The 144179-nt window shown below is 38.6% G+C and overlaps 1 protein-coding gene across 2 annotated transcripts; it reads left to right on the top strand.

The window, feature by feature from the left end:
- The first annotated feature begins 125515 nt into the window (after window positions 1–125515).
- Window positions 125516–129210, top strand: LOC145117174 (uncharacterized). Of its 2 annotated transcripts, none has more exons than XM_079053475.1 (8): window positions 125516–125849; window positions 125918–126093; window positions 126452–127241; window positions 127337–127428; window positions 127528–127602; window positions 127683–127744; window positions 128072–128141; window positions 128252–129210. In XM_079053475.1, exons 1-8 carry the CDS (start codon window positions 125720–125722, stop codon window positions 128966–128968), a joined length of 2112 nt encoding a protein of 703 aa, XP_078909601.1. In that variant the 5' UTR covers window positions 125516–125719; the 3' UTR covers window positions 128969–129210. The 2 variants fall into 2 exon arrangements, with proteins under 2 accessions (XP_078909601.1, XP_078909602.1); XM_079053476.1 differs by having other exon boundaries at window positions 125739–125849; window positions 125923–126093.
- The last annotated feature ends 14969 nt before the right edge of the window (window positions 129211–144179 follow it).

Below are 144179 nucleotides of genomic sequence, written 5' to 3'. Positions count from 1 at the left end.
TCCCAATCTACACGCCCCCTCATGTGGCCTGCCGCATTTCCTGCAGCGGCCCGGTCCTGACTGGCCTTTCGGCCTACCATCTGATCCCTTGGGCTTCTTCCCCGAAGCCCCAATCGTCTGCCCCTCCTCTACCTTCCTCTTCCGGACATGCTCTAGATCGATATCCCTCTGCCTTGCCCTGGCAATCATGGACTCCAGGGTAGGGCAAGCTGAAAAACTAACATGCTCCCGAATATCGGCTCGCAGCATGTTATGATAGCGGGTCCTCCTCATGTCCTCATCTCCCGTATACTGGGGCACTAACAATGCTCTCTCCCGGAACTTGGCGGTGATCTCCGCGACAGTCTCCGTAGTCTGTCTCATATCTAAGAACTCTCTCGCCAACTGCTGGAGCTCCACTACAGGTGCGAACTCCCCTCTGAACCGGGTCACAAAATCCGGCCACGTCATAGCCTCAACCGCCGAGGCTCCCAGAGAGTCACCAACCGACTCCCACCAATCTCTGGCCCTGTCTCTCAAGCATCCTGTTAAATACCTCACCTTCAACCCCTCGGGGCAGAAGCTGGTCAGCTGCGCAGACTCAATGTCTGCGATCCATCGTCTGGCCACAATGGGGTCCTTCGTCCCATGGAAATCCGTCGCACCACTGCTCCTGAAGTCCTTAAAGGACAGTGTGCGACATCCTGACTGGCCAGATGCCATGTCACTCCTGAACGCCCTGAGGCGGTCCTCCATCAGCTCAACTAACCCTTCCTTGATCGACCCAAAAATGATGGGGGTCGACTCAAGGATGCCTCTGGTGATCTCTGACGCGATGAACTCGCATAGTCTCTCATCTCATTGCTCGGAACCTGATCCCGAACCCGATCCCTCTCCTGAACTGCCAACCGCTAGCCTCGGACGTAGTACCACCATTCTGCAATACATACAGGCAACCATTAGTGATACCGATACATCTAGAGGGATCACATCCATCACGAGCTCCTTGGTCTTGCCTTAGCTTCTCTCGATTCGAGTACGGATCCTCTGCTTTCAGTAGTACGGGCCCATACTACCTTCCACATCTATCCGTACTTTCCTCAAGAACCGCCTTGACTCTACCAAGTCACTACTACTACTACTACTGCTGATCTCATGCTAATCTCATCCTAGGCTTGCCCTAGGTAACCACCAACCCACCTTCCGCCATCAGTTGCATAAGAAGTCCCTGCTTTCGTCCCCTAAGTAGCTTGCGAATACTATTACATATTACTCAGACTAGATAATTCTTCGAATGAGAGATCCTACCCCACAACGGTTGGACTCAAACAAGAGCTGCGAAATAGAGCTAGACCCAACCTTCTGAAATTATTTAGTCCTTGCAATATGTAACTTAACATATTCGTTTACTAGTTAGTGAAAGATAACTAGAACTCCTAAAAGCACAAAGCAAGCAGCATTCAGACAAAGGAAACTACTCAAGCAAATCTATTCTCATAACAAGAAACTGTGCTAGCATACAATGCTAAGCTCATACTATCAGGCATAACCTAAACAGGCTATCCTACTATTGTCTACTCAATACTAGCATGCAATTCTCATAAGGCTGGAACACATAAAGCAGGCATATAAGGCATCATTCCTAGATCCTTAGTCCTATTCTAGCATGCTGTTCTACTGAAACTGGTAAAACATAACATAAACTTGTATGGGTACTCTGGAGAAAACTTACTTGAGCTCGGCCGGTCGCGCACATCACACACCTTGTTCTTTCTCAAAACTCTTTTACTTAGCCTTTAGAAAATCATTTCTTTATAAAAATATTTTAATCCCTCGATTTGAGTCCAGACACCCCCGAAGGTGTGTCCGAATCCCTCAAACCAGGGCTCTGATACCAACTTGTAACGACCCAATTTTCACGTCCGAAAATTTCCTTTTTGATTAATTGATTTGTAAAACATTTGTATTAAAACATCATCCGATCATATCATTTCATAAAAATATATCTCGTGTCTGAAAACCAAATCATAAAATAATAATAATGTCAGAGTACAATCCCAGAACATCTCATAATGCGGAAAAACCAATGCGTGTGTGTATGATGTGCCGCTACCGCGCCAGCTCCTTCCCCTTCGCTGAAGAGGTACCTGAAACAAAACTGTAAACTGTAAGCACGAAGCTTAGTGAGTTCCCCCATCGTCCACATACCATACAATCATATAGCATACATACTGCCAGGCATTTCTGGGGTGCCCGACCTACCCAGTACGACCATTCCGGGGTGCCGACCTACCTGTACGGCCATTCTGGGGTGCCGACCTACCCCTGCGGCCATTCTGGGGTGCCGTCCTACCCGCGTCAAGCCATTTTGGGGTGCTGACCTACCCATGTCGAGCCATTCTGGGGTGCTGACTACCCTTCGGTCCTAACAACCGAACCTCGGGGACTATTTTACCCCTACTACTACTACTATCGCATATATCATAGCATAATCTACTGTCAGACATATCTGGGGCGTCCGAACTACCATTCGGTCCTAACAACCGAATCTCGGGGACTATTCCCCCTCCTACTATCTCTAGCTCATGTAACATATCATGCTAGCAGCTAAACATATTATAACATATTGTTAGGCATATCTGGGGTGCCTAACCTACCCTTCGGTCCTAACAACCGAACTCTATCACTATCACATATCATATCACGCTAGCATATAACATATCAGGTAGTAGCAACACAGATGGATATCACAAAGACAAACATCTATCATACGATCCCTACTGGTGGGCCGGCATTGTGGCCGTAGACCCACCGCTACTGGAAGGTAACTCACCTCGTAGTAGCTGCTGAACTGTGCGGGAATCCTCTGACTGCTGCCGCTGCTGCTCCGGAAATCCTTCGGCTATAATTCCCACAAAACACTTAGTCATACACTGCTAACTGTTCTTAGGGTAAAATGACCATTTTACCCCTGACCAAGTGAAAGTCAAAGTCAACTTCCAGTTGACCTGACTCGCCGAGTTGGCTTGCCAACTCGCCGAGTCCCTATCCTTCCTTTTGTCCTTATACCCGTCTCTACTCGTCGAGTTAGGCGATGACTCGACGAGTTTTCCTTCTAATTGAACATCGACATGAAAACTCATCCGACTCGCCGAGTTGATGAACAACTCGTCGAGTTCACCTTCATCTGATGAACAAGTTCTGTCCTCGACTCGCCGAGTTGATGAATAACTCGTCGAGTTCATCTTCATCCTTAAGAACATTGCCTTGGACTCGCCGAGTCTGTTCTAGCACTCGCCGAGTCCCATGAATTCCAGAACCATAGCTTATTCCAGAACGTTGGGTCACTCCCCGGGACTCCCTAAAACCTTTCCACACTCAACTGTGTCCTTTTGACCCTCAACTGATATGGGACAGAACCCCAGGACTCGCCGAGTCCAACAATGGACTCATCGAGTTGGTCACATCCTTTCACTAAATCTTCGATTTCTGATGTACAGCCCTTGATCAAAAGATAGATCTATGCTTCTACAATCGATCTAGCACGTAAAGTTACAACTTTTACGTGCTTGCATGGGACTTTGAGCTTAAAAGGTCCTAAAAGAAGCTCTTACAATGCATGGGGCCTTCTTTGAGTGCAAAAGCCACTCCTTTCTGCCTTGTAACCCCTCTAAGGACCTAGATCCGAAACATCAACCCCAAACCATGCTTGCAATCATGGTTGGTGACCAAAATGGCTTAGAAAAGCCCTAGAACTCCACAAAATCGGATCTATCAAAAGAACAAACAAGGTATAGACTTTATACCTTCTGTAGACTGCAAATGATGCTCAAAATCGGATCCTTCTAGCCTCCTCTTGATCCTTCAAGCTTTTCCTTCCTTCTTTGGGTCACAAAAGCACCAAAATCACTCCAAATGCCTTAGATTGCTTCAATAACGGCTACAGTTTCAATGAGAGGTGTTTGGGAGCATAAAGGGGCGATGGAGGCTGCATAAGGTCGTTTAAATAGGGTGAAAACCCTCGGGTTAGGGTTTTTGTCCAGACATTGCCTACTCGCCGAGTCTGGGACCCGACTCGCCGAGTACATCACTTAAATCTCGCGTCCCGTCCCGCTTCTACTCGGCGAGTTGGTCCCTCAACTCGCCGAGTCCAAGGCCAAAAATGCAGAATACTTAGAAAGAAATACGTACCAAGAACCAGGTGCTACACGACATCAGACCGAATTTCGGAACTACTAACATCTAAACGGGACGACATTGTGGCCTTAGACCCGTTCCTACTAGAGAGAAACTCACCTCTCAATCTGGCTGCTGAAAACTCGTGCAAGGTAACTCTGTCTGCTGCTCCAACTACTCTTCGGCTATTATGACCAAATAAACACTTAGTCAAAAACCGAGAATCCCACTAAGGGTAAAATGACCATTTTACCCCTGCTCTAACTTTGGGCCATATCCAAGACCCAATTCCAACTAATCCTTATAAGTCCACTCATGGCCCACTAAGGCCCACTAAGGGCCCAATTTTCTAAATTGGGCCCAACTTCTCAAATGGGTTTTTTCTAACAAGCCCAACAAGTCCTTGGGCCCTTGACTGAGTTTTGAAGGCCCATCTCGGCCCACTTACTGCTATATCATAAGCCTGGCCCAAACCGAGGCCCAATAACATAAAGCCCACAGTCTGAACGTACGTTGAGCATACCCTTCTGTACGTTGGGCGTACTGCTTGAATGGCTTGTACGTTGTGCGTGCTGGCGTATATCCCCAGCCTACTCTCCTGTTAAGCCATTTTCTCCAAAACTGCTTAATCCCTTAAGACACTACGTCCAAACTACAGATCTGAGTCCAATACTTCATCCTAACCCATAAAGTCGAGCACTTGATGGCTTGCAACCTACCAAATGAACCCAACTCTAAAAATAGCAATAAACTTCCATGGAAATGGCTAGATCTCATGCATGGCTACATAAAAGCTCGAAAGCTTGCAACTTTACTGCTTAAGGGACACTTTGTGCTTCAAGGGTGGCAACCCTAAGCTCCAAAACAATGTTCATGAACAAGATCCATTCTTTGGACCTAAAAAGGTCCAAAGCTTCAAAACCCTAGATCTATACTTCTAAGAGGAAAGGTAGGAGCTTTATACCTCCTTTGGGTGCCAAAAGATGAACTTGTTCCAGATCCTTGAGCTCAAGATACTTAAGTGCTTCTCCTCCAACTTCTCTTAAATTCTTCCAAGCCTTTCTTCACAAAAATAAACTCAAAAAGTTCAAGCACACACAACAATGGAGTATGAGGCGAACTAGGGTTTTCTGAGGGTGAGGGACTGGTCAGGAGGCTAGAGGGGACGCTATAATGGGGTATTTATATGTCTTAAACCCTAAAAATTAGGGTTTGGAATTTCCCGTGTACGTTGGCGTACCTCTTGGTACGTTGCGCGTATGCCGCCGAGTCCCTCGAATCCAATGTGCCACTACGCCCCGCGTACGCCAGGTAACACCCAGCGTACGGCTTATGGGCAGCCCAACTTCTTGGCCCATTTTTGCTAAGGTCCACCCTAAAGGTCCATTTTCCAAGTGTTAGCCCAAAGCTAATATTAATTTACATAATCTAAGTGATACCTCAGGAGACGGATGTTACATGATGATAACCTTCGATCCTCTCAACGAAATCGGCACCAAATCAATAGACTATCTCTCACTAAACAGATTCAGGACACACCAGCGATGAACCTGATGGGTTTTGAGCACTCTAACAACCTTATGGTGCACATGCAACCCTACATGCTTTGGATCTATGTTTTCTCTAAATATACATGCAATTTGATTTTCCAAAGCATTCATCCTAACTAGCATACATTTGAACAAAATAACTAGTTAGATAATTTACCTCTTAATAGGACTTGTAGTTTTTGGCCTTCAAAAGCTTTAGCACCTCAAGTGTGATGCCTCTAATATGTCACAAACACCAAGTGCAAAAGGAGGCTTGAGAGAATAAGTTTCTTAGCTCAAAATCAATATCAAACTCTAAGAATGATAGGTGTAACCAATTTTGGCTCTGGGGGTATCTATTTATAGTGTGGCAAGTGCTAGGGTTACATCCATGCAAACCCTAATGCACCATGACTCTTCATGTTACTTAGGCTCCATGGGTTAACCTCCATGGACTATCCATGTTGGTTTATCCCACCCAAATAACCATGGATCATTGACCCACACTATAAGAATCATTAATTTGCCAAATCAATCCCCGTATATTTAATTAGTCTCTTTTGATCACTAAATTAATTCCAAATTAATTCTTGATCAATACTAATTAAATAATATGATTTCATATTAATATATTATACTTGTAATATATTAACAAATCACAAACAACCTTATTCTCAAAAGTCCATCCTATCAAGTTGCATTGGTGAAGGCAACCCAAAAGGACCATGCTACTCTCGGTTCAAGTACATACCAATTATAGTTATGGGCTTAGACACCTAATCCAACAGTGTCCCACTTGGATAAGTCTAATAACCATAACTTTAAGTACGACTTAAAATACCGACTAGCAATCGTAGCTCTAAAAAGCCGTTGTTGAACTCTGACCCAGTCAGTGACGTGTCCTTTAGAGAAGGGACCATATAATCCTCTGTTCTTCAAGATATCAGCCGGAAAAATACATGGAAAAATGTCATACTTGTTGTCCAGCAGTTTGTTTCTCGATCTCTGATTTGTTTGATACAGAACTTAATTGAACACATCAATTTAGTCCCGACCGGGCCCGACACATTAGTCAAAACAAAATCATCGAGGGACCCAAGATATCGCTTTTAATCCTCCAAGAATTAAAAGGAACAGATAAACTTCGACATTATATGTTTTTACTAACTATTCATCAAACCATACACAACAGTGCGTTTTATAACATCAAGTTACTGATGCGTTTTCGCACTATCAATACACAACTAACTCATAGTCAACAACTCATATATCTAGGTTTGAAGGCCTATATGATATTATCGTCTCACGATCACTCGTGATAAATTCCATGAAGTGATTCAAGTGAGCGTGGGTTTAATCCAATACTCAGACCTTATGAGCACGCATGAATGTTGTAGCAAACTTTGCTATGTCTAATACACTTCAGACAATCTACAAGCCAAATTCATGACAGTCTTGCCTCAAAACCTACTTCCAAAGTATGATCGACTATGGATGGTTTGAATAATATAATTATTCTGGAAGTCAAAACATGCAAATGAAACAATAGTAAACAATTGACATAAGACAGTAACCTTACTTATAAATTAAAAAACACCTTTTTTTAATCATCAAATGTCAATTACATTTTATCTATTACAAGTTTCAAAATAGTTATCTAATCATTAAAACTAATATCATCCTTCAGCCCAATGCGCCTCGCATGCTACAATGCTTAACCCTACTCAGTCCCTTCGTGAGGGGATATGTTGGGTTCTCATATGATGATACCCTATTTACCAAGAGGACTCCTTCTTCCACCTGATGTCTTATGAAGTGATATTTCATGTCGATGTACCTGGATCCGCCATGATCCCTTGGTTCCTTAGTTAAGGCAACCACACCCTCATTGTCACAGAAAATCTCCATAGGCTCCTTTATATCTGGTACAACTCCAAGGTCTCCAATGAAGTTCTTCAGCCATATCACCTCCTTCCACGCTTCGCTTGCTGCTATGTACTCTGATTTGCACATTGAATCAGCTACAGTCTCCTGTTTATGACTTTTCCAAGTTATTGCTCCTCCATTTCAAGTAAAAACCCAGCCCGACTGAGAGCGGAAATTATCACTGTCGGTCTGAAAGCTGGAGTCACTATACCCTATGATCCTTAAGTCATCACTCCCACCAAGATGAAGGACCCAGTCCTTAGTCCTGCGTAGGTACTTAAGAATATTTTTTACCGCAATCCTGTGAGCTTTACTAGGATTCCCTTGATATCTGTTGGCCATGCTCAAAGCGAAGGCCACATCAGGGCGATTACAAGTCATAGCATACATGATCGATCCAACTACAGAAGCATAAGGTACTCGACTCATCTCAGCTATTTCAGCCTCTATACTCGGCCTCTGAGTCTTACTCAGTTTGGTATTGACTTAGATGAGTAAGTCGCCTTTCTTGGAATTCTCCATGCTGAATCGTTTCAACACCTTATCCAAGTAGGTACTCTGACTAAGTCCAATTAGTCTTTTACTCCTGTCTGTTAATATACTTATCCCTAGGATGTAAGCAGCTTCTCCAAGGTCCTTCATAGCGAAAGACTTCCCAAGCCAAGACTTAACCTCCTGTAAGGTTGGAATGTCATTTCCTATGAGTAGTATGTCGTCCACATACAACACCGGAAAGCTAACTATACTCCCACTAGCCTTGAAATACACACAGGACTCATCCTCGCTTCTCGAAAATCCAAACTCTTTGACTTTCTCATCGAAACAAAGATTCCATCTGCGAGATGCTTGTTTCAATCCATACATGGATTTCTCAAGCTTACACACTCTATTAGGGTACTTTGCATTGACAAAACCCTCTGGCTGACTCATGTAAATATCTTCAGCCAACATCCCATTAAGGAAAGCGGTTTTGACATCCATTTGCCATATTTCATAGTCATGAAATGCAGCTATGGCCAACATAACCCTTGAGTTTGAGTAAAGCCCTTCACAACCAGACGCGCCTTATATGTGTGTACTTTCCCATCCATGTTGGTCTTCTTCTTGAAGATCCATTTGCACCCGACTGTCTTGTGACCCGGTACATTGTCAACCAAGTTCCAAACTTGATTGTCATACATGGACTGAATCTCTCTGCCCATAGCCTCTTTCCACTTTGCAGACTCGGGGCCTGCCATGGCTTCCTTGTAATCGTTAGGTTCATCCAAATTTACCAGTGTGCTATCACTGATAAATGTATCACCCTCAGATGTTATATGGAAACCATCTAACACAGGTGGAACACTAACTCTACTGGAGCGCCTCAGAGGTACAGACTCATCAACTGGATCAACAAGAGTTTCCTCCTCAGGTTGACTGCTACTGTTTGAGGTTCCTTCACGTCTTGACTCTTGAAGCTCTTCAAGGTCAATTTGCCTCCCACTGTTTCCTTGTCCTATGAGTTCTCTCTCGCGAAAGACTCCTCTCCTTGTTACGAAAACAACCTTGTCACTCGGTCTATAGAAGAGATATCCAAATGTGGATAGCCAATCAAAATACATCGCTCACTTCGAGGTTCGAGCTTGTTGTGAGTCTCACGTATCAGGAAAGCCTCGCAACCCCAAACCTTGATGTATGCTAACGAGGGAACCTTCCCTGTCCACATCCCGTGAGGTGTTTTGGCAACCTTCTTAGTTGGGACTAGTTTAACGATACGGACGGCAGTCTCTAAGGCATACCCTCAGAATGAGATAGGTAATGAAGCTCGACTCATCATAGAACGAACCATGTCCAACAAGGTTCGATTGCACCTCTCAGCCACACCATTAAGCTGTGGTGTCCTAGTTGACGTCATATGTGAAACAATCCCACATTCCTTAAGATAGTCTAGGAACTCGATACTAAGATACTCACCACCCCGATTGGATCGGAGCATCTTTATTTTCCTGCCCAGCTGATTCTCCACTTCTTGTTTAAACTCTTCGAATCTTTCAAAGGTTTCCGACTTATGTTTGATTAAGTAGATATAGCCATATTTGTTGTAATCATCAGTAAAAGTCACATAGAAGCGGTTAGCATCCCTTGTGGCGGTTCTGAAAGGTCCACACACATCGGTGTGTATGAGATCCAACAAACCTTCACCCCTTTCACAAGTACTAGTGAAGGGTGATTTGGTCATCTTTCCAAGCAAACAAGATTCGCAAGTGTCATCCGACCTTTAGTCGAATGACTCCAAGACTCCAGCCTTCTGGAGTTGGCCTATGCGCTTCTTGTCGACATGTCCAAGACGACAATGCTACAAGCATGCCTTATCCAGATCATTGGAAGAATCAATATGCAACACATTATTCCTAAGTTGTCTACAACCATCACAGTTTCATATATACCATTACAAGGCAAAGCTTTAAAATAGAAAACACCATTATGAAAAGCATTAATAACACCAATTTCATTACAAACCATGAAAGGAATAACATTTCTTGCCATTTCAGACGAGTAGCAACAATTATTCAAATCTAATTCTAACCCACTACTAAGCAATAAAGAATAAACTCCAATCTTGGTAACAGGTGAAACCTTCCTATTCCCCATGATCAAGTTTATCTTCCCGTGCTCCACATCATTACTTCTTTTTAGTCCCTACAAATCAGAACAAATGTGAATTCCACAACCTATATCAAGGACCCTAGAATAAGAATGTGATGAGTTATTAGATAGAATAGTATAAATACATGCATGGGTGGGTTTAACCTTCCCATCCTTTACATCCTCCAAGTATTTGGGACAGCTTCGCTTCCAGTGCCCCTTTTCATGACAATAGAAACACTCTGCTTTCTTAGGAATGGTAGAGGGAGCAGCAGAACTAGCTTTGGTCCCACTGGAAGAGGATCCATCAAGAGACTTTCCCTTGCGGCTCTTAAAGGGAGCCTTCCTCTTCTTCCCTTTCCTATGTCTGATTGCCAAGACAGGGGTAGTAGCAGTAGGAGTAGAAACAACGGATTTACCTTTGAGACTACTTTCAGCAGTCCTCAAAAGGCCTTGAAGCTTGCTAAGAGTGACCTCCTCCTTTTTCATATGATAGGTCATACGGAACTGATCATAACATGGAGGTAAAGAGTGTAGAAAAATATCAATGGGTAAATCTTCATCGAAGTTCAAATTCAACTTCAGCAAGTGGTCCACAAACCTTTGCATTTTCTGCAAGTGGGCCGTGATGGGTTCTCCATCCTTCATATTAGTTGTTATCATGGAGGGGATGATTTCATACCTTTCTTGATGAGCACTGTAATGGTATCTTTCCATCAGATCTTGGTGCATCTCAAAAGGGTAAAAGTCCTCATCGGACTTTTGGAGTTTAGCTGTCATAATGGCCAACATGATACAAGACACCTTGGTGGCATCCTTCTCATGAGTCCTATGATGGGTTTTGGTATACTACAATATCCTATGGTGTACATACAACCCTAAATACCTTGGATCTATGTTTTCACTAATTATACATGCAAATGGTTTCCAAGGCATTAAACTTATAACTAGCATGCAATTTGTCATAAACAATACAAGATACTAGTTAGAGTAACATACCTTTTATGTGGCTTGAAGTCTTGATGTATTTGGTGTTGCTTGAAAGACTTTGGCCTTTAAGAGCTTAGTGCCCCAAGTGTTGCACCTCAAATGGAATCACAACTCACCAAGAACAAACGTGACTCTTGAGAGAGAAACTCCATGCACCAAAACACCTCCATATTTCTCAAAGAAAATGAAGCACTTCAAGTGGCGATTTTGGGCAATGGAGTATGTATTTATATGTGGTATTTCAAGGGTCATGAATATCACCCAAATCCATATCCATGGGTTTTATGATCCATGGTTCATGTGGCCCAACTCTTTATGTATCAATCCATAAACTTAGTCGAACATGGATCATAAGCCCAACACATATAAATATAACTAATTACCACAATTAGTCCCCATAGATTTAACTAGTCTCTTTTGATCACTAAATTAATCCAAATTAATTCTTGATCAATACAAATTAAAACATATGATTTCATATTAATATATTATAACTTATAATATATTAACAAATCATATATAACCTTCTCTCAAGAGTCCATCCTAACAAATTGTCCTGGTGTTATGCAACCCAAATGGACCATGCTACTCTCGGTTCGAGTACATACCAATAATAGTTATGGGCTTAGACATCTAGTCCAACAGTCTCCCACTTGGATAACTCTAAAACTATTATTGCAAGTATGACTCCAAAACCCGACTAGCAATCGTAGCTCTTAAAAGTCGTTGTCGAACCCTAACCTAGTCAATGACGTGTTGTCACACCCCAAAACCGGAACGGCGGAATCGTTCGGGGGTGGAGGACGTCATGTTTAGTATCACGAGATATGTATATGGTAAGCAAGTACTGAAAAACCATTTCATTTCGAACGAAAGTGTTTACAATGTGTGTGTTCACAAAACATAGAATTCATAAACAAATAACAAAACAAGACTTGAAGCTATAATGCTCCATCTTCTGAATTCCCAGCACGAGCACCTGTCTAATAGTCTCCTGAGAATACAAGTTATTTGAAAGAGTTGATTAGCAATTAAGCTGGTGAGTTCATAAGATTTTAGTGATGTAAGTAAGTTGTAAAGTGTTGTTAAAAATGTAGATGTAACATGTAGTTGTAAAATGTTGTAAGTTGTAAGTTCTGTTTTGAAAAGCTCGCCTGTTCCTCTAGAAAATCCTATATTTCCTACTTTGATGGAAGTTTAATTAAAATGACACTACAACCCTTTCTATGGGTAATAAGTGGATACAAGTTATATAAGACTTAGAGTAAACAAACAATCGATTGTGTGCATCTGCCCTAAGCTCACAACCAAACAAGGAACAGAAATTTAGGCGGATAGCACACATCCCATTGGTTGTTAGATCATTGTCATATATAACCCAGGTGTATTCACTTGTTACTCATGGAGTTAATTGTAATGGTTCCTTTATATCTAATGAAAAGTTCTTTAAGAAAACCCTTATTTCTTATAATAAAATGGTGACCACAATGACTACTTTTATAATAGCTTAGTTTATACTGATATATATAATCTAATATCGGATAGAAAGTTAATTGAGTGAATCGGCCCTAAGCCCACAACCAAACAAGGAACAGGAAGTAAGGCGGAAAGCACACATCCAACTACCTATTGGGTATTAGTTTTATATATAAACATGATGTATAAACTAAGGTATTATAGAGTTACTCACCTAAGGTCCTTTAAATTGTACTGGTTTAATAAAATGGATTAAACCCTTTACTGGGAAGTTTCTAGTTTTGTATACCAAAAGTACTGACTTTGGAAAGTATGTTTTGTACTAGAAAAACTATGCTTTGACTCTGTGTCCTAACCTGACCCATAACTGGTATCCTTATGATGACTTAATGTATACTAAGCATACATATATATAGAATCGGGTAGAAAATAGATTGTGTGAATTCGTTCCAAGCCCACAACCAAACAAGGAACAGGAAATGAAACGGAGAGCACACATCCTATTACCTGTCGGACTCTATTGGTATATATATATATATATATATATATATATATATATATATATATATATATATATATATATATCCTGTGATGTATACATTAAGGAATCATAAGACTAGCATTATGGTCCTTTCTTTTAAACGTAGCCTTCTACCAAGTCATCTTCTGTGACGTATTAGACTCAACTATTCCGTTTGTCGATTGTACAAATGTATATTTTCCTAGTTTATAACTATCTTGACGTGAAAATAGTTTGAGTTTGACTTTCAAGTGGTACTGTCACTTTATGAAAGAAATGGGAAAATGAAATAGTACTGTAGTGTTGTATTAAGTAACTACCGCTGTACTAATTACTTTAAACCTATTGTTATTTAAAGTACCATGTCATCGGCATGTATCCTGCTACCGACTCTATAGAAAAACGACGATGTAAGACGTCGTAAGAAATGACGTTTGGCACCCGTAGACTTGCAAGTCCCACTGTAGCGAGCAGCGAGGTGTAGGATAGTCAATCCAGTATAGATCTATACACAAACTCATACGCTCCCCAATTAAGGAGATTCTGGATACAAAACGGGTCATGACAGGTAGTGTCATGCCCCCGTTAAGTGGCTCACATAACTGTAAGTAATGTATATGTATATGTATATGTATGTGCTAGCTGTATTGTGTGTTCTTTCTTTGTCTAGCCTGTATTGTTTGTTTCTCATCATAGTATCTATTGTTTGTTTCTCATCATAGTATCTATTGTTTGTTTCTGTACTTCATTGTACTAGAAGTAATGAATAGCATTCTCCTAAACTATACCTATTATAGTTTACTAATGTTCTACTTGAACTGTTACTGAAAAGACTCGTTTATCTAACAAGTTATGTTTGTACTTTAAAAACGGAGTTTTGTATAACTATAAAGTAACATAACTTTAAAAGAGTTTTTGAAATGTTTTGACAACTTATAATGACATAAGTAACATTTTGAAAGATGTTTGTAACAAACATTTACACAATTATCATTGTGTTCAACTTGTATTCCCCCCCTTAAAACAGTTAAAACATTTAAAAGATTCATTACGGGGTATGAACTCACCTGATGTGGGTGATTCAAACGAATACGCGCGTAAGGATGAGAAGTTCCACGAATGAAGACCTAAATGACATATATTGGCATATATTGACATCAATATAGTGTCTATAAGCAACCAAATGCAAGGAAACACCTTACGGGACTAGGAAACACTTTGTCTAAGTGTTGGAATCACATGTGATTCAAACTAAGGGAGTGTACGGCCATTTTGATGGGTGTGCAGCCATGGGTGTGCGGCCAGGGGAGTGTGCGGCCGCACACTCATGGTAAAGTGTGCTCAAAACGTTTTCCAAAAGGTGGGGAGGCTTGTAGGGTTGATGCTCATCAAGTGTTGAAGCTAGAAAGGCACTTTGGAAGCCCTAAAGCACCAAACAAAGGGGTGTGCGGTCACATGAGTGTGTGCGGCCGCACACTCCTTGATGAACATGTTTTGGACGTTTTCTAAGGCTCATAACTAGTAGTAACAAGCTTTGGGAATGATCTTTACAATATGGAAGCCTTTAGGTGTGTTTAAAGGGTGATTTGAGGGGTTTTTGAGGGGTTTACGGCCACCACTGTGTGTGCGGCCGCACACACCACATGCTCTTGAGTTCTGGGCATTTTAAAGGCTTTAAACAAGTGTTCTCATCAGGTTCTAAGCTTAACGAAAGAATACTTATGATCCGGAAGCTCGAGAAGGTCCAAAATCGCCAAGAACAAGTGTGTGTTCTTGGTGTTCTTGGTGAAATGGATGAAGATTTGAAGATCTAGCCAAATCATGATTTCAAATGGATGAAATCAAAGAGTGTTACTAGTTTGGAAGGATTAACAACAATTTAAGTGAAGAACACTTACATTCTTGAAGATCTAAGCTGAAAATCGGATGATAGTTGAGAGAGAAATCGAGTTCTAAGCCTTGGAGGGTGAAAAGTGATTAAAGGAGGCTGAGTTCTACACTTATACTCGTGAGTGTGCTGCCAGGAGAGGGGTATGCGGCCGCACACCCATGTGTGCGGCCGTACACTCCTTGTGTTGGAGTGTAAGGCCTGGTTTTGATGTTAGAAGCGTACACGATCCATTCCTATGTTCAATGCTTGAATGTACTAACCTTTGGACCTTTAAATAGACTCTAATCGAGGCTAATTGATAGCAGAAATGAGTCTGACACTCAGTCGAGTTGAATGGTGGAGCTTTATCAGGCAAAAATTTAAAATTTTTCGGGTTGTCACATCAGCCCCCCGTTAGAGGGAATTTCGTCCCGAAATTAGCTTTCTTAGCCGTACTACTGGGGTTGCGCTCCTCTAATTTGTAGAATACCCACTCGTAGACCTGGCAACTTTTGCCCTTCTGTTCATGATAGGATTCGTACGTGGTCCACCTATCATTACTTCGTGTATACAAGTCGTATATAATTAGGGTTAGTAAGACGGTCGGATGTGCGACTCTGCCCCAGGTCCACAACCAAACAAGGAACAGTAGATAGGGCGGAAACACACATACTAAATCTGCGTAATCATAATCATATACCACCCTCGCGTATACACTGAATAGTGATAGGTGGGCTGTATTCGTCCATAGCCTCTGTGCTCGAACTTGGTCTGCTGGACGAGTGGTATTTCGTGATGGTCTGCGGACATCTGACGATAAGGCTTCGGAGGACAAAGTACTCGTCGCACGAGTACTTCGGGGTTTAGAATACGAAAGATAAAACTGAAGTTTAGGTCGTACTTCCGATACGAATGACGAAAGTTTCGAGAACTTGCCGATCGAGGCGATAGAAAGATATGAACTCAGTATGGTGAGGACCATGCCAACTTATGACGAGTGAAAGTAACGGACTCTTTACCGAACAAATTTTTGGTCAAATAAAAGAAACGTCTGTTATACGATGATGTATCCCTAGTATGCTCGATACTGTACTCCTAGTATGTTCGACAATGTACTCTTTGTAAATGTTCCCGTGTTTCCTGTTTTCTCTTTGATGTTAACACTCCTACGTATCGTACCGCTATGTGCGCATACATACAAACGAAAGTGCTCTAATAACTGGTGGGGATACTTTATACCATGATCCTCCTTGGTACCACTACAATCGCCTGCCATATACAAGTTATGAATATTTAAGATGAATCAGGATGTCGACTGAGTAACTCTGCCTCAAATCCTCAACCAAATAAGGAATGGGGACCTAAGTGGAGTCACTCACTCTTAGTCTGCAACATCTTAGTTATGCACAACCCTGATGTATATGGTAAGCCATAATAGCTTCTCTAAACGGATCTTTTAATTCTCTTGAATATTATGACCTATTTTAACATGTGAGTTGTTATAATTACTTTTAAGTGTTGTCCCCAAATTTTAATCTTATACCAATATAAATTATTTTTAAAAGTAATTACTATTTCAAAAACGTACCGCTACTCGTCGACGACTCCGGCGTAGATTCTCCTGCGGTGATCATCAGAATGCGTCCATCTGCACCTGAGTTCCTTATTATCGGGCAGTCCCTCTGATAGTGTCCAGTCTCACCACAGCCATAGCAGGCTTGGTTTTCTTCAGCTCCGGGGACTTGGGAGATCGGTTGAGCCGGTGACCTGCAGAAACGGACTGTGTGTCCCTTCCTTTGGCAGTTCAGACACTGCATTTCCCGGCATACTCCTGTGTGGTGAAAGTTACACTTTCCACACTTCGGAAGGTTTCCAGCATATCGACTGGCAGGTGCTGAAGCAATAGGCGTCGAAGCGGCGTACATAGTACTCGCTCGTTGCTCTTGCGGGGTGTCTTGTGTTGTTCGCTTCTTCTTCCTCTTGTTCCCCGACTTCTGATTATAGTCCTCGTCCCTTGATGGCTCGGGAATAGGGACTTTTACACCATTGCGGACTCCATGGTCGATGAGTCGTTGTGCCATGCGTTTAGCACTATCGAACGTGGTTGGGTTAGAAGACAACACATTTCCTTGGGTCGGAGCAGTCAGACCCCAAATGTATCTTTCTATCTTCTTGCTCTCCGAGGTAATCATCCCGGGGCATAGAGCTGCTAGTTCGCTGAACCGGTCAGTGTAGGTCACTATGTCTGAGTTGACCATAGTGAGATCCCACAGCTCTTGTTCCAGTTTTTGAATTTCGCCTAACGGGCAGTATTCCACCCGCATTAACTCTTTTAGGTTTTCCCAGCCTATTGAATTAGCCACTGATAGGGTCAGTGACTTAACATGGCTATTCCACCATGTTAGGGCCTTGCCAGAGAAGGTGCAGGCAGCAAACTTCACCTGACTTCCTTCTGGGCATAAACAGATTTCGAATATCGACTCTGTTTTCTCGAACCATTGCATGAGGGCAATGACTCCTTCAGTCCCATTAAAGGACAATGGATGGCATTTGGTGAAGTCCTTGTAGGAGAACTCTCTCGAGCGCACGAGGACCTCACCTCGAGTAGAATCAGTAGGCGTTCCACCTCCATTCGTACTGATGGAGTGATATTGAGCCATGGCTGTTGCCACAGCCGCAGCCACTGCAGCGTTTATAGCTGTCATATCGATTTGCGAAGGAGGCGGCGTTGGAGTTATCGGAGTAGTGCGTCTGTTAGATCTGCGAGGAGGCATCTTTGCTAAAAGAATATAAACATGAGACGGAATAAGTCTAAAGCAATGGACACAAGCCGAAAGCTGAAAAGACAAGGTTATCCTAGTTCTGGATGTATCGGGTCCTGAATTCCACAGGGTTCTAGAAACAATTCATAAAAGAGTCTATACCTAATAAACTCTATGAATTTGAAATAACTATCCTCGAATGAATATCTGTTTCCTGAATAACTGTTACCAGCTGCATGTAAGAAAATAATCTCAACATATAATGTGAGCAGTGTTTCCACTCGCTCATTAAATTAACCAGATTTTTTTATTTATTAGTGTGACGTGTAAGACGTTTTGGTTGCTTCGGTTGATCCCTCTTTGAAAACTTCTCGTGAACTTGTTCTTGTTCCTCCTGGACTCTTCTGTTGTATACTATGAGGAAGTGGTTACATCTATCTGGGCTTGTCGTGCGAGAATGAAAGTGACTAAAGAATCTATGAGCTTTAAGGTAACTTTATGGGGTGATCCTTACGGAGTCCTCCTATAATTGTACAAGGTACACAAGTTTGTATATATTTGAAGATTAAATAGACCTTCGAATAAGTGATCCTACTCCAAAACTACACCCTTAAGAGGAATGGATAGCGAAGCATAGACCACATATTCTAAGTCTATAGGATCTTGATTATATATAAAACTTTAGGAATATACCTTGCAAGATTATAGACCTATCCGTAAGGGTCTTTAAGTTGTCACATAAGTTATTTATATGAACTAAAATACTCCTATAGTATTCTAACGTAATGTACTTGTTCTGGTGCTCATGTAAGTTTTAACACTGTTGCAACACCACATCATTCCCAAACACATGTCAGTCACATCTCGAATGAATATAGTTGATCGGGCTATATTGATCCTAGCTATGATACATAACTGTTCAGGTTGAGGACAGTGTCCAACCTTTAAATACTTTTTAGTTTTGTTCTCCTCGTGACACTAGTTCTATTATGTACATGTATAAGCAAGTAGATATATTTTTATAACCTATAGTCATATTCTAAAAATATATCATTATCCAGAGCACTTAAGCCCCATTGTATTTATAGTTGTATATCTTTTATCGGTTGATATACTTAGTTCACTATAAACAATGCTATTATACCAATCTGTCACACCCCAAAACCGGAACGGCGGAATCGTTCGGGGGTGGAGGATGTCATGTTTAGTATCACGAGATATGTATATGCTAAGCAAGTAATGAACAACCATTTCATTTCGAAAGAAAGTGTTTACAATGTGTGTGTTCACAAAACATAGAATTCATAAACAAATAACAAAACAAGACTTGAAGCTATAATGCTCCATCTTCTGAATTCCCAGCATGAGCACCTGTCTAATAGTCTCCTGAGAATACAAGTTATTTGAAAGAGTTGATCAGCAATTAAGCTGGTGAGTTCATAAGATTTTAGTGATGTAAGTAAGTTGTAAAGTGTTGTTAAAAATGTAGATGTAACATGTAGTTGTAAAATGTTGTAAGTTGTAAGTTCTGTTTTGAAAAGCTCGCCTATTCCTCTAGAAAATCCTATATTTCCTACTTTGATGGAAGTTTAAGTAAAATGACACTACAACCCTTTCTATGGGTACTAAGCGGGTACAAGTTATATAAGACTCAGAGTAAACAAACAATCGATTGTGTGCATCTGACCTAAGCTCACAACCAAACAAGGAACGGAAATTTAGGAGGATAGCACACATCCCATTGGTTGTTAGATCATTGTCATATATAACCCAGGTGTATTCACTTGTTACTCATGGAGTTAATTGTAATGGTTCCTTTATATCTAATGAAAATTTCTTTAAGAAAACCCTTATTTCTTATAATAAAATGGTGACCACAATGACTACTTTTATAATAGCTTAGTTTATACTGATATATATAATCTAATATCGGATAGAAAGTTAATTGAGTGAATCTTCCCTAAGCCCACAACTAAACAAGGAACAGGAAGTAAGGCGAAAAGCACACATCCAACTACCTATTGGGTATTAGTTTTATATATAAACATGATGTATAAACTAAGGTATTATAGAGTTACTCACCTAAGGTCCTTTAAATTGTACTGGTTTAATAAAATGGATTAAACCCTTTACTGGGAAGTTCTAGTTTTGTATACCAAAAGTACTCATTTTGGAAAGTATGTTTTGTACTAGAAAAACTGTGCTTTGACTCTGTGTCCTAACCTGACCCATACCTGGTATCCTTATGATGACTTAATGTATACTAAGCATACATATATATAGAATCGGGTAGAAAATAGATTGGGTGAATTCGTTCCAAGCCCACAATCAAACAAGGAACAGGAAATGAAACGGAGAGCACACATCCTATTACCTGTCGGACTCTATTGGTATATATATATATATATATCTTGTGATGTATACATTAAGGAATCATAAGACTAACATTATGGTCCTTTCTTTTATATGTAGCCTTCTACCAAGGCATCTTCTGTTACGTATTAGACTCGACTGTTCTGTTTGTCGATTGTAAAAATGTATATTTTCCCTAGTTTATAACTATCTTGACGCGAAAATAGTTTGAGTTTGACTTTCAAGTGGTACTGTCACTTTATGAAAGAAATGGGAAAATGAAATAGTACTGTAGTGTTATATTAAGTAACTACCGCTGTACTAATTACTTTAAACCTATTGTTATTTAAAGTACCATGTGATGGGCCTGTATCCTGCTACCGACTCTATAGAAAAACGACGATGTAAGACGTCGTAAGAAATGACGTTTGGCACCCGTAGACTTGCAAGTCCCACTGTAGCGAGCAGCGAGGTGTAGGATAGTCAATCCAGTATAGATCTATACACAAACTCATACGCTCCCCAATTAAGGAGATTCTGGATACAAAACGGGTCATGACAGGTAGTGTCATGCCCCCGTTATATATATCCTGTGATGTATCCATTAAGGAATCATAAGACTAGCATTATGGTCCTTTCTTTTAAACGTAGCCTTCTACCAAGTCATCTTCTGTGACGTATTAGACTCAACTGTTCCGTTTGTCGATTGTACAAATGTATATTTTCCTAGTTTATAACTATCTTGACGTGAAAATAGTTTGAGTTTGACTTTCAAGTGGTACTGTCACTTTATGAAAGAAATGGGAAAATGAAATAGTACTGTAGTGTTGTATTAAGTAACTACCGATGTACTAATTACTTTAAACCTATTGTTATTTAAAGTACCATGTCATCGGCATGTATCCTGCTACCGACTCTATAGAAAAACGACGATGTAAGACGTCGTAAGAAATGACGTTTGGCACCCGTAGACTTGCAAGTCCCACTGTAGCGAGCAGCGAGGTGTAGGATAATCAATCCAGTATAGATCTATACACAAACTCATACGCTCCCCAATTAAGGAGATTCTGGATACAAAACGGGTCATGACAGGTAGTGTCATGCCCCCGTTAAGTGGCTCACATAACTGTAAGTAATGTATATGTATATGTATATGTATGTGCTAGCTGTATTGTGTGTTCTTTCTTTGTCTAGCATGTATTGTTTGTTTCTCATCATAGTATCTATTGTTTGTTTCTCATCATAGTATCTATTGTTTGTTTCTGTACTTCATTGTACTAGAAGTAATGAATAGCATTCTCCTAAACTATACCTATTATAGTTTACTAATGTTCTACTTGAACTGTTACTGAAAAGACTCGTTTATCTAACAAGTTATGTTTGTACTTTAAAAACGGAGTTTTGTATAACTATAAAGTAACATAACTTTAAAAGAGTTTTTGAAATGTTTTGACAACTTATAAATGACATAAGTAACATTTTGAAAGATGTTTGTAACAAACATTTACACAATTATCATTGTGTTCAACTTGTATTCCCCCCCTTAAAACAGTTAAAACAATTAAAAGATTCATTGCGGGGTATGAACTCACCTGATGTGGGTGATTCAAACGAATACGCGCGTAAGGATGAGAAGTTCCACGAATGAAGTCCTAAATGACATATATTGGCATATATTGACATCAATATAGTGTCTATAAGCAACCAAATGCAAGGAAACACCTTACGGGACTAGGAAACACTTTGTCTAAGTGTTGGAATCACATGTGATTCAAACTAAGGGAGTGTACGGCCATTTTGATGGGTGTGCAGCCATGGGTGTGCGGACAGGGGAGTGTGCGGCCGCACACTAATTGTAAAGTGTGCTCAAAACGTTTTCCAAAAGGTGGGGAGGCTTGTAGGGTTGATGCTCATCAAGTGTTGAAGCTAGAAAGGCACTTTGGAAGCCCTAAAGCACCAAACAAAGGGGTGTGCGGTCACATGAGTGTGTGCGGCCGCACACTCCTTGATGAACATGTTTTGGACGTTTTCTAAGGCTCATAACTAGTAGTAACAAGCTTTGGGAATGATCTTTACAATATGGAAGCCTTTAGGTGTGTTTAAAGGGTGATTTGAGGGGTTTTTGAGGGGTTTACGGCCACCACTGTGTGTGCGGCCGCACACACCACATGCTCTTGAGTTCTGGGCATTTTAAAGGCTTTAAACAAGTGTTCTCATCAGGTTCTAAGCTTAACGAAAGAATACTTATGATCCGGAAGCTCGAGAAGGTCCAAAATCGCCAAGAACAAGTGTGTGTTCTTGGTGTTCTTGGTGAAATGGATGAAGATTTGAAGATCTAGCCAAATCATGATTTCAAATGGATGAAATCAAAGAGTGTTACTAGTTTGGAAGGATTAACAACAATTTAAGTGAAGAACACTTACATTCTTGAAGATCTAAGCTGAAAATCGGATGATAGTTGAGAGAGAAATCGAGTTCTAAGCCTTGGAGGGTGAAAAGTGATTAAAGGAGGCTGAGTTCTACACTTATACTCGTGAGTGTGCTGCCAGGAGAGGGGTATGCGGCCGTACACTCCTTGTGTTGGAGTGTAAGGCCTGGTTTTGATGTTAGAAGCGTACGCGATCCATTCCTATGTTCAATGCTTGAATGTACTAACCTTTGGACCTTTAAATAGACTCTAATCGAGGCTAATTGATAGCAGAAATGAGTCTGACACTCAGTCGAGTTGAATGGTGGAGCTTTATCAGGCAAAAATTTAAAATTTTTCGGGTTGTCACATCAGCCCCCCGTTAGAGGGAATTTCGTCCCAAAATTAGCTTTCTTAGCCGTACTACTGGGGTTGCGCTCCTCTAATTTGCAGAATACCCACTCGTAGACCTGGCAACTTTTGCCCTTCTGTTCATGATAGGATTCGTACGTGGTCCACCTATCATTACTTCGTGTATACAAGTCGTATATAATTAGGGTTAGTAAGACGGTCGGATGTGCGACTCTGCCCCAGGTCCACAACCAAACAAGGAACAGTAGATAGGGCGGAAACACACATACTAAATCTGCGTAATCATAATCATATACCACCCTCGCGTATACACTGAATAGTGATAGGTGGGCTGTATTCGTCCATAGCCTCTGTGCTCGAACTTGGTCTGCTGGACGAGTGGTATTTCGTGATGGTCTGCGGACATCTGACGATAAGGCTTCGGAGGACAAAGTACTCGTCGCACGAGTACTTCGGGGTTTAGAATACGAAAGATAAAACTGAAGTTTAGGTCGTACTTCCGATACGAATGACGAAAGTTTCGAGAACTTGCCGATCGAGGCGATAGAAAGATATGAACTCAGTATGGTGAGGACCACGCCAACTTATGACGAGTGAAAGTAACGGACTCTTTACCGAACAAATTTTTGGTCAAATAAAAGAAACGTCTGTTATACGATGATGTATCCCTAGTATGCTCGATACTGTACTCCTAGTATGTTCGACAATGTACTCTTTGTAAATGTTCCCGTGTTTCCTGTTTTCTCTTTGATGTTAACACTCCTACGTATCGTACCGCTATGTGCGCATACATACAAACGAAAGTGCTCTAATAACTGGTGGGGATACTTTATACCATGATCCTCCTTGGTACCACTACAATCGCCTGCCATATACAAGTTATGAATATTTAAGATGAATCAGGATGTCGACTGAGTAACTCTGCCTCAAATCCTCAACCAAATAAGGAATGGGGACCTAAGTGGAGTCACTCACTCTTAGTCTGCAACATCTTAGTTATGCACAACCCTGATGTATATGGTAAGCCATAATAGCTTCTCTAAACGGATCTTTTAATTCTCTTGAATATTATGACCTATTTTAACATGTGAGTTGTTATAATTACTTTTAAGTGTTGTCCCCAAATTTTAATCTTATACCAATATAAATTATTTTTAAAAGTAATTACTATTTCAAAAACGTACCGCTACTCGTCGACGACTCCGGCGTAGATTCTCCTGCGGTGATCATCAGAATGCGTCCATCTGCACCTGAGTTCCTTATTATCGGGCAGTCCCTCTGATAGTGTCCAGTCTCACCACAGCCATAGCAGGCTTGGTTTTCTTCAGCTCCGGGGACTTGGGAGATCGGTTGAGCCAGTGACCTGCAGAAACGGACTATGTGTCCCTTCCTTTGGCAGTTCAGACACTGCATTTCCCGGCATACTCCTGTGTGGTGAAAGTTACACTTTCCACACTTCGGAAGGTTTCCAGCATATCGACTGGCAGGTGCTGAAGCAATAGGCGTCGAAGCGGCGTACATAGTACTCGCTCGTTGCTCTTGCGGGGTGTCTTGTGTTGTTCGCTTCTTCTTCCTCTTGTTCCCCGACTTCTGATTATAGTCCTCGTCCCTTGATGGCTCGGGAATAGGGACTTTTACACCATGGCGGACTCCATGGTCGATGAGTCGTTGTGCCATGCGTTTAGCACTATCGAACGTGGTTGGGTTAGAAGACAACACATTTCCTTGGGTCGGAGCAGTCAGACCCCAAATGTATCTTTCTATCTTCTTGCTCTCCGAGGTAATCATCCCGGGGCATAGAGCTGCTAGTTCGCTGAACCGGTCAGTGTAGGTCACTATGTCTGAGTTGACCATAGTGAGATCCCACAGCTCTTGTTCCAGTTTTTGAATTTCGCCTAACGGGCAGTATTCCACCCGCATTAACTCTTTTAGGTTTTCCCAGCCTATTGAATTAGCCACTGATAGGGTCAGTGACTTAACATGGCTGTTCCACCATGTTAGGGCCTTGCCAGAGAAGGTGCAGGCAGCAAACTTCACCTGACTTCCTTCTGGGCATAAACAGATTTCGAATATCGACTCTGTTTTCTCGAACCATTGCATGAGGGCAATGACTCCTTCAGTCCCATTAAAGGACAATGGATGGCATTTGGTGAAGTCCTTGTAGGAGAACTCTCTCGATCGCACGAGGACCTCACCTCGAGTAGAATCAGTAGGCGTTCCACCTCCATTCGTACTGATGGAGTGATATTGAGCCATGGCTGTTGCCACAGCCGCAGCCACTGCAGCGTTTATAGCTGTCATATCGATTTGCGAAGGAGGCGGCGTTGGAGTTATCGGAGTAGTGCGTCTGTTAGATCTGCGAGGAGGCATCTTTGCTAAAAGAATATAAACATGATACGGAATAAGTCTAAAGCAATGGACACAAGCCGAAAGCTGAAAAGACAAGGTTATCCTAGTTCTGGATGTATCGGGTCCTGACTTCCACAGGGTTCTAGAAACAATTCATAAAAGAGTCTATACCTAATAAACTCTATGAATTTGAAATAACTATCCTCGAATGAATATCTGTTTCCTGAATAACTGTTACCAGCTGCATGTAAGAAAATAATCTCAACATATAATGTGAGCAGTGTTTCCACTCGCTCATTAAATTAACCAGATTTTTTTATTTATTAGTGTGACGTGTAAGACGTTTTGGTTGCTTCGGTTGATCCCTCTTTGAAAACTTCTCGTGAACTTGTTCTTGTTCCTCCTGGACTCTTCTGTTGTATACTATGAGGAAGTGGTTACATCTATCTGGGCTTGTCGTGCGAGAATGAAAGTGACTAAAGAATCTATGAGCTTTAAGGTAACTTTATGGGGTGATCCTTACGGAGTCCTCCTATAATTGTACAAGCTACACAAGTTTGTATATATTTGAAGATTAAATAGACCTTCGAATAAGTGATCCTACTCCAAAACTACACCCTTAAGAGGAATGGATAGCGAAGCATAGACCACATATTCTAAGTCTATAGGATCTTGATTATATATAAAACTTTAGGAATATACCTTGCAAGATTATAGACCTATCTGTAAGGGTCTTTAAGTTGTCACATAAGTTATTTATATGAACTAAAATACTCCTATAGTATTCTAACGTAATGTACTTGTTCTGGTGCTCATGTAAGTTTTAACACTGTTGCAACACCACATCATTCCCAAACACATGTCAGTCACATCTCGAATGAATATAGTTGATCAGGCTATATTGATCCTAGCTATGATACATAACTGTTCAGGTTGAGGACAGTGTCCAACCTTTAAATACTTTTTAGTTTTGTTCTCCTCGTGACACTAGTTCTATTATGTACATGTATAAGCAAGTAGATATATTTTTATAATCTATAGTCATATTCTAAAAATATATCATTATCCAGAGCACTTAAGCCCCATTGTATTTATAGTTGTATATCTTTTATCGGTTGATATACTTAGTTCACTATAAACAATGCTATTATACCAATCTGTCACACCCCAAAACCGGAACGGCGGAATCGTTCGGGGGTGGAGGACGTCATGTTTAGTATCACGAGATATGTATATGGTAAGCAAGTAATGAACAACCATTTCATTTCGAAAGAAAGTGTTTACAATGTGTGTGTTCACAAAACATAGAATTCATAAACAAATAACAAAACAAGACTTGAAGCTATAATGCTCCATCTTCTGAATTCCCAGCACGAGCACCTGTCTAATAGTCTCCTGAGAATACAAGTTATTTGAAAGAGTTGATCAGCAATTAAGCTGGTGAGTTCATAAGATTTTAGTGATGTAAGTAAGTTGTAAAGTGTTGTTAAAAATGTAGATGTAACATGTAGTTGTAAAATGTTGTAAGTTGTAAGTTCTGTTTTGAAAAGCTCGCCTATTCCTCTAGAAAATCCTATATTTCCTACTTTGATGGAAGTTTAAGTAAAATGACACTACAACCCTTTCTATGGGTACTAAGCGGGTACAAGTTATATAAGACTCAGAGTAAACAAACAATCGATTGTGTGCATCTGACCTAAGCTCACAACCAAACAAGGAACAGAAATTTAGGAGGATAGCACACATCCCATTGGTTGTTAGATCATTGTCATATATAACCCAGGTGTATTCACTTGTTACTCATGGAGTTAATTGTAATGGTTCCTTTATATCTAATGAAAAGTTCTTTAAGAAAACCCTTATTTCTTATAATAAAATGGTGACCACAATGACTACTTTTATAATAGCTTAGTTTATACTGATATATATAATCTAATATCGGATAGAAAGTTAATTGAGTGAATCTTCCCTAAGCCCACAACCAAACAAGGAACAGGAAGTAAGGCGAAAAGCACACATCCAACTACCTATTGGGTATTAGTTTTATATATAAACATGATGTATAAACTAAGGTATTATAGAGTTACTCACCTAAGGTCCTTTAAATTGTACTGGTTTAATAAAATGGATTAAACCCTTTACTGGGAAGTTCTAGTTTTGTATACCAAAAGTACTCATTTTGGAAAGTATGTTTTGTACTAGAAAAACTGTGCTTTGACTCTGTGTCCTAACCTGACCCATACCTGGTATCCTTATGATGACTTAATGTATACTAAGCATACATATATATAGAATCGGGTAGAAAATAGATTGGGTGAATTCGTTCCAAGCCCACAATCAAACAAGGAACAGGAAATGAAACGGAGAGCACACATCCTATTACCTGTCGGACTCTATTGGTATATATATATATATATCTTGTGATGTATACATTAAGGAATCATAAGACTAACATTATGGTCCTTTCTTTTATATGTAGCCTTCTACCAAGGCATATTCTGTTACGTATTAGACTCGACTGTTCTGTTTGTCGATTGTAAAAATGTATATTTTCCCTAGTTTATAACTATCTTGACGCGAAAATAGTTTGAGTTTGACTTTCAAGTGGTACTGTCACTTTATGAAAGAAATGGGAAAATGAAATAGTACTGTAGTGTTATATTAAGTAACTACCGCTGTACTAATTACTTTAAACCTATTGTTATTTAAAGTACCATGTGATGGGCCTGTATCCTGCTACCGACTCTATAGAAAAACGACGATGTAAGACGTCGTAAGAAATGACGTTTGGCACCCGTAGACTTGCAAGTCCTACTGTAGCGAGCAGCGAGGTGTAGGATAGTCAATCCAGTATAGATCTATACACAAACTCATACGCTCCCCAATTAAGGAGATTCTGGATATAAAACGGGTCATAACAGGTAGTGACATGCCCCCGTAAAGTGGCTCACATAACTGTAAGTAATGTATATGTATATGTATATGTATGTGCTAGCTGTATTGTGTGTTCTTTCTCTGTCTAGCCTGTATTGTTTGTTTCTCATCATAGTATCTGTTGTTTGTTTCTCATCATAGTATCTATTGTTTGTTTCTCATCATAGTATCTATTGTTTGTTTCTGTACTTCATTGTACTAGAAGTAATGAATTGCATTCTCCTAAACTATACCTATTATAGTTTACTAATGTTCTACTTGAACTGTTACTAAAAAGACCCGTTTATCTACCAAGTTATGTTTGTACTTTAAAAACGGAGTTTTGTATAACTATAAAGTAACATAACTTTAAAAGAGTTTTTGAAATGTTTTGACAACTTATAAATGACATAAGTAACATTTTGAAAGATGTTTATAACAAACATTTACACAATTATCATTGTGTTCAACTTGTATTCCCCCCCTTAAAACAGTTAAAATAGTTAAAAGATTCATTACGGGGTATGAACTCACCTGATGTGGGTGATTCAAATGAATACGCGCGTAAGCATGAGAATTTCCACGAATGAAGTCCTAAATGACATATATTGGCATATATTGACATCAATATAGTGTTTATAAGCAACCAAATGCAAGGACACACCTTACGGGACCAAGACACAATTTGTCTAAGTGTTGGAATCACATGTGATTCAAAGTAAGGGAGTGTACGACCATTTTGATGGGTGTGCGGCCATGGGTGTGCGGCCAGGGGAGTGTGCGGCCGCACACTCATGGTAAAGTGTGCTCAAAACGTTTTCCAAAAGGTGGGGAGGCTTGTAGGGCTGATGCTCATCAAGTGTTGAAGCTAGAAAGGCACTTTGGAAGCCCTAAAGCACCAAACAAAGGGGTGTGCAGTCACATGAGTGTGTGTGGCCGCACACTCCTTGATGAACATGTTTTGGACGTTTTCTAAGGCTCATAACTAGTAGTAACAAGCTTTGGGAATGATCCTTACAATATTGAAGCCTTTAGGTGTGTTTAAAGGGTGATTTGAGGGGTTTTTGAGGGGTGTACGGCCACCACTGTGTGTGCGGCCGCACACACCACATGCTCCTGAGTTGTGGGCATTTTCAAGGCTTTAAACAAGTGTTCTCATCAAGTTCTAAGCTTAACGAAAGAATACTTATGATCCGGAAGCTCGAGAAGGTCCAAAATCGCCAAGAACAAGTGTGTGTTCTTGGTGTTCTTGGTGAAATGGATGAAGATTTGAAGATCTAGCCAAATCATGATTTCCAATGGATGAAATCAAAGAGTGTTACTAGTTTGGAAGGATTAACAACAATTTAAGTGAAGAACATTTACATTCTTGAAGATCTAAGCTGAAAATCGGATGATAGTTGAGAGAGAAATCGAGTTCTAAGCCTTGGAGGGTGAAAAGTGATTAAAGGAGGCTGAGTTCTACACTTATACTCGTGAGTGTGCTGCCAGGAGAGGGGTATGCGGCCGCACACCCATGTGTGCGGCCGTACACTCCTTGTGTTGGAGTGTAAGGCCTGGTTTTGATGCTAGAAGCGTACGCGATCCATTCCTATGTTCAATGCTTGAATGTACTAACCTTTGGACCTTTAAATAGACTCTAATCGAGGCTAAATGATAGCAGAAATGAGTCTGACACTCAGTCGAGTTGAATGGCGGAGCTTTATCAGGCAAAAATTTAAAAATTTTCGGGTTGTCACATCATCCCCCCGTTAGAGGGAATTTCGTCCCGAAATTAGCTTTCTTAGCCGTACTACTGGGGTTGCGCTCCTCTGATTTGCAGAATACCCACTCGTAGACCTGTCAACTCTTTCCCTTCTGTTCATGATAGGATTCGTACGTGGTCCATCTATCATTACTTCGTGTATACAAGTCGTATATAATTAGGGTTAGTAAGACGGTCGGATGTGCGACTCTGCCCCAGGTCCACAACCAAACAAGGAACAGTAGATAGGGCGGAAACACACATACTAAATCTATGTAATCATAATCATATACCACCCTCGCGTATACACTGAATAGTGATAGGTGGGCTGTATTCGTCCATAGCCTCTGTGCTCGAACTTGGTCTGCTGGACGAGTGGTATTTCGTGATGGTTTGCGGACATCTGACGATAAGGCTTCGGAGGACAAAGTACTCGTCGCACGAGTACTTCGGGGTTTAGAATACGAAAGATAAAACTGAGGTTTAGGTCGTACTTCCGATACGAATGACGAAAGTTTCGAGAACTTGCAGATCGAGGCGATAGAAAGATATGAACTCAGTATGGTGAGGACCACGCCAACTCATGACGATTGAAAGTAACGGACTCTTTACCGAACAAATTTTTGGTCAAATAAAAGAAACGTCTGTTATACGATGATATATCCCTAGTATGCTCGATACTGTACTCCTAGTATGTTCGACAATGTACTCTTTGTAAATGTTCCCGTGTTTCCTGTTTTCTCTTTGATGTTAACACTCCTACGTATCGTACCGCTATGTGCGCATACATACAAACGAAAGTGCTCTAATAACTGGTGGGGATACTTTATATCATGATCCTCCTTGGTACCACTACAATCGCCTGCCATATACAAGTTATGAATATTTAAGATGAATCAGGCTGTCGACTGAGTAACTCTGCCTCAAATCCTCAACCAACTAAGGAATGGGGACCTAAGTGGAGTCACTCACTCTTAGTCTGCAACATCTTAGTTATGCACAACCCTGATGTATATGGTAAGCCATAATAGCTTCTCTAAACGGATCTTTTAATTCTCTTGAATATTATGACCTATTTTAACATGTGAGTTGTTATAATTACTTTTAAGTGTTGTCCCCAAATTTTAATCTTATACCAATATAAATTATTTTTAAAAGTAATTATTATTTCAAAAACGTACCGCTACTCGTCGACGACTCCGGCGTAGATTCTCCTGCGGTGATCATCAGAATGCGTCCATCTGCACCTGAGTTCCTTATTATCGGGCAGTCCCTCTGATAGTGTCCAGTCTCACCACAGCCATAGCAGGCTTGGTTTTCTTCAGCTCCGGGGACTTGGGAGATCGGTTGAGCCGGTGACCTGCAGAAACGGACTGTGTGTCCCTTCCTGTGGCAGTTCAGACACTGCATTTCCCGGCATACTCCTGTGTGGTGAAAGTTGCACTTTCCACACTTCGGAAGGTTTCCAGCATATCGACTGGCAGGTGCTGAAGCAATAGGCGTCGAAGCGGCGTACATAGTACTCGCTCGTTGCTCTTGCGGGGTGTCTTGTGTTGTTCGCTTCTTCTTCCTCTTGTTCCCCGACTTCTGATTATAGTCCTCGTCCCTTGATGGCTCGGGAATAGGGACTTTTACACCATGGCGGACTCCATGGTCGATGAGTCGTTGTGCCATGCGTTTAGCACTATCGAACGTGGTTGGGTTAGAAGACAACACATTTCCTTGGGTCGGAGCAGTCAGACCCCAAATGTATCTTTCTATCTTCTTGCTCTCCGAGGTAATCATCCCGGGGCATAGAGCTGCTAGTTCGCTGAACCGGTCAGTGTAGGTCACTATGTCTGAGTTGACCATAGTGAGATCCCACAGCTCTTGTTCCAGTTTTTGAATTTCGCCTAACGGGCAGTATTCCACCCGCATTAACTCTTTTAGGTTTTCCCAGCCTATTGAATTAGCCACTGATAGGGTCAGTGACTTAACATGGCTGTTCCACCATGTTAGGGCCTTGCCAGAGAAGGTGCAGGCAGCAAACTTCACCTGACTTCCTTCTGGGCATAAACAGATTTCGAATATCGACTCTGTTTTCTCGAACCATTGCATGAGGGCAATGACTCCTTCAGTCCCATTAAAGGACAATGGATGGCATTTGGTGAAGTCCTTGTAGGAGAACTCTCTCGAGCGCACGAGGACCTCACCTCGAGTAGAATCAGTAGGCGTTCCACCTCCATTGGTACTGATGGAGTGATATTGAGCCATGGCTATTGCCACAGCCGCAGCCACTGCAGCGTTTATAGCTGCCATATCGATTTGCGAAGGAGGCGGCGTTGGAGTTATCGGAGTAGTGCGTCTGTTAGATCTGCGAGGAGGCATCTTTGCTAAAAGAATATAAACATGAGACGGAATAAGTCTAAAGCAATGGACACAAGCCGAAAACTGAAAAGACAAGGTTATCCTAGTTCTGGATGTATCGGGTCCTGACTTCCACAGGGTTCTAGAAACAATTCATAAAAGAGTCTATACCTAATAAACTCTATGAATTTGAAATAACTATCCTCGAATGAATATCTGTTTCCTGAATAACTGTTACCAGCTGCATGTAAGAAAATAATCTCAACATATAATGTGAGCAGTGTTTCCACTCGCTCATTAAATTAACCAGATTTTTTTATTTATTAGTGTGACGTGTAAGACGTTTTGGTTACTTCGGTTGATCCCTCTTTGAAAACTTCTCGTGAACTTGTTCTTGTTCCTCCTGGACTCTTCTGTTGTATACTATGAGGAAGTGGTTACATCTATTTGGGCTTGTCGTGCGAGAATGAAAGTGACTAAAGAATCTATGAGCTTTAAGGTAACTTTATGGGGTGATCCTTACGGAGTCCTCCTATAATTGTACAAGGTACACAAGTTTGTATATATTTGAAGATTAAATAGACCTTCGAATAAGTGATCCAACTCCAAAACTACACCCTTAAGAGGAATGGATAGCGAAGCGTAGACCACATATTCTAAGTCTATAAGATCTTGATTATATATAAAACTTTAGGAATATACCTTGCAAGATTATAGACCTATCCGTAAGGGTCTTTAAGTTGTCACATAAGTTATTTATATGAACTAAAATACTCCTATAGTATTCTAACGTAATGTACTTGTTCTGGTGCTCATGTACGTTTTAACACTGTTGCAACACCACATCATTCCCAAACACATGTCGGTCACATCTCGAATGAATATAGTTGATCAGGCTATATTGATCCTAGCTATGATACATAACTGTTCAGGTTGACAACAGTGTCCAACCTTTAAATACTTTTTAGTTCTGTTCTCCTCGTGACACTAGTTCTATTATGTACATGTATAAGCAAGTAGATATATTTTTATAACCTATAGTCATATTCTAAAAATATATCATTATCCAGAGCACTTAAGCCCCATTGTATTTATAGTTGTATATCTTTTATCGGTTGATATACTTAGTTCACTATAAACAATGCTATTATACCAATCTGTCACACCCCAAAACCGGAACGGCGGAATCGTTCGGGGGTGGAGGACGTCATGTTTAGTATCACGAGATATGTATATGGTAAGCAAGTAATGAACAACCATTTCATTTCGAAAGAAAGTGTTTACAATGTGTGTCTTCACAAAACATAGAATTCATAAACAAATAACAAAACAAGACTTGAAGCTATAATGCTCCATCTTCTGAATTCCCAGCACGAGCACCTGTCTAATAGTCTCCTGAGAATACAAGTTATTTGAAAGAGTTGATTAGCAATTAAGCTGGTGAGTTCATAAGATTTTAGTGATGTAAGTAAGTTGTAAAGTGTTGTTAAAAATGTAGATGTAACATGTAGTTGTAAAATGTTGTAAGTTGTAAGTTCTGTTTTGAAAAGCTCGCCTGTTCCTCTAGAAAATCCTATATTTCCTACTTTGATGGAAGTTTAAGTAAAATGACACTACAACCCTTTCTATGGGTACTAAGTGGGTACAAGTTATATAAGACTCAGAGTAAACAAACAATCGATTGTGTGCATCTGACCTAAGCTCACAACCAAACAAGGAACAGAAATTTAGGAGGATAGCACACATCCCATTGGTTGTTAGATCATTGTCATATATAACCCAGGTGTATTCACTTGTTACTCATGGAGTTAATTGTAATGGTTCCTTTATATCTAATGAAAAGTTCTTTAAGAAAACCCTTATTTCTTATAATAAAATGGTGACCACAATGACTACTTTTATAATAGCTTAGTTTATACTGATATATATAATCTAATATCGGATAGAAAGTTAATTGAGTGAATCTTCCCTAAGCCCACAACCAAACAAGGAACAGGAAGTAAGGCGGAAAGCACACATCCAACTACCTATTGGGTATTAATTTTATATATAAACATGATGTATAAACTAAGGTATTATAGAGTTACTCACCTAAGGTCCTTTAAATTGTACTGGTTTAATAAAATGGATTAAACCCTTTACTGGGAAGTTTCTAGTTTTGTATACCAAAAGTACTGATTTTGGAAAGTATGTTTTGTACTAGAAAAACTGTGCTTTGACTCTGTGTCCTAACTTGACCCATACCTGGTATCCTTATGATGACTTAATGTATACTAAGCATACATATATATAGAATCGGGTAGAAAATAGATTGGGTGAATTCGTTCCAAGCCCACAACCAAACAAGGAACAGGAAATGAAACGGAGAGCACACATCCTATTACCTGTCGGACTCTATTGGTATATATATATCCTGTGATGTATACATTAAGGAATCATAAGACTAGCATTATGGTCCTTTCTTTTATACGTAGCCTTCTATCAAGGCATCTTCTGTTACGTACTAGACTCGACTGTTCCGTTTGTCGATTGTAAAAATGTATATTTTCCCTAGTTTATAACTATCTTGACGCGAAAATAGTTTGAGTTTGACTTTCAAGTGGTACTGTCACTTTATGAAAGAAATGGGAAAATGAAATAGTACTGTAGTGTTATATTAAGTAACTACCGCTGTACTAATTACTTTAAACCTATTGTTATTTAAAGTATCATGTGATGGGCCTGTATCCTGCTACCGACTCTATAGAAAAACGACGATGTAAGACGTCGTAAGAAATGACGTTTGGCACCCGTAGACTTGCAAGTCCCACTGTAGCGAGCAGCGAGGTGTAGGATAGTCAATCCAGTATAGATCTATACACAAACTCATACGCTCCCCAATTAAGGAGATTCTGGATACAAAACGGGTCATGATAGGTAGTGACATGCCCCCGTTAAGTGGCTCACATAACTGTAAGTAATGTATATGTATATGTATATGTATGTGCTAGCTGTATTGTGTGTTCTTTCTCTGTCTAGCCTGTATTGTTTGTTTCTCATCATAGTATCTATTGTTTGTTTCTCATCATAGTATCTATTGTTTGTTTCTCATCATAATATCTATTGTTTGTTTCTGTACTTCATTGTACTAGAAGTAATGAATAGCATTCTCCTAAACTATACCTATTATAGTTTACTAATGTTCTACTTGAACTGTTACTGAAAAGACTCGTTTATCTACCAAGTTATGTTTGTACTTTAAAAACGGAGTTTTGTATAACTATAAAGTAACATAACTTTAAAAGAGTTTTTGAAATGTTTTGACAACTTATAAATGACATAAGTAACATTTTGAAAGATGTTTATAACAAACATTTACACAATTATCATTGTGTTCAACTTGTATTCCCCCCCTTAAAACAGTTAAAACAGTTAAAAGATTCATTACGGGGTATGAACTCACCTGATGTGGGTGATTCAAACGAATACGCGCGTAAGGATGAGAATTTCCACGAATGAAGTCCTAAATGACATATATTGGCATATATTGACATCAATATAGTGTTTATAATCAACCAAATGCAAGGAAACACCTTACGGGACTAGGAAGCATTTTGTCTAAGTGTTGGAATCACATGTGATTCAAACTAAGGGAGTGTACGGCCATTTTGATGGGTGTGCGGCCATGGGTGTGCGGCCAGGGGAGTGTGTGGCCAGGGGAGTGTGTGGCCAGGGGAGTGTGCGGCCGCACACTCATGGTAAAGTGTGCTCAAAACGTTTTCCAAAAGGTGGGGAGGCTTGTAGGGCTGATGCTCATCAAGTGTTGAAGCTAGAAAGGCACTTTGGAAGCCCTAAAGCACCAACCAAAGGGGTGTGCGGTCACATGAGTGTGTGCGGCCGCACACTCCTTGATGAACATGTTTTGGACGTTTTCTAAGGCTCATAACTAGTAGTAACATGCTTTGGGAATGGTCCTTACAATATGGAAGCCTTTAGGTGTGTTTAAAGGGTGATTTGAGGGGTTTTTGAGGGGTGTACGGCCACCACTATGTGTGCGGCCGCACACACCACATGCTCTTGAGTTCTGGGCATTTTCAAGGCTTTAAACAAGTGTTCTCATCAAGTTCTAAGCTTAACGAAAGAATACTTACGATCCGGAAGCTCGAGAAGGTCCAAAAGCGCCAAGAACAAGTGTGTGTTCTTGGTGTTCTTGGTGAAATGGATGAAGATTTGAAGATCTAGCCAAATCATGATTTCAAATGGATGAAATCAAAGAGTGTTACTAGTTTGGAAGGATTAAGAACAATTTAAGTGAAGAACACTTACATTCTTGAAGATCTAAGCTGAAAACCGGATGATAGTTGAGAGAGAAATCGAGTTCTAAGCCTTGGTGGGTGAAAAGTGATTAAAGGAGGCTGAGTTCTACACTTATACTCGTGAGTGTGCTGCCAGGAGAGGGGTGTGCGGCCGCACACCTATGTGTGCGGCCGTACACTCCTTTTGTTGGAGTGTAAGGCCCGGTTTTGATGCTAGAAGCGTACACGATCCATTCCTATGTTCAATGCTTGAATGTACTGACCTTTGCACCTTTAAATAGACTCCAATCGAGGCTAAATGATAGCAGAAATGAGTCTGACACTCAGTCGAGTTGAATGGCGGAGCTTTATCATGCAAAAATTTAAAATTTTTCGGGTTGTCACACGTGTCCATTAGATAAGTAATCATATATTCCTCCATTCCAGATATCATATGGACTGAAACATGGATTATAATCATTCTCTCTGTCCATCTGTTGTTTCCCGATTTCTGATTTATGACGACCGACTAATTGAACAAATCAAATTAGTCCAGGCCCGGCCGAGCACTTACGTTTGTCATCACTAAATCATCAAGGGGCCCACAGATATCGCTTTTATCCCTCCAAGGGTAAAAGGAATGGATAAAATTCGACCCAAATGTTCACTTGTACTTACTCATCAAATTACACACAACAATATGTTTTATAACAACCAAGTTACTAGTTGCGTTTACATATATCAATGTGCAACCGACGCGCAACTACAACTCACACGTCTCCGTTTGAAGAATATAAGATATTATCGTCTCATGATCACTCGTCATAAAATCCATGAAGTGAGTCAAATGAGCGTGGGTTTAATCCAATACTCGAATCTTATTCTAGGAGCACTCATGAATACTGTAACTATGTCTAGGCCACCTAGACAAACTACAGACCCATTCATGACAGTCTTGATTCATACCTACTTCCAAAGTATGATTGACTATGGAGAGTTTGAATAACCTAGTTATTCGGGAAGTCAAAACATGCAAAGTGAAACACAAGAATAATACTAATCCGATATGGCCCCAAGCACCTTTTGAGAGTAAATAAAACACCTTTTATTTAAACACCATATTGATTACTCATTATTCATTGTATAATGTTTCGAATAATCAACTTTATACTTGAATCAAAATAATAGTCATGCCATGCTCCAAGCATGCACAATATGTTTGTCCAAACAATAGTTATGCCATACTCCAAGTATGCACACTATGTTTGACTATGATCCTTACTTTGTGGAATAGATCAATTGAACATAATTCAAATGATCCTCATTTCAGAATCCCAAATCCTTATCGCAAATGTAAGAATTCCAAATTCTTGCCATTTACTGAAATCTGTTAGATTCTAAACTTATATGCATTGATACTCTTGTAATGACTATGCACAAAAGTCACAAAGACTTGGCAACAGACATTACAAAGTATTCCAATGGAGAGCAATTCCATGGAAACGAAGTCTCAAATTCAAACTACATTCCTTTGAACATCCTTATTGCATTAAGTTTTCTAATCTTACACAGATTTAATGGATAACTTTCACCTATGGAAACATTTCCAGATTCCCATTCTGACTATCACTTCTAAATAAGAGTTGCCTCCTTTCAGAATATGTCAATATAGTTCTTTCCAAAAATTTACACCATACTTTCAACTGTCCATGAGCAACCAATCTTTGGTAAAACTCAGATTGTCCTCGACAACTGCTTAATCATTTAAGTCATATCCAATTCTAGACCTTTTCCCTTCTTCATGCCCTAGGCATTTGGAAAATTTAGAAAGGATAAATATTACAGCACATGTAATCGATCCTATATTCGAAACATATGGGACACGATTCATGATGTCTCACATAAAGACATGATCCTAGACCAGTCTTTTGCTACAATATTTTTATTTGCCATGTTTTCATAATTCGACTATGAAGAGGGATGTCGTAATCATAATCGAATTTCTGAGAACGCAATATATATAGAATTTCCTTATGTTGAACCATTCCAACATAAAATTCATATATATATATATATATATATATATATATATATATATATATATATATATATATATATATATATATATATATATATATATATATATATATATATATATATATATATATATATATATATATATATATATATCATTGACTAAATTTGATTAAAATCTCACAATCTAAGCTTTTAGATTTGAAATAAAGTATAATTTCCTCTGCCTTAATTATAGCAAAACAACTTTTCAACCCATGCAGTTTTGCAAATTGAAACTTTTGTTTTCTATAATCACTACAAGAAAAATGACTTACAGTCACACCAAAAAAGTATGACCATATGCATATAGTGACATTTTATTTTTTCATTGAAAGTGTGCGGAAGGTGACGCCATCGTATGGGTCTTATGGTCACTTTAAAATGTAGTGTCCGTATGATATGAAAACATGTGGCCGTATTATAAAAGTGTGGCAAATGTGTACGGAAATTTTTTCCTTAAATATCCAATATTGTAGCGTTAAACCGTCAATAGACACATTTATTTAGTAACTGTGGTGACTGTATATCACCAACTTGCGACATTCATGATGTTTTAGTATGGTTTTTTTCTAATATATTGTCACACAGTTTAAAGTTTATTAAGACTATTGGGTATCTTTTACAAACATGTAATTACGGTGAGCATGACCATGTTCGCTAAATAGCCACATGTAATTAATTCCATAAGTGGCGATTTGGTAATAATTAGTCACAAAAACAATCAATTTTGGTGACTATTACCTATCGTATAGTGACACACAATTAAGTGAAACACGTTCATAAGTATTATAAAGACACACATTCTATTAAAATTAAGGACTATTGGGTATCTTTTAAAAACATGTAATTACGGTGAACATGACCATGTTCGTTAAATGGCCACATGTAATTAATTTCATAAGTGACGATTTGCTAATAATTAGTCACAAAAGCAATCAGTTATGGTATTTATTTGTCACATCAATTTTTTTTATGTTGTTATTGTTCAATTTATCGTCACAAAAACTTTAGAAAAACATGATTTTAAAACAATTGTAGACTCATAATTACTTTACATAATGGCTATTGTTAACCGTTTAGCCACATATCAAAAAATGATGTAAAGTCACCATTGTATAATTTTAGAGACATTGAAAAACTATAAAACATGGCGAAATTTATATTAAAACCACAATAGTTCAATTTCTATTGTTACTTTTTCTATATTGTAGACACATCAAAAGAATATAAATTAAAGTAACAAAAACCCGACAATATGAAACAATATCAACATTCAAAATTCGATATTATTAATAATTCAAATCCAAATTCATACATTAAATTCGTAATTAAAATACGAAAAAAGAAATTATACTAATTGCAAGTATTAAAATATGGTAAATAAAGCAAAAACATCAGAAACCAAAAACAAGACATAACTAGGCATTCATTTTGTTGGTATTGCTCTTTGCCTTCTTGAGAAGGATATTAGATGAGATATAGGTTGGTTTCTATTTCTTTGAGTTTTGAAGTTCATGGTCTTGAGTTGATATCATATTTGGTATCTATACCAACATTGAAACAAAAAATGAGTACATTAAAAACTTAGTAGAGTAGTTTATGAAGGAAAAAAAGTGTAATGCACAAAGAAGTTAACATAAACAAACCTTTGAATCGGCTTTCACAAGTTAAAGTCCCAAATGAAAAAGCAGAAATTAGTACAAAAAAATATAACAATGATGATCTTGTGAGGTGATGACATACTGGTGTTAAGGGTTATGATGGTTCCTTGGTTGTGAAAGTATCAAGACTTACAACTTACTGTAATTAGTGTTGTCGCCCCAATTTTTCTATGTGCTGCAATAATCGAATTAAAAATAAAAAAAACAATGGCGGCACAAAACTTTAGGAAGTATGATATTTGAATTTTGTTAGACCTGGACATGGAAGGGTTTTTCGTCATTTTCCGAATCACATATTTGCATGTCATTTTCTACAACCTAAAATAAAACCAATAGGTTTAGGTGGTGGTTCTGAGTGATAGTAGTGACTATGATGGCAGTAAATAGTGGTCACGACTCACGATGTTGGTGGTAAATGGGGCGCGGTGCTGCGTTTGTGCAGTTGTGGTGGTGGAGAAGGCAACGAAGGTGAGGGAACCTGGTGGCGTTAAAGGGAGCCTTGTCTTTCCCATGGTGACGAGTTTTTCTTTCATGAAGCAACTGAAATCATTTGAACCACAACAAAAGTCCACTATCTAATCATAACACAAATGCAATTGTTACAATTTAGTAAACTAGTTGTGAAAGAAAAGTTAAAAAGAAGCAATGGAGAAGTCGCTTACTGTATCACCATCTTTTACATACGGATTGTCTGTGAAACATCAAGAAACAACCAACAAAGTAAGAAAAACTACAAAACTTAAAACATAAATCTAAAAACCAGTGACGGATCTAGAAATATTCTTTGTTGGGGGCACCATCAATAGACTATATAAATGAATCAGGTCAAATGGTCAATACAAGTGGGCTGGATGAAACTAGTGGAAAATTTAGAATAAAAAACCATGTGGTTCCCTAACTAGGTTCAGCCGATCCAAATCAAAAGAAATCGGGTTCAACCAAACCGGTTCAAGAGAAAATCAGGTTCAACCGAACCGGTTCAACCAAAAATATAACTGGTTTATAGAATGAAACACATGATATTTGCAATCACATTATAGAATGAAACACCTAATTATTGCTACGGCTCTTATTGAGCCAACTACACGTATTGATCACTAAATATAATTAACATTAGGACCTTAATTGGTGTATAAATAGTAAATTAAGTAGAACCATTGTCAAACAATCGTTCCAAATAATAGGTTTGATCAAAACTATTACTTTTACAGATTGATAATTATTAGACCTCCTAATTTACTTATGTGTGTGTGTGTGTGTATATATATATATATATATATATATATATATATATATATATATATATATAATAACTAATTGTTATACAATAGTAAAAGTAAACATAATTGTTAAAATATTATCATCTAAGGATCAATTATCTACCACTTGCCTCTTTTTTTTCGTTTAGTTGTTGGTCAAGCCCAACCATTGAGGGCCTCACTTTGACTTTGACCGACTGATATAACAAATGGATCCTCCTTCTCCTTCTCATTCTCATTATTAAGGTTATTTTCATCGTTACAGTCTTCTTCTACTTTGGGTTCCTTTGTTATTATGTTGTTTTCGTTTATGAAAGTGGTAGTCGAAACATCACAAGAATTAGACAGCCCCATTGAGGTCCTTCACAGGAGTTTCCCTGCTAAATGTAGCCTTGAAAGTTGCATGAAGTTCTCTAACTGAAAGATTGTCCAGACAAATCTCCCCTTTCAGCTTAGAGAAATCAGGTTTCCCATTAACACACATGGTTGAAGTTGATGGTTCGCTCTCCGCTAATCCCTTCCTATCTCCAGATTTCTCAATCTTCCCATCAACAGGACTTGACACTAATCGACCTATTTCCTGCAGTTCAATACATATGCACAATCACTTTCACTTCCACTCTACAAATGCTCAAAGTAAAACATTACCTCAAACTGGGAATTCAATTTCCCCAGATCAACTGTCGTGCCAAATACTGTATCTGACCCTCCTCCCAAAGTACAAGGGTCCTTCACTTTGAAGATACCTGTCATATTTTTTATAATTAAGCATGAGGCCATAATGAAAGGCACAGACTATCATTCCAAATAACTAATAAGGGTGGGTTAACTAGTGACATACCAGCAAAAACATTTACAAACAAAAGATAACTAAAATCCATCACCACCATCTTATGAGTTATGACAACAAAGGGAGTGTAAATTAGGAGTTCGGATAATTTTCAAAAATCCGTTGGGGGTATATGACCCCATTCTTATAAGGGTGGGTCCACCCCTGCTAAAAACTAAGTTTTACCTGTACAATAATCTCAAGAGAGTATTTCAAATGGTCATTAGGATCTGTAAGACCAAGAAACAGAGTTGGCACAAAGGAATACGTATAAGGGACTTTAATTTGTGGGGGAATAAGAACTCATTGAGAATATTTATCAAACACTTGGTGGTCATCGTTTCAAGCAGAGTAAAATAAAGACACTAACAAGTTGGTTTTCATTGAAACTACATGAACTCTTAAGTTCACACAAGCAAACAGAAAGGAACATATTGAAAACTGACATGAAATAAATAAGCTATTGTTACAAATCGCCCTAACAGTCCATAGAAAACTTGAAGTGCAGCATCAAAACTTTCTCTCTCTGGTACTCAACTCTACCCAACAAAACAGTAATGGATATATGATAGACTGTACAAACTAAAAGACCTATAGCAAATTGATACTTAGAAACAACGGACAACACCATAAAATGCTTAGAAACATGTGAAGACTAGACAAACCATGAGGAATTGGAGGAAAAAAGAGAGATGATGAAGGAAAAGTGACAAAGTAGTTAGAAAATGATTCTGATCGGAGAAAGAAGGAACCTGATGGCCTCGACTGGAAATTAGCAATTTCCATAGCATCTCGATTATGATTCTCGGTCTAACTTAGGGTTGGGGCAATTTGTTTTCCGTGTGCAAGAGGGAACTTAAAATTCCAAATTTTGGGAGGAGAGGGAAACATACAAAATTGAATTTTTTGCATAAATTTTAGGGATATCGGAAAAAAATGTAATTTTGTTTTTGTTAATTTTATTACGAAGTTTTTACAATTTGGTTTTTCATAAAAGTAATTCTTTTTTTTTTTACAATTTAGTTTTCCATAAAAGTAATTTTTTTTAAATGTTCTCAGATACCATACTTTCATTTTTTAAAATAATTCCATTTTAGAAAATGTTTATGGATTTTCATTTCGTAGCAAAGGTTTATATGTCATAACTTGTGATTGCTAACCCTTAAGCGATACATCATAAGCTCTAACGTGTGTGTATATCTAGGAGTAGGTAGAACGTGGGTGTAGGTGTGTGGGCATGGAGTTAGTGTGTGAAGTTATAAATATCTTTGAAACACGTATAACATTTAAAATATAGAAATAACTAAACAACTCAAAATTAGAATAAACCGAAACTTGAATGGTCAAATATTACAATGAAAGTTAAAGCCTATTTAGAGAATAATGCATGTGGGTGTGTGTAACATCTCAATGATGAGGTACTTCTAAGTTTTACCCTATAAATGAATGCATTGCATTTTGGTCCCTAAGTGAAAGAAAAGAGTGCAAACGGGCCATAGTGGTATTTTGGTAATTTTGGAATTTGGGGAGTATGTTGAGCGTACGTGTGTACGCTTAGCGTACTAGGGCATGCGTGCCTTAGTATGTTGGGCGTACACCTCATACGCAGGGTGTACAGGAAGATCATGCAAACCTTAATGATGGGTGGGTGGTGTACGTGAGCATGTGGGTGTAGGGTGTGATGGTATGGGTCATGATGGGTATGAGTAGGTATGTGTTGGTGGTGTAAGTTATATAAGGTGAGGATGGGTGGGCAGGGGTGGGGGTGTAGATTTGGGGCAAGGTAGGTGTCGGGATATGATGGGTGGGTGGTGTATGTATAGGTAGGGTGGGTGGGTAAGGATGTAAAGGTGGATGTGGAGGTGGAGGTAACGTGGAGGTTGAGTAGTGTAGGCATCATTGTTGGCTTGTGGGAATGGGTATATATGTATAAGTGTGTGGGGGTGGGTATGGGTGTAGGTATGCGAATGAGGGTGTATGTAGTTATGGCTTATAGTTTAGGGCTTATGGCTTATGGTTTATGGCTTATGGCTTAAGGCTTAAGGCTTATGAACTAATCCATTTGGCATATACCTTAAGCCTTAAGCCATAAGCCTTTAAGACTTAAGTTATTTGTCATATGCCCTAATCCTTAAATCATAAGCTATAATACATAAACCCTAAGCCTTAAGCTCTAATTCATAAGAAATAAGCCATAATCCCTAAGCCTTAAGTCATAATCCCTAAGCCATAAACCCAAACCCTTAAGAAAAATTCAATAAGTCCAAAACTATAATCCCTAATTAACAAGGCATATGTTGGAAGCCATTAGCCATAATCCCCAAGCCTTGAGTCCCAAGCTATAAGCCAAATTCGTAAGCCATAAGCAATAACCACTAAATCATGATCCATAATATGTAAGACTTAAGCCTTTAGTCCTAACATGTAGCCTATAGGCCTTAAGCCGCATGCCTTAAAATATAAGATATAATTCATAAGCCGTAATGTATAATTAAGAGAAAAGCCATAAGCAATAAGTAATAAGGGATAAGCCATAAGACTTAATATGTAAGCCCTAAGGCTCAATTTATACGCCATATCCAAAAGATTTAATTCATAAGTCATAAAGACATAAACAATAAGGCTTAAGGATTATGGTTTCGGGACTAGGGATTGGATATTACAAATTAGAGCTTAGAGCTTATGGCTTAAATCTTACGACTTAAGGCTTATTTCTTAGGGCTTATGGTATATGGCTTATTCCTTATGCCTTGTGGATTAGGTCTTAAGGCTTAAGGTGTAGAGCTTACTACATAGTGCATGTGTTGACGCTTAGTGCTTATGACTTAGGGCTTATTCTGTAGGTCATAAGGCTTTGCTCTTAAGACACACATACATATATGCATATACGTATACACACACATACACATGTGTATGTGTGTATATATATATATATATATATATATATATATATATATATATATATATATATATACACGCATATATGTATAGATACATGTATACATACACATACACATCAATTACACATATAAATACATTTTCACATACACATATACATAAATATACATAAATACATACATACACACATACACACACACACACACACATATATATATATATATATATATATATACAATATAATATTTGAATATCATGATTGGAATAAAAGCATATATATTATTCGTTAATTCGTAAGCCCTAAACCATAAGCCATAAGTGGTATCCCTAAACAACAAGCCACATGTCATAAGCCAAAAGCCCCAAGCCATACACATTAAACCATGATTTATATGCCTTAAGCCTTTAGCCATAAGTTAGAAGCCACAAGCATAAGCCTTAAGCCCTAAGCTCCAAATCCTACATCATAATCCCTAATCCACAAGGCATGAGCCCAATGATATAACCCATAAGCCTTAATTATAAGGATAACCTATAATCATGTGTGTTTGTGTCGACACGTATTTCAAATTCATGTTGTGTGCCTTACACGAGTAAGACATAAATTTACCCATCTAAACGCATATAACACAAGTATAATTTTCATGACACACCACTCGTATATGACACATATGAACACAAAAATATTTTCAAAAATGTAAATTTTCATCCTAAATTCAAAATTAGTAAATCAAAAATTAAAGATTATATATATATATATATATATATATATATATATATATATATATATATATATATATATATTCCCCCCCTCCCTTTGATTTTCGTTTTCCCCAAAATATTTTTTCCCAACCCAAAAAATTTCAAAGAACCGTTATCCACAATTGTGGTTCATTTCTTCAACCTCCAAATTAACCCGCCATCAGGAGTTCCCTCTCTATCTCTCCCAAATAATTCATGACCCCTCTTTCTCCTTCATCTCTTTCTTCATCGATCTACTCCACCACATTGTCTTTGGTCTGCCAATCAACACGATCGCCATTACTCAGTCTCTCTATCTCTCTACTTCGTCGCTCTTGTCTCTCGCCACAATCACTTTATCTATTTCACTACTATTATCTCTTGCAAGTGCACAACCCACCACCAGTGATTGGTTTTGTCACCACCATCAGCTATCCACTCCGACGAAGGCATCCACATGTCGACGCTCCCGTCCATCTATAACACTATCCACCATCGACGCCTCCGTCGTCGTTTGGTCGCTCCGTCTTGTCTGTGTGTTCTTCTATAGCAAGTAAGTGAAATTGTTGTTTAAGTTATTCTGAAGATGATGCTTGGTACACAAATCAACGCCTCTACCTTCATGTATGTGACAACCCGAAACTTTTTCCGTTTCCATTATGCAATTTTCGTTAATAAAATTTGAATTTTATTAATCTTCCGTCGAACCTTTGACTTAGAAAATCATTTGGTGTTATGTAATTAAACTTATATATGCAAGTCGGAACCAAAACCGTGCGAAACTCGAATTATCCTCGAAAAAACATCATGTTCACGGCCTGACTGGAGTTCACGGTCGTAAACCCGTTTACGGCCATAAACTCGTTTGCGGCCAGCGTCGGGTATACCCCACCCACCGACCACAAAACCCCTATAAATATGACACCCCCACCCTCATTTGAAAACCTTTGACCAGAAACTCTCTCTTTCTCTCTCTAAAACTCTTGACCGTAAACACCTAGAACGCCTTCAATCTTCGAGAAAACACCGAGAAACACCGTTTAGAGTTATTTCGGGGGCATCTGGAACACATTTCTCTTCGAAATCAGCACCCTTGTTCTTGATTTTACGGCCCATCTTCAAAGGCCGTAAACCCGTTTACGGCCCATCTTCAAAGACCGTAAACCCAGTTCATGGCCGTAAACTCTTCACGGCCGCAAACTCTTCCTAAGTGGTGAAAGCTCGTTTTCTCGATTCAAGCAGGTTCCGATAACATTCCTTAACCGAAAGCAAGTGTTTTTCTAACACTTTATCTAACGAAATCGCTAATTTAGATACATATATGTATTTATTGATATTAGGATCCCGTTAAGTGCCACGTACAACAACCCGAGGATCTTCGTTTCCAGTGGACGTTCCCACACAACAACAGTGAGTTCATACCCCTACGCTTTCTCTGAGTTTTTCATGTTTTCAGGGGGGAATACAAGCAAAAGTACAAGGAAACTTGTGCTCAAAATATATTATTTTGTTTAAGATAATTACATTTTCAGTATACTTTTAACACGGAAAACAGTTTTACCAAATGATTAAGAAATCAACTCGTAGAAACGGTTTTCAAAACTAGAGCAATGAACTTAGGAATCATGTAGTAAAACGTATTACTTTATAAAGGATTCATGCAAATCATAAAAAGGATTTTCCATATTATTACTTGTAAATTTGTTAGTCTAGTTGGAGACACGTCCTTGGTAACACTCACCACCGAAACAGAGTGTAGGACTAGCACTTATGACCAGAATCTCTTGTAGGGAGAGCGTGACTGTTGTGTTGTAACACCCATAAAATTCAAGCCAAATTTAAACTTTTTAACACATTTTAAAACCATTAAGTTATTACAGGTTGTTTTCAAAATAGTTTAGACATCAGAGTATTCCCAGAATCAATCATGAAAATATGAGGAGGTGCACGATCACGCCTTCGCCTTCCCGCAATCATCAGAAGTGCCTGAAACATAATCAACAACTGTAAGCCCGAAGCTTAGTGAGTTTCCCCAAAATACCAACGTCGTACAAACATAACCATAGCATATAACCAATACAGAAGAACATGCATAATGAGTCATCGGCCTGACTGGACCGCCTCACAGGCCTTCAGTCTATCTGGACTGCTCTTCGAGCCTTCGGCACGTCTGGACCGCCACGCAGGGCCTACAGCCTATCCGGACCGCTCGCCGGGTATGTTGGCCTACAACACAAAGCAGGACCGCCTCAACCCAACCCCCAATCAAACAAACATGTGCACATAAATATCATACGCTAGCTCATTTCATATAACAGTCAAACCGATCTAACAGATCACCAATCATAGCAACATCCCAATAACCGGGATACAGACCTAACCGGTCACTAACATAGCATCATCCTATAACCAGGACAATCATGTGCACATAGACATCATATAACACTAGCGTGCATATATAAAAGTCAAACCGATCTAACAGATCACAAAGCATAGCAACAATCCTATAACCAAGATATCGACCTAACAGGTCACTAACATAGCATCATCATCCTAACTACCAGGATATAAATCTGTAAGCATAACACGCAATAATCCGAATACAATCCATAAAGGGCCGGCCTGGTGCCTTAGACCCTGTTGATATAGTGAGGAGAACTCACCTGGCACTGCTGAAGTCCCACCGATAAAACTCCAGCTGCTGGTTGACAGATTCCCGAACTATCAACATCAAACAACACCCAATTAATAATTGGGTTCCAAGCCCAAAGTCCAACTCACACACTAAAGGCTCAATAGTCAAGTAATGGGCCAAAGCCCAACATATGGCCCAATTTTCCAAATTGGGCCCACACCCTCATATGGGCCTTACCCTAAGCCCATCAACATATTCTAGTCCTTATGATTATTCTTGGATGGCCCATTAATAATCCAATTACCAAAGCCCAATAGAAAGGCCCAAAAGAGATTAGGGTTTCATAGAAGGTGACAATTAGGGTTAAGTGTTTCTCACTTAACCCATTAAGGACTTAATCCATTAAGTCCCTTACTTTACTAAATAAGTCATATGGTATGATTGGGCTTAATACACGATTCCATTCCAATGGCCCAAATGTGGGTCTTGATAAGTCCAAGCCCATAATCCCAAAATTAGGGTTTTCACATGAAATGATGATTAGGGTTAAGTGTGTCATACTTAACCCATTAAGGACTTGATCCATTAAGTCCATTATTCCCTTAAGTTAATTTGCCAATGATTATTATTTAATAAAGCAAGTTTACTAAATAATTCTCGTGTGTGTATCCCGATCAATTTCCACAAGTTAGGGTTTTATGCCCTTAGGGTTTTTCCAACCCAATACTAGTTCATTAGTCCATTGGTTGGGCTTTTAGGTCACATTGGGCCTTATTGGCCCATTAGGGTTCCATTGGGCCCACTAGGGCTTCTTGGGCCCATTAGGGATTCCTTGATTCCACATTGTCCAAACATCCCCAAACGAGTCAAACACAACAAGACAAGCACACCGCCACCCGACATGGCGGCCGGTGGCGGCAGGAGGCGGCAGCCACCACCTCACGGTGGTGGTTTTGACTTTCCTTCCATTATTCCATTTGTACAATTTACAATACCATCCAAAACACACACGCATACTAATAATACACACATATACACTAATACACACACACAACATCATACACACCCTCCATGGCGATCCTTGAGGCAGCAGCCACCATGGCCGGTGGCCATGGTGGTTTTTCTTGGGTTTTTCCGGCAGCAGCAACCCGAGACACCCACACGCTTGCGAGACACGACTGAAACACACACAACCACTACACACACACCCGCACTTAACAGCGGTAGTGAGCAGCGGCTAAGAATACTGTCACAGTGGAACAGCTGAGTGGCGGCAGCACCCACGACAATCCAACAGCGAAGGAACGATGGCGGAGGGCAGCCGCTCGAGCGACGGTCTTCCCCGGCTACGCACGACGTGAAACAGTATCCAAACACAGCCACCCTCGCGGCGGCGCACCTTGGTCTCGTTGCTTCACTTCATACCCGACTACACGACGTTCCACCGCCGGTCTTCGTCTCTAGCAACGACAGAAATGGTGGCAGCGGCTAGCCTAGCGTTTGGCAGCGACTGTCGGCGACCCTTCGGAGCGGCGGCTGCGATTTCAACAACGGTTCGCCGATCCCTAACCGGTGCAGCTACCTTCGACTGCTCACGACGGTTTCTCTCCGGCTATGCACGACGTCCGACGACGTAGTGTTGGTGGTGTTCCGATGGCAGAACGGCAGGCGACGAGGTGGCGGCTGATGCTAGTAGGTGAGGGAGGGAACGGTTGTATCCAACTATTTAGGGTTAGGGTTTGCGGGTGACGGGTATAACACAGTTAAATACCCCGAGCCCTTAAGAATGTATCCCCATAATGGCCAAAATGGCCCCTCCTTCCCATACTCTTTTCAAAATAAATCCAGTACTTACCATTTAAACCCTTGCTCCCATAATTCTTTTCAATATAAGTCCATCAGTTACAAAATAACCCCTCCTCTACAAATTATTCTCAATTAAGATCCATAAATTACCATTTCTACCCTGGCTTCAAGAATCCTTCACAGAATAAGCCTGATATTTACTCTTTTAACCGTCGGAATTCAAAAGTATCATCTGGCACCCGAATCAATACTCCACTAATTGTTATCTGATTTTGGACTATAATAACATATAATAATAATAATAATTGCTTCTCAGGGTTCCAGGTTTACTATTTAACTATTATATTTTAAATGGGATGTTACAACTCTCCCCCACTTAAATTTGATTTCGTCCTCGAAATCGTTTCTTATCATCCCTTACACACCAATCAACTTGAACAACACGACCACAACTACTAGCATAACCCCAGCCTTTCGAAGGCAACCGTAACCAACCCTCGCAGGGTTCTAAAACCTGAAAATAAACGAATCCCTTACAATATGATCACACTTACTCCATCCGGAATCTGGAGTCTCAAAATGGTCTGGCGTCCTGACAGACCGCCCATACTGGATCATTGCCGAGTTCCTTGCACTTTCTCCCAACTAGCTACTCAACTGCTAATAACCTGAGGTTCCCACTAGAAAACAGAATCACAAATCCCACACTGCTAATTATGATCCTTTAGTTCCCGAACCACATACATATAATAACCGGCTCATTAGCACAAATACTCATACCTGGCCCAATCAGCCTCGGGCTGGAATACCAGGCATGCCTACGACAGGTCCAGTCATCCCTAGGATGGAATACCCTCGTATCACACACATGTTTGGTCCAATCAACCCTCGGTTGGAATACCAAACACGTCAGGTCCACTCAATCGTAGGGTACGGTCATCCTCATGATGGTATACCCTAGATTGGAATACCACTATATACATAACTCGGGTCTAACCCATAACCTGACATCCAAGGACCAATCCTTGCGTCTCATCCAAAATTCTCTGATTCACCATAACCGAGTAACATTCATCCGAAATACCGGGTTCCGGCCCGGTCGCGGAGCTAAAGGACTCCCACATAGTTGCCTCACACGACTTCCGAACGAAATCCTTCCCTGGAACTAATTGCCACTATTTATCAAGCCACTGCGACTCTAACATGTTTCTGATCCAACCGATCGGATCCATGTATCGAATCTCGTCGTTACCAAATCCACGGTTAAAAAGGAATTGCTACATGACTAATAGTAGCCTTACATCACAAGCAATCTTAAGAAATCTATTGCTTCCTTGACCTCATAACTGTAGTGACGTTCCTACAGTCTTATCACTAGCTTAACCAGGTCTAATCCGGTTCCCAGAACCTGAACAACTGAACATTCTAATCCCAAGCCTTCCTAAAACTGATGGATACCCATTCAGATGTACTCCCGGTCACCTAACTGGAGTATTACCTGATCCAAACAGATTAATCCCATGAGATACTCCGAACTGATGAGATCACCAAGATCCACTGTACTCTAACCGATTTCTAATAACAACTTCCGATCAACCCAAAATATACCGGAGTCTTCAGCCTACTCCAGCAACACGTTCGATACTTGGGAACAGACCTACTGATTGATATAGCATAGCAGCATACTCAATACCCGCACATACATCTACAAACACATACAGAGTCTTCAGCATGACTGGACCGCCTCACTAGGCCTTCAGTCATCTGGACCACTCTAACTATTGAACATCTCCTTGGACCACCCCCTGGTGATCTTTCCCATGCAGACTGTTCTCACCCACTTAGGGTTCCGAACTCCTGATCCATTTCGTGGACTCTAACCCCGGCCTAACCTTAGGCCTCATGTCGATCGTCCATCCTCTCGGAAATCTGTGGTCTGTTCCCTGACCTGCGTGTCTACCACATATGCTAATAACGCGCACACTTGTGCTGAATGTACTGCCGAGTCCTGGCAGCTATCAAAACCCTCAACCTATCAATCCAAAACCTTCAGAGTCGAGCACACCCTCGACCTAATACTCAAACTGAACACAATTCATGACTAGAACTCCAACCTAGTTTCCCGACTTCTGCTATCAATCACCAGGAAAACGTGATACACATGCTCAGGGGTTTTACCGAACTCCCAATTCACACAACCCACAACCAAACAGCCACTTAGGTTGTGTTCCTTCATGACAATGATGCGAAACTTATCCTATTTCCAAAACCAATCCTGCCTCTATATCACAGGACAATTCTCCCCCACTTAGATTCGACTAAGTTTTCACAATACATGAAAATTGGAGAATTTCCAATCTTTCTCACTACCAACGATCGATCCAAATACAACCAACTCTTACCAATTAGTGCTCCATTACCAGCCAATCCCCAGTGATCACACACTTCTAATAACTAGCTGAACACTTTCTGAATCCCAGGGACACCAACAGTCCCCAATGCTCGAATGATCCCACTCCCAAGTCTTAAAGTCCAAAGATAGATACTCCAACTAATGTCTCAACAACGAGCTACTTCCGTTGGTGCTTTCCTCCGCCAATCAATAACGCTTACTAAAACCACTGAATCCTGACAATGCTGAATAACCATCATATGGGACCCTGTCCGCAGACCTCCCATATAATACCCTTCTTCCCAAGGTGCTCCAACAAATCTCCCGCCCTCGGCTCTAGAAATCATATCATTCAGGGCCTCGCACCCTGACTCACTCACCAGCTCAATTATCCACAGTTGAACTGCAGTAGCTGAAACAACCTTTGCCCTGAACCAGGCTACAACCACTCCCAAGACATTGTCTACAATCCCGAAAGTGCAATAGATCGTACAATCAGTCCTTACCGTCCGATACAAGAGATCCAAGGCGAAATGGACCTCCAAAATACTTATGCCACATCGACCTACCTGCGCTTTCCCGGGCTAAACCACTGTCGCCAATCCCGGCGACCAACTAACACCGAGTTAGAATACCACCTGATCCTGGGATCACAAGCCTACTTAATCCTTCAAGCTCGTAAATTGAAAGGGCACAATCCTTGCCCTAGAAAACGACATTCCAATCCTATCAATAAACCATTTTTTATTTCTAGTTGTATAACTCCAGCTGAACACAATCATTACTCCTTTCCGGAGTCCCCGCGACTCACATTCCGGCCTCGAGCAAAACCCCCAAGCCTCAAATCTAGAAACTAAGGTGTTATCCTCCCTCGCTCTCCCGCGGAAATATAACGAGTACAAATCGTCTTCCTGATCCCAGATTGTGACAACCGTCAAATTTCGGTCAAGTCAAAGTCAAACAAAGTCAACAAGTCAAATCGGTCAACTCCAATAACCCTTGTATGTTAGGGTTTACGTTATGTAATCACTATACAATTCGCTATTTTAATGAGAAATCATCATTTGGAAAGTTCATGTGTTTGATTTTCCTTAGCCTTAACAGTGCTAAACAACGAACCAAAGCGATAAAACACTATTGCACAATCATCGGGATTATGTACGACACTAAAACACGGTTTAACGGGGTTTATGAACCTTGCGTTGTGAAGCCGGACACTCAAATTAATCACAAACGAAACCTCTCTAAATCGTTTTCACTCTATCTCTTTCTATTTGAAATCTCTCCCAAATCTCTCCCAAATCTCTCTCAAAAGTTACTTTAACTTTTTGTAATCATTTGGGTCATATCGACCCTTAACCGGGTCAAAAATCGCTTGAAACGGGGTAAAAACGGGTAAAATAGCCTTAAGGACCTGGAACTGAAGCTTCAGGACCGAAGCCTCTCATCCGAGGCCTCGGATCCGAAGCCTCTCATCAGGACCGAAGCTGAAGCCTCTCAGGAGACCGAATCCGAAGCCATCAGACAGCAGCCTCGCATGCGAGGGTCCGAATCCGGCCTCCATGCGAGAGGTCTCGCAGACGGCCCCTTTTTACCGGTTTTTCGACTACGACTTCGTTTTAACTCCGTTTTTCATTATTTTAACGTGGGATTTTCACCCAAAACTTTATTTTATAAACTAAGGCCCCAAAATATATAAATCTCCAGGGTTTTATAAAAATATATTAAAAGAATTAGTGGTTGAACTAATTATTGAGGGAATATTTGCTTTTACTTAATTTATGGCAAAAGCAAACCACCACCACCTCACTCTATGATCAGCCACTCTTTCCCACTACCCCTTGTCTCCTTAGTGGACCTTTACACCCAATCTACAGCTCTTCCCATGTTCTAAGAGCTGGACGATTGATCCTCTCTCCTCATTCTCCATAAAGTTCTTTCATTCTACACTTAGCAACCAAAGGACACTCTCCAAAATTCTCTCATCTTTTCTCTCAACTTCAAGAACTTCAAGGCTTTCTTTAGGGATTTCTTTCTTCAATTAGTAAGTATCTTCATCATTCATATAATTATTACACTCCATTCTACTCAAATCATTGATATCTTACACAAATTCCATCTTATTCGATGTTAGATTCTCGAATCATCAAGACATCTTCTTAGTGTCCTTGGGTTGAACACTTCCTCTCTCTCACTTTCATCTACTGAAACCACATAGGATGAGTTCATACCCCTACATTTACATGTTTTTCTTAAGTTTTAAGGGTGGAATACAAGTAAAATCATCAAGAAAACAATTAAACTTTTTCTATCAGATTACATCATAAAAGATGAACTTCGATCACGGACTGTTTTGGTCAACTTAAATATTTTAGTTTTCAAAACTGTTCCAGGTGCAAGTAGTTCAAACTCTTAGCTTTAAAATGGCTACTTGCACATCTCCATATGATTTTTCTACAATTTATGGTGATTTTTACAAAATTGTCTGTCATTTCAGAGGCAAACCGGACCAGTCTGTGATTATGAACATTTTCACCTCTGTTAGAGATCACTAAAAATCATGATAAAATTTACAAACAAACTAGACTCATATTCCAAACTCTCAGAATTTGCGGATTTGGATTTAGAGCTTGGATGATTTTTCTATAAATTTTCTAAGAACAGAAACAGAAACTGTATTCAACGAAAAGTTGCTGTCAATTTCATTTCACCTTGTAACATGTTGAGCAAGGTGTATATCTTTATGTGATTATATGTTATTGCAATATATGACATTTCATCTTAATATTTAGACACACATCAGTTTACAAATGGATTTGGACATATAAAATATAAAGAATAACAAGTGATTATAATCAAAGTACAACCGATACATTCAAACATTTAATAAACTATTTTGAATATAGTTTGCATACATTACTACGTACTACCCTTGGTTGATAAACTATAATAGGTATAGTTTATGATACATTACATAACACATACATTTAAAAAGGGTACATTTATACAAAGGATATTTTCATTAAGCAAGGTACGGCCATACGGTACCAAGTTTTCATAACACGTAATTCCGTTAATGACTTTGTGAGACATTTACTTCAAACTACCATTAAGTCCTGTATTGTAACCAGAGTCTCCTTGAGGGAGAGCGTGATAGTTATGTATAGATCTATATTGGGTTTGACAAACCCACACCTAAACTGCATGCAACAGTTAGACCGATAGGTCTGGGGTGACAAATGTCATAACATTTCCGACGCCCGAAGAACGTCGTTTTAGGCAACCTTGGTCATAGCATGGTTATAATAAACTCACACAAAGTATTAATAAATATTGGAATTTACGGGAACTTCATTAAAATTAAACGAGTTTATGTCGATTTAAACTTACATTATTTATTATAAGTAAGAAAAGTTACTTATACATTTCGGTCTTTGAATTTAAGACTACATATACATTTTAAGGAAAATATTGGATTTTCTAAAACAAATACTACTTTTACAAACGAAAGGCTTTTAATAATATCAAACAAAAGCTTATGAACTCACCAACCTTTGTGTTGACACTTTTCCAAACAACTTGTATTCTCAGGAAATCATTAAACAGGTAACCAAGTGCTTTTGAGGATGGGACGCTAAGACGTCTACTATTTCATATTTTGTCAACATATTGTAATTGATTCGTAAACATGTAATTCATACAATGATGTAACTTTTTCAATTATATATATGTTGGTTGTGTTTGCTTGAATTACTATTACAATTGTTGTTATGATACTATACATGAAGTCCTCCACCCCCGGACGTTTCCGCCATCCTTGGTTTGGGGGTGTGACAGATTGGTATCAGAGCACAGTTTATAGTGAATTAAGTATATCAAACCACATAATATATACAAACTATAAACACAATTGGGACTAATAATCTCTGAATTGTGCATTTTTCAAATAAATATACTTTTAGAAAATAAATGATTTTCTTGATTAAAGTATACATACATACATTACATGCTCGTCATGACTAGAGAAAACATAAAGCAAAAGAAGAAGAGTTGAACATTTTGAGTATGCCTTAGTATATGTGGATTAATTCTGGGAAGGATATAGCCTGATCAACTATATCAGTCCGAGAATTGACTTGCATATACCGGGGGATGGTCAGGATGGGCAACAAATCTAACAGCCTAATATCACACTACAAAGGATACTTTAAGAACTCAAAACTAAATATTTACAAATAATATAGGAGTATTTTGTGTTACTATAATAAATATATTAATTATGTCCCGACTAAATTAGCATATGGGAAACTCTTACAAATGGTCATATACTTGGAAACAAGGAAACTCAAATAAAATATTTTAGACTTTCATTTTACCTCATAGCCCAATGTATTGGGTCAATTAAAAGTATAAAATCGTATGTATCGTAAACATATCGGAAAACAACGTAATAATATACTTTATGTATAAAAGATTTCTCTTCCTATAAATATAATTGTACTAAAAGTACATTGGTTTGCAACTTATGACAGAACCATGCCGCCAAGGAAGGAGACTAGACCATCTAGCAGTGCAGCACCACCTCCACCACCACTACTAACACCTCCACCACCATCACCGACACTTCCACCACCACTACCAACACCTCCACCACCATCACCGACACTTCCACCACCACTACCAACACCTCCACCACCATCACCATCACCGACACCTCCACCACCATCACCATCACCGACACCTCCACCACCATCACCAACACCTCTGCCGCCACTTCCACAATTTGATCCAGCAATACTCCAAGCTGCAATAGCAGCAGCAGTAGCGGCAGCTGTGTCCCAAATTGTCTCTAATGGAAATGGTGGATCTGGACCAGGTGTTACACCCTCTAACCAGGGTGACAGATGGGTGCGCACAAGAGAGTGCACCTACAAAGACTTCACCAATGGCAAACCCGATAACTTCAATGGGAGCGGGGGAGTCATCACTTTAATGCAATGGTTTGAAAAGACCGAAGTAGTCTTTCAGGTGTGCTCTTGCCCCGAAGCGAGCAAAGTTAAGTTCGCAGCCTTCACTTTCACCGGCCGAGCCCTTACTTGGTGGAACTGCCGGATTAATTCACTTACTCTCGAAGTGGCTAGCTCCATAACCTGGGCAGAACTAAAAACGTTGATGATGAAGGAGTACTGCCCGAGAGGTGAGATTCAAAAGCTGGAACAAGAACTTTGGAACCTCAGGATGACGGGCTCCGACCTTGAAACCTACACCACCGGATTCAATGAATTGGCTCTCCTCTGCCCAACAATGGTTACTCCGGAGGAGAAAAAGGTGGAGCGATACCTTTGGGGACTGTCTCCCCAAGTGCAAAGTAGTGTCCTGGCTTCAAGGCCAACTACTTTTGACAGTGCCAGATAGCTGGCACAACAACTTGTTGACCACCGAGCCGGTCATAATACTACAACCACCACCACTGATCAATCAAAAGGGGGAAACAACAAAAGGAAGTTCTGGAACCAAAAGAAGAGCCAACCAGCACAGGACCCCGCTAAGAAGCAACAAACTGTTGCTGTCCATGCTGCCACTAATGCTGCCACTACTGCACCACCGAAGCCATATGCTGGAACCCTACCCAAGTGCAACAAGCGCAACTTTCACCACAATGGTGCTTGTAGGGAGATGCACTGTATCAACTGCGACAGGAAGGGGCACACTGCTCGTTTCTGTAAAGCGCCGGCTCGACCAATTAACCAAGTCGCCAGTACGGGGGCAACCCGAACCTGCTACAACTGTGGAGACGCAGGTCACTTCAAAAGAAACTGCCCCAAAGCACAAGCCCCTAATGCTGGTGGAGTAGGAAGAATCCTGGCAATAGGACATGGGGAAGCAGTTGAGGATCCCGCGGTGGTTACCGGTACGTTTCTCCTCAATAACTCTTATGCATGCGTACTATTCGATAGTGGAGCGGAGAGGAGTTTCGTGAGCCACCAATATAAACAATTACTTGAACAAAATCCCCAATCACTAAAGGATACTTATGTAGTAGAAATGGCAAATGGGAAAGTAGAACGCACTAGCGATATATACTCAGAGTGTACTCTCACTCTAGACAACCATACATTTAAAATTGACCTGATGCCGGTCACCATAAAAAGCTTCGACGTAATCATCGGGATGGATTGGTTAGTTCCTCACCGTGCCTACATTCTATGTTACGAAAGGGCCGTTCGCCTCAATCTACCAAATGACGATACCCTTCTCATCTATGGTGACAAACCTAGTGCGAATTTACAAATCATCTCATGCATCAAAGCCCAAAAGTATCTCCGGAAGGAGTACCACGCCTTCTTGGCCCACGTAGTAGACAAGAAACAAGACGTGAAAGACATCAAAGACATCCCCGAAGTGTGTAACTTCCCGGATGTGTTCCCAGAAGATCTTCCTGGTGTACCACTCGCACGACAAGTCGATTTCAGAATTGACTTAATACCCGGAGCTACCCCCGTAGCCAGAGCTCCATACCGCCTCGCACCAACAGAAATGCAAGAGTTGTCCAGTCAGTTGAACGAGCTTTTGAGCAAAGGGTTCATCAGACCAAGCTTCTCACCTTGGGGAGCACCAGTCCTTTTTGTAAAGAAGAAGGACGGATCCTTTCGCATGTGCATCGACTATCGGGAACTAAACAAACTCACCATCAAGAACCGATATCCTCTACCCCGAATCGACGACCTTTTCGACCAACTCCAAGTGGCAAATTTCTTCTCAAAGATCGACCTAAGGTCAGGTTACCATCAGCTACGAGTTCAAGAAGAAGATATTCCCAAAACTGCAATCAGAACTCGCTATGGGCACTACGAGTTTGTGGTGATGTCCTTCGGTTTAACAAACGCACCTGCGGTATTCATGGACCTAATGAATAGAGTGTGTCGACCCTACCTAGACAAGTTTGTAATCGTATTCATCGACGATATCTTGATCTACTCGCGAAGCGAAGAAGAGCATCGCCTACATCTACGCCAAGTGCTAGAGACACTAAGAGCGGAGAAGCTTTATGCTAAGTTCTCTAAGTGTGAATTCTGGATTAGAGAAGTGGATTTCCTTGGCCATGTGGTAAGTGAGAAAGGCATACATGTGGATCCCTCCAAGATCAAGGCAATCGAGAATTGGTCAGCACCCAAGACGCCAACCGAAATTCGACAATTCCTTGGGCTTGCTGGCTACTACCGAAGATTTATACAAAACTTCTCCAAGATTGCGAAACCACTCACCACCTTGACGCAGAAAGGTGTGATATTCAAGTGGGAAAATAAACAAGAAACTGCTTTCCAAACGTTAAAACAAGCCCTATGCAGCGCACCGATCTTGTCTCTCCCAGAGGGAACCGAGGACTTCGTAGTGTACTGTGATGCTTCGAATCAAGGCCTCGGATGTGTGCTCATGTAGAGAGGGAAGGTTATCGTGTATGCATCAAGACAGCTTAAGACGCACGAGGTTAATTATACTACGCACGACCTGGAATTAGGAGCAGTGGTATTCGCTTTGAAGATCTGGAGACACTACCTCTACGGCACGAAATGCACTATCTTCACTGATCACAAAAGTCTTCAGCATATCCTCAATCAGAAAGAGCTCAACATGCGACAGAGGAGATGGGTAGAGTTGCTGAATGACTACAAGTGTGGAATTCGTTATCATCCGGGCAAGGCCAATGTAGTGGCTGATGCTCTAAGCAGGAAGGAGTACTCGGGCCGCCGAGTAAAATCCTTAACAATGACGATCCATTCCCACACGACCATACAAATCAAGGAAGCTCAACTAGAAGCTTTGAAACAAGAAAAGGTGGCAGGAGAGACATTAAGGGGAATGGATAAAAACTTAGAAGTCAAGGATGATGGAGTACGTTATCTCATGAATCGAATCTGGACACCGAAGTTCGGTGGACTCCTAGACGTCATCATGAATGAAGCACACAAGACTCGATATTCCATCCATCCCGGGTCAGATAAGATGTATCTGGACCTCAAGAAATTATATTGTGGCCGAACATGAAAGCTGAGATTGCTACCTATGTGAGCAAGTGTCTGACTTGCGCCAAGGTCAAAATCGAATACCAGAAACCATCCGGGCTATTGCAACAGCCGGATATACCTGAGTGGAAGTGGGAACGAATAACCATGGACTTCATAACCAAGCTGCCTAAAACATCGGGCGGGCTTGACACCATATGGGTAATCGTAGACAGATTGACCAAATCAGCACACTTCCTACCGATAAAAGAAACCGACAAGATGGAGAAGTTGACTAGAACGTACATCAGAGAGATTGTACGACTCCATGGTGTGCCGATATCCATTATCTCCGATAGAGATAGTAGATTTACCTCACGGTTTTGGCAGTCTCTACAAAAATCATTGGGAACTAGGCTTGACATGAGTACGGCCTACCACACACAAACCGACGGACAGAGCGAACGAACCATTCAAACGTTGGAAGACATGTTAAGAGCTTGTGTGATAGACTTCGGTAAAGCATGGGATACCCATCTACCGCTTATCGAATTCTCCTACAATAACAGCTATCATACTAGCATCAAAGTCGCTCCATTCGAAGCTCTTTACGGTCGCAAATGCAGATCACCCCTGTGTTGGGCTGAGGTGGGGGATACACAGCTAGCTAGAGGGCAAGTCTCTAATCGCACCCTCACTGGCCCTGAAATCATAAGGGAAACCACAGAAAAGATCGTTCAAATTCGAGAAAGACTGAAAGCGTCTCGCGATCGGCAAAAGAGTTACGCAGACAAACGACGCAAACCCTTGGAATTCCAGGTGGGTGATCGTGTACTACTAAAAGTTTCCCCTTGGAAAGGAATGATACGATTCGGCAAACGCGGGAAACTAAATCCAAGGTACATCGGGCCATTCGAAATCCTTGCTAGGATTGGGCCAGTAGCATACAAACTTCGATTACCTCAGGAACTCGACAAAGTACATCCCACATTTCACGTGTCAAACCTAAAGAAGTGTTTGTCTGATGAGACACTCGTAATACCACTCTACGAAATCGAAGTTAACGAAAATCTCCACTTCGTGGAGGAACCAGTCGAAATCATGGATCGGGAAATCAAACGAACGAAACAAAGTCGTATTCCCATCGTGAAGGTCCGTTGGAACGCTAAACAAGGACCCGAATTCACCTGGGAACGCGAGGATCAGATGAAACAAAAGTATCCACATCTCTTCCCAAACTCTTGAAATCCCAGTCAAAATGAAAATTTCGGGACGAAATTCCTTCTAACGGGGGGATGATGTGACAACCGTCAAATTTCGGTCAAGTCAAAGTCAAACAAAGTCAACAAGTCAAACCGGTCAACTCCAATAACCCTTGTATGTTAGGGTTTACGTTATGTAATCACTATATAATTCGCTATTTTAATGAGAAATCATCATTTGGAAAGTTCATGTGTTTGATTTTCCTTAGCCTTAACAGTGCTAAACAACGAACCAAAGCGATAAAACACTATTGCACAATCATCGGGATTGTGTACGACACTAAAACACGGTTTAACGGGGTTTACGAACCTTGCGTTGTGAAGCCGGACACTCAAATTAATCACAAACGAAACCTCTCTAAATCGTTTTCACTCTATCTCTTTCTATTTGAAATCTCTCCCAAATCTCTCCCAAATCTCTCTCAAAAGTTACTTTAACTTTTTGTAATCATTTGGGTCATATCGACCCTTAACCGGGTCAAAAATCGCTTGAAACGGGATAAAAACGGGTAAAATAGCCTTAAGGACCTGGAACTGAAGCTTCAGGACCGAAGCCTCTCATCCGAGGCCTCGGATCCGAAGCCTCTCATCAGGACCGAAGCTGAAGCCTCTCAGGAGACCGAATCCGAAGCCATCAGACAGCAGCCTCGCATGCGAGGGTCCGAATCCGGCCTCCATGCGAGAGGTCTCGCAGACGGCCCCTTTTTACCGGTTTTTCGACTACGACTTCGTTTTAACTCCGTTTTTCATTATTTTAACGTGGGATTTTCACCTAAAACTTTATTTTATAAACTAAGGCCCCAAAATATATAAATCTCCAGGGTTTTATAAAAATATATTAAAAGAATTAGTGGTTGAACTAATTATTGAGGGAATATTTGCTTTTCCTTAATTTATGGCAAAAGCAAACCACCACCACCTCACTCTATGATCAGCCACTCTTTCCCACTACCCCTTGTCTCCTTAGTGGACCTTTACACCCAATCTCCAGCTCTTCCCACGTTCTAAGAACTGGAGGATTGATCCTCTCTCCTCATTCTCCATAAAGTTCTTTCATTCTACACTTAGCAACCAAAGGACACTCTCCAAAATTCTCTCATCTTTTCTCTCAACTTCAAGAACTTCAAGGCTTTCTTCAGGGATTTCTTTCTTCAATTAGTAAGTATCTTCATCATTCATATAATTATTACACTCCATTCTACTCAAATCATTGATATCTTACACAAATTCCATCTTATTCGATGTTAGATTCTCGAATCATCAAGACATCTTCTTAGTGTCCTTGGGTTGAACACTTCCTCTCTCTCACTTTCATCTACTGAAACCACATAGGGTGAGTTCATACCCCTACATTTACATGTTTTTCTTAAGTATTAAGGGGGGAATACAAGTAAAATCATCAAGAACACAATTAAACTTTTTCTATCAGATTACATCAGAAAAGATGAACTTCGATCACGGACTGGTTTGGTCAACTTAAATATTTTAGTTTTCAAAACTGTTCCAGGTGCAAGTAGTTCAAACTCTTAGCTTTAAAATGGCTACTTGCACATCTCCATATGATTTTTCTACAATTTATGGTGATTTTAAAAAACTGCCTGTCATTTCAGAGGCAAACCCGGACCAGTCTGTGATTATGAACATTTTCACCTCTGTTAGAGATCACTAAAAATCATGATAAACTTTACGAACAAACTAGACTCATATTCCAAACTCTCAGAATTTGCGGATTTGGATTTAGAGCTTGGATGATTTTTCTATAAATTTTCTAAGAACAGTAACAGAAACTGTATTCAACGAAAAGTTGCTGTCAATTTCATTTCACCTTGTAACATGTTGAGCAAGGTGTATATCTTTATGTGATTATATGTTATTGCAATATATGACATTTCATCTTAATATTTAGACACACATCAGTTTACAAATGGATTTGGACATATAAAATATAAAGAATAACAAGTGATTATAATCAAAGTACAACCGATACATTCAAACATTTAATAAACTATTTTGAATATAGTTTGCATACATTACTACGTACTACCCTTGGTTGATAAACTATAATAGGTATAGTTTATGATACATTACATAACACATACATTTAAAAAGGGTACATTTATACAAAGGATATTTTCATTAAGCAAGGTACGACCATACGGTACCAAGTTTTCATAACACGTAATTCCGTTAATGACTTTGTGAGACATTTACTTCAAACTACCATTAAGTCCTGTATTGTAACTAGAGTCTCCTTGAGGGAGAGCGTGATAGTTGTGTATAGATCTATATTGGGTTTGACAAACCCACACCTAAACTGCATGCAACAGTTAGACCGATAGGTCTGGGGTGACAAATGTCATAACATTTCCGACGCCCGAAGAACGTCGTTTTAGGCAACCTTGGTCATAGCATGGTTATAATAAACTCACACAAAGTATTAATAAATATTGGAATTTATGGGAACTTCATTAAAATTAAACGAGTTTATGTCGATTTAAACTTACATTATTTATTATAAGTAAGAAAAGTTACTTATACATTTCGGTCTTTGAATTTAAGACTACATATACATTTTAAGGAAAATATTGGATTTTCTAAAACAAATACCACTTTTACAAACGAAAGGCTTTTAATAATATCAAACAAAAGCTTATGAACTCACCAACCTTTGTGTTGACACTTTTCCAAACAACTTGTATTCTCAGGAAATCATTAAACAGGTAACCAAGTGCTTTTGAGGATGGGACACTAAGGCGTCTACTATTTCATATTTTGTCAACATATTGTAATTGATTCGTAAACATGTAATTCATACAATGATGTAACTTTTTCAATTATATATATGTTGGTTGTGATACTATACATGAAGTCCTCCACCCCCGGACGTTTCCGCCATCCTTGGTTTGGGGGTGTGACACAGATAATTGTAGGCCTCTGCTCATCAGAATATGTCCCAGTAACAAGTCCCGGTACTGAAAAGCTCGACCAGCTCCTCTCCCTGCCGTCGTTACAGCTGTTGAAGCTGTTGCGGCAGCCGTCTCAATAATGGCTACATAGCGCTCATCAAGGTATTCAACCATGGCGGTCTTAATAGACCCAAACATCTCCGGAATCTGACACCGGACAAATTTCGATCACCTCCTCCCGGATGATCTCACCGACACGATCCACTGACAATGCTGGCCTATCCTGGCTGCCAGCTCCCGATCCTAACTCGAATCCGCTCTCAAGACGTCTCGTAACCACCATTCTGGTAACACACCAGAAAGGTCTCTGATAACCCATATAATGACAAAGAGCCAATTCCTAACCAAACCCTAGGGGTTGTGACTTCCTTGCTACGCGTATGAGTCCTGTGCTTTCAGTAGTACGGGCACATACTACCTTCCACACCTACCCATATTTGTCTCAAGTGTCATCACAACGCCCTAATCAATATACATAATCATGGCGAGCGCTCAATCCTCACTCCTAGAGGAATGCTAAATATCTCGTAACTGGCCTACTGGCCTCATACAACCCACCCATCCATGAAACTTCCACCAACCCTGCAGCACTAGTGTATGCTAGCTGTACATAATGTTGGACCCTATATACTTTCGAATATCCAATCTTACCCTAAGCCCCAATCAATAAGAACAGAACATAAGGCCTAATCAAACATTCTTGGGCTATAAGATCTTAGTTATGTACAGCCGTGATGCATACACTAAACAACTACAGTAATGATGTCAATCTCATATAAGGAAACCCTAGGCTAGCAGGCATCATGTAATCAGGCAATTCTATCATGTAATTCCTGAAGATCCCTAGCCTAATACTAGCATGTTGTTCTAACATATCACATAATCAAATAGCTGTATGGTATTTTGGGGTCTACTTACTGGCTCTGGCTGATCGTACACCCTGCATCCTCCTTTACTTATTTTGAAGACCATTTAAAAATTCATTTTAAAATCCTTTCCTTGATTTGAGACTGGATTCACACGAGTGTTCCTCCAATTCACTCAAACCAAGGCTCTGATACCAACTTGTAACACCCATAAAATTCAAGCCAAATTTAAACTTTTTAACACATTTTGAAAACCATTAAGTTATTACAGGTTGTTTTCAAAATAGTTTAGACATCAGAGTATTCCCAGAATCAATCATGAAAATATGAGGAGGTGCACGATCACGCCTTCGCCTTCCCGCAATCATCAGAAGTGCCTGAAACATAATCAACAACTTTAAGCCCGAAGCTTAGTGAGTTTCCCCAAAATACCAACGTCGTACAAACATAACCATATCATATAACCAATACAGAAGAACATGCATAATGATTCATCGGCCTGACTGGACCGCCTCACAGGCCTTCAGTCTATCTGGACTGCTCTTCCAGCCTTCGGCACGTCTGGACCGCCACGCAGGGCCTACAGCCTATCCGGACCGCTCGCATAAAGCACAAAGCAGGACCGCCTCAACCCAACCCCCAATCAAACAAACATGTGCACATAAATATCATACGCTAGCTCATTTCATATAACAGTCAAACCGATCTAACAGATCACCAATCATAGCAACATCCCAATAACCGGGATACAGACCTAACCGGTCACTAACATAGCATCATCTTATAACCAGGACAATCATGTGCACATAGACATCATATAACACTAGCATGCATATATAAAAGTCAAATCGATCTAACAGATCACAAAGCATAGCAACAATCCTATAACCAAGATATCGACCTAACAGGTCACTAACATAGCATCATCATCCTAACTACCAGGATATAAATCAGTAAGCATAACATGCAATAATCCGAATACAATCCATAAAGGGCCGGCCTTGGTGCCTTAGACCCTGTTGATATAGTGAGGAGAACTCACCTGGCACTGCTGAAGTCCCACCGATAAAACTCCAGGTGCTGGTTGACAGATTCCCGAATTGTCAACATCAAACAACACCCAATTAATATTTGGGTTCCAAGCCCAAAGTCCAACTCACACACTAAAGGCTCAATAGTCAAGTAATGGGCCAAAGCCCAACATATGGCCCAATTTTCCAAATTGGGCCCACACCCTCATATGGGCCTTACCCTAAGCCCATCAACATATTCTAGTCCTTATGATTATTCTTGGATGGCCCATTAATAATCCAATTACCAAAGCCCAATAGAAAGGCCCAAAAGAGATTAGGGTTTCATATAAGGTGACAATTAGGGTTAAGTGTTTCTCACTTAACCCATAAGGACTTAATCCATTAAGTCCCTTACTTTACTAAATAAGTCATATGATATGATTGGGCTTAATACACGATTCCATTCCAATGGCCCAAATGTGGGTCTCGATAAGTCCAAGCCCATAATCCCAAAATTAGGGTTTTCACATGAAATGATGATTAGGGTTAAGTGTTTCTTACTTAACCCATTAAGGACTTAATCCATTAAGTCCATTATTCCCTTAAGTTAATTTGCCAATGATTATTATTTAATAAATCAAGTTTATTAAATAATTCCCGTGTGTGTATCCCGATCAATTTCCACAAGTTAGGGTTTTGTGCCCTTAGGGTTTTTCCAACCCAATACTAGTTCATTAGTCCATTCGTTGGGCTTTTAGGTCACATTGGGCCTTATTGGCCCATTAGGGTTCCATTGGGCCCACTAGGGCTTCTTGGGCCCATTAGGGATTCCTTGATTCCACATTGTCCAAACATCCCCAAACGAGTCAAACACAACAAGACAAGCACACCGCCACCCGACACGGCGGCCGGTGGCGGCAGGAGGCGGCAGCCACCACCTCACGGTGGTGGTTTTGACTTTCCTTCCATTTTTCCATTTGTACAATTTACAATACCATCCAAAACACACACACATACTAATAATACACACACATACACTAATACACACACACAACAGCATACACACCCTCCATGGCGGTCCTTGAGGCGGCAGCCACCATGGCCGGCGGCCATGGTAGTTTTTCTTGGGTTTTTCCGGCAGCAGCAACCCGAGACACCCACACGCTTGCGAGACACGACTGAAACACACACAACCACTACACACACACCCACACTTAACAGCGGCGGTGAGCAGCGGTTATGAATACCGTCACAGTGGAACAGCCGAGTGGCGGCAACGCCCACGACAATCCAACAGCGGAGGAACGATGGCGGAGGGCAGCCGCTCGAGCAACGGTCTTCCCCGGCTACGCACGTCGCGAAACAGTATCCAAAAACAACCACCCTCACGGCGGCGCACCTTGGTCTCGTTGCTTCCCTTCATACCCGACTACACGACGTTCCACCGCCGGTCTTCGTCTCTAGCAACGACAGAAATGGCGGCAGCGGCTAGCCTAGCGTTTGGCAGCAACTGTCGGCGACCCTTCGGAGCGGCGGCTGCGATTTCAACAACGGTTCGCCGATCCCTAACCGGTGCAGCTACCTTCGACTGCTCACGACGGTTTCTCTCCGGCTATGCACGACGTCCGGCGACGTAGTGTTGGTGGTGTTCCGATGGCAGAACGGCAGGCGACGAGGTGGCAGCTGATGCTAGTAGGTGAGGGAGGGAACGGCTGCATCCAACTATTTAGGGTTAGGGTTTTGCGGGTTACGGGTATAACACAGTTAAATACCCCGAGCCCTTAAGAATGTATCCCCATAATGGCCAAAATGGCCCCTCCTTCCCATACTCTTTTCAAAATAAATCCAATACTTACCATTTAAACCCTTGCTCCCATAATTCTTTTCAATATAAGTCCATCAGTTACAAAATAACCCCTCCTCTACAAATTATTCTCAATTAAGATCCATAAATTACCATTTCTACCCTGGCTTCAAGAATCCTTCTCAGAATAAGCCCGATATTTACTCTTTTAACCCTCGGAATTCAAAAGTATCATCTGGCACCCGAATCAATACTCCACTAATTGTTATCTGATTTTGGACTATAATAACATATAATAATAAGAATAATTGCTTCTCAGGGTTCCAGGTTTACTATTTAACTATTATATTTTAAATGGGATGTTACATGTGTATAGATCTATACAGGACTGAGTATCCCGCACCTCGCTGCTAGCTATAGTGGGACCGGTAGGTCTACGGGTGACAAAGTCATAAAGGATACTGGCCCTGATACGTGTCATATCAAGTTAATGTATTGTTATAAAACTCACAATGTAGATAACAGAGATTTACTTTTGTAATAATGAATCAAGTGAACTAACCTCAAAGTAATAACCGATTTGATTACTGGAGGGTATTAACAGTACCTTCAGGATTTAGTTCATCACGTTATCTTTTATTAGTTTTATTTATGTAATAAGGCTAATATACCTCACTGGGAGTAACCAGAGTTTTTAAAAGAAAACTACGTTTATCGATATAAGTATGGTTGATACTTGTACACCTCAGTTTAGAATAGATAACCAACCACCAATTTTTAGGGAAGATATAGGATTTTCCCGGGATAACTCGGCTTTTCATAAACGGATTGTTTAACAAGTAACTAACGGATATTCATATTCATTCCATGACCCCTTGGATTGTACATATCTTGTAAGAATCTGGAAGTCATGGAAGGAATGAGTTTTCGAACACGCTTTTCATAAGAAAATATAGGATTTTCTTGAGGAACACTCTTCAAAAGGATTCAAAGAAACATTTTTCCCACCAAAACTAAATGCTTATGAACTCACCAGCTTTATGCTCATATTCTTTCAAAACTGCTTGTATTCTCAGGGAATTAGTAGACAGGTACTTCCAGGAATTTGGAGAAGTCGGAGCGTTAGAGTCACGTCTTTCTATTTTACTTTTGATATGAACAAAACTATGTATTAAACAATGTAAACCTTTTTCATATATGTATTCAATGTCTGGTTGTGTTTACTATGCTTGCTATGATACAATTGTTGTGATTCTACGCATGACGTCAACCACCCCCGAACGTTTCCGCCGTTCCGGTTTGGGGGTGTGACAGATTGGTATCAGAGCCTTTGTTTATAGCGAACTAAGTATACCGAACCTTACATGGTATACAACTATAAACATTAAGGGGCCTAAGTGCTCTAAACTAAAAGTATACTTTCAAAAACATAAGTATTTTTATACAAGTATACCCGAGTACCAGAACCAGAGTCATAGATAGAACGAAACAAAAGTATTTGGATGTTGGGGCACTGCGGTTAAACCTGGGCAGTTATGTAATCATGTCTAGGGTCAATATATCCTGATCAACTATATTCATTTGAGACATGCCCAACATGTGCTTGGGAGCGACTGTGGTGTTACATCAAGCCTAAAACTTACCAAGAACAAAATTATTCAACATAAAATACTATAGGAGTATTTTAGCTAGAGCCAAATTTAATATATAGACTTCACGTGTTACTACCTCTTCTTTCTTAAGCGGTAACTTACTTGCGTTAGTAACCCTTCTTAGCTTATCGCTTGGTAGAACACTTTTAATATCAGGATGAGATATATCTTGTTTCATATATCTTGAGGACTTACCATCCTCTTTTCCTGGTTGTTTCTAGAACAAAGATGCCTCCCCGACCAAGACCCATCAGAAGGAACAACAACTCTCCGCCACCGCCACCTCCACAATTCGATCCTGCCATGTTCCAAGCAGCAGTTACCGCCGCCGTAACTGCAGCAATGGCACAAGTGAACTCTGGTGGGGCTGGAGGTGTAACCGACCCCCAACGACAAGACGGAAGTCAAGGACATCAAAAGGAGTGTTCGTAGAAGGACTTCATGACCGCAAAACCCAAGTCCTTCGATGGAAACGGAGGCGTTATCGCCCTGACTCGATGGTTCGAGAAGATCGAATCCATCTTCGAAATTTGCGCCTGTTCTGAAGCCAACAAGGTGAAGTTCGCCGCCCGCACCTTCATCGACAGAGCTTTGACATGGTGGAATGGTCGAGTCACAACCCTAACCCTGCCAGTGGCTAATGACATGGGTTGGGAAAGACTGAAGGAACTCATGCTTGTGGAATACTGCCCGAGGGGCGAGGTGCAAAAGTTAGAGCACGAACTCTAGAACTTGAAGATGAAGGGTTCCGACATCCCTGCCTACACCGCTAGGTTCTGTGATCTGGCTCTCCTCTGTCCGGGAATGGTTACCCCGGAAAGCAAGAAAATAGAGAGGTACATATGGGGACTAACGGCCCCAACCAAAGGAAATGTCTTGGCTGCTAGACTGAATACATTTGAGAGCGCCAAGGATCTGGCGCAGACTCTGAACGATCATGGGGTCGATCTGGATGAGGCAGCAACGGTCGCCGAGCCACAATAGGAGAGTGGTGGGAAGAAGAAATTTTGGAACAAACGCAAGGGCCAGTCTTCTCAGGAGCCCTCCAAGAAACAACAAACAGTGGCAGTCCACGCTGCTACTACTCCTGCAGCAGTTCCCGTTACTCCAACGAACCCCAGTCGCTATGCTGGAAAAGTACCTATGTGCAACAAGTGCAACTACCATCATCAGGGACAGTGCCGGGAGATGTCGTGCACCAGCTGTGGCAAGAAGGGACACACAGCTCGATTCTGCAAAGGACCAGTCCAACCAACCAATCAGGCTCCTGGAGCGGGTGCTAGTCAAGCTTGTTATGGCTGTGGAGAGGTTGGGCGCTTCAAAAGAGATTGTCCCAAGGCAACAGCAGGTGACAATGCAGGAAGGGTGCTGGTGATTGGCCGGGAGGAAGCGGTCGCTGATCCTACTGTTGTTACGGGTACATTCCTCCTTGACAACTCTTATGCATGCATTCTTTTTGATTCTGGTGCGGAAAGGAGTTTTGTTAGTCATGCATTCAAACATCTAATAAAATGTAAATCCTAACCTTTAAATGAAACATTTACCGTCGAGATGGCTAACGGAAAGAAAGAGAGCACTAACGACATATTCATAGGATGTACTCTTACCCTAGACGATCATTCCTTTCCCATCTATCTTATGCCAGTTTCCATAAAAAGCTTCGATGTCATTGTCGGCATGGATTGGTTGAGCCCCAATCATGCTGATATCCTTTGCTACGAGAAAGCCATCCGCCTCAAACCTCCCTCTGGCGAAGCCCTCACTATTTACGGTGATAAACTCAGTTTGAACCTTCGTATCGTTTCATGCATCAAAGCCCAGAAATATATGCGGAAGGAGTGCCATGCGTTTCTAGCTCATGTTGTTGATGAAACGCAAAAAGTTAAAGACCTCGAGAGCATCCCCGAAGTCTGCAACTTTCTTGATGTCTTCCCCGAAGATCTTCCAGGGATTCATCCCGAGCGCCAAGTTAAGTTTTGTATCGATTTAATCCCTGGAGCTACTCCTGTAGCTAAATCCCCATACCATCTGGCGCCGGCAGAAATGCAAGAGTTATCCAGCCAACTCAACGAGCTGATCAGCAAAGGATTCATAAGACTGAGTTCCTCACCCTGGGGAGCCCCGATCTTATTTGTGAAGAAGAAAGATGGATCCTTCCGGATGTGCATTGACTACCGAGAGCTGAACAAGCTTACCATCAAGAACCGTTATCCCTTACCCAAAATCGACGACCTCTTCGACCAACTTCAGGGAGACATTTATTTCTCCAAGATAGACCTAAGATCAGGGTACCATCAGTTACGAGTTCACGGGAATGATGTTCCCAAGACTGAATTCTGAACTCGTTATGGACACTACGAGTTTGTAGTAATGCCCTTCGGTCTAACCAACGCACCCACGATATTCATGGATCTGATGAATCGGGTGTGCCGCCCTTTCTTAGACAAGTTTGTAATCGTGTTCATTGACGATATACTTGTCTACTCTCGGAGTGAGGAAGATCATATACAGCACTTGAGGCAGTTGTTGGAAACACTAAGGGCGGAGAAACTTTATGCAAAATTTTCAAAATGCGAGTTTTGGATCAGAAAAGTAACTTTCCTTGGTCATGTGGTTAGCAAGGAAGGCATACACGTGGACCCTTCCAAAATCAAAGTGATTGAGAATTGGTCAGTACCAAAGACACCCACAGAAATCCACCAATTCTTGGGTCTCGCTGGCTATTATCGCAGATTTATCCAAAACTTCTCCAAAATCGCTAAGCCTTTAACCACCTTGACACAGAAAGGTGTAACCTTTAGTTAGGGAGAAAAGCAAGACACTGCGTTTCAAACATTGAAGCAGGCCCTATGCAGCGCACCTATCTTGTCCCTGCCCGAAGGGACGGAAGATTTTGTTGTCTACTATGATGCATCTAATCAGGGCCTAGGCTGTGTGCTCATGCAGCGAGGAAAGGTTATCGCCTATTCCTCGAGGCAGTTGAAAACACACGAAGTCAATTACACAACTCACGATCTAGAGTTGGGAGCAGTGGTCTTCGCATTAAAGATCTGGAGACATTATCTTTACGGAACCAAGTGCACTGTCTTCACCGACCATAAGAGCCTACAACACATCTTTGATCAGAAAGAGTTAAACATGAGACAGCGGCGATGGGTAGAGCTACTCAATGATTACGAGTGCGAAATACGCTACCATCCAGGCAAGGCCAATGTAGTAGCAGATGCCCTCAGCCGAAAGGAGTATTCAGGTCGTAGGGTGAAGGCATTGACTATGACCATCCATTCCCGATTATCCACATAAATCCGAGAGGCTCAGCTGGAAGCTTTAAAACCAGAGAATATGCCGGATGAAGCCTTAAGATGAATGGAAAAGAACTTAGAGGTCAAAGGAGACGGAGCTTACTATTTCATGAACCGGATCTGGACCCCAAAGTACGGTGGTTACAGGGAGGTTGTCATGAACGAAGCTCACAAGACTAGATACTCCGTTCACCCAGGTTTAGATAAGATGTATTTAGATCTCAAACAACTCTATTGGTGGCCAAACATGAAAGCAGAAATCGCTACCTTCGTGGGCAAGTGCCTGACTTGCGCCAAGGTGAAGGTAGAATATCAAAAGCCCTCAGGTCTACTTCAACAGCCGGAAATACCTGAGTGGAAGTGGGAAAGGATTACAATGGATTTCATCACCAAGTTACCTAGATCTCCGAGTGGGCACGACGCCATCTGGGTAATTGTCGATCGACTGACTAAATCCGCTCACTTCCTGCCAATCAAGGAAAACTTCAAAATGGAGAGACTGACACGAATCTATATTCGAGAAATAGTCCGCCTTCATGGTGTACCTGTATCCATTATCTCCGATCGAGATAGCAGGTTTACCTCGAGATTCTGGCAATCCCTACAGAAGGCTCTTGGAACTAGGCTGGATATGAGCACAACTTATCATCCACAGACAGATGGCCAGAGTGAGAGAACAATTCAAACATTGGAAGATATGTTGAGAGCCTGCGTCATAGATTTCGGCATGTCATGGGACATTCATTTACCCTTGGTCGAATTTTCCTACAACAACAGCTATCATACCAGCATCAACGCTGCGTCGTTCGAAGCCCTCTATGGCAGTAAGTGTAGATCCCCTCTGTGATGGGCTAAAGTGAGTGACACGCAGCTAGTCAAGGGTCAAATCCCTGACAGCACTCTCACGGGTCCTGAAATCATCCGAGAGACGACCGAAAGGATCGTACAAATCCGGGAACGATTAAAAGCTTCAAGAGATAGACAAAAGAGCTAGGCTGATAAGACACGAAAACCCTTGGAATTCCAGGTTGGTGACTGTGTTCTTTTGAAGGTCTCACCCTGGAAAGGCATGATACGCTTCGGAAAGCATGGAAAGCTGAATCCAAGATACATCGGACCATTCGAGATCCTCGCTAGGATCAGTCCTGTAGCATACAAACTCCAGTTACCGCGAGAACTTAGCAACGTACATCCTGTCTTTCACGTCTCGAACCTAAAGAAGTGTGTGTCTGATGAGACACTTGTCATTCCCCTCGATGAGATCGAGCTAGACGAAAGTCTACACTTCGTAGAGGAACCAATTCAAATCATGGACCGGGAAGTCAAATGAACGAAACAAAGTCGCATCCCGATAGTGAAGGTTTGCTGGAACGCCAAGCGGGGACCTGAATTCACTTGGGAGCGTGAGGATTCAATGAAACAGAAGTACCCTTATCTTTTTCCAAGTCCATAATTTGTATCTCTATTGAATTTCGGGACGAAATTCCCTCTAACGGGGGGGATGATGTGACAACCCGAAACTTTTTCCGTTTCCATTATGCAATTTCCGTTAATAAAATTTGAATTTTATTAATCTTCCGTCGAACCTTTGATTTAGAAAATCATCTGGTGTTATATAATTAAAATTATATATGCAAGTCAGAACCAAAACCGCGCGAAACTCGAATTATCCTCAAAAAACATCATGTTCACGGCCTGACTGGAGTTCACGGCCGTAAACCTGTTTACGGCCGTAAACTCGTTTGCGGCCAGCGTCGGGTGGACCCCACCCACCGACCATAAAACCCCTATAAATATGAGACCCCACCCTCATTTAAACACCTTTGACCGGAAACTCTCTCTTTCTCTCTCTAAAACGCTTGACCGTAAACACCTAGAAGGCCTTCAATCTTCGAGAAAACACCGAGAAACACCGTTTAGAGTTATTTCGGGGCATCTGGAACACATTTCTCTTCGAAATCAGCACCTTTGTTCTTGAGTTTACGGCCCATCTTCAAAGGTCGTAAACCCGTTTACGGCCCATCTTCAAAGACCGTAAACCCAGTTCACGGCCGTAAACTCTTCACGGCCGCAAACTCTTCCTAAGTGGTGAAAGCTCGTTTTCTCGATTCAAGCAGGTTTCGGTAACATTCCTTAACCGAAGGCAAGTGTTTTTCTAACACTTTATCTAACGAAATCGCTAATTTAGATACATATATGTATTTATTGATATTAGGATTCCGTTAAGTGCCACGTACAACAACCCGAGGATCTTCGTTTCCAGTGGACGTTCCCACACAACAACAGTGAGTTCATACCCCTACGCTTTCTCTGAGTTTTTCATGTTTTCAGGGGGGGAATACAAGCAAAAGTAAAAGGAAACTTGTGCTCAAAATATATTATTTTGTTTAAGATAATTACATTTTCAGTATACTTTTAACACGGAAAACAGTTTTACCAAACGATTAAGAAATCAACTCGTAGAAACGGTTTTCAAAACTAGAGCAATGAACTTAGGAATCATGTAGTAAAACGTATTACTTTATAAAGGATTCATGCAAATCATAAAAAGGATTTTCCATATTATTACTTGTAAATTTGTTAGTCTAGTTGGAGACACGTCCTTGGTAACACTCACCACCGAAAAAGAGTGTAGGACTAGCACTTATGACCAGAATCTCTTGTAGGGAGAGTGTGACTGTTGTGTATAGATCTATACGGGACTGACTATCCCGCACCTCGCTGCTAGCTACAGTGGGACTGGCAGGTCTACGGGTGACAAATTCATAAAGGATATTGGCCCTGATACGTGTCATATCAAGTTAATGTATTGTTATAAAACTCACAATGTAGATAACAGAGATTTACTTTTGTAATAATGAATCAAGTGAACTAACCTCAAAGTAATAACCGATTTGATTACTGGAGGGTATTAATAGTACCTTCAGGATTTAGTTCATCACGTTTTCTTTTATTAGTTTTATTTATGTAATAGGGCTAATATACCTCAAGGGAGTAACCAGGGTTTTTAAAAGAAAACTACGTTTATCGATATAAGTATGGTTGATACTTGTACACCTCAGTTTAGAACAGATAACCAACCACCAACTTTTAGGGAAGATATAGGATTTTCCCGGGATAACTCGGCTTTTCATAAACGGATTATTTAACAAGTAACTAACGGATATTCATATTCATTCCACGACCCCTTGGATTGTACATATCTTGTATGAATCTGGAAGTCATGGAAGGAATGAGTTTTCAAACACGCTTTTCATAAGAAAATATAGGATTTTCTTAAGGAACACTCTTCAAAAGGATTCAAAGAAACATTTTTCCCACCAAAACTAAATGCTTATGAACTCACCAGCTTTATTGTCACACCCCCAAACCAAGGATGGCGGAAACGTCCAGGGGTGGAGGACTTCATGTATAGTATCACAACAACGAGTATAATAGTTCCCAAAGTAAATACAACCATCATAAATATAATTGAAAAAGTTATACAATAGTATGTGTTTACATGTTTCCAATCAATTACACTTATGATGACAAAAATGAAATGTTTGACGATTTAACGTCCCATCCTCAAAAGCGGTTGATTTCCTGTTTCACTGAATTCCTGAGAATACAAGTAGTTTGAAAAAGTGTCAACAATTAAGTTGGTGAGTTCATAAGAGTTTTGTTTGAGAAAGAAAACGTTTTCCTTGTAGAAAGCGATAGAATATGATTCTAGAAAATTTAATATTTTCCTATGTTATGCAATAATGTACCCTAGAAAGACCCGTAGATTCCTTCTATAATCACTCAGTATATATAAGTTATATAAAATTTAATTTAAATAAACCGTCGAATATAATGGGTCTGCCCTAGGTCCACAACCAAACAAGGAACAGGAAGTAAGGCGTGCCCACCAATTCTAGGTCGATTTCGACTAGATTCTTATATAACTCTAGCATATACACTTAGCAATTATAGCTGAAGTCTAACAATTCTAGATGAAATGTAGTTTTGATAGAAATATTTTTCCAAAGAAAATCCAATATTTTCCTTATAAAAGTCATGTAGTCCTAATTGTTAAGACAGAGAGTATGTGTGTGTTTTGTGCTTATAATGTTCATAATGGGAATGTGCTTCCAAAGAAAATCCAATATTTTCCTTATAAAAAAAGTCATGTAGCCTTAAGCGTCAAGACCGAGAATCTACAAGTATTTTTCCATACTTAGAGTAATTCATGCAAGTTTAAATCGGCATAAACTCGTTTAATTTAGAAGTAAAACCCCTTTTCAAAGTAGAGTTTTTCATGTAAACTTGAAAGATTGTTAACTCCCTATGTGAGTCGCTATAACCATACTACGACAGAATAACCTGCTGCGACGTTCTTCGGATGTCGGAATCGAAATGACATTTGTCACCCCTGATCGGCCGATCGGACTTATGCGAGCAGCATGGGTGTGGGTTGTCAATCCCAATATAGATCTATACACAATTATCACGCTCTCCCTACAAGAGACTCTGGTTATAACTAATTCAGGATTTTATGTGGTACTTAAGAGTACCCCGAAGGAGAATGTCTCACAACTTACGTTAACTAGTTTACATATAGTTTTGAGTATAAAACCTCTTCCGTGGAGGAAGTGAAATCACCTTTTATGAAAATACATTTGTGATATAAATCCATAAACTATTACTATTATAGTTTATCAAGTAGTATATGAAAAACTCATTTGTTTTGAGAGTAAAACCTTTTCCATGTAGTATGCTTTTATCGAAAGTTCATAAACTATACTTAATGTAGTTTATTAGATGTGTTCGAAATGAATGGAGGAAAATCCTTAACATGAATGACTAATTTCTGTTTATGATGATAAACTAACAAGAATGCATCCAAACATTGAGAAACTTATTGTTATGCACTTTGCTCAACATAATACAAAGTGTTGTTAATATGGTAAACTATACAACTAGTTTTTATCCTTTCTGCACTGTTTTGAAATTATCATAGAAAAATCATACGAAGTCGAAAACTAACTCTGTAAACTCTGAGAGCTTAGAAAATGTGTCTAGTTTATTCATAATTTTTATTATGATTTTTAGAAGTCTCTAACTTATGTGAAAGTGTTCATAATCACAGACTGGTCCGAATTCGTTTTTGAAATGATAGGCAGTTTTGTAAAAATCACCATAAATCGTAGAAAAATCATATGGAGATGTGCAAGTAGTCATTTTAAAGGTATAAACCTGATCTATTTGCATATTATACAGTTTTGAAATATAATAAGTTTAAGTTGGGTAAAACAGTTCGTGAACGGGTCACAACGTTTTTGTTGTAAGCTGTCAAGTTGAGTTTTGAATATGTTTTGGTGTTTTAACTTGTATTCCCCCCCCCCCCCTGAAAACTGAAGAAAACTAGAAAATTTAGGGGTATGAACTCACCTTGAGTGATGACTTGAAGAGTGGAAGGTCGAAGACGAGGAGTATCAAGTCAAGACCACTTGATGAACATGTGAGAGTTTGGATGATCCTAAGAACGATTTTTGGTGTTAAGATATGAGTCAATGATCCAAGAGTGTTATGAAATTATGGAATGACACTTGAGTTTAGATGGAATACTTACCAAAAAGTGTTGTAGCAACTCAAGAACAAGTGCACAAGGTGGTGGAAAGTAGAGAGAAAGAAGCTTTTTTGAGGTGATATGAGAAGTGTGAAAGTGAAGGATTTATCAAAGTGTGAAAGTGAAGGATTTCTTGGAGAGATTTCATATTCTTGGAGAGATTTGGGAGAGATTTCACATGCTTGGAGAGATTTCACATTCTTGGAGAGATTTGGGAGAGATTTCACATACGTGGAGAGATTTCACATTCTTGGAGAGATTTGGGAGAGATTTAACCTTAGCCATTTATTATCACATAATCTCGCAAATGCAAGGTTCGTGAACCCCGTTATGCTTCGTTAATGGTCGTTTTAAGTCCCCGAAAGGGTCCTTAGTCGTGTTTTGATGCGTTTAACTCCCTTTTTAGGGTTTTTACATTATTAACACATAGATTCTTCGAGACACTTGAATTTTTGACATAAAGATGCACATTTTTATACATAGAATAACTTTTAACATACAAGTACTAGTTAAGTTGACTGGTTTGACTTGTTGACTTTGACTTTGACTTGAATTTGACGGTTGTCACATTTATGCTCATATTCTTTCAAAACTGCTTGTATTCTCAGGGAATTAGTAGACAGGTACTTCCAGGAATTTGGAGAAGTCGGAGCGTTAGAGTCACGTCTTTCCATTTTACTTTTGATATGAACAAAACTATGTATTAAACAATGTAAACCTTTTTCATATATGTATTCAATGTCTGGTTGTGTTTACTATGCTTGCTATGATACAATTGTTGTGATACTACGCATGACGTCAACCACCCCCGAACGTTTCCGCCGTTCCGGTTTGGGGGTGTGACAATGTATGTGTGTTCGTCTGCAGTTTGATTCCACCGTCGTGTCTGTGTTTGTTCATCTACAATCGTTTTGTTTTTAGGGTTCAATTTTGCAAAGGGTTGCTGTTCTTGTTTACTCACATTACAACAAAATATGAATCCTAGACAAAAGGTTAAATCAAGGTTGTTAATTAAGAAAAGTGAAAATATTTGTTGGGAAGAGATGTGACTATGGAATTGAAGAATGTCTTGATGATAAGAGGAACCCTTCATTCGGTTGATCAGTATCTCAATATAAATAAAAATTCCCTTACATGGTACGATTCTCAATTTTTCATTATTTTTGTGTTTTTCGTTTTAGGTTAAGTCTTACATTGATCTTAGTAGGTTATGTAGAATTGGATCTTTATTTTTTCCTTTGAGTGCCTAGTGGTCAAACGCTCATAGATGATTTTAGATTTTGATTGAATATGATCTGTAATAAACCTCATATCAACTGCTTTGAGTTCGAATTAAGCACCTCAAGATCCATTATATATAGTAAACATAAATTCCATACCCCTGCTAGTAAGATCCATTATATAACCAAATGGTACATAGTTTCCCTTTGAGATTGGTTTTGTCATTTTGACCATTTAAGTCAATTTTTGACATGTTATTTTCATCAGGTTAATCAAAATAGTCAAAAATTTTGTCATTTGAAACATTTCTTTACAGGTAAGAAGTTTCGCAATTCGACCGTTTTGGTCATTTTGACCCTTTAGGTCCATACTTGGAATGCTAGTCAAAATGGCCATTGTGGTCATTTTGCTTGGTTTGATTAGGTAAGCAGAAAAAGAAAAATCTCAGTTGCCATTTACCATTTCAAGGTTTTTCTCATTTCTCATTTTATGTCTTAAATTACTAATTTGCCCTTGGCCTTAAGCAGGTTTTCACATCCTTAACAATCTCTTTCCACGCCCTTCAGCCTCTCAAAGTTCATGCATTAAAACTTATAATTTTCATTTTGTGTTTAATGCTTGAAAACCCAAAGTTAGTTGACTAAAGGAGAAAAAAAGTTTCTTGGAAGTTTGCTCGGAAGTGCAGGCTAGTAGCTTCCGGTTCTCCTTCGGAAAAATGGTCCATTGATTGATGTCAATTAATTAGAATTAGAATTCCTTTGTTTCATTGGTGTTTTGGCCCAAAATGGACAATAATATCCTTATTTCTAAACTATTTTTTTTAACAAAATGGTGGATTGTTGATGGAGAGTTCTAATTATGAGATTGTACTTTATTTTTCTCTCCTTGTAATTGTTTTGTTCCATGTTCTTGTGGCATTTTAATTTGATATAATTTATTTTCCACTTAAATTCTATGAATTTGTATTATTTTATTTCATCTACATCGATTAAACCATTGCTATATTTATTTTGACCATTTTACAAAGATGTCTAGAGTTTAACTATTAAACATTGGGTATCAGTGGCAAAAAAGTACTTATGGTCATATTTTTTTCTTCTTCTTTTATCATAACAAATATGGTCTTTTGATTTTTTGGAGTTTTGATGCGAAAATTGGTAAAGACACTAGTCACAATTTATGTCCCCTTCTAGAGGGTAAGTCAAATTGTTGACTACTTAACAAAGGGTAGTTTGGTGTTATTTATTTATGTTAACCAGATTTTTAACCAAGTACAAAATATATTAATAAGTCACCAGTAAATACTTACAACAATACATTTTCATTTTATATATGGTGACTATTATTTAACTTTAGACATACACTAGCACGAAAACAATGACCATTATATAATCATAGTCACACATTCAATGCCATGATTGAACTTTTTGTTCATTTTTTATTCTGCCAAATGATATCAAAGATAAATATGGTCAAATTTAAGAGTCTTCCAAATACAATAGTACAACCAGAATAAACATTACATATGTGTCTATATTTACATATAGACACACATAATAGTTGTAATCGTAACTAAATGCTACTTACACACACAATATTTGTTTCTTCTTAAAGCCAATTCATAATATTTTGACACACATAATAAAATGTACATGACCATAAGTAACCAATATTAACTTGTTTTATTTTTTTTGCGTTAACTAAGTACAACTAGTACAGAACCGCCCTATCGACACACAAATATTTAGTGTGACCATATGTATCACCTTTTACCTACTTTGTCTGTTATGTGGCTAAAAAGGCACCAGGTTATAAACACACATAGAACTAACTCATGTCACGATACGTTTATCTACTGTCTCTCATAAAAAAAGTATGACAATCTTAATCGATACCTGTGGCTGATTGTGACCTATGGCCTCAGTGGTCGAGTGTGACTAATATTTGTCACATTTGGTATAATTAAGTGTGGTTAAAGTTTTGATTATCTATATAATGGCCACACAAACTAATTTAAATGTATCCAAAAACAATCTCTAAAATTTTTAGTGACCTTTGGCCACACTTTTAATAAAAAGTGTCACAGGCCGTTTTTCGGAAAGTGTGACCGTAGGTCATTTTTGTACTAGTGAATTAACATTGCAAAACTCAACATAATAATCATGCTCCCACTAACATGACAATTATTAGCATAACACTTATGTTCCCACTAGCTTTGACATGTATCCAGAAATCAGCTGGACTTTTGTAAAATCAATATTGTATTGACTTTCTTACCAAAGTTCATATTTCTGATATGAGATGCTTTGATAAGACTTTATCAAAATCATACACCTTTCCTTATATAGCTCACATGTGTGTCTAAACAATTTTTTAGAACTATGAAAAGGGATGTCGTAATCATATTCTCAATTGTTTAGACCTTTGCCATTTCTTACAAATCCATGTTAGTGTGCCGGTTAACCACACACGCTCCACTAACGACTTTGAGAATGCAAATATCACAATTGCTATCTACTTAAAATCTACTTAGTGAAAGTGTTTCCTCACCATCATTTTCATGAATCGGAGAGAAACCTTATGACACTTAGATTTTATGGTGTATGTGTTCCTATCCATGTGAATTTGTCATAACCGAAAGAGGAGGTTAGTGACAAATCCAAACTCATATGGATTCAACTTGTTTCAATCTTAACTTCTTGCCACCTGGCAGCACAAGGGCCTGCCATTTCTTCCAAGTAGTTATGCAAACAACTAAGAACTTGTAAAACTCTGATGCATAGTCAACTTTAAATGGAATGGGCACAAAAATAGGAATATGTCAACACGATAGGCTATAAACCTCAAGTCGTGTGCTAGTGATAAACAACAGGTTTTATTCTTGATTAGTTCTTGAAACTCTTTCAGGATCTTTTTAGACTCCCACTGTCCTCTTGACATATAAGACTCTCTTGCCAAGAACCATTCCTTGACAAACAAATATTCAAGAGACAGTGTGGATTCTTATCAAGATAAACACTTCACACAATTGGTCTTAGTTGGTCTTTGTTTTATCCAAAACATCACAACTTACCAATTTCAAATGTACAAGAGTAAGAAAACATTATACTCTACATTTGACAAGTGTTAGAAACCTTCTAAGGATTATTTCACTCAAGTTACAATCTTGGAGTATGACTCTAAGACTTGTTTTGGAACGAAGTATGATTCATCCTTTCGATTTTAACCATTTCAACAATTCACGATTCCTCTTCTTAGTCAAACAAATGCACTAAGATGTCCTTAGAGGATCAATTGTGATACGGTTTCATAATCACTAAGATAATCATAAAACAAGATACTCAAGTACTCTCCCATCTTTTCAGCTTGGAGAAACTTTTATCTTTCTGCCTAATTCGATTCTTCTTGTTCGTTCTGCCTTACATTGAAACTTTTCCAATGTTTCAGAATTACACTTAAACTTGTAAGTATAACCATATTCACTAAACTTTAGTAAATCATGATGAATAGTCTTATCGATCTTTGTGGTGGACCTTGACCAGTGCACAAGAATGTGTACTCGATCCCTTAGTCCTTCACTTGACTCATATATACATGTGATCAAGGAATTAGTCTTAATTTTCCAAAGATGAAATTCCTCATTCATCATACAATACAAGTTGCATGATTCCAAGTTTCTATCCAACTGAAACTTGGGTGATGAGAATCTTTTCTTATTTGGTAAATTATGACACTACCACAAACGAAAGAATCAAATCCATTTTCCAATACTGCTATCAATGGAATCACATAAACAACAATTTTTCACTAATGTCATTGTAAGGATATTTAAAATAAATAAAATTAAAACCTTTTCCTTTTATTTTAAAACTTGCGGAAAAACTTATCCTTACAATGCAAATGCGTATGAAAACAATGTTGTTATTTATTCCTAGGCAATCTATCATAACTCTTAAGCAACAGCTCAAAATTCTGATCACCGAACCATGCGATCGAAATCCATCTTCACGATCAGAATCAGCATATTCTTCCTTTAAGCTTCCTTTCTTTTCTTTGATTCTTAAAACATCAAAATGCGACCTGGTCACATCATGTAATAAGAATCTCAAAATAGGAACTTACTAGAGTTAGATAGTGGACTTTACCCGAAGTAGAGTCAAAAATTTCGACTTTACCATCCTTATGATCTTTCAGGTAAATAGGGCAACTTCGCAACCAATTCCCCTTCCTTTGGCAATAGAAACATATGGACTCTTTGGGAATGGTACACGAGACTATCTCAGACTTAGCCTTTCTCTTTACCATTTGGTCAACCGGGTTGACTATGGCCGATCCCTATCCATTGGGAAGAGAAAGCTGTTCTGGATTTATAATGTTACCATTGTCAATGTCCATGGAAGTTTGGGAAGTCGATCTTCCAATAAAATTTGCTTTACTAGTGCTCCAAATCATTGCTGATTCAGCAGCACCAAGCAAATAGGTAAGATCATTAAGGGTCATGTCATGGTCTGTCATATAGTAGTCCTAAAGGAACTCACTATGTGACTTAGAAAGTGATTGAAGAACCTATTCAACAACCAACTTCCTCAAGACTTTGACACCCAACTCTCCCGGCTTGTCAATATGTGACTTCATCTCCAAGATGTGAGCACACATAGACTTTGCTTGCCAATAGGGCTTGAGTGACCTTGAACTTTTCAAGAACTTGTGGGTTAGGGAGAATAATTGGAGGAGGTAGAAGAAGAGAAGTATGATTTCCATGATCCAACCATGGGACATCATCTTCATTAGGAAAGCTTGTTCCAAGAGATTTGGGAAGATCATAGTTGTCTGAACCAGACATCTACAATGGGAGAAATTCAAGTTAGTTGATTTAAGTCCTTAATATAACACCCAATATGAAATATTAAGGCTAAGACCCAACACGATATTTTATAACTTGGAAGAGGGATGCCGTAATCCAAGCTATAAAATATTTGAAGGTAGGCGAATGACGATTCACCAATTTCCACCACGAAAAACGAAAACGAATTTTAGATCTTAAGTGAATTGAAACTCCTAGATCCTTTGAGATTCATTGAAATTTTCAATGGCATGTTTAAATCTCGATTGTGCCCTCTCAAGTTTGTAATTGGGATGTCGAGGATCACAAACAAGGTGTGAATAACCATGCAAATTGACTTGGTACCCTTAATATTTATCACCTAATCGATGTGCCGGTTACCCACACGCGCTCCACCGATCTATGATAAACATTAAGTCACCCTTTGCCACTCTTACTAGTCCATGTTAGTGTGCCGGTTACCCACACACGCTCCACCAATGACTTGGTAAGGTACAAAGTGTAATTTCAAGGGTTAGCACCAAATTCACATTTTTCCTAAGTAACTAAGATTGGGAATTTATAATTGTTTAGTTACTTAGTATTTATCATTATACTTTTAATGAAGGGAGAATTAATGTCCTGTCAAACCCGTTCGGCTAACGACCCTCCACCAGTCAAGGAAGCGGTGGGTGAGAGTGGACACCCATTAAACTGCCATTTTATAGGCAGTAACCTTATACCCCCCTTATAGACCGGCTTCGTGAATGAGGCCTACTAATGGTAAGACTGACTTACTCTTATACATACATATATATATATATATATATATATATATATATATATATATATATATATATATATATAAATATATATATATATTAAACCTATAATATTATAATAGTATAAGGGTTGAATTTTAACTTTTAAAATTCTAAGGGTCTAACTTGGAGTTAAAGTATTCATGGGGGGGGGAACTTTACAAATTCCAAAACTTGAGGGCAATTTTTGAACAATTCAAGACTTTTGGTTTCCATAACTTATGAGTTTAAAGTAGTTTTAATGAAAAAACTCTTCAAGTTCCATAACTTGAGGACAAGTTATGGAAGAATTTAAAACATTAAAAGAATGACACTCTTCATTTTCATAACTTATGGAAATCTTATGAGTTTTAAAAATCATAAATGAGACTTTTCATATAACTTGAGGAGAAGTTACAAAAACACATTTTATGAACAACTTTTAGATCAATTTGGATTGTAAACAAATTATCACATAATTTTTTTATTAATCTAAACCAACTCATAAGAACAAGATAATTCAAATCAAACAATTTTCATGTAATTTGTCTAACCATTAACCTAATACAAAACATGAATCCATTGACAATTATCTTTGAAATTGGATTAGCATGAACATTACCACATCAAAAACAAGTTTATAAGTTCAAAAACAGCTTAGGGTAATGTGCGTAGTCCAATTCCAGCCCAAAAACTCGAAGATATGCTGAGGGGGTCCAACTCGCCAAGTGCAAGAACTAACTCGACGAGTTGGATGAATTTGTACATGGACTCGTCGAGTCCCTTCATGGAATCGTCGAGTACCCTGTCCAGACAGCAAAAAACTTCGATTTTTCCAGCTTTTTCAGCAATTTGCATCAAGTATAATTGAAGGCTCTGATACCACTGATGGGTTTTTGGTGTACTACAACATCCTATGGTGTACATACAACCCTAAATACCTTGGATCTATGTTTTCACTAATTATACATGCAAATGGTTTCCAAGGCATTAAACTTATAGCTAGCATGCAATTTATCATAAACAATACAAGATACTAGTTAGAGTAACATACCTTTTATGTGGCTTGAAGTCTTGATGTATTTGGTGTTGCTTGAAAGACTTTGGCCTTTAAGAACTTAGTGCCCCAAGTGTTGCACCTCAAATGGAATCACAACTCACCTAGAACAAAGGTGACTCTTGAGAGAGAAACTCCATGCACCAAAACACCTCCATATTTCTCTAAGAAAATGAAGCACTTCAAGTGGCGATTTTGGGCAATGGAGTATGTATTTATATGTGGTATTTCAAGGGTCATGGATATAACCTAAATCCATATCTATGGGTTTTATGATCTATGGTTCATGTGGCCCAACTCTTTATGTATCCATCCATAAACTTGGTCCAACATGGATCATAAGCCCAACACATATAAATATAACTAATTACCATAATTAGTCCCCATAGATTTAACTAGTCTCTTTTGATCACTAAATTAATTCCAAATTAATTCTTGATCAATACTAATTAAAACATATGATTTCATATTAATATATTATAACTTATAATATATTAACAAATCATATATAACCTTCTCTCAAGAGTCCATCCTAACAAATTGTCCTGGTGTTATGCAACCCAAATGGACCATGCTACTCTCGGGTCGAGTACATACCAATAATAGTTATGGGCTTACACATCTAATCCAACATCCTAAACTCAGTGATCTCCTCAGGAGTAGCAGAAGACTAATCAATTTCCTTAAGCTCTTTGTCAAGTACATATTCCTTGTCCTCATAACGATTAACCATCCTGATGTTCCTGATCCAATCATTGAAGTTGGAACCATCAAAGATAACTCTCCCGCATAAGTTCATTAGAGAGAAAGAGCCAGTAGGGTTTGAGCCAGAAGCACTGTTGGAAGACATCTGAAAAAGAAAGACAAAGTTTTGATTAGATAAGAGTCCTTAATATAACACCCAAATGAAATACTAAGGCTAGGACCCAGCACAATATTTTACAATTTGGAAGAGCGATGTCGTAATCCAATTGCAAAATATTTGAAGGTAGGTAAATGACGATTTACCAATTTCCACCATGAAAAACGAAATTGATTATTAAGTTTTAGTTGGATTGAAATTCCTAGATTCCTTTGAGATTCATTGAACTTTTCAATGGCATGTTTAAATCTCGATTATGCCCTTCAAGTTTGTGATTGGGATGCCGAGCATCACAAACAAGTTGTGAATAACCATGCAAATGTACGTGGTACTCTTAATGTCATATATCACCTAATCAATGTGCCGGTTAACCACACACGCTCCATTGATCTATGATAAACATCAAGCTACCCTTTTCCACCCTTACTAGTCCATGTTAGTGTGCCGGTTAACCACACACACACTCCACTAACGACTTGGCAAGGTGCAAAGTGCAATTTCATGGATTAGCATCAAATTCACATTTTTCCTAAAGTAACTAAGATTGGGAATTTAATAAAAGTTTAGTTACTTTATAATTATCATTATACTTTTAATGAGAATTAATGTCCTATCCTACCCTATTCGGCTAACGAACCTCCACCAGTCAAGGAAGCGGTAGGTGAGAGTGGACACCCATTAAACTGCCATTTTATAGGCAGTAACCTTATATCCCCTTATAGACCGACTTCGTGAATGAGGCCTACTAACGGTAAGACTGAATTGTCTTATACATACATACATATATATATATATATATATAACTTATAATATAATAATAGTATAAGGGTTGAATTTTAAACTTTTAAAATTCTAGGGTTTGGAATTAAAGTGTTCATAAGTGTGACTTTACAAATTCCATAACTTGAGGGCAAGTTTTGAAACTCTTCAAAACTTTTCATTTCCATAACTTATGAGTTTAATGACTTTTAAAGAAAAAGACTTTTCATTTTCCATAACTTGAGGACAAGTTATGGAGTTCATTTAAAGGCATTTAGATCAAACATTTTAATTAACAAAATAATCAAATTAATCTATGATCTAGTTAAACTCATAAGTCAAGATAATTCATATCAACAATTGCAAGAAATTAGCCTAATCATATAAACTAATACAAATCTTGAAATTTTGACAATTATCTTTTAATTGGATGAGCATGATCATTACCATATCAAGAAAACAGATTACATGTTTCAAAAAACAATTTGTGGTAATGATCCTAATCCAATTCTGGCCAAAAACTCGAAATTCTGCACCCAGACCCAACAACTCGGCGAGTACATGAACTGGACTCGTCGAGTTGGTCATTTACTGAGTGGACTCGTCGAGTCAGCCAGTGACTCGGCGAGTTCATCAGTCAGAAGCCAGAAAATCGATTTTTTCAACTTTGAAAAACAATAAGCATCAAGTATAACAGAAAACAATCCTAGACTCTGATACCACTTATGGGTTTTGAGCACTCTAACAACCTTATGGTGCACATGCAACCCTAGATGCTTTGGGTCTATGTTTTCTCTAAATATACATGCAATTTGATTTTCCAAAGCATTCATCCTAACTAGCATACATGCATTTGAACAAAATAACTAGTTAGATAATTTACCTCTTAATAGGACTTGTAGTTCTTGGCCTTCAAAAGCTTTAGCACCTCAAGTGTGATGCCTCTAATGTGTCACAAACACCAAGTGCAAAAGGAGACTTGATAGAATAAGTTGCTTAGCTTAAAATCAATATCAAACTTTAAGAATGATAGGTGTAACCGATTTTGGCTCTAGGGGTATTTATTTATAGTGTGGCAAGTGCTAGGGTTACATCCATGCAAATCCTAATGCACCATGACTCTTCATCTTACTTAGGCTCCATGGGCTAACCTCCATGGACTATCCATGCTGGTTTAGCCCACCCAAATAACCATGTATCAATGATCCACACTATAAGAATCATTGATTTACCAAATCAGTCCACGTATATTTAATTAGTCTCTTTTGATCACTAAATTAATTCCAAATTAACTCTTGATCAATACTAATTAAATAATATGATTTCATATTAATATATTATAATTGTACTATATTAACAAATCACAAATAACCTTATTCTCAAAAGTCTATCCTATCAAGTTGCATTGGTGAAGGCAACCCAAAAGGACCATGCTACTCTCAGGTCAAGTAAATACTAATTATAGTTATGGCTTAGACACCTAATCCAACAGAACCCTCAAAGCACTCACGGTACGGTCATCCTCACTCTCAACCTCCAATGGAAGATCCAAAGTCCCAGGAGCATCACAAAACTTCTTGCTAAGCACAAGAGATACAATGGATCGGGTAGCACCCGAATCAAACAAAACATGAGCAGACATACCATTGACCAGAAAGGTCCCTATACAAGATTAAATATAATCATAAGCATAAATAATAAAAGAAATAAGAGATAGAAATGAGTCACATACCCGTAACCACATTTGGTGTTGCACGAGCCTCATTGGTGGTCAGCTGAAATGCCCTAATCTTCACTATAGGTGCCACCACCTTGCCCTTGCGGCCATCAGTAATCCCCAAGGTGGCTAGCACATGCGTCGGCACTGATCCTCCTACCAGTCTCAGACAATCGGCTTTTTATGGTCTGTATGGTTGTAGTGAAAACAGATCAATGCACTCCGAGAGAAATTCTTACTCATGTGCCCCGTTTGACCACACCTAAAACTTCCCGAACCCGCCAACCAACATACCCCACTATGCGACTTTCCGCACTTTCCGTAGTGTCCTTGGCCCTACTAGCCCCTAGCATGTGGCTCCAAAGTCTTTGACCTCTTTGCTAGCCCATAATTATATGCACATGCTCCGACTTGCGCTTCTTCTGAAGCTCTAACTCAATCATCCGTTCACGGGCCTTCTCGATCATATCATTCAGGGTCTTGCACCCCGAAAAGCTCACAAACTCCTTGATGTCATCCCTCAATATGTCATCATACCTCGTCTTCTTCATTTCCTCATGCGCAGCGTACTGCGGGATCAACAAGGACCTCTCCTTGAATTTGGCGGTAATCTCCTCTACAGTCTCCGTAGTCTGGCGAAGGTCCTTGAACTCCCTCGCCAACTAATGCACCTCAGTAGCTAGTGAAAACTCCCTCTGTAACCTCGAAATGAAATCCTCCTAGGTCATGACTGTAACTGTCGCTGACCCTACAGCTCGGCTAACCTTCTCCCACTAGTCTCGTGCTCTGTCCCTCAGCAGGCGTGATGCAAATCCTATCTTTGCCTCCACATGGAAAAATCTCGTCCACTGATCATTCTCCATGTTAGCAATCCAACGCGTACTAGCTATGGGATCCTTAGCCGCAAAGAACTCAAGAGCTCTACAAGCTTTGAACTCCCGGAATGAGGGAGTTCGAGCTCCTATCTAAGTCGCAACAATCTCAACTCGAAAAGACATGAGCCTCTCATCCATCAGCTCCATAATCCCCTCATTTATGGTACTAAACATCACAGGAGTAGCATCCAAGATACCGCGAGTAACCTCAGTCGAAATGAACTCGTGCAGTCTTTCATCAATTGGTTCCATGCCTGAGCCAAAACCTGAACCTCCTCGAGTAGTCATCACAATACTCAAACTGAAACACAAACATATAAATAGTGAATATATGACTCGAGGAAATTCTCACTGTATATTCCTCCTTAGAGTTTCCACATCCACTCTTGTCTTAGGTACAGATCATGTGCTTCCAGTAATACGGGCTCAATACTACCTTTCACACCTAGGTGTACCTTCCTCAAGAGCAGTCTTGTTTCCTCTAATTCACCACACTAAAACCATATACCAACCCTATGCTAACAGCATACATATCCTAGGTTCTCTTAAGAAGTCTAAACTCCAACCGCCTGCAATACTAAGAACCTCAATCAACACCGTTAATTGCCCTATGCATGCAAGTTACACACAAAAGAGGATCACATAGACTATCAAATGATGATTTTACCCTAAGTCCACAACCAAACAAGTAATAGTAAATGAGGCCAAATGAATCATTCTAGGGCTATATAATCCTAATCATATATAAATTTGAAAGCATACACTTAACAATTAACTGAGCCGATATTGATGCCAAGTAATACATAACATCCAATCCTCCTAGGCTATAAGGCATCACATAAATCAGGTAATTCTATCATATGATTCCTGAAGGTACCCTTATCCCTAATCTAGCATGTGATTCAAGTATCAGACATACTAATCAAAACACGTAAGTGTGGGTATTTTGGGAATTACTTACTTGAGCTCAGTTCATTGCACGCATCTCACCCTTTTTACTTAGTAAAAATCTTTCTAGAAATTCAATTTCGTTTTCTTTTAAAAGACTATCATTTCCTCAGTTTGAGTTCTGACACACTTGAAAGTGTGCTTGAATCCCTCAAACCAAGGCTCTGATACCAACTTGTAACGTTCCAAAAATCATGGATAAAAATTTTCATTTTAACTTAATCGGAAACCAACAAGTATTCATGACATTCTCCAACAAAGTATGTCAAAAGAAAGTAATCATCAGAGTACAACATCTAAATCATAAAGAAAATATGGAAGATGGGTGGATACGTCGCTATCATACTAGGCCCTTCCCTTTTGTACCGGCAGTATCTGAAATCATAAACGTAGATGTAAGCACAAAGCTTAGTCAGCTTCTCCAAAATACCACATACAATGAACATATACATATAACAACATGTGGTTGTTTCAGGTCCGTATCAACCCCATATGATAGCATGTAGTTGTGTTGGGTGTGTATCAACCCCTGAGTCTGTATCAACCCATATAACATCATGTAGTTGTGTTGTGTCCGTATCAACCCCCCGAGTCCGTAATGACTCCGAGCCTAGTTTGGATATATATATATATATATATATATATATATATATATATATATATATATATATATATATATATATATATATATATATATATATATATATATATCATTCAATTAAACATAATAACATAATCACATACATCTAACACATAGCAATCAGCGAGCCGACATTGGTGCCTTCGACCCACTAGCAAGCTAAGAAGACTCACCTCGCAAAAGAAAATAACCAAACCACACACTTAAGCTACTACTGACACGGCTCCTCACACTAATTATGACCCAAAAATAACCCTAATTAATAATACAAGTTTTAAAACCATAATAAATGGTCCAATACTCCCATTATCCTAATTAGGGGCAAAAAGGTCATTTAGCCCTTCCTATTCGGCCCAACCTAAAAAGCCCAACTCCTAATGGTCCAATGCCCAAAAGAACTGTCCACAAGTTGGATCTGAGTCGTTTGCCCCGCGTACAAACGGCTTATGCAAGAGGGGAGTCGGGTCGAGGTAATGTACGCGCAACGTACTCCTTTTTACGCTAGAAGTACGCACCTTGGATCAAAACTCTCATTAAGGTCCTAATGCCTTAAGACCTTATGTCCAAACTTCAGATATGAACTTAATAAAACATCTAAGGCCATAAAGTTGCAATTTTTATGCCTTTGCATGGCTACAAGGAGCCCAACACTAAAAAACCTAACTTATTCAATCATTTGCCACCCCATAACTCTTGAATGGGAGCAAACCAAGATCCAAGCTTGCATTTTTATGACTTGAAATACCCTAAAATGTCATAAAGGACAGTTCAAAGGTTCTGGAGCATGCCATACTCACAATGATCAAGATTTGGGACAAAAAGGTGTCAACTTTAAGATAAAGTAGATCTTAATAAAATATTTATCAAATTTGGAGTTTTATACCTCCAGAAGATGCGCAAGAAAGAGTAGTTGCTGGATCCAAATCCTTGAGTAAAACACCACAACTTCTAGGTTCCTCCTTTACCACCAAGGTCACAAAAATGGCTCTCCAAGCTTCAAAACATACTCACACACTTTAGGGTTTCGAGATATTGATGAAGGCTGAAGATAAGGAAGGTTATGGGGCTATAATGATGCTTAAATAGGGTTCAAACCCTAAAATCTAGGGTTTGCACCCTGGCCATGTACACGAGCCTTGCCCATAATTACGAAAATGCCCCTTGGGATTAAATTTGCAAACCAAACTCAAAACAAGGGTCAAATTTGAAAATATTTGGAAATCAAGATGTTACAAAACATGTGTAAAAACAGGATCTTTGTCAAATAAATATAGCATAGATTTATTTAACTTACGTATGTTGTTCTTTCAACGGATAGTATTTGAGTTGTGATTAGTTTGCTTTATGTGGGTTGTATTAGGTCAAAGTGAAAAATAATTTTTTAAAATAAAAATGACATGTGATATGGTTAACTGACGGCTTTGAAAAAAAGATAATTTGAGTGTTATGTTAAAAATAGTCAAAGTGAATGTAATGCATGCCTAATAATAATGCAAATGCCTTTGTATTTAATCAAACTCATTATCTCAACAACCAAAATTAAACAATAGAAAAAAAACTTCAAATTACATCTAGTTTTCATTATATTACCAGGACCTTTCTCGTCAGTATTAAATGCCCAAGCGAAAAGATATATGTCATTTTAAGCCTAGGCTAATCCCAAGATTACATTGAAGAAGTCCATAAGGGAAGATACTTGGAATGATCCAATGTGTGTATAATCCAACTTTATTTGAGATCTCTAAATCTTGTCCAAAACAAGTAACTATAAGTATGTTGATATTATCATTAAAAATATAGAGTACATTGCTATTATCCATGAATAACTATAAGTAGGTTCCTATGATAGGTAAAACAAATATATAACTCAATTCCTATTGTGGGTAGGAATAAAAGTGAGACCAAAGTAAGTCGTTTTTTCCTGTAATTATCGCTACTAATTTTCTTATGCTACAAACAAATTTTCAGGGTATGTATCATATACATGTTTGCCATGTGTATATCACATATTATTTGTTAGTTTCTACTTTCTACCATTTATCTACTATTTTTTTTACTATGTGGGGCTTATGAAATAATCAACAATCAAATCTTTTGAAATTATAAAAAGCTAACTCTACAAGTACTTGTTTCTAAACAATTTAAAAAATTTTAGTTTAATAATATTGTTCTTTTGAAATTATAAAAAGCTAACTCTACAAGTACTTGTTTCTAAACAATTTAAAAAATTTTAGTTTAATAATATTGTTATCTAGATAGATATAGAAGAACACATGAAATCAATCTTTGACACATTTTGTCAAACACCTATGGTGTATTGTTTTATTAGTCCATGTAAAAAATAAAAATATTTACGTTAATATGAAATAAAAGCCAATCATGCCAACATTTGTTTTCAAACTTACACAATCAATACATAAAGATTGTGTTGTTTCTCAACAGTCAAATCACTCAGTGAAAAAAGAACAATAAAACCTATGATATACCTGGAATCATATATCCAATGATGAAGATGAAAACGTCAACCAATTTCAAGACCTGTAAACACAAACACATATACACAATTAGAGATGGGGATGGTCTCTGGGTAATCAACATATAAAATCTCAAACTTGAGAAACCCATAAAGGAATATATGAGAAATCAAAAGAAAAATAAAAAAAAGGACAAACCAACTTATCCGTTTTTCTTCATTTAAAGATGCAAAATCAAAATGGGTTTATCAAAAGAAATGTTGTAAAAACAGATTTTCAAAAAGAAAATTATTTTGTTTGTTAATTTATATAGATATGAATTCCAAATTAAAATTGAATGCAGGAAGGATATCAACCGAATTTCATTTTGGATGGAAAATAGATTGTGGAAGTGCCACATGGACAAAATGATTCATTTATTAAGATAGGAAGATATACATACTTAAGTAAGTTTAAACACGTGGAAACCACGATTGAAAAAGAAAAACATTCTCATTTGAATTAGAATTATTGAGTTAAAAAACCAATCAAAATAAGCTTTTTTGTATTTATTGGACACCATTAAAAATACCAACACATTCATCATCATTAAAACATACAGCAACATTCATCAAATTTAAAGCAACTCAAGCATTTATCAAAATAAATTTTAGTTTTATCATGTTGTCATTCACTGCACCTTAGAGCAAACCTGAAGACCAACTTGATAAAAATACAAAAAGAAAAAATTAATTTAAATGAAAAATCATGGATGACTTTTCTAAAAAAAAATAGAACAAATCTGAATGACATATTTACATTTAACCTTATACAATAACTCATTACTTTTATTTTTCATTGTGTTAAATAAGATTATTATTATTATTATTATTATTATTATTATTATTATTATATATATATATATATATATATATATATATATATATATATATAGAGAGAGAGAGAGAGAGAGAGGGTTCAACTGAGAAAAAAAAAAGTTAAGAATTAGGGAATAATTCTCAGCCACACATTTGTTTTGCCGCAAAACATTTAGGCGTACCGACGGAAATGGACAACGGATACACATGTGTTTTCCAACCAAACATGTTTACCTAAACTATGCTAATCATTACCTTAATATACACAAATATATATATATATATATATATATATATATATATATATATATATATATATATATATATATATATATATATATATATATATATATATTGATTTTTAGAAAGCTATTTTTATCAAAAAATTATTTTAAATATATCAAAATTCATAATTTTTTATTCTCTATAAATAGACATCTATATTGGTATATAGTTTTAAGATAAAATAAAGAATTTATTTTTTTTAGAGCTTCAGCTCTCGTTATTCATAAATGAATAAAAATCGATCAGATTTTTATGACAGTACATTCGTTATTCATTTATGAATAAAACATATGCTTAACTTTTTTTTACAGTTTAAGTAACATTCATATATAAATATAAAACGTAATAAAACTTTTTTTTACCTAAAATATTTTTTTACATCATCTTTCGTCACACGTTATATTTATATATGAATAAAATGTGTATTAATGGTCGTCATATGTTATATTCATATACAAAAAAAAAAATTATCAGATTTTTGTTATAGTTCATTTGTTATTCGCATATGAATAAGTAGTATCTTAATAAAAGTCGACATGTTTTAAAATTTTGAACTACTTATTCATATATGAATAACAAAATGAACTGTAACAAAATTATGATAAATGTGTTTTTCATATATGAATATAACTTGTGAGGAAGACTAATGCACATTTTATTCATATATGATTATAACATGTGACGAGAGTTGATGTAAACTGTAAAGAGTTTATATATGTTATATTTATATATGAATGATATTTAAACTCTAAAAAAAATTAATCATACTTTTTATTTATAAGTGAATAACGAATGTACTGTAGTAAAAATCTGATTCGTTTTTATTCACTTATGAATAACAAGAGCTGAAACTATAAAAAAAAATATTTTATCTTAAAACTATATCAATATGGATGTCTATTTATTAAGAATAAAAAATTATGAATTTTGATGTATTTACAATCATCAAAATTAAGGTAATGATTAGCATAATTTAAGGAAACATGTTTTGTTGGGTAACACATGTATATTAATTTCTCATTTCCGCCGGTACATTGGAGCTTTTGCGGCAAAAATATGGAGCTTTCGCGGCAAAATAAATGATTGGCTGAGAATGATTCTTCCATTCTCAACCTTTTTTATTTTCTCAATTAAACTTACCTCTCTCTCTTTATATATATATATATATATATATATATATATATATATATATATATATATATATATATATATATATATATATATATATATATATATATATATATATATATATATATATATATATATATTCATTTACATGTTTGATTTTGTAAGATGTATAAAATAACAAAGAAATTATATGATTTTTAAGCATAAGTGGGATCCAAATTACATCATCCAATTAAGCTATAGTCATGTCCTTTCTATCTTCAACAACGATTTATAACTTAACAAAACTTATAATAATTTTGAATTAGAATAAAACGTGCATAAATGATCATAAACAAAAAAATTGTTGTAATCAAACCACATGATTTACAAATAACAAAAAAAAAGAACAATGAAACCAATGTTTTAAAAACCGGTTTGAACCGGTTGGACCGGGAACCGGGGGAGGGAGCGGTTCAACTATCACCGGTTTTACGTCGATTTTTGAACCGGATTGAACCGGCCGGTTTTCAGAAAAAACCCGGTTGAACCGGTCAATATAAACCGGTTGAACCGGTTAAAATGAATAAAAACACATGAACAATAACCATTTGCATAATAAACTATGGTGATTTTTTTCAAAAATCTATTTAGTTTTCTCTAAATAAAAACATATGATAAATGTTATAAAGTTTTTTGTAATGTGTTTGTATTCATCTAAAACTATATTTTGTTTCGGTATTATATTTTATTTTCTTTTTGATGTATATGAATTGATGTAAAACACTAAAACTTATTGTTATGTGTTATTTTAATGTATTTGGATTGATCTATAACTTATTTTTATGTATATTTTTAATGTTTTAATTTGTAAACATCAAATTCATGATTTATATATGTATGTATGTGTGGGAAAATAGAAAAAAAAATATATGAAATTTATAGAAAACTGGTTGACCCGCCGGTCAAACCGGTTAAACCAGGAACCGGTCACCATACCGGTTCAACTAAAAAACCGGTTTTTACTTTTTAAAATAATGAATGAAACTACAAAAAAAATGTTTTATATTCACTGTTGCAACAAACTAATCAACATAAATACCCAAAATACCCCTTCTAAATAAGATGCTCTTTATTCTTGCTGATTTCCTATAATAAACCTTTATAGAAAATATGAGATTAAATGCATAACAACTTAACAATACCCCACCCCCAAAAAAAGCCATATTGTCCTTAAGCAAAAGAGTTCCCTCTCGTAGTAAAACTGTTGCCACTTGAACCCTCTTTTATGGGTAACAGTAATCACATCGTCATGTAAAGATATCTTATGATTTCAACTTGCTTCATCTCTTCTTCTTCATAAAGTGATCCATGATAGTTAGCAGATGTTGGTAAGCCATGGATGATCAATCTTGCAACTGCATTCTTTCCCTTCTCTTAACCTACATTAAAATCACTTTTTCTCTAAAGGGTGACGGTAAATATAATTACATAATGTTGTCATTGCTGTGATTATCCCATGATTAATTGTAAAATTGCGTTAGAGCAATAAAGAAATATAAAGGATTATTTCAAAACTCATGTTTGCCTCAAGAATTGACAAATGTTTCTCATGGCCTTGCCATTTCTTTCAGCATTCAGTCAAAAATAAAAAAATTACATATATCATTGAATAGTTATAATAATAACTAAAAGTATAAAACAATTAAAAACTTTAACTTTTAAGTATAATACAAATTGAATCTCATATGTACTAATATAAAGTAGAGTAGAAGTAGAGTACAATGGTGCATATAACAACAGTTTTGAAACCAAAGGGCCTTAGGCCTAGCGATAAGGAGTGACTCTCTCAAATGAGAGATCATGGGTTCGAGTCTCTTAAGAGACATAGGTGGTATTTAGGAGTAGGTTAGATAGTTTTTCGTTTAAAAAAAACAATAGTTTTGAAATCTATAGGTGCTGAAATGGTGGTTTTGTGATTCGGGTTCTCAATATCATCTTTTAAGGATGACATATTTGTAAGAAGAGGGATCTGACCTTTTATTCAGTCTTGACATCTGATTTTCTGTTGCATTGCTAACAGTAACAGTAACAGACCCCATCACATATATCCAGCTCGTCATTCGGTGCAATAAAACCCACCTATGATAATCATTTGTTAGTTTTTTGGTATTAGACTACATGTCATTCCTGTGAATTGTGATCGTGTGCTATCATCATATGTAGAAAAATCAAAATTAAAATCGGATTTCATAACAGACAACTCAGTAAATTACGGATCTTTTGATCAATTTCTTATCTCCTACTTTAGATAAGTTAAGGAATTTGTTATTATCTCCACTTTCCGGGAAGCATACATCACTATTGCCAGTTGATTATGTTGTTGGTGTCATAAGTTATATTGGCCAAGTCGTTTCTTCATCATCAGAAGATAAACTAAAATTCACATATCAAGAGCACCCACAAACAAGAAGAAGATATATAGCCAAAAACCATTGTGTCAACTCAACTGGGAAAAGTATACCTATTTGATTATGGTTTATTTATCGTGTTCACACTTATAATAAATAATTAGGCTTAAAAGTATCATAAGAAGCGGATACTCTCTCTTCCACCCAAATCGCCACCTGACATGGTTGTAATCCCAACCATTATAGTTAAAACCCAAGGCTGTTGCATGAGAGGTAACACGTAACGTCTCATTTTGTAATGCCTGGTTCCTGGTACGCATTTAATCATAATTTATTCAATTTTGTAGAGCAACTCGACGAGTTGGGAGCCCCAAACTTGTCGAGTAGGAACCAGATTTGGCACGGGATTTTAAGTCACCTACTCGACGAGTTTAGAGCCTCGACTCGACGAGTAGGGCTGCCAGGATGAAACCCTAATTTCGGGATTTTGCACCCTATTTAAGCATCCTAATCCCCACTTGTTGGACTTATTTCCAGCCTCCAAGTCCCAAACCCTAGTTTCAGAAACCCTAATGCATTTGTGAGATTGTGAGCCATTTTTGAGTGAACTTTGTGTGTTTTGAAGCTTGTGGAATAAAAAGAAGCTAGAGGATTCAAGGAGAAGATAGTAGATCCAGAGACTTCCTTTCATCCTCATCATTTTATGGTAATCAAGTCTCTAACTTGCTTAGTAGTTTCTTAGATCTCCTTATTTTCACTTTATTGGGTTTTTGGTCCAAGAAGCTTGATCCTTGGGATATGGACGTCCCAAGTGAGTATACCTTCAGATCTGGGATTACAGAGGGCTTTCATGGCATAAAGGTGCAAACTTTACGGCCATTGAAGCCCCATGCAAGCCATAGGATGTCATTTTGGCCTTTTAAGCTCCAAAAGGCCATGCATGGAGTGAAAGGTGGAAGTTTTACGTGTTCATGAAGTGTTTGGGGTCTAGATCTCTGTTTGTAAGCTTTAGTTTGGAGTATGGATGGCTTGTGGACCAAGATATAGGTCCTAAGGAGTTAGGGTTTGAGCTAAACCCATTAAGAAAAGGTATTAACGGGTAAAGTTGGAAACTTTACCCTTAAAAGGACATTTTCAAGGTATATAAAAAGTATGAAGCTTAGATCTGAAGAGTTGGGGATTAATCCTTTAAGATGGCCCAAACAGACTAAAGAACTCGGTGAGTCCAGAGAGGGACTCGACGAGTTGTGTCGTTATGTCCCGATTCTGGATATGGTAGAACTCGACGAGTCTGAGGATGACTCGACGAGTTGACTCACTTAATTGCGACTATGAGTAGCCAGGGAACTCGGCAAGTCAGGGGGGTGACTCGACGAGTTGGATCGCGATTTCAGGTTTTTTGATTTATAGAACTCGACGAGTTGATGAGTCAACTCGGCGAGTTGAGTCAACCGAGAACGTTGACTTTGACCAGAATGTTGACTTTGACCAGGGGTAAAATGGTCATTTTACCCTAATAAGGATCGTCAGATTTTGACTAAGTGTTATTGTAATAATGATAGTCAGGGAGTCGTTGGAGCAGCCATCAGAGATTTCTCACACGAGATTGCGCAGTTAGCTTACGAGGTGAGTTTTCCTCCAGTAGGAACGGGTCGAAGGCACCAAGGCCGGCCTGTTTATGTATGCTAGTATGTTCCGGATTAAGGTCCGATGCCGGGCGGGGCCGGATGTAGGTTTACATGTTTTTCCGGATTTCGATCCGATGCCGTGGCGGTACCCGAAGAATGTTAGTATGCTTAATGTCTTTGTGATTCATGCATGTGTTGTATTTGTATATTCCGGACTACGGTCTGATGCCCAGGCAATTCCCGAAGAATGTTTTTATGCTTCCGGATTTCGGTCCGATGCCAGGCGGGGCCCGAGGAATGTTTATATGTCTATAATTAGGTGATTATGCTCATGTTTTGTGTATTAGTAGTTATGCTCATATGTATGTCGAGCTTTGCTCGATGCTGGGTGGGGCCCGATGTCGGATGCAGTCTGATGCCAGGCGGGGCCCGATGCCGGACTAGGCCGATGTCGGGCAGTGCCCGAGGTAGCAGGGTGGGGTACAATGTATGTTATATGTGTTTATGTGTATGGTATGTGGTAGTTTGGGGAGACTCACTAAGCTTCGTTCTTACAGTTTTTAGTTTTGGTTTCAGGTACTTCCGGTAGCAAAGGGAAGAGCTCGGGATGACTGCATTGCACACACCACAGTGTTTAACCTGGGAGGATTTACTCTGATATTTTGATATGCGATTTTGATACAGTGTTTTGACATGATGTTTTGAGATATTACCATTTATGTTTTTTATGAGATGATTGGATTAATATGGTTTTATTATAAATAAACACGAAATTTTTGGACCGTATTTTTGGGATGTTTCAAGTTGGTATCAGAGCCTTGGTTTGAGGGATTAGGGCACACTCCCGGGTGTGTCTGAACTCAAACTGAGGACTTGGTATGAAAATTTTCAAAATAAAATCATTTTTTGTAAGAATTTTGAAAAGAGAAAAGGTGTGGTTCATGCAATCAGTCGGGCTCAAGTAAGTACTCCCAAATTACCCATACAAGTTTATGTTATGATATGCTTATGAGAACTGCATGCTAGATTAGGGTTAAGGATCTAGGAAGGATGCCTTATGTGCCTATTATATGTGTATCAGCTTTATGAATTGCATGCTAGTACAGATTAGTCAGTAATATGATGGCATGAGTAGGATATGCTTGATTGTGTTTACTCAAAGCTCGAATGGTGCTTGCTTTGTGCTTTTAGGAGTTCTAGTTATCTTTTACTAACTAGTAAACGAATATGTTAAGTTACATATTGCAAGGACTAAATAATTTCAAAAGGTTAGGTCTAGCTCTATTTCGTAGCTCTTGTTTGATTCCAACCATGGTAGGGTAGGATCTCTCATTTGAAGAATTATCTAGTCTTAGTGATATGTAATGGTATTCCCGAGCTAGTTTGGAGGAGATAGCAGGGACTTCTTATGCAGCTGATGGCGGAGAGTGGGATGGTGGTTACCATAGGGCAAGCCTAGGATGAGATTAGCTCGTGAAGCAGTAGTAGTAGAATGGACTTGGTGAAGTCAAGGCAGTTCTTGAGGAAAGTACGGATAGATGTGGAAGGTAGTATGGGCCCGTACTACTGAAAGCAGAGGATCCGTACTCGAATCAAGGAAGGCTGAGATGAATCCAAGGAACTTGTAGTGTGTATGATCCCTCGAGGTATGATGAGTATTCTGATGTTTGATATGGTGTATTTTCAGTATGGTGACGCTACGCACTAGACCAGTTGGCACTTCAGGCGCTGGTGAGGGATCAGGTTCGGGCTCTGGAGTCGGGCAGTTAGACGAGCAGACGAGAGAGTTCATTTCATCTGAGGTCACGCGCAACATTTTAGACCAGACTCCTATGATCTTCGGTACGATCAAGGATGGTATCTTGGAGCTGGTGGATGAGAGGCTGAGTGTATTCCGCACTAAGGTGGCGGCCATGACGGGGTCCCGCACGCTGACATTCAGGGAGTTCAGAGCCTGTGGAGCTCCCGACTATCATGGGGCTCGGGACCCCATTTCTAGCGGCAGATGGTTGGCAGATGTCGCCAACGCCTTTTGCACCAGCAGATGTCCCGAGGGGGACAATGTTCGACTTAATTCCTGCCTCCTGAAGGACAGGGCACGAGATTGGTGGGAGGAGGTTGGGAGAGATATTGGAGATGATGTCGCTATTGATGCGATGACTTGTAGTGATTTCTCGGCCAGGTTCAGGGCCGAGTTGCCAACTGTGATTGAGGTGCAACAGCTTGCGAGGGAGTTCCAGGACCTCCAGAAGACTATGGAGACGGTGGCCGAGATCACCGCTATGTTCAGGGAGAGGACCCTTCTCGTTCTGCAGTATGTGGCGGACGAGGAGATGAAAAAGGTCTGATACCATGAGAAGCTGCGGAGTGATATCCGCCAGTTTGTGAGCCCATCCAGCTGCAAGACGCTGGAGGATATGATTGCTAGGGCTCGGGAGACGGGGCTGGATTTGGAGATGGAGAGGAAGAGGAAACCAGATGGGGTTCAGACAGGTAGTTCGGGCAAGAAGCCCAAGGTATCAGATCGCAGATCGAGGATCCAGCAAGGCCGCAGCCGGTGTGGCAAGTGTGGCAAGATGCACGAGGGGGCGTGCAGGGTGGGGAGTTTGAGCTGCTTCAAGTGCGGCCGAACTGGGTATATGAGCAAGGATTGTACTGCTACCACCACCACCACAACAGTTTCAGATCTGATTTGCTTTCAGTGCAATCAGAGGGGCCACAAAAGGGCCCAGTGTCCGGGTTTAGCAGCAATAGGATAGGTGGCTGCGCCCGCTCCTGCCACGTTGAGGATTACAGATGGCCATCAGGGTCGGGCAGAGGCACCTACGGCGAGGAGCAGGGCTTTTCAGCTTACTGCAGAGGAGGCACGTGCAGCTCCCGATGTTGTGACGGGTATGTATTCTCTCCTTATCTCTTTATTTGTATTGATTATCGCTTATGTTTACTTGTTTTGTTATAGAATCGTGCTTAGTGAACGGTATATAAGCTCTGGTATTGTTCGATTTGGAGGCTACCCGATATTTTGTGTCACTCGCACTTAGAAATCGATTTCTTGGAGCTCCGGGGGAGCTAGACTATCCACTGGATGTAGAGATAGCGGATGATAGGACCGTTCGGGTTGCAAGGGTACATCGGGGATGTACCCTACAGTTGTTCGACGAGCAGTTTTTCGTGGATTTGGTCCCTATTCCCCTGCGAGGGAATAAGGTTATAGTGGGTATGGACTGGTTAAGCCCCAATGGGGCAGTGATGGACTGCGAGCAGCAGCTAGTGAGAGTTCGGACTCCTAGTGGGGGAGGGTTAGTGATTCAGGGCGAGAGGTCGCAGTGTGGACCGACTTTATGTTCAGCAACGAGGGTGAGGCGCTACCTTCAGCAGGATGTATTCCCGGAGGTTTTGCCTGGGATACCTCCAGAGAGACATGTTGAGTTCAGGATTGACCTAGTCCCTGGTGTGGCTCCGATAGCCAAGGCACCATATCGGTTGGCTCCTCCAGAGATGCATGAGTTGTCTACGCAGCTGCAAGAGCTGCTAGACAAGGGATTTATCAGGCCGAGTAGTTCGCCATGGGGAGCCCCGGTTCTGTTTGTGAAGAAGAAGGAGAGGTCACATCGGATGTGCATAAACTATCGAGAGCTGAATAAGGTAACAGTGAAGAACCGCTATCCCCTCCCGAGGATCGATGATTTGTTTGACCAGCTACAGGGTGTATCTTGGTTCTCCAAGATTGATCTGCAATTGGGTTATCACCAGATGCGCGTCAGAGACGAAGATGTGCAGAAGACAAATTTTAGGACTCGTTATGGTCACTCTGAGTTTGTGGTGATGCCGTTTGGGCTCACCAATGCTATCGCATTCATGGACCTCATAAACCGCGTGTGCAGACCGATGTTGTACCGGTCTGTAATAGTCTTCATTGATGACATCTTGGTTTACTCCAAGACTCAGGAGTAGCATGAAGAGAACTTGAGGGAGGTGTTGGAGACACTGAGGAGGGAGAGACTTTTCGCAAAGTTCTCCAAGTGTGAGTTCTGGTTGCGCGAGGTGTAGTTTCTGGGGCACCTTGTCAACCAGAAGGGCATTCTGGTCGATCCGGCCAAGATAAAGGTCGTGATGCAGTGGGAGGTTCCGAGGTCTCCAACTGAGATTCAGAGTTTTCTTGGTCTAGCGGGTTATTACCGGAGATTCATCCAGGATTTCTCCAAGACCGTTGTTCCTCCGACCTGACTGACCAAGAAGTCGGTGACATTCCGCTGGGGCCTGCGCAGCAGGCAGCCTTCGAGACTCTCAGACAGCGGTTATGCGAGGCACCGATTCTGACTTTGCCAGAGGGCGTCGACGACTTCGTGGTTTACTGTGACGCTTCGATCACAGGCATGGGCACGGTATTGATGCAGCGGGGTCATGTGATAGCTTACGCTTCGAGGCAGTTGAAGCCTCACGAGGAGAACTATCTGACGCATGATTTAGAGTTAGGGGTTGTGGTTTTTGCCCTCAAGATTTGGTGGCATTACCTCTATGGGGTCTGTTGTACCATTTACACGGACCACAAGAGTTTGAGGTACCTCATGGATCAGCCGAATCTGAACATGAGGCAACGTCGGTGGCTAGATGTGGTGAAGGATTACGATTGTGAGATCATTTACCACCCAAGCAAGGCCAATGTGGTGGCCGATGCTCTTAGCTGCAAGGCAGTGGCGGGTCCGATTAGAGACATATGTATGAGGATGACAGTGACTACTCCGTGTTGGAGCAGATCCGAGAGGTGTGGGTCGAAGGTATGAAGGAGGAGTGCAGGAAGTGTGAGCGGATCATAGGCCAGGTGGCCTCATTTGATTATGATATTCATGGGTTGTTGACCCTGCATGGAAGGGTCTGGGTTCCGTACTGGGGAGGGGTACGATAGGTTCTGATAGATGAGGCCCACAAGTCGAGGTTCTCTATCCATCCCAGGGCAAAAAAGATGTATCAGGATCTTCGCCCTGATTATTGGTGGCCCTGCAAGAAGCGGGACATGGCATGGTATGTGGAGCGGTGTTTGACCTACAGGAAGGTCAAGGCCGAACACCAACGACCTCACGGCAAGATGCAGCCGTTAGATATTCCCGTGTGGAAATAGATTTCATCATCAAGATTCTCAGGACCGCACGAGAAGTAGATTCGATATGGGTCATCATGGATCGGTTGACCAAGAGCTCCCATTTTATCCCGATCCAAGAGAGTATATCGGCTGAGAAGCTAGCCGAGATCTACGTTCGTAAGGTGGTGGAACGTCATGGAGTGCCCGTTTCGGTGGTGTCAGACCGGGATGTCCGTTTCACTTCCAGATTTTGGAAGCGGTTTCACGACGAGATGGGTACTCGTCTCCACTTCAGCACCGCTTTCCACCCTCAGACGGATGGACAGAGCGAGAGGACGATACAGACTCCCGAGGACATGTTGCACGCAAGTGTTTTGGATTTCGGTGGCAGTTGGGATACGTATCATTTGTTAGCGGAATTTTCGTATAACAACAGTTATCACGCCAGCATAGACCGACCTCCCTTCGAGATGCTCTACGAGAGGAAGTGTAGTCCCCAATCTGTTGAGGCAAGGTCGATCAGAGGGTCATGGGGAGTACGAAAGTAGTACTCAAGACCACTGAGAGGATCCAGCAGGTTCAGAGCAGGCTCCAGACTGCTCAGAGTCGGCAGAAAAGCTATGCCGACAAGCGCCGTTCAGACTTGGAGTTTCATGTGGGCGAGATGGTCCTCCTGAAGGTGTCACCTTGGAAAGGTGTCATCCGGTTTAGGAAGCGGGGCAAGCTGGGCCCCAGATACATCGTTCCGTTCATGGTGTTGGCTCGGGTAGGCCGGGTTGCTTACCGTTTGGATCTTCCAGCAGAGCTCAGCCAGATCCACAACACTTTCCATGTTTCTCAGCTGCAGAAGTGCTTAGTGGATGACTCCGCAGTTGTGCCTCTAGAGGATATACAGGTTGATGATAGTCTGAACTACATCGAGAGACCAGTAGCTATCTCGACAAGAAGACGAAGGAGATGAGGAACAAGAGGGGTGAGCTGGTGAAGGTGCAGTGGTAGCACCGCAAGGGCTCAGAGTGGACTTGGGACCCCGAGGAGGAGATGAGGGAGTACTACCCGGAGTTGTTTCCATACGCAGCAGACTTCAAGGACGAAGTCTAAGACAAGTGGGGGAGAACTGTAACGCCTGGTTCCTGGTACGCATTTAATCATAATTTATTCAATTTTGTAGAGCAACTCAACGAGTTGGGAGCCCCAAACTCGTCGAGTATGAACCAGATTTGACGCGGGATTTTAAGTCACCTACTCGACGAGTTGAGAGCCTCGACTCGACGAGTAGGGCTGCCAGGATGAAACCCTAATTTCGGGGTTTTGCACCCTATTTAAGCATCCTAATCCCCATTTGCTGGCCTCATTTCCAGCCTCCAAGTCCTAAACCCTAGTTTCAGAAACCCTAATGCATTTGTGAGCTTGTGAGCCATTTTTGAGTGAACTTTGTGTGTTTTGAAGCTTGTGGAAGAAGAAGAAGCTAGAGGATTCAAGGAGAAGATAGTAGATCTAGAGACTTCCTTTCATCCTCATTATTTTCTGGTAATCAAGTCTCTAACTTGCTTACTAGTTTCTTAGATCTCCTTATTTTCACTTTATTGGGTTTTTGGTCCAAGAAGCTTGATCCTTGGGATATAGACGTCCCAAGTAAGTATACCTTCAGATCTGCGATTATAAAGGGCTTTCATCGCATAAAGGTGCAAACTTTATGGCCATTGAAGCCCCATGCAAGCCATAGGATGTCATTTTGGCCTTTTAAGCTCCAAAAGGCCATGCATGGAGTGAAAGGTGGAAGCTTTACGTGTCCATGAAGTGTTAGGGGTCTAGATCTCTGTTTCTAAGCTTTAGTTTGGAGTATGGATGGCTTGTGGACCAAGATCTAGGTCCTAAGGAGTTAGGGTTTGAGCTAAACCCATTAAGAAAAGGTATTAACGGGTAAAGTTGGAAACTTTACCCTTAAAAGGACATTTTCATGGTGTATAAAAAGTATGAAAGTTAGATCCGAAAAGTTGGGGCTTAATCCTTTAAGATGGCCCAAACAGGCTGAGGAACTCGGCGAGTCCAGAGAGGGACTCGACGAGCTGTGTCGTTATGTCCCGTTTCTGGATATGGTAGAACTCGACGAGTCGGAGGATGACTCGACGAGTTGACTCGCTTAATAGCGACTATGAGTAGCCAGGGAACTCGGCGAGTCAGGGGGATGACTCGATGAGTTGGATCGTAATTTCCGTGTTTTTGATTTATAGAACTCGACGAGTTGATGAGTCAACTTGACAAATTGAGTCAACCCAGAACGTTGACTTTGACCAGAGGTAAAATGGTTATTTTACCCTAATAAGGATTATCATATTTTGACTAAGTGTTATTGTAATAATGATATCATCATGACCTTCCGGTCCACATCATAATGACCTTCCGGTCCTTCTCATTCATAACATACATAACACATACATATCATATAACAGCATACAGCACATACATCTCATAGCATATAAGACCTTCCGGTCACACATAGGTACCATCCTAGGTACAGTATAGTGAGAAGACTCACCTCGTACGAAGTCGGATAAACTCTCGTGCTTCACGTCCCGACCTAGCCTCCTCCTATCATCCGAATAACATTCCTGATCAATACCCTCTCATAGTCTCATCTCTAAAGATTGGGTAGAAGGCCATTCTACCCCTCCCTGAACTCTCCTGAATCAGCTTCACCAAAACCCTAAGGTCAACTGAAGTCAACGGTCAAACTTTGACCCGACTCGTCGAGTGCACATGGGCGACTCGGCGAGTCCATGCGGGTCCTCTGAATCCTTCTAGCCTCACTTGGCACGTCGAGTCATCCCTTCACTCGACGGGTTACTCCTGTTACGAATCGCGGGGCAACCCCGACTCGACTCGTCGAGTCCACTTATGAACTCGGCCAGTAGCGTCCATGGCAACACTCAAATGACCTTCTGAGGTCAGATCCGCTTCTCTAACCTATAGATCTGACCTTTCCATACCCACTAATCACGTAAAGGTGAAACCTTTACACTCATCCAACACATATATGGTTCCTTTTGAAGAAATAGCCTCAAAAATGGCAACCTAAGTTCATTCCTTCCATAACACTTCATAAAGCAAGATGGATAATGCTCTCTGGACCTCTATGGGTCCGGATCTGAAGTCTAACACATAAAGGGACCATAACTCATCAATTCAATCCATAAAAAGGGTATAGAAAAGCCTAGATTCATAGATCTTAACCAAAACAGAAGGAGAGTTCGATTTGCTACCTCAATACTGAAGATCCAAGCTTGAAAACCACAGATTAGCAATCCTCTTGACCTCCTCTGGTTGGAAACACCTTCTTCTTTGCAAAACAACACCAAAAAGGATTAAAATGGCTTGCTCTCACACACAACTCGCCCAAGCTCTCTAGGGTTTCTCTCTCTGGACTGGTAGCCGCAAATGAGGGCCATAAGGTTCCTTAAATAGGGCACAGGCCCGAGGATTTAGGGTTTCTACCCACAGCGCCTACTCGGAGAGTGTACTCTTGGACTCGTCGAGTAGTTCATTAATCTTATGTGGCCACCCCGCTTCTACTCGACGAGTTATAGCACCAACTCGTCGAGTAGGCCAATGATTCACAAAAATAAATAATTAAAATAATATACCTGGGAATCCGGGTGTTACAATTCTCCCCCACTAGAATCAGACTTTGCCCTCGAAGTCTCGCTCTACAAACAGCTCTGGATGCTGCACCCGCATCTCCAGCTCCGGCTCCCAAGTCAGCTCGGACCCTTTCCGATGTTGCCACTGGACCTGAACCAGGGACACCTCCTTGTTCCTCAGAACCTTGATTCTCCGATCCAAGATCGCGATCGGTTTCTCAACATAATTCAGGCTTGCATCCACCTGAATATCTTCTAGTGGTACTACCGCCGACTCGTCGGCTATACACTTCCTCAACTGAGACACGTGGAAGGTATCATGTATCTGGCTCAACTCTGCAGGTAGCTCTATACGATACACTACCCTGCCCACCCTCGCAGTCACCCTGAAAGGACCAATGTATCGGGGCCCCAGCTTGCCCCTCTTCCTGAATCGGATCACTCCTTTCCAAGGAGATACCTTCAGGAGTACGAAGTCTCCAACCTGGAACTCAAGCTCGGATCGTCGCCTATCCGCATAATTCTTCTGGCGACTCTAGGCTTTCAGCAATCTCTGTGTGACCTGCTGTATCTGCTCAGTCGTCTGAAGCACTATCTCAGTGCTACCCATCACTCGTTGCCCAACCTCTCCCCAACAGATGGGAGTCCGACACCTCCTCCCATACAACAACTCGAAGGGAGGCATACCAATACTCGAATTGTGGCTGTTGTTATAGGAAAACTCAGCCAATGGTAAGTACGTGTCCCAAATTCCTCCGAAGTCCAACACACATGCTCGAAGCATGTCCTCGAGTGTCTGGATCGTCCGCTCACTCTGTCCATCCGTCTGTGGGTGGTAAGCGGTGCTGAAATGCAACCTCATACCTAACTCCTCATGGAATTTCTTCCAGAATCTGGAAGTGAAACGTACATCTCGATCTGACACAATCGAGATCGGTACTCCATGCCACGATACCACCTCTCTCACATACATCTCTGCCAGTCTCTCTGCGGAAGAGCTCTCGTTGATAGCAAGGAAGTGAGCACTCTTCGTCAGCCGGTCAACAATCACCCAAATTGCATCGACACCCCTCGCGGTCCTCGGCAATTTGGTGATAAAATCCATGGAAATCTGTTCCCACTTCCACTGGGGAACCTCGAGTGGCTGCAACTTGCCATGTGGATGTTGGTGCTCGGCCTTAACCATGCGACAGGTCAAGCACCTCTCAACAAACCACGCCACATCCCTCTTCATACAGGGCCACCAATACTCTCTCTTCAGGTCCAAATACATCTTAGTGGCCCCGGGATGGATCGAGAACCTCGATCTGTGCGCCTCCTCCATCAGAATGGTACGTGCCCCGCCTGTATACGGCACCCAAATCCGACCTTGAAAGGTCATCAACCCTCGGCTATCGGTAACGAACTCAGACACCTGCTCGATCACCCGCTCCCTCTTGCGGTTCTCTGGTATCACGGCCTCTGCCTGGGCCTCCCGAATGGTGTCCAACACCGGAGTCATCACCGTCAATCACATACAAGTGTCTCAAATCGGGGCACTCTCTGCCCTACGGCTCAGAGCATCATCTACAACATTAGCTTTGCCCGGGTGGTACAGGATCTCACAATCGTAATCCTTTACCACATCCAACCATCTCCTCTGGCGCATATTCAGGTTGGGCTGATCCATCAAATACTTCAAACTCTTGTGGTCCGTGTATATGTTACACCGAACCCCATACAGATAGTGACGCCAGATCTTGAGGGCGAACACCACTGCCCCCAACTCCAGATCGTGGGTGGGATACCTCGTCTCATGAGGCTTCAGCTGCCTTGATGCATACTCTATCACATGCCCTCTCTGCATAAGCACCGCACCCAACCCCGATATTAATGCGTCGCAGTACACCACAAAATCCTCAATTCCCTCTGGAAGGGATAACATCGGGCTTCGCACAACCTCTGGCGAAGAGTCTCAAACGAGATCTGCTGCTCCGGACCCCACAAAAAAGCAACGCCCTTCCGGGTCAACTTGGTGAGAGGCACGGCAATCTTGGAGAAATCCTTGATAAATCTCCGATAGTAGCCGGCCAACCCCAGAAAACTCCTGATCTCGGTGGGTGATCTCGGCACCTCCCAACTCATCACAGCCTCAATCTTGGCCGGATCGACCAATATCCCATTCTGGTTAACGAGATGCCCCAAGAACTGGACCTCCCATAACCAGAACTCGCACTTGGAGAATTTGGCATAGAGCCTCTCTGATTTCAAAACTCCGAGAATCTCTCTCAGATGCTCCTCATGCTGCTCTCTAGATCTCGAATACACCAGAATATTGTCGATGAATACAATCACCGACCTGTCCAACATCTGTCTGCATACCCTGTTCATGAGATCCATGAACGCTGCTGGTGCATTGGTGAGCCTAAAAGGCATCACCACAAACTCGTAGTGCCCATAACGAGTCCTAAACACCGTCTTCTAGATATCCTCATCTCGCACCCTCATCTGGTGATATCCAGACCTCAAATCTATCTTGGAGAACCAAGATGCTCCCTGCAACTGATCGAACAGATCATCAATCCTCGGTAGTGGATAACAGTTCTTGACCGTCAACTTGTTCAACTCCCGGTAATCAATGCACATCCGGTGTGAACCATCCTTTTTCTTGACAAAAAGGATCGGCGCTCCCCAAGGTGAGCTACTCGGCCTGATAAATCCTTTCCCCAACAGCTCCTGAAGCTGTGAGGATAACTCCTGCATCTCTGGTGGCGCAAGGCGATAGGCGCCGCTCCCGGAACCAAATCGATGCGAAGCTCCACTTGCCTCACGGGAGGCACACCCGGCAACTCCTCGGGGAAAACATCCGGGAACTCACGCACTATCGGCACATCACTAACCGAACCCGGCCCCTCTGCGGCCACCCATGAATCCATCACATAAGCCACAAACCCGCTACAGCCCTACTGTAGGCTCCGCCTCGCTCTAGCAGCCGAATAAAATGCTGACCCAGAACGGGTACCCTCGCCGTACACCGTAAGTACTCCCCCACCAAGGTCTCTTATCGTCACCAACTGTCGCTCGCAGTCTATAACAGCCCCAAATCGGCTCAACCAATCCATGCCCACTATGACACACACGTCCTCCATCGCAATCGGGACCAGATCTATCGGGAACTCAACACCAAAGATCTCGAGTACACATTCTCGAATCACATCCGTAGCATACACCGCTCGCTCGTCAGCTATGGAAACTCATAGAGGTCGACTCAACGCCTCCCGCTGGATACTGATGTGCTGACTAAACGCTAAAGAAACAAATGACCGACTCACACCCGAGGCAAATAACACCAAAGCAGGTACAGAACTCACAAGAAAAGTACCTACGCATATCATAATATAAGCACAATATCTCAAACTCAGCATAAATAAATGAAAGAATACATACCAGCCATGACATCGGGCGCTGCGCGGACCTCCTCCGCTGTCAACTGGAAGGCTCTCCCGCGAGCCTTCGGTGCCTCGGCCTTCACTAGCCGACCCTCAGTAGCTCGTGCAGTATCAGGGGCAGATTCCTGCGCTGATCCCTGTGACAGCTGTGGGCACTCGGCCCTACGGTGACCCGACTGGTTGCAATGAAAGCAAACCATAAATCCCTTGGGGCAGTCCTTGGCTATATGCCCCTCCTTGCCACATTTGTAGAAAGCACCCGCCCGACACACTCCATCATGTCCCTTGTCGCACTTCCCATAAGTGCGGTCCTTCTGGCCTCCAGATCTCGTATCAGCGGGCTTAGCCCGCTTAGCTGCCGGCTGTAACTGTACCGGTCGCTTGTCACTCCTATGAGACTCGGCCTCCTCCCTGGCCTGAGTCTCTAGCTCAATCTCCCTCTTCCGGGCATTTGCCTGAAGCTCGGTAAACGTCCGGTACGTCGAGTTCGCCACGAACTCGCGAATGTCTCTCCTCAGTATGCTCAGATACCGGCTCATGCGTGTCTGCTCGGTAGACACATGCTCAGGGCAAAACATCACCCTCTCATGAAACTTCCTGGTGATCACAGTAACAGAATCGGTACCCTGCTTGAGGGACAAGAACTCCTGGGCCAGTCGCTCCCTTTCCACCGAAGGAACGTGCTCATCACGAAACATAGTGGTGAACCTCTCCCAGGTCACCGCAGTAAGCTCAGCAGGGGTGAAATCTGCCGACACAAACTTCCACCAGTCCTTCGCCCCCAAGCGAAGTTGGTTCAGCGCGAACCGTACTCTCAGATGCTCCGGACATGAGCAGGTGTAGAAGCATCCCTCAATGTCAGAAATCCATCTCATCGCAGCAATCGGATCCTGCGTCCCATCAAACTCTGGTGGCTTCGTGTTGCTGAACTCCCGGAACAGCAACGAGTCACCCCCCCCCCCGAGGTCTAGCTGCAGCAACAGCTACAGTAGCTGCAGCAGCTGCAGCCTCAGTAACCGTTGCGTATCTCTCGTCAAACGTCTCAATCAGGGTGGTCTTGATAGACCCAAACATCTCTGGTATCTCTGCGCGGATATCCGCAGCCACCTCATCGTGGATCATCTGACGAAGCTCCTCGTCACTCACGCCGCTGGTCTCTGCTCTGTGGCGTGTCCCAACCATGATGTCTCTGAAATACAACATAAAAAATATCAGAGACTCTCTCGAGTATGCACGCACTCAATAACCCATCCCTACTTGTTCCTTAGTACCCTAAGGATTCTTACTTGGACTGCGCACTGATCCGGTGTTTTTAGTAGTACGGGCCCTATACTACCGTCCACACCACATCAGTATTCACCCCAAGTCCTCCTCCTAGGATCCCAGATCACAAGTACTCTACTTCTCGCTAAGCACAGGCTACCCTTCGGTAGGCCCCTCATAAGCTCCTCACTGCTACCTACTCACTCTCAAGCATCTCATAGCAGCAGTAATCTCCTAGGCTAAGGCATCACAAATCAGGTCACTCTAGTCCTAACATGAATACCTAGCCTTCTCTAGCATACATAACATATCATATCATATCTCATAACACATAATGTAAGGGTATTTTGGGAAATCACCGTTCGGGCGCTGACTGATCGTACACACTGCTTCTTTCCGCTTTTCTCAAATTCTTTTACTTTTTATAAAAAATGTTTCTTTTGTGAAAAACTTTCTCAAATCCTCAGTTTGAGTTCAGATACGCCCGGAGGTGCATCCGAATCCCTCAAAACCAAGGCTCTGATACCAACTTGTAACAACGTAAATTTCCAAAACAATTTTTCATTTTTAAAACATACTTTTATTCATAAGGTAATATCAAAACATAATGTATCCAATGTTATCATAACAAAACATATCCCAGAATCTCAAGACATAAACTCCATGAGTGTGTACGGATCATGCCGGCGCCTTCCCGCGATCCTCACTAGTACCTGAAACACATAACACAACAACTGTAAGCATAAATGCTTAGTGAGTTCCCCAAAATACCACATACGCACATACGCCACTCAAGGCTAGAAGACCTTCTGGTTACTGTGTCTCAGAGGACTTCCGTCCCACAACCCTGGTAGACCTTCCGGTCCTACCCGTAATGACCTTCCTGTCCATATCATCATGACCTTCCGGTCCACATCATAATGACCTTTCGGTCCTTCTCATTCATAACATACATAACACATACATATCATATAACAACATACAGCACATACATCTCATAGCATATAAGACCTTCCGGTCACACATAGGTACCATCCTAGGTACAGTATAGTGAGAAGACTCACCTCGTACAAAGTCGGATAAACTCTCGTGCTTGACGTCCCGACCTAGCCTCCTCTTATCATCCGAATAACATTCCTCATCAATACCCTTTCATAGTCTCATCTCTAAAGATTGGGTAGAAGGCCATTCTACCCCTCCCTGAACTCTCCTGAACCAGCTTGACCAAAACCCTAAGGTCAACTGAAGTCAACGGTCAAACTTTGACCCGACTCGTCGAGTGCACATGGGCGACTCGGCGAGTCCATGCGGGTCCTCTGAATCCTTCTAGCCTCACTTGGCACGTCGAGTCATCCCTTCACTCAACGGGTTACTCCTGTTACGAATCGCGGGACAACCCCGACTCGACTCGTCGAGTCCACTTATGAACTCGGCGAGTAGCGTCCATGGCAACACTCAAATGACCTTCTGAGGTCAGATCCGCTTCTCTAACCTATAGATCTGACCTTTCCATACCCACTAATCACGTAAAGGTGAAACCTTTACACTCATGCAACACATATATGGTTCCTTTTGATGAAATAGACTCAAAAATGGCAACCTAAGTTCATTCCTTCCATAACACTTCATAAAGCAAGATGGATAATGTTCTCTGGACCTCTATGGTTCCAGATCTGAAGTCTAACACATAAAGGGACCATAAATCATCAATTCAAGCCATAAAAAGGGTATAGAAAACCCTAGATTCATAGATCTTAACCAAAACAGAAGGAGAGTTCGATTTGCTACCTCAATACTGCAGATCCAAGCTTGAAAACCACGGATTAGCAATCCTCTTGACCTCCTCTAGCTGGAAACACCTTCTTCTTTGCAAAACAACACCAAAAAGGATTAAAATGGCTTGCTCTCACACACAACTCGCCCAAGCTCTCTAGGGTTTCTCTCTCTGGACTGGTAGCCGCAAGTGAGGGCCATAAGGTTCCTTAAATAGGGCACAGGCCCGAGGATTTAGGGTTTCTACCCACAACGCCTACTCGACGAGTCTACTCTTGGACTCGTCGAGTAGTTCATTAAACTTACGTGGCCACCCCGCTTCTACTCGACGAGTTATAGCACCAACTCATCGAGTAGGTCAATGATTCACAAAAATAAATAATTAAAATAATATACCTGGGAATCCGGGTGTTACATCTTCCTCTTTATGTTATGTATTTTAGTCTGAATATTTGTTCTCTTCTTCTTCTCTATGCCATTATTTTAGCACCAATATTTCTTCATCTTTATGTCGTTACTTTATTAGCACCAATATTTCTTCTTCTTTATCTCATATCACTTTAGCCCCAACATATGTTTTGTTTTGTGAAAGCTATATATCATTTTGCAACTTTTAGCAAGTAACCTAGAGCCTATGTTATGTTGACGTGGAATGCAACGTCAGGTCATAAAAAAGAAAGGAAATGGTTAAAACCGATGTGCTCTGATTTAGAATGTTGAAGCCTTTACTGATGAGCCAATGACATATATGTAAGCAATAGCCCTTACCTGATATATATATATATATATATATATATATATATATATATATATATATATATATATCAAAAATAAAATATTACAAAAATGTCAAAAAAATTATTTATATCTCTAAATATTATTAAAAGATAAACCTTATGACATCATCTTAAATAATCTGGACCCTTGATTGTATTTCAATCTTAATTTTTCCACCCTTAGATCAAATTGCTGGCATCATCTTCCCCATATGAAATGTATTTAATTCCAATAAATTTTTTCCAATCGTCAAACAATAACTTACATTCGTTGAAATGGAATGTATTTAATTTCAATAAAAGTTTTCCATATTTTAAATCTTGAATTTCCGGTTATGAAGATTTTAATATGATCAATTTTAAAAGCATATTACTAACAAACCATTTCAATCAAGACATTAATATCAATCATTAATATAAATCCGTTTATATTAGTAAACCATTAATATAAAATCTATTTTTATTAGGAACTCATTAATACCAAAAAATCATATTCAAATTATCACATACATATACGATTCATCATTGAATCCGCGACTCACACTTATTTTCAATCTTTACTTTTCTTCAAATCTTCTCCTACAACATCATTCTTATTGCTTGTAACTTCCATCATCATTCTCTGCTTCAAACATTCGCTCTTGTGCACTAGAAGGTCAGTACCTTCTTTCGCTTTTTATATTTTTTTCGATTATTTTTTTGTTCCAAATTACATCAAATATATGTATTCATATATTTCGATTTTCTTTGTCACAAATTACATGAAATCAGTTAGCTACTTTTCTGAAACTTTTCAAATAAGCAGGAAAAGATATTACGTACATTTAACAAAACAGAAATTAACTATGTTGGGAACTGACATTAATTACGAAAATGTTACTTTTATATATTAGAGATGATTATGATTTTTTTTTTTAATTTTTATGTCATAAGAATCCGGTTAGTTTTGGCATGATTTTAAAATATCATTGAAATTATTATGTTTTTATATATCATACCAACCTACTTTTTTATCTTTATATAGTAACAATAAAATTTATAAATTTACACAACAAATATACATATTTCGAATTTTGTAATATTATTATACCTTACAAAATACAACTCCCTCCAAAATAATTTTCGCCAGTAATTTCATCCATAATTTCACCAAATTTAAATTTGTATTTTCTTTATATAAAATTTTTAATGATCCTGATTTTTTTCCTCCAAAAGTATATCAAGCATTTACGTCTTAGATAATACTGTCCCATTATAATTATTATTTTCAAAAACATATCCGTTTATCGAGGAATTTGATTTAATGAAGGAAGTAAATGTTAATTAAAACGAGATATATATTTCATAATTATTACACGGGTTTATTAAAAAAAATTAATATCAAGGTGTAAACATTAAGCATTTTTAAAGTGAAAAGTCAGAATACATACAAACGATGACGTTGTACAATGAAATATAAAATTGAATAGATTGAAAAAAACTATTAACACAATCAATCTTGAAAATAACATAGTTATGAAAAATTTTAAAGTAAGATAAAAATTATAAAATATTAGGAGATTTGTAAAAAATACAATGAGTAAAAGCATTACGGTTATTAGAAAAAAATAAGATCATTAAGATTAGTAAAAATACAATATATAAACTAAATTATCACAATAGTAATGAAATGTCATTATTTGATATTTCATATAATTGAAATATATACCAAATTACATTGATGATATACAAAAATTATTTAAAATTGCGCAAAACTAATGCAAAGTTCTTGCGAATACCAAATAAATAAGAACAAACATAAAAGCTAGCACTTATATTTATAATCAATTTAAAATAAACCAATCATGATTTAGAAAAGAATCTCCATTGATGATATACTAAAATTAAATCCATATAACATTTAACATTGTATAAATTATATTATATGATTTTATTTGAATAAATGAAATAGTTGTCAATATTTAATGCAGTGAAAAAAAACGGTATATTGGTTGTCAATATATGTTTAAATTAGATAACCTTATTATGGAAAGAACGTCTAATTAAAATGTTCATAATTATATAACAATATCATATGAGACGAGGAAGGTCGTTCAACTAATAAAACAAAAAATGTTGTCCACAAAGAGGTCCTTCAATGATTATAGATATTTATCGTTTTTAATATATTTTCTACACATTTCAATAATACCAATAACCATATATTTTTTTATAATCATTATGCATTATCTGCAGGGGCGGACGCAGGATTTTACAGTAGGGGTTGCACGGGAAAGTTAGGGTTGCATGGTAGTATAAAAAATAAAATTTTCGAAAATTTTCAAAAAATTTTCCACTGCGGCCGGAAAAGTTAGGGGTTGCCGGTGCCACCGTGGACCACCCCTAGGTCCGCCCCTGAATATCTGTAGACAATTATATGTTTTTTATGCGTTTCCCGCGTTTAACGCGGGCGATAATCTAGTTTATATATATTAGAAATGTCAAAAGTAAAATATTACACTGAGAAAAATCTTATATATTCATTACCATAACAAACCTAGCCTTAACGCGAAAAATAAAAAAACTTTATGTGATGGATCTACCACATTAAGAAAATCATTACAACATATGATAAAAAAAAATTGTAATTAATATTGATTCAAAAACCATATAAAACGTAAGATTTTGAATATTGCATTTGTTGTTTAATGCATGCAATTACTGCATAATAACAACGCGAAGAGTCGATCATTTCTTGACACCACCATTGTACACACGGCTTATAGGGTATGAAACCTTAGTTGGTTTTCTGAGAGATACATGAGAACGATGCTGAGACAGTTTATGAAGGGGACAATTGCAATCTCGGTGGTATGGTCTTCTACAGACTTCTGTATCATCTGAACTGATGCATCCTGCATATACACCACCTTGAAAAAACCCGTCTGGTATTGCGATCCCAGTGGCCATTTCTTGTTGGTTATAGGTCACCTCCTAAACTGTAATATGGCTAGGAGTTTCTTCTTTAAGTTATACTCGTTTCATGGATTTGGTTTTCTATGAAGCAAAGGAAATTATGTAGTTAAGAAATGGTATGTAAGAGTTACAAGTGTGTTATATAAAGAGGTGGGCAGGTTTTGCCAATGACAATGGTACGTAGTAGTTGGTACTTTATATTTTCCTTTTTTCTATTTTTGACCTCAAAATTTATTTATATTTAAATGACAAAAGGAAGAATGGTTAGTGGCCTACATGGTATTTATTGCTGTTTAGGTTACTAATATTAAGCCACGTCTTGCGTTTAACACACACCTCTAATTTTAAACCCTCAACAATTATCTTTTTTTCTGGAAGGAAGATACACACCTCTAATTTTAAACCCTCAACAATTTGGGCGGAAGACTTATTTTACACGTTGTGATAGAGTTCGTCTAAAGGCTTTTTTGGTTGGTATTAATATCTACAATCAATCATAAAAACGCTGAAGCTAATTTTTAAATTAGCATCAACGGTCTTTTGTATATACTAATTTTAATTTATACAGCAAATACTTTTTCATATAAATCATGTAATCACAACTTTATTTTAGGATCCATATATATAGAGGATATTATCGTATTCTACACTTTACTTGTATCCTTTAGTATTACAAATAAAAAATATTTAATGAATTAAAAAAAATAGTTATTTTTAGAAAAGTCTCGTTATTTTGATCTAGTTTACGAAAAATTGCTATTTTTTTTTATTTTTTTAATAGAAATATGTCCCGATTGTTGAGTAAAAAGTTCAACACAACCATTTTCTCTAGTTTCATATATTTTACCGGATAATCTGTTTTTATCGGTTAAAAAACATAAAGATTTTCTTTAAATTTTATCAAAATATTATGACTTTCTTTAAGAAAAGTCTTAATAATTTGAATAAATTTACAGAAAAATCGTATGTTTTTTAAACAAAAATGATTGATTACCGGGTTAAATATACGAAGCCGAACAAAATGTCCGATTTGAATTTTTTACCCGGTAATCAAGACTTTTTTATTAGAAAATTTAGGAGTTTTCATAAATTAAACTAGAATAATGGAGAGTTTCTATTGTTTTTCCTTATAAAAAGCAAATTATTATAATGATAATCTTATTATTAAGAAAAACGAATTAAAAATTGTGTTCATTTCAATAATTTTTGGCGACTTTTGGCCCGCTAAAACCATTTTCTTTGTAATTTTTACAATAAATTTCTTAATTTTATGTGCCTCATAACTTAAAATATGTTATGTAAGCTGTAAAGCAACCTATTCATACACAAATGAATCTTGACTATCAACTACCTAAATCTATAGGCTTTTGATATGAAATTATTTAAATTTGTTAAATGTTGTTGGTTGTCTTTGAACAATTTTTGTTTGTTTATGTGGCTAAGTTTTTTTTTTCTCTATTTTTGCCTTTTTATTATTATTATTATTTGCCTTTTTTCCATTTTAATAGTTATTTATTAGATAATATGTTTATGTACAAGTTATAAATATTATATTTAAATTAATGGCTCTTTTATATATATATATATATATATATATATATATATATATATATATATATATATATATATATATATATATATATATATATATATATTTGACACTTTGTATATAATTTATTTTTATTGTGTTAAGTTATTGATAAATGTTAAAAAGTGAATTTAGGTTGTAGTATATAGATGGAAGATAAAAAAATTAATAATATTTTTGATAAATCACGATCTTAATTATAGGATCGTATCATTATGTTAAATGAATCGATCACGATCGTACTTGGATTATTTTTAAAAAATATCCTAAGATGAGATTATGAGATCGTTATCATTTGTTAAAAAAAAATTAATATTTTGTCTTTAGTAACTCAATAAATCGAATATAAACCTAAGAAAACTTATTTGAATTTTTCTATTGTTATATATAATATATTGAAAATGTATTTTTTATTTTTGAAATGTTAAGTTGATGATTAATTGATGAGTATAAATATATTTTTTATATTTTAAATTGTTTTTGTAACTGTAAAAAGGAAATTTAGATTAACCATTGTGATACTCCAACGAAAGGGTAGCCAATGTTTTAAAAACTGGTTTTTTTAATCGGTCTTATGACCGTTTTCCAGTTCAACCGTCGGTGCAACGGGTTCCATAATTTTTATCTATTTTTAAATTTTCTTCCTATATATATATATATATATATATATATATATATATATATATATATATATATATATATATATATATATATATATATATATATATATATAACCAAGAATTTAACATCCACAAACATAAATCTTTATCGTAATGAACTATATTATAAAGTCATGTATATAACAGTTGAGAAGTATCAGACTTCAAGTTGAGAAGATCGGCGTTAGACTGCTGTTGTGTGTGTCAAAGTCGTGTCCGGTAGCATGTGCATCATCAGTCTTCTGAGTTATATTTTGGATAACCTCATCGATCAAGTTGTTTAATTTGCTTTGAAAATGGGTTGTTTTTAACTAGTTGGGTGAAATCCAATTAACCGGTTCAAATGTTTTTCACCGGCTTTTACAAAAACCGTCTGATTCTACCCAGTAAACCGTCTAGTTCTTCTCAGTTTACAAATCGACATAAAAAGTATAAACAATTAGACAAAATTTCACAATTGGTTCCTGTTGTTTATAGAATATCGCACTTTGAGGACTTCCTAGCAAAAAGTCACGCGACTGGTCCCTGTGGTTTGTAAAATTACATGAAAGGTCCTCCTGCCGTTAAATCTAACTTTTCAGCCATTAGATTTTAATGGAAAAGACTATTTTGTCATTGTACCAATATTGCAATACACTACAAACATCAAGGACCATTTGTGTAATTTTATAAATTTGAAATTTTATGTATATATATAAATTATAAATTTCGCATTTTTTATTTATAAATTATAAATATAAATTTTATATATATGTATATATATAATTTCAACAATTTGATAAAAAAAACATTTTATCTTTTTGACATTTTGTTTTCTTTTTTTATTTTATAGTTTTAGTTATTTATGGTTTTTTGTTATATTTTTATTTATTTTGAATCGAGTAAATAAACTTAAATTCGATAAACCATGTCGAAATTATTTTTTTCTTTAATTTTTCTTATTTGTGAATTGAAGCATTAATGTTTTTTTTATTTTTTTATTTCTATTTTTTTTTAATTTTATGTTGTTACTGTTCATATTTTTTTTTTGAAACTCCATAGTTAATATCGTTAGCAACTTTATATTTGCATTTATCATTATCATTATTTGACCTTTTGTTTTCTATTTTTGTTATAATTTTAATTATTTGTTATTATTCTATTGTTTTTATTTATGTTGATTCAAGTAATGAAAAGTAGAAAAACAAAAAACAAAAACTCAAACACCAAATTCTAATATACTCTAATATATTAATAATTTAACATTTTCATCTTTTTTTGGTTTTTTCGTATTTTTTTTTATTTTTTCGTATTATTTTTTAATTTTTTCATATCGTTTTTTAATTATTTCATATTTTTATTTTTTTCGTTGTTTCGTTTTATTTTTCATCAACTTGATAACTTTTTTTTGACCTTTTCCAAATAGTGTAAAATGTATGAATATATTAGAGTATATTACAATTTTGGTGTTTGAGTTTTTTTGGTTTTTTTTATAATTTTGGTTATTTATGGTTTTTGTAACTTTTTTTATTTTTATTCGTGTAAATAAAATAGTTATATTTACAAATAAAAATAAAGAAAATAAACATAACTTTTTTATTTACACAAATCAAAATAAAAAATAGTTACGAAAACCATAAATAACCAAAATTAATAAAAAAATGCGAAAAAAACCAAAAAAATATGAAAAGTGTAAATTGTATTAATATATTAGAGTATTTTACAACTTTGGGGTTTGAGTTTTTGTTTTTTTGTTTTTTTGTTTTTCATTACTTGAATCAAAATAAATAAAAACAATAGAAGAATAATAAATAACTAAATATATATAAAAAAATAACAAAAGGTGAAATAATGATAATGATAAATGCAAACATAAAGTTGCTAACGATATTAACTATAGAACATCAAAGTAAAAAAAAATCGTAACGACAAAAAATTAAAAAAAAAACATTAATGTTTCATTTCATAATTAAGAAAAAAAAGTTTCGATATAGTTTATCGAACTTAAGTTTATTTACTTGAATCAAAATAAATAAAAACATTAAAAAACCATAAATAACTAAAATTATAAAATAAAAATAGAAAATAAAATGTGAAAAAGATAAAAAAAAATTATCAAGTTGTTGAAAATATATATATATATATATATATATATATATATATATATATAATTTATATTTATAATTTATATATATAAGGAATTTATATTTATAAATTATATATATATATAAAATTTCAAATTTATAAAATTACACGAATGGTCCTTGAGGTTTGTAGTGTATTACAATATTGGTACAAGGGCAAAATAGTATTTTCTATTAAAATCTAACAGCTGAAAAGTTAGAGTTAACGGCAAGAGGACATTTCATGTAATTTTACAAACCACAGGGACCAGTTGCGTGACTTTTTGCTAAGAAGTCCTCAAAGTGCGATATTCTATAAACTACAAGGACCAATTGTGAAATTTTGTCAAACAATTATTACTAAACTGCTCTCGTCTTTAGTTTCTGATACGTCAGATTCGACCGACGGATAGGAACCGATTTTTAAAACATGGAGGGTAACCACATGTCCACAAGGCAAGCGAACATGGCACTGTCATCATAATACACGCGGCTCACGATAATAGTTACACCGCGCTGCATATAATAACCGACATGCTTACCGCTTTCCTCCCTTCCGATCCTAATTGATGATAATATCAATTAAAGAATTCATCACATCGTTTTGTACGTTTTGATCAACAATGGCCGGGGGAGGCTATAAGCAAAAGTTCAACAAATCCAAGAACCGTAAACCCCTGAAACCATCTCCATTTCTGGAGGGTGGTTTGTTATCCGATTGGTCTCCCGTTGTCGATTCTCCCCCTCCCAGAGGTAAATAGATTCATCATCGTGATCTTCTTGTTGTTGTTTGAATTATAATTTAAATGAAATTTTAATAGGAAAGATTAATAATGGGAATAGTGGGAATTATTCGAATGCTTCGAAGAACAAATCCGCAACGAGATTTGCGATCGGGAGTGGTTCTGGTGGTAAATCGAAAGCTTCGAGTTCCAATTCGAGAAATGTCGATTCTCAGAAGCCTAAAATGAACGCTATTGGTTACATATATCCTCAAGTAATGCTTTCCCTCTCTATCTTTATCCGAGCATACGCAACTAGGTTATTTTTATTTCAGATCATTTTGCAGTTGCGTGAATCTTCAGTATTCACGAAAAAAAAACACTTGTGGAGAAATTTATACCGTAGAAGCGTTCAAAATCCATACAAGAACTCATACTTAACCAATAATAAGAATGCCATTATTATTATCAAAGAAAACAAGAGTCAAAGAAGTGAATGAAGAAAAGTTATCGATGATGAATAAGCATACTCATGATGTAATCCATAATGTGGTTCATATATCCTGAGTGTGTGTCTATAGAATACATCCGCAATGTTGTTCATATACATTTGACCAATTTGAAGTTTTTCAGATTGATTCTCTTCTAGATGAAAATAGTGATGGAAGTAACATGTTGGATGATTCAGACCCTCTTGTTTTGGTTAATACCAAGGAAACCAATCTTGTTGCTTACATTGACCAAACACCAGTCAAAGAACCTGAAACTGTCAAATATAGCTATGAATCTGTTACTGAAACATCTCTTGAAGTGGATGATAATTTCCACAGAGGCTTAGGGTTTCATGATGATGATGATGATGATGATGAAGATCCATCTGTTATTGAAACATCTCCATTTATAGAAAACAAAGAAGGTTCAACTTCTGATTCATCATCCTTAGACGAAATAGAAACCGATGAAGAAGAAGAAGAGGAAGACGATATACCTGATGAAGAAGAAAGCTTAGATTCTTCAGAATCCGAAGATTCCTCCAACAACTCATCTGAAACTGATCCCGATATAGATGAAGAAATTGCAAAAGATTATGTAAAGGGAATTAGTGGGAGTTATAAAGATGCAAATCTTGATACCAATAATGGTATTTATGGTGTTGATATCAATGATACTTTAAAGAAGTTAAGAGGGATTGCAATTCAGGATGCATCAATGGAGTATGGCAAAAAACCTTGTTCAAAGAAGAAAAGTCAAACAAAATCTAACAAATTTGGAAGTGGGACAGATGATTGGTCTGCTTTAGATGATATTATGCTTGTAAAAGATCCCCGAATTCGTTCTTCACAAAAGAAAAAACATGCTGCAAAGTTCCCTCAATCTTGGCCTTCTAAAGCCGAAAAAAGTAACCATTCCAGGAGATTACCAGGTAAAAAAAAATATTGGTAGAAAATGATATTTACATCTTTTTTATGTTATAAATGTGAAAATTAGTGAAGCATAAAAAGATCATTGTTAATCCAGGTGAGAAGAAGAAACAACGCCAAGAAACAATTGCTTTGAAGCGTAGGGAGCGAATGATACGTCGAGGTGTTGATCTTGAACAAATAAATTTGGTAAGTACAAAATTAAACGATTCATTTTAGGGTTTTAAAATAAGAATCTTCATTAATTCGTTATATGGTTTATTTTATGAACTTTTGTTGGGTTTGTAGAAATTAGAGCAAATGGTGAAGAATGGAGGTGATATTATGTCGTTTCAACTTATGCATTCCCGTGATTGTTCACAAGTAATCACCTTATGAAATTCTTGTTTTAGTTATTTTTATTGTTACAAGAACGTAAATAAATATTTTCTATATTGTTTTAGGTCCAAAGGTTAGCTTCAATTTATCGCATGCGGAGTGTCAGTCAAGGTTCAGGCCAAAGAAGGTAATAAATTTTCAGATAACGTTTTTTAAACAGACTGGACAAGCTTTCTAGGGCTATTTCTAATGATGAGAATGAGGAGGGGCATTCATGTGTTTTCTACACATGAAGACACTAGTACAACCTCTCCTATCATGTCCCATTTTACATAACAAATGGGGCCTTATGTTTTGAAGTTTTAATTACCGTTTTCTTATATGCAATCTCTTCACTTAGCTTTAATTGGTCTTTTTTCAATTCCATCTTTGAAAGTTTTCTTTTTTTACTTCTTTATTTATTATTGATCGAAAATAATCCAAATCTCCGCAAATTAGAATTTCTGTTTTTCAGGTTTGTAACGGTGACTTCTACAGAAAACACCGGGATGCCATCATCTAACGACAAAATTCGTCTTCACAAGGCAAGTAAAATTTGCACTTCAGTAACATAATTTTACATATATTAAAATCAGTTCTACATTATTTAAAGTTTTAAACAAATTAACGCCAATTTTTTGTTTCTATTTCGCAGCTTTTAAGAGTTAACAATGAAGAATCCGATTTTACAGCTAACGATACTCCATCGAGTTCAAATAGAAGTAAAAAGACATCAAAATTAACCACGGGTTTGAGCCAATTAGACTCAAGACTGACAAAAAGCAAAACTTCTAACGAACAAATCAAGAAGAAAAAGATAGATAAAGACACGAAAACGGGCACTTACGCTACACAACCCGTGTCATTTATTTCCCGTGGTAACATGGAACCCGAGCCAGTTGTCACAACCGTAGCCATTGATGAACCAAAACCTAGAGATCAAACCGCTGGCTCATCGAGTTACGGTGCGTTTGAGATGCACACAACCGGTTTCGGTTCAAGAATAATGGCAAAAATGGGGTATGTGGATGGAGGTGGATTGGGGAAAGATGGTAGAGGAATAGCACAGCCAATCCAAGTGATTCAACGTCCCAAAGCGCTCGGATTAGGAGCCGAAGGTCCCGAAAATGCCATTGTGGATGCGGCCCCACCACAAAGGTCTAACCGGTTGACAGGGGAAAGTTGTAGGGGTAAATCGGGAAATGTACATTTTCGGTCGTTTGAAAAGCATACGAAAGGGTTTGGGTCGAAGATGATGGCGAAAATGGGGTATGTTGAAGGGATGGGTCTTGGGAGAGGGTCACAAGGGATTGTTGACCCTATTGTTGCTAGTAGGCTTCCTAAATCTAGAGGCTTGGGGGCTAAAGGTTAGTTGTGTATTATCAATCTTGTCATGTTAGTGTGAATTATACTATGACAATAACCCTAGTTTTATTTAACTTACAATAAGTTTGGGGCATTCAAGAGGATTGTTCCAATGTGAATTGTAATATATATTATTTTTTGGATGGTGCATTGTAATATTTTGAGAAAATTGCAAAATTGACCTTTGTGGTTTATTAAAAATTGTGGTTTTGGTTCAAAAAAAAGTTTGGACTTCCACCGGTGGTCTAATTCTAGATATTTTTTGTGTTTTTGGTCCTTCATGCTAACACGCGACACCGTTAGCATATATCATGTGTTTATAAGGTCGGTGGGATTTTTGTCTAAAATACCCTATTTTTTATATTTTTTGATCAATTAATAAAACCTAAGGAATAAATGTGTAAATTAGAAAAGTTGAAACAAAAGCCATAACATGGTACATTTGTCGTCGTTAACTCTCACTTTCCGATCCCTTTCCCAGCATTCCATTGTTCCCCTCCCTCCGCTCTCTCAGTGTCATCAACCACCACCAACTAACATGGGATAGGAAATCTGCAATGGGTTTAAACTGTGGCTAGACCCTGACAGTATGCACACATAAATTTAGGGTTAGCATGCCGGAAATTTTACACTACTATAAAAAATTTCAAATTTTTTTCATTGCACCTAAAAATTTGAAGGGCAGCATGCCCGCTAAACTCTGTGACTGCTGATCAAAAGACGGTGGCAATGATTCCAGTAATTATAAGTACATATAATTTTGGGGTAAATTTAGAAGTTGTGCCAACTCTACATAAATTGTCCCTTTTTAATAAAATAGCTAAAGAGATGGTCCTTGTGTCTATAAAATTTTTTGAATGGTTAAAGATATTGTCGTTGTGTTTCTAAAGTTACAAAAAATGGTTTATGCCTAATAGAAAGTTATGATCCAATAGAAAGTTATGATCCTTATATATCATAAAGTTGCAGAAATGGTTCCTCTTACTACAGAATTGTCTGTTTGTTTCATAAAGTTATAGGTATGGTCCTTACGTTTAATAAAGTTACAAAAATAGTCCATGCCTAATAGTAAATAACAAAAATTGTCCTTATGTTTGAGAAAATTACAAAATCAATCACTGTCTGATAACGAATTTACAACCAACAATGCCTTTCACTGAAATGAACATTTTGTTAGAACAATCATAGATATTATGTCAAAGATATGAGATTAATAAACCTGCCGCAACACCGCAACACACAGGTGTCATCTCCGATGAACCCCTACGACAACCAATCTTGCCAACGAGAGCCCCCATTGACCTCACTATAGTCACTTCCAAACTACCATTTATTGTTTCACCTTCTCTAATTTTTATTAATATATTAATTATTTGTGCCTCTATGTGAAAGTTTCTAGTTTTCTACGATTGTGTGGTTGATCTCATGTAAGTTACATATGGAATTTGTTATACTATGTATGTAATTTTGCCTAAATCATCATGGATATTAGATGTTTGTGAATTAGCGAAAGCAACAATCGATGATTATATGGTCATTTATGGGCAAGCTGGTCCTTGGTCTACAAGTGCTCAAAATAAAAACGATAACTGCAAAGATTGCAAAGATTTGAACAATCAAAATCTTAAAAACAGGTTGATTTCATGACAAATTCGGAGTTCAATTTCATCATTTCACGAAAACATCATCGTTGGGGTCGTCATCATCTTCATGTATATCGGTTTCATGGCTATTTTAGAGTTTGATGGAAAAATCTCCTTGTTGAAAACCTCTCGTCTTTTTTGGTTTTTGTGGTTTATATGTTTCAAGGCTTTTTCTTTTAAAAAGTAAAGAAGAAACTAAAGCATGTGAGAGGTATTAATTGAGGGAGAGGGGTGGGGGTGGGGTGAGTTGGGTTGTGTCCTTGTCTTTAAAGAAATATGAAGTAATTAAATATTACGACATTCGTGAAATGACAAAAATGTCCTTACATGGGCAGCATATGAGTGACTTAACTTAGCATAAGGGACCAAAATCACCAAACATATGAGCGACTTAACTTAGCATAAGGGATCAAAATCACCAAAAGATCCAACAGTAAACTATTGATGCAAATCCAAATTTTTTTGGACTAAACCTACAACCACATGAACTATTTTTGTAGTTTATCCTAATATTTTTAGTTAGTTAAATATTTATATCTAATAATACTTTTAACAAAAACAAATTTTATATAAAATATGGCATTTGTTTAAGACGAAAACATCTATTAAAATAAGACGAGTGTCGATCAACATGGCTCATGAAATGAACAAACCTAAGAGTTATTCTCTATAAAATCAAAAGGCCTTCTATGCATTTTAAAAACTAATTTATTTGCATTCTCACAAATGTTAAATAAAAATTTTGTTTGCATTTATAAAAAGATATGTGTAACACGTGCAATTTAGGGCTTGAAATTTTAACCTCTAGGTGTATTTCCTTGTAAAATTAAATTCATTTTTAGATTCAATTCAACAATTTTTTATAATTCCAAATTTAGTTAATTTAAAATAATTAAATTAATTTTTTAAATTAATTGTTAGGTGAAAGTTAAAGTCGAAGGCTTTGAGATTGGTAGTTAAGAAAAAACACTTGACTAATTTTATTTAACTAGAATAAATATGTAAGTAGTAAAAATTTAACATCTAAGGCTAAATAGTTGATTCGGGACTTGAAATGTTAAATAAAATGTCATATCTTGTTAAATGAAACCAATTTTCCTAATAATGGAAATTAAAGATGACCACTAACATAAATTTTGTTAGGTAGGTTTGGAATTAGAATGTAAAAAAAAAAAAATAATAAATAAAAAAAAAAAAAAAAAAAAAAATAGCGAGTGAGTGAGTTAAACTGATGAACTAGGGATTAGTAATGATAGAAAAGTCTCAACTATGGGTCATTTTGTAAAAGGGAATTGTTGCATGCAAAGTTTTCCATGGAAGATGATAAGGAGGCTAGAAATATTCCTTTTAGCATGTGGAGAATATTCTTTATGACTTGTATACACACCTATATGTAGATATGTTGTATTCATTTGTTAGGTGTGTTAAGAGATGTAGTTCATACAAAAGTTGTGAGTTGAGAGTTTAACTTAGATTTAGATTTATTTCACTTTTTGTAATTTCCTCACAGTAATCGAATGTAGCTCTAACATTGAAATCATATCTTGTCGATTATGTCGTTCTTAATTTTTCCATGTCAAATATGGGAACTAAACTTGCCTTTGTGTTAAACTTAGACGTTTATGACCCCAAACACTCTTTTAAGCCATACTTTGAGGTCGATTTCACAGGGAAAGAATGGGAGAGCTTCACACCTAGCATGAATTTCAAAATTAAGTAAAGTTTATTATTCCTTTGCATCTCTAGCATCAAAATCTGTGATTCCAAGCACTTAAGGTAGTTTATCTATATTCTAATTTCTTGTTTTGATGCTTATGGATCTCTAATTTTAGAGAGTCATCTTCTACGTTGATGAATTATGAAATGTTAGTTAATTTATATAGTTTAAAGTATTGTCATATAGACTTCCATCATCTACGTATATTTTGTTGAAGACAAATCCATAGAGTTAGTCAAATTTGGGCTTATGGAGCTTAAACTAGTAAATTGAACCCTAATGTGAATATCTCTTATTTGATTACTTAAATTCAAATTTGACTGTTAACTTAATATTTTTTTATTTGAACTTAGACTTCATAGTTTAGTAATCATATTATGGACGTAAATCTCTCTTTTAAGTTACTCATGGAGTTATGGAGCTTTAATACAATTTAGAGCCCTAACTATGGTATACTACAAATTGATCTGACTAAACAATGTTTGACTAAGGATTCAAAAAACACCACTCATTATAGTAGTTTTAAATACCTTTTAAAAATCATTTGGTTTTAAATAAAATAAGTTCATACTTTTAACTGCAAAAAATATATATATATACGGTCCTATAGTTTCAAAACAGGCTTTAAAAATACTTCAAAATATTTTGCGCAAAATTAGGTCTCAAAATTCCAAAATGTAGAGTTTTGTTTAAAGAGTGGGGTAAGAATCAATTTAATAAGGTCACAAAGTTCAAATGTAACTTCACAGCCCAAGGCCTTCAAAAATCCTCATTATGTTCTAAGTAAATCTTAAGTCTTAAATCTGAGCATTAGTCAAAATAAGTTAGGCAATGGGATTTTCCAGTCAGGATACTTAATGTTGATTCATTTTGAGTAAGAAAATAACAATCTAACTTACTCGATCAAACAAAAATTAATATAAATTCATCAAATACCAAAAGTATAAATAAACCAAATGGTAGATTGCTAACATGCAACTAACCAAAGGCAAAAGGTATATGTATCCGTATTTGAATCCAAGGATATAAATGTTGGAAATAGGTGTCTAATGTCGTAACTAAATTGATATAACTTTGGGAATGATAACAAAGTCCTTTTTCGGTTTCCTTCTGTCACAACTAGCAAATTTAGAGTTGAGATTGTGATTCATACACAAAACAAATTCCTCTATGTAACCTTACCACATCAAATTAGTGAATTTCAAACTACAATGTTATTTGAATATATACGTACATACATTGAGAATCAAGATGAAATAGCCGCATGCAAGCCCAAAACTTGATCCAATAGCTAAGCCCACCCAATTTTGGGCCTTGACCCAAAAATTGTCGGCCCAAACATTCTAAGACCAAAAACCCATTTCCTTTGGGCTTTCTTGGGCCGAAAACCCTTTCTTTGGACCTTAGTGGGCTGAAAACCCTTACATTGGGCTAAAGTAAGCTCAAAAACCCACACACTCGTCAAAACCGCAAAGCCTTTAAGGAGATAGGGTGTTTTCGGCCACCCTAAAAACCGAAAACCCTTTTGAAGAGCCATAAGGGCCGAAAACCCTCCACATTTTCGGTTAGGATATGTGTAAAACAAAAAAACAAAAAAAAAGGAAAAATAAATTGCAATTTGTGGTGACACCTCACTTATATCCCACAAACCTCTAGGTAATTAACCATCATGTATCTAGGTAATGGTACTATTAACCATCAAATAACAAGGAAACAGCCAACCCCCCCCCCCCCTCTTATACTTGTGGCCAAACCTTCCCCACCCACACACCAAACATTTTCTCTCAACTCACTCATAAGTTTCTTTTATTCTCTCTCAAAAATTCGTGTGTATGTGCCATCTTCAAGGGATCTTCTTCAAAAACTCATAAACTTGTTAAGTGTTCTTGTAAACCTCAAGTATTCTTACATCTCTTCAAGCTAAAACTCATGTTCACACACCATTTTCGTGTGAACATCATTCATTTTCGAGTGGTCTTCAAACTACAGAAAGCTAGGCTCAACAACTTCTTTCTTCTTATTCCTACCACAAGAAATCAATGTGAGTTTGTACCCCTACATTTTCATGTTTTCTTCAAGTTTTAGGGGGGGGGGGGGGGGGGAATACAAGTTACAACACCAAAACATAATCTAAACTTAAACATCATCTTTCAACAGAAAAGTTATGGTCTATTCACGGACTGTTTTGACCATCTTAAACTTAATATTTTTCAAAACTGTTCAATATGCAAATAGTTCAGGTTTATACCTTTCCAAAGACTACTCGCACGCGTTCATACGATTTTTATTCAATTTTTGGCGATTTTTACAAAACTGCCTATCATTTCAGAAATGATTTCGGACCAGTCTGTGAAGATGAACATTGTCACACCGCTTTGAAACCACTAAAAATTATAGTAAAAATTATGAACAAAGTAGACTCATTTTCTAAACTCTAAGAGTTTACGAATCCAAATTTCGACTTACGATGATTTTTCTATAAGTTTTCTAAAAACATGGACAGAAAAGTCAAGAACTAGAAATTGTCTTTATCATACTAAAAGTTACTTGTGTTAGATGTAAGTTTATATGATATATTCTCTTAAAACATCTAGACATGTTAGCTTATATATATATATATATATATATATATATATATATATATATATATATATATATATATATATATATATATGATTATATAAATTGTCTTGACAAACAAACATAATAAACTATAATCGGTATAGTTTGGAGGTTAAAAACCACACTTTTTAAAGGTACACATAATTATTTAAAGGCATAATTATCTTATTTTGCAAGTAAAACGGAGTCATAGTTCACGTAAATCTGTTAATTCGCTTGTGATACTTTCCTTTATCGTACCTACCTAGCGTACACCGTAAGTCCTGTAGTTATAATCAGAGTCTCCTGGAAGGAGAGCGAGGTAATTATGTATAGATCTATACGAGGTTGACACCCCCACACCTGAGTTATTCGTTACAGCTAGACAGGGCCAATCTAGGGTGACAAATATCTTATCGAAACCGACGCCTGAAGAACGTCATAACAGGCATATCAGTCACATCAAGCATGGTTATAGCGACTCACATAGGGAATAACAATACGATTTTGGTTTACGGGAAGCTTACACTTCATCGGTATTATTAAACTATAAAATTGCAAATCATTTTTCAAGTATTCAGTCTCTTACACTTCCGGTCTTAGGGTTTAAGACTACAGTTTTTCTTACATCAGAAAATATTGGATTTTCTGGGACCGTTCGCTTTACTTTTATAAACAAAAGATAACAAAGGACATGCATGCATAATTCACAGTTTTGGAACGAGACTTACAAATCATTTTTCATAGAAAATATCGGATTTTCTGAAAGTACTACGATAACTATTCTAAACAAGTGCAAAACCATTTTTATACAAAAATGCTTATAAACTCACCAGATTTTTAGTTGACGCTTTTCAAAACGACTTGTATTCTCAGGGAACCAGTAACAGGTAATCAGCTCTGCTATGAGATCAAGGGGTGCGACTTCATGAAATTTTACCTCTTGTCACTTTTGTGTAACTAATGAACAAGTACAAAATGTAAACTATGTAAGTGTGTATTTTCAATGTATGTCGCTTGAAATTTTATGTTTCATTCATATTAAATTGTTATGATACTGTACAATGGTGTCATCCGCCCCCGGACGTTTCCGCCATCCTGGTTCGGGGGTGTGACGCCCTCAAGAGCTAAAATAGCTAGAAAGGATTTAAGAGAGTGAGGAAACTAGTTTATTAATTTATTACATGTTAATAAATTAATTAGAATATAATTAGAAATAATTAAAAATTAATTAAAATTAATTTGAAATTAATTAGAATTAATCAAGAATTGATTAAAGGTGCAGGGATTGAATGTTAATTGTTCAATAGTTGAGCAAAAGAAACATTTTGGAAGTCCTCTTGGGGTAGACAGTTTTGGGAGCTCTTGGAGCCTTCCAGAATCAATCAAGATAATAGATGAGGAAAGGATATGAATATGGATTTAATCTGATTATATAATTGATTCAAATCTGCTTTGTTTGCAAGCTACCTCAACTATATAAGGAATCTTCTGGCCATTAAGAATTTCGATTGAACCTCTCATAAGGTTGAGATTTTTGGATTTCACTAGCCTCTCTCATCCCTCCTAAATTTTCTAGGGTTTTAGACTTTTGGGTGTGAACTGTGACAACTGTCAATTCAGGTCATTCTCGGACTCATGCATCTTTTTATAAAAACCATACATGCACAACATGCCATGGCCTATTAGTATAAATTAGGTCAAAATCTTGCATGAACTAGGATCCAACTAAAATCTAGGACTAATATACTTGACTCTTACGATTCTAGTAAGTTGTTTAACTACAATAGGAAATGCCAATACCCGAATTAGAATAAAACTTCAAACTTTGTTACAATTGAAAAAGGGTATAAAACCCTAAAAATAAATTAAAATATTCTAATTTCATCCCAATATGATGGTGAATATCAAACAATGTTCCAAAAACTCTAAAGAGCCCAAAAATCCAAATTTATAAACTTTAAAACTTAAAAACTCTATAAAATTTGCTATAAACTTCCTAATATCAAATTTTAATAATCAAATTATGGGATATAATCAAAGACATAAAAATTTAAATTATCAAACATTAATCATAATTTATTAGTTAAAAACAAAGATTTTAAATAAATCAAGAATTACATAAAGAAGCATTTTTATAAAAATTAGAGTTTTATAAAAATTGAAGAGGGAAATTATTTAATTTGAATTAGGAGAGAGAGGGCCTTTAATATACTCAAAAATCCGGCACCGCCTCTCCCCCATGCTCTCTCTTCCCAAAACTTCAATCATTAAAACACAATCCCCACTCTTCCACTTCTCTCTTCACTCTCTCTCACACTCCACCCTTTCAACTCTCAAACTCTCCTCCTCTCTCTCTAAACTCACGAAAATATTCAGTCAAGAACACCTCTCCACACTCAAATCTTCATCTTCTAAGGCTATTCTTCAAGGTATTCACGAAAATCTTTCACCCTCCCTTACTTTTCCTTCTTGTTTTAAAGGGTTTTCTTGTACTTCTCTTCCTTCTACACCATTCTTTATGAACATTCATGAACATGTTCATGAATGTCGAGTTTGATGATGATGGTGGTAGGGTTTCACCCAAGAACAACATGCATGTTGTTTAATGGTGAAATCCAAGGACCAAAACCTATGTCAAACACTAAAGTTCGGATTTTTACAAGTTTTAAAGGTTCATACACCTTATGCATTCAAGTATTTCCTTTAAAAACATCACTATGACAAACATATGTCCATGCATGGTCTTCAAACCGTGATGCATGTGATGAACACCAAGCTAAAGAGCTTGATGATCAAAGTACATTGTTAATAGTGCATGTAAATGATTTTGTCTATAAAAATATCTAAAAGTTCTTTTCTGTTCAAAATAAATTTTTTTCCAGATTCCCATTAAGGTAATATGAACATCTGGAAAATCCCAAGAGTTTTTATCATTTCCTTGATTTATTAAAATTGTTACAAGAAAAGAAGGGCATAAATCACATAAAATACTTCCAGAGGTCTATAAATCCTGAATAAATTCGTGGATGACCCCTATGGTGAATAATGACCTCTCATTAAGTTTCATCGGTTTATGTTTCTGTTTAGTATGACTTTAGATTTTCTTTTTGTTTGGGTCCAATAAATCACAAAACCACTTTAGAGAGTGTAAAAATTGTATCTAACAATTCGCAGCTCGTACCTGAGGTGGGAGACTCAGAAAAATAATTTCAGAATTTTTCATCATGCCTTTCTATTTTTCCCAATTTTTGGTAATTATAATGGCCTAAAAATAGGAAAAATAGTTCTGATTATCCAAAATTCATGAAAATTTACCAGAACATCATGTTGTACATTAGGAGGTTACATAAACATTTTGAGGATTTTTCTCTACTGTATACTATTTTTCTCCTATTTTCTAAGGTTAAATACACTTAAATACATTTAAATACACATAAATACCCAAAACCGGATTATACAATATGAAAACCACCTTTGGTATTTTTCCCAGATTACTTACACTGTAAATGATGTTACAAAAATTTTTGGTATTTACTTTAACTGTTTATTATTTATTCTTCAATTAATGATTATTTAAGGGGATAAAACCAAAGAAAAATAGAACGACCAACTGAAAAATATCTTTTATATTTTGCACAGTTTCTATATGTCTAATAATAGGAATACAAAAAGTTTGGGTAATTTTGGAAACTGTTTTCTATTTATTTCAATTTTTATTAGAATAAATGCACAAAAATCATAAAATTGGGTTAAACAGTTTAGAAATCCATTTTTATATTTTTCCCAGCTCAAGTATGTCTGATGGCAGTATTATAAAAAGTTTGGGAATTTTTATGCTTTTAATACTATTTTTCATGAATTTATGTTGTTATGAAGGCTTAAAAATTTAGAAAAATAGTTAATCATATCAAAAATTCAAGGGAAATTTTCTGGAAGACCTCTACTGTATTTAGAATGAAAATACAAGGTTTGACAATTTTTGGAAACTATTTGATAATATTTTACATTTTTAGGAGTTTAAAACACCTTTAAATGTGTTGAAATACCCTAAATTAATATTACTAAATCTGGAAAATTAATATCCAAAATTGTCTTAATCACATGAGTTATAGAATTTCACCATTTCAGAAAAATTGTAATCAATTAATATAAAACCAATATTAGAACATAAATTTGGCATTTCTCTATATGTAGAGTTTAGTATATTAGCATTAGATTTCGACATGGAAACTCACTAGTGTGTGTTTGATGTCGTAGGATCCCGGTAGTAAGGCGTTGGTGTATTCCGAGGCACCACTTGTACCTACTCGAAACATTGTGAGTATTCACCACTCCCCTATTTTCGGTTTTTAAATGTTTTGGGGTGGAAAAGAATGTCCTAAACTATTTATGTTTGTTGCATTTATTTTACTCGTATAAACTTGGTTGCTATATTTTGCATATTGTGAGTATTCACGCACTCCCTATTTTCAGTTTTTATGTTTTGGGGTGGAAAAGCATATCCCAAAAAACTGTTATTTGAATGTTGTATTTAAATTGATTTGTATCAAACATGATTGCTATTTTATTGATATATCTCTCTATGTATGTCTATGCAACACGGAACATGAGAACTTATCGTATTAGGGCCCTTCCCTTATCTCTAACCATTAACTCTTTGAGCCAATGGTCATTATGGATAGCGCTATTAGGAATTGACAACTCCTCACTCGCCCTATTGCTGGAGTGCATGATACCATATTCATCTATGGAACGATAAGCATAGATCTTGATAGGGCTTCAGTCATAGGTTTGGTTGAGACTCATTGTTTGCTCATACACATACAAACTCGTTTCTCGTTATAGCAATAAACTTGTTATCAATAATAGCAATCAACTTTGTTTCTCATTAAAGCAATGTACTTGTATTTATGAAAAGCCTTATTCCAAATCTTGATTTTATAAACTTGTGAACTCACCAACTATTTTCATAGTTGACGCTCGTTTTACATGCTTTTTCAGGAAATAATTAGTAAGTGGATATAAAGATCCATCATCATAGAGCATGATGCATCGTGTGGAAGTTATTTTATGAAGTTATATTTTAAACAATGTCATTTTGGAAAACTTGTACTTTGTTTTGTTTAAGCTATGGGTTGTAAACTTTTAAATATTGCTATGGTGATGTATCTTTATCTTTTGCAATGAAACCTTTATCGCTGTCATATCTTGCGTTTCCGCTTTAGCGGGGTGTGACAGAAGTGGTATCAGAGCTAAAGTTATAGAGAACATCAGTTTTCCTTTAAGAAAACACAACCTATAACCAAAACTTATAAAAATTCTTTTTACATCAAACATATTACTAATATAATTCGGTCGGGAATTGTATCGTTGGACCTCAATTAAACATAGCCTGATCACCTATGTTTAATTAAGGAAAGATTTATACAAAGCTTGAGCTAATTATAATGGGAATATGTTCAACAAAATTTTTGAGAAAACTTTATTTCAAAAAAAAAATTCAAAAAGGTTAATTTTGGTGTGTGTAAGCATTGCATATTATAGGCATGCATTGTCATTTATTTCATATCTCATTGAATCTATGTCTCAGTCCACTATGTCGACATCGTCATCTTCTCACGCTACCGCCTCAACTGATGAGTCCGGCTACGTCACTGTTATCCCTCGACGTGATCCCCCCGCCTCGGTGGAGGAAGACCCCTCGGAAGACACAGAAGATACAGGAAACTCGGTGGAGATCAGCAATGACAACGCCCCGAGTCAGCAACGCGAGGCATCGCCTACATCGGTGTTGCCACAGCCACCACTTTATGGGCTTCGTATTCGGAGGACGGCGAGGAAGAGTGTTCCTATTCCAGGAAGGATAGCAACCAGTACAGCTGGACTTGGCACGGCAGGACCCAGTAGGGTAGGACCCAGCAATACAGGACCGAGAGCACCCCCACCACAGCGAGTCATAGGGATACCTGTCAGGCAGCCAGGTATGACCCCGGAGGAGTCCCGGAGAATGCAGTCGATGGCAGCGGGCCTACGTCACAGTCTCGCTGTGATAGCTGGGCATCGGGAAGTTTTGGATGAAGTGTTGACAAGGATGGAAATCCTGTTTCAGCATTCGATGGAGGCTGCTGACACTGCTAGTGCTGCTAGATGAGTGGCAGGTCGTGCGATGACCGCATATTATGTGCATGGAGGGCTATTACTGATTGTGGTGTTGATGTTTCTTGTTGGGATAGCGATTAGTACTTGGTTCTGATTTCAGTATTTTATTTTATTTTGTCATGAAACGAAAACCCATGTTAGGTGTCTTTTGGGGAAAAACATTTAAAACTTTATTTTGGGAATTGATGTATTGCTTTGGTTTTAAGACTATTTCAAATGGTGATGAGAAGTTTATTTTATGTTTGAAAACTTTTACTATGAGGTCAAACCCTAGAATTTTCTTAGTCAATGGTCGAATAAAAAGATTTTTCTTTTCTTTCCTTTCTAAAATCTATATGCCTAGTATTAATGCAAACCATTAATTTGACAACACTTACGGTTTTCAAAATAGTAGTGAACTAAATATTATACATTATTTTATGTATTTATACGTATTTCTTCTCTTGTGTCTTAGAACCATGTCAGGAAGGCCTAATCGCGGGCGCCCACAGAACGAAACACCCGATGTTGCTCAAATTGTAGCACAACAGCTCTTGGAAGCAATCCCAAACATTGTTACTCAAGTAACTGCGGGAGTTAATGCTAACCAAGGAAGTAGTGGAGGAAACCGGGGAAACAATGAAAGAGAATGCAACTACAAGTCCTTTATGGCCTGTAAACCTAAGGAGTTCCACGGAAAGGAAGGTGCGGTCGGGTTGCTGAAATGGATTGACAGCATGGAGTCGGTCCTTCACATTAGCAAATGCCTCGAGCGCAAAAAAGTTGAGTATGCAACTTGTCTACTCCAAGATAGGGCATTGACCTGGTGGAATACTCTAGTGCAAACCCGAGGCCGTGCAGCGGCATATCAGCTAACTTGGGAAGACCTAAAGAAGCTGCTGATAGAGGAGTATTATCCCAAGGATGAAATTCAGAAGCTTGAATCTGAGTTCTGGAACCATTCTATGGTTGGAACACAAATAGAGAAGTACTCAGTACGATTTCATGAACTAGCAAAACTGGTACCTCACATGGTTACTCCTGAGGAGAAACGGATAGATCATTACATCTGGGGTCTGGCACCAGAGATTCGGGGAATGGTTACTTCAGCAAATCCAACTACTATTCAGAGTGCAGTAAGTCTAGAAAATCGACTAACCAATGATGTGATAAGGATGGGAGCATCGACAAAGGAAAACTCTAGTAGCAAGAGGAAGCCAGCAGATCAGGGAGAGAAGAAGTATGGAGGCAAGTCAGGGAGGAAGCAGAAAGTCTCAAGAAACTTTATGGTGAGAGCCCAGGAGCAAGAACCAGTGAAAACTCAGGAACCGGAAGTCATGGAAGTGCAGGAGCGAAAGCAGTACTCAGGACCGCTTCCAAAGTGCAATAAGTGTAACTTCCATCACAAGGGAGCTTGCCCAGTGTGCCAAAACTGTAAACAAACAGGCCATTACTCGAAGTATTGTAAGCTGAATAAGGATGGAAAAAGGGCATGTTACGAGTGCGGGAGTGTTGATCATCTCCGTAGAGCATGTCCCAAACTGAACAAGGGGCCTGGTAACAATGGACAAGGCCAAGTTAGGCAAAATTTCCAAGGAAATCTAGGTGGGCGGCCAAGAGGTGTAGCCTTTGTGATTGGTGCAGAAGAAGCTCGTCAGAACCCTGAAGTGATAACAGGTACGTTTCTCCTGAACAATCATTTTGCATCAGTAATATTCGATGCGGGAGCAGATAGGAGTTTCGTTTCTTTAGCATTTAGACCGTTAATTGACTTGAAATCAAGAAAGATGAGGAATACTTATACTATTGAACTTGCTGATGGGTATGAAATTAGGGCTAATGAAATAATTCCTGGCTGTACTCTGAATTTAGCTGATAAACTCTTTAGCATTGACCTAATTCCTATAGAGCTAGGTAGTTTTGATGTAATAGTAGGAATGGATTGGTTATCCAAAAATAGAGCGAACATTGGTTGTTACGAGAAAGTCATTAGGGTGCCTCTCCCCAATGGAGAAACCCTTATCATACACGGTGAGAAGCCAGGAAGAAGTTTAAACATTATATCAAGCATGAAGATTCACAAGTACCTGAAGAAGAATTGTATTGCATTCATGGCCCACGTGCTAGAAAGAGAACCCGAAGCTAAGCAACTCAAGGAGATTCCAGTGGTTTAAAACTATCCCGAAGTGTTTCCGGAGGAATTACCCGGTCTACCCCCTCACAGGCAGGTCGAATTTCGGATCGACTTAATTCCCGGAGCGGCACCGGTAGCAAAAGCACCATATCGCCTCGCGCCATCCGAGATGCAAGAACTATCCGGACAACTTCAAGAACTTCTAGACAAAGGGTTTATACGACCAAGTTCTTCACCTTGGGGAGCCCCCGTGTTATTCGTCAAAAAGAAAGACGGGTCATTCCGAATGTGTATTGATTACAGAGAATTGAACAACTTGACAATCAAGAATCGATATCCTCTTCCTCGAATTGATGACTTGTTCGATCAGTTGCAGGGCGCTTCATACTTCTCAAAGATCGACCTCCGATCAGGATACCATCAACTAAGAGTTCACGAAGGATACATTCACAAAACAGCATTTAGAACCCGTTATGGACATTATGAGTTCTTAGTCATGCCTTTTGGACTAACGAACGCACCCGCTGTTTTCATGGATTTGATGAATAGGGTCTGTAGACCATACCTAGACAAGTTTGTAATTGTATTTATCGATGACATACTTGTTTACTCACAAACCAAAGAAGATCATGAGAGACATCTGAAGCTAGTGTTGGAGCTGCTGAAGGAGCAGAAATTGTATGCCAAGTTCACTAAGTGTGAATTTTGGATTCGGGAAGTACATTTCCTTGGTCATGTGATCGGCGAAAGAGGAATTCATGTAGATCCAGCTAAGATCGAGGCAATCAAGAAATGGGAAGCCCCCAAAACCCCGACAGAAATACGACAGTTCCTAGGATTAGCTGGGTACTACAGACGCTTCATTGAGAATTTCTCTAGGATTGCTCAACCATTAACATCTTTGACCCAAAAGGACAGAAAATTTCTCTGGGAAGAGAAACACGAAGAAGCGTTTCGAATCCTGAAAAACAAGCTGTGCAAT

The sequence above is a fragment of the Lactuca virosa genome, chromosome 5, assembly GCF_052849685.1.
Source record: "Lactuca virosa cultivar CGN04683 chromosome 5, Lactuca_virosa_CGN04683_v6, whole genome shotgun sequence".
In the NCBI taxonomy this organism is placed as follows: Eukaryota; Viridiplantae; Streptophyta; class Magnoliopsida; order Asterales; family Asteraceae; genus Lactuca; species Lactuca virosa.
The sequence above is the reverse complement of the archived record's forward strand: the minus strand, read 5'-3'. Positions and strand labels throughout refer to the sequence as shown.

What these genes read in the sequence shown, in the direction of transcription:
- LOC145117174 (XM_079053475.1), top strand. Translation starts at nt 125,720, where the DNA reads ATGGCCGGGGGAGGCTATAAGCAAAAGTTCAACAAATCCAAGAACCGT. An exon ending in CCATTCCAGGAGATTACCAG is followed by an intron (nt 127,242 to 127,336) that starts GTAAAAAAAAAT and finishes TTGTTAATCCAG; the next exon opens with GTGAGAAGAAGAAACAACGC. An exon ending in CAAGGTTCAGGCCAAAGAAG is followed by an intron (nt 127,745 to 128,071) that starts GTAATAAATTTT and finishes TCTGTTTTTCAG; the next exon opens with GTTTGTAACGGTGACTTCTA.